Source organism: Daucus carota, chromosome 2 (genome assembly GCF_001625215.2).
Source record: "Daucus carota subsp. sativus chromosome 2, DH1 v3.0, whole genome shotgun sequence".
Lineage (NCBI taxonomy): Eukaryota > Viridiplantae > Streptophyta > Magnoliopsida > Apiales > Apiaceae > Daucus > Daucus carota.
In genome coordinates this window covers 32,727,619-32,863,565 of record NC_030382.2, presented here as the reverse complement: position 1 = coordinate 32,863,565, position 135,947 = coordinate 32,727,619, and the positions used below count along the sequence as shown (strand labels likewise).

The 135,947-nt window shown below is 34.2% G+C and overlaps 11 protein-coding genes across 12 annotated transcripts; 5 read left to right on the top strand and 6 right to left on the bottom strand.

The window, feature by feature from the left end:
• The first annotated feature begins 9,075 nt into the window (after window positions 1–9,075).
• On the top strand, window positions 9,076–15,131 carry LOC108208474 (SPX domain-containing membrane protein At4g22990). The gene is made up of 11 exons (XM_017379005.2): window positions 9,076–9,234; window positions 10,170–10,228; window positions 10,779–10,899; window positions 11,081–11,392; window positions 11,603–11,707; window positions 11,847–12,301; window positions 12,625–12,923; window positions 13,588–13,772; window positions 14,261–14,451; window positions 14,566–14,699; window positions 14,769–15,131. Exons 2-11 carry the CDS (start codon window positions 10,176–10,178, stop codon window positions 15,005–15,007), a joined length of 2,094 nt encoding a protein of 697 aa, XP_017234494.1. The 5' UTR covers window positions 9,076–9,234; window positions 10,170–10,175; the 3' UTR covers window positions 15,008–15,131.
• Window positions 15,132–27,810: 12,679 nt separating this feature from the next.
• On the top strand, window positions 27,811–33,756 carry LOC108210207 (hydroxymethylglutaryl-CoA synthase). The gene is made up of 12 exons (XM_017381501.2): window positions 27,811–28,108; window positions 28,929–29,035; window positions 29,211–29,343; window positions 30,397–30,540; window positions 31,218–31,376; window positions 31,841–31,914; window positions 32,012–32,087; window positions 32,189–32,244; window positions 32,346–32,433; window positions 32,759–32,899; window positions 33,004–33,153; window positions 33,333–33,756. Exons 1-12 carry the CDS (start codon window positions 28,046–28,048, stop codon window positions 33,537–33,539), a joined length of 1,398 nt encoding a protein of 465 aa, XP_017236990.1. The 5' UTR covers window positions 27,811–28,045; the 3' UTR covers window positions 33,540–33,756.
• Window positions 33,757–35,969: 2,213 nt separating this feature from the next.
• Window positions 35,970–37,090, top strand: LOC108207973 (transcription factor TCP9). The gene has a single exon (XM_017378439.2). It carries the CDS (start codon window positions 36,105–36,107, stop codon window positions 36,867–36,869), a length of 765 nt encoding a protein of 254 aa, XP_017233928.1. The 5' UTR covers window positions 35,970–36,104; the 3' UTR covers window positions 36,870–37,090.
• A 3,930-nt stretch (window positions 37,091–41,020) lies between these two features.
• LOC108207390 (two-component response regulator 24) lies at window positions 41,021–41,519 on the bottom strand. Its single transcript, XM_017377841.1, has 2 exons — window positions 41,298–41,519; window positions 41,021–41,182 (listed from the first exon to the last, which is right to left on the bottom strand). Exons 1-2 carry the CDS (start codon window positions 41,517–41,519, stop codon window positions 41,021–41,023), a joined length of 384 nt encoding a protein of 127 aa, XP_017233330.1.
• Window positions 41,520–60,866: 19,347 nt separating this feature from the next.
• On the bottom strand, window positions 60,867–64,886 carry LOC108206264 (homeobox protein knotted-1-like 7). The gene is made up of 6 exons (XM_064087176.1): window positions 64,770–64,886; window positions 64,311–64,644; window positions 64,098–64,218; window positions 61,832–62,019; window positions 61,561–61,692; window positions 60,867–61,265 (listed from the first exon to the last, which is right to left on the bottom strand). The coding sequence occupies exons 2-6, from the start codon at window positions 64,599–64,601 to the stop codon at window positions 61,125–61,127; spliced, it is 873 nt and encodes a 290-aa protein (XP_063943246.1). The 5' UTR covers window positions 64,602–64,644; window positions 64,770–64,886; the 3' UTR covers window positions 60,867–61,124.
• Window positions 64,887–76,925: 12,039 nt separating this feature from the next.
• Window positions 76,926–99,558, top strand: LOC108206303 (agamous-like MADS-box protein AGL19). Of its 2 annotated transcripts, XM_017376553.2 has the most exons (8): window positions 76,926–77,073; window positions 77,230–77,646; window positions 97,812–97,896; window positions 98,445–98,509; window positions 98,609–98,708; window positions 98,832–98,873; window positions 98,999–99,037; window positions 99,128–99,558. In XM_017376553.2, the coding sequence occupies exons 2-8, from the start codon at window positions 77,456–77,458 to the stop codon at window positions 99,245–99,247; spliced, it is 642 nt and encodes a 213-aa protein (XP_017232042.1). In that variant the 5' UTR covers window positions 76,926–77,073; window positions 77,230–77,455; the 3' UTR covers window positions 99,248–99,558. The 2 variants fall into 2 exon arrangements, with proteins under 2 accessions (XP_017232042.1, XP_017232041.1); XM_017376552.2 differs by lacking the exon at window positions 76,926–77,073 and having other exon boundaries at window positions 77,080–77,646.
• Window positions 99,559–99,576: 18 nt separating this feature from the next.
• On the bottom strand, window positions 99,577–100,835 carry LOC108208071 (expansin-A7). The gene is made up of 3 exons (XM_017378548.2): window positions 100,571–100,835; window positions 100,167–100,482; window positions 99,577–100,062 (listed from the first exon to the last, which is right to left on the bottom strand). Exons 1-3 carry the CDS (start codon window positions 100,728–100,730, stop codon window positions 99,750–99,752), a joined length of 789 nt encoding a protein of 262 aa, XP_017234037.1. The 5' UTR covers window positions 100,731–100,835; the 3' UTR covers window positions 99,577–99,749.
• A 612-nt stretch (window positions 100,836–101,447) lies between these two features.
• LOC135150158 (uncharacterized) lies at window positions 101,448–104,399 on the bottom strand. The gene is made up of 5 exons (XM_064086298.1): window positions 103,817–104,399; window positions 102,257–102,367; window positions 102,077–102,160; window positions 101,923–101,992; window positions 101,448–101,723 (listed from the first exon to the last, which is right to left on the bottom strand). Exons 1-3 carry the CDS (start codon window positions 104,054–104,056, stop codon window positions 102,110–102,112), a joined length of 402 nt encoding a protein of 133 aa, XP_063942368.1. The 5' UTR covers window positions 104,057–104,399; the 3' UTR covers window positions 101,448–101,723; window positions 101,923–101,992; window positions 102,077–102,109.
• Window positions 104,400–106,635: 2,236 nt separating this feature from the next.
• On the bottom strand, window positions 106,636–109,236 carry LOC108207389 (putative disease resistance RPP13-like protein 3). Its single transcript, XM_017377840.1, has one exon. It carries the CDS (start codon window positions 109,234–109,236, stop codon window positions 106,636–106,638), a length of 2,601 nt encoding a protein of 866 aa, XP_017233329.1.
• Window positions 109,237–111,898: 2,662 nt separating this feature from the next.
• On the bottom strand, window positions 111,899–114,183 carry LOC108207388 (subtilisin-like protease). Its single transcript, XM_017377839.2, has one exon. The coding sequence runs from the start codon at window positions 114,176–114,178 to the stop codon at window positions 111,956–111,958; it is 2,223 nt and encodes a 740-aa protein (XP_017233328.1). The 5' UTR covers window positions 114,179–114,183; the 3' UTR covers window positions 111,899–111,955.
• A 17,474-nt stretch (window positions 114,184–131,657) lies between these two features.
• Window positions 131,658–134,666, top strand: LOC108206399 (ACT domain-containing protein ACR8). The gene is made up of 7 exons (XM_017376681.2): window positions 131,658–131,917; window positions 132,312–132,357; window positions 132,452–132,566; window positions 132,849–132,916; window positions 133,011–133,583; window positions 133,748–133,852; window positions 133,993–134,666. Exons 1-7 carry the CDS (start codon window positions 131,856–131,858, stop codon window positions 134,356–134,358), a joined length of 1,335 nt encoding a protein of 444 aa, XP_017232170.1. The 5' UTR covers window positions 131,658–131,855; the 3' UTR covers window positions 134,359–134,666.
• Window positions 134,667–135,947: the final 1,281 nt, after the last annotated feature.

Below are 135,947 nucleotides of genomic sequence, written 5' to 3'. Positions count from 1 at the left end.
TGGATAAGGAATTCCGTGTACAAGGTTCTTAATTGATCATATGTATTATCATTTTGGCTGACAATTAAAAATGAAGGAGATCTTTCAATGCGAGATCTAAAACCATATCTTTTGGTGGCACCGGTGTTAGTAGATCTATTGATAGAGATTATTCATTTGATGCGTTGACATTCTTTTTTTATTTTAGTTTTTGATTTTTGATTCTGTATCAAATAGCGAATGTTGATGATAAAATAAAAAAAAAATTGATTAATCATTTGTCTTTTTTTTTTTCTCTTTTTTCCTTAAAGAGATGAAAGAGAAAAAAGAGAAGGTAAAAACAACAATTTTGAGACTTAGATTCAAGTTCAAATTAAATAAATTATTGAATTCAAAAGTTAACTAGGGGTGGAAGTGAATAAATAGGGTCGGTGTAGATTCAGAACAAGATTTTTATACAAGGTACTTAAATGTAAATAAAATAGTGTGATTTGAAATCATATTTAAAATTTCTTTTCGTATATTGATATTGATTGCATGAAATTTTTCACAATTGGGTTTCAAGCTAATAACTTTTATTTTTTTACTTTCTTTTTTCTTTTCCATTTCGGATTGAAAATAGAAGAGTCGAGTAAATTAAAAATTCAAAAAGGGTTCATGGCCGAGGAGAAAGATGTCCGACTAACGGTGATTTTGGAACGTATTAGTTGTGTGCAAAACGGTGTTAATAAAATATCAACGGGTATTTTCAAATATATTACTGAAAGGAATCGACCACGTATATATTACCTTCTAAGGAAGGGTAAAAATAACAATCTATATATTCCATAATCAAATATAAACAAATTAAATCTTTTTTATTCTTTAGATACATTTACATTCACCTTAATATATTCTAGTTTACATTCACCTTAATATATTCTAGTTATTGATACAGTACCAAGTAATGAAGATTGGAGATAAAATTAGATATTTTTAGACAAAAGGGTGTTATATAACAGTAATATTAGATATTTTTGGACAAAAGGGTGTAAGACAAAAGTAAAATTCAAAGTTAAGTGTTGTATTATATCAATATTGTAAATTTAAGACCAAAGCCAAAAATACTGGTCTTAATTAGTCTATAATTGGGTTGTATTTAAAATTTATACTAATTATGTTAGTCTATGTATATATATATATATATATATATATATATATATATATATTAATATATATTATGAAAATTTAGATATTTATATATTTTTAAAAATTTATACTAATATGTTAGTCTATATTTTATACGTGTTAAAACTAGTATACATTATAAGAAAAATCGAGGGTTTTCTAGTGCCTTTTATGATATTAAGTCATTTGACTCATTTCTTAGCATAAATCTGGCTGAATTTAAATTCGTGACTTGGAGGATGTTTGACTGAGTTTAAAATTATAACTTAATTTATCGTGATTTAATATGGTAAGTTGGACCCTTAAAATGTTTGTTTGACTAATTTCTACGTACTAATGATTTATGAATTATTAAAAATATAATAATAATAATAAAAGAGATTTATAGTTAACTTATGAGTTATGGGTAATTTTTATCAAATTTTTTAAAAAAATTAAGTAACTCAAACTAATTTCTAACCTTAAGTTAATTTCTAGCTTACTTCTGATTTTAAATCAGTTTCTGACTTATTACATAAACAGACATTTTCCAGCTTAAAGTCTGAAACAGCTTTGAACCCCGGCTTAAAACTGAGACAAACAAACTCTTATTTGGGGGAGGGGGCCTTAAATGACTATTTGGATAATTTTGACTTATTAATGACTTACAAATTATTAAAATATAAAAAAAATGATTTATGGGTATGTTATGATTTTTGGGTAACTTCTATTTAATAAAAATTAAAAATAAGTCAATGAAAAAAATAATCAAAACTAACTTCTTCTGGCTTTAAGTCTATTTCTGATTCATTCCTAATTTTAAATCAGTTTGAGGCTTATTGCATAAACAAACATTTTTAGCCTAAAATATCAAACAATTTTAAGCGCCTGACTTAAATTTATCACAAATAAGATGTTAATATAAACTTAAAATGAGTGCGATTGGACATCACAAGGTAAAATTCTTCATTTTGCATCCAATTAAACCACGTGCTCCAGTGTTTGTGCGGGTCCTGTCAATTTCTTTGAATTTCATTCTTGCGAACATACTCTCATATTAACCGTTAGCTACGACATATGTACTACATATGTCGATACGCACAACGCCAAGTATCTATTGTTTACGCTTAGTACTACTGGGTATCTAATCTCATTCGATACCTCAACTTCTGTCTCTTAGTATCAGTGTCAGCTCAACACAGAGTGTTGGTGTTCAGTTGTTCTTCTGTCTCATTATTCGAATTTTATACTTTGAGGTGCGGAGCTCAACACAGAGTGTTGGTGTTCAGTTATTCTTCGGTCTCATTATTCGAATTTTATACTTTGAGGTGCGTAAAATTTGAGTTGTGTGAATTTCGCACATGGACAGTTACACATACACGCCCGACGGCCCGAGGAAATGTATACATGCATGGCTTCCAACGCTTTTTTTTCCTCAAGAGAAACTTCCAACGGTTTATGTGTTAAATTAAATAGTTATATTTATGATATGAAGTCCATTATGTGATGAATGTGTCCGTGTTCGTGCATGTTGATACTACCTCCGTCCCTTTTTATCTGTCCATCTTGAAAAAAAAAACACATACCAAGGAATACTTGATTGTATAAACTTTTTCATTAAATACCTCTAATTAATATCTTGAAAATGGTGGAATACCCCTACTTTATGTCTTGAAAACATGAATTCAACCAAGTTTTAAATAAGTCAAGCCTTGAAAATTGAAATTATGGAGATATATTTGAAAAACTATCATTAAATCAGTTTTGAAAGTATAAATGGACAGATAAATAGGGACAAATTTTTACTTCCAAAGTGGACAGATAAATAGGGACGGAGGGAGTAATTAATTGAATTAAATAAACAAGTTGAGTGGTTGAGAATAAAGCATGATTGATTTGCTTAGTGAGAAAGTTTTGGCTGCCACGGCCAGCTGTGAGTCATGTTCTTCATCTATAATTGGTTTTTTGTGTGCCTCTTTTTATTACTCCCTCTATCCCATTTTAAGTGTCCTGTTTGACTTTTGAATGGTCAAATTGACCAAATTTTGACTGAGATTTACACATATAATATAATTTTTAAAAATAAAAAAATTCATGTCACTTTAAAGTACATACAATATACTATAAAATGTAATTTTTAGTTTTTTAAAATAATAACGAATTTGTTCTTTATGCTTGGTCAAAAGTTGGTCAATTTGACCGTTGAAAGTCAAAACAGGACACTTAAAATGGGATGGAGGGAGTATAATATTTTACAACTTGCTTCGTGGGGAAAATGTCAATAACAGTGGCCACTTGCAAAACTTGGGCTGGACTTGTGATTTATTTAATCAGCCCAACCATGATTTTCTTTAGCCCTACCATGATTTATTTAAACTTTGGCTGGGCTTGTGTAAAATTTTTAATGGTGAGTTATCTGTAAACGCTTGAGTGGTTGGCGTACATTTATTTGCGGATATAAAACATCGTGTTTATTTAGCGTAAAATGATATGAAATAAAACAGAAAAAACTAATAAAATAACTAAGAAATTTTGAAAATAAAATATTAAACATAAAATTATTATGATTATTTGAGAGAATATTTTTTTTTGACAAAATGTATTCATCACAGTCAGGACAAATCTCTAAACAGATAATACAACCTGATGAGGAAATAAAATGAGCTAAATAACTAGTCAATCTACTTTCAGATTGTTTAACAAACAGAATTTAAATATTCTTGACAATGAAAATGATTACAATGGTTTCCATAACAATCCAGTCGACAAAAACAATTTTGAAAATAATAATTTCACAATTGATTATAGTGAAGAAAAATATTTTGGTAAAAAAATTGAAAGAAATGGTCAACAAAAATGTAGTAGTACTGTAGTAGTGGTGGTGAGTTTTCAGTAGGATATATCCTCAAAAATTCCAAATATGTTAATTTGGTTAATTCCAAATATAAACAATCCGGCTAAAATAAAGCTTGAACTCCTCCAATGATGCAAGAGGCTCGTCCCCATTGCTAGCCCGTAGTTTTATATTCACATTCTCCAACTCAGACACTCCGAACATGATAGGAAAGAAACCAACAAAAGTAAAATTACGGATATGGTGCGCCAAAACAATGATATTGCCAGAATGATAAGTGGTAGTACTCACAGGTGAATCAAGATTTTCCAATTGGGGACAAGATATCAAGCATTCTTCAGTTATGTTTCCCCGACAAAACAAGAGAAGATTTTTCAGATTAGCAAGCGCAGAGAAGAACCTAGATTCGAGAAAGGACACAGCATCGAGCTTTAGATTTAATAAAGCCGAAAAATCCAAAATAGGACCCTCAATGGCACAGAGTTGAACTTTCAACTCTGACAATCGAAGTCGCTGAGAAATGATTCCCGCCTCTGCGCAGAGTACTCCCTTTGGTCATTCAATTCAAGGCATCTCAAACAGGCCACACGTCAAAATTTTGGTTGATGATCTATGTCACAAAAGGACAATCATTGTTTAGATTGCACATCTAGCATAACATCAGATAAAATGTGTAAAAATAGACTTGTACAAACTGAAATCGAGATAGATAATACACTAGAATATAGAACAAAATATATGACATCAAGATAATTATTGTTCATGTTTAAGGTTTAACCAAGATCAACCGGATTATTTATGGCGATTATTGGCAAGATATTAATTAATTGTTAGCGATATAGTAATCAACTAGGAGTAAATCTTGGTACTGTTGCAGTGGGTTTCCTAATACAAAGTTACAGAAACATAAATTCACGTTGTGCTACCGAACACACTCCATAGACCATAAGTGTACCATTAAGAGCAATATATTATATATGTAAGTGAAAAAGAAATGTAAGAAAAAGTGTAGAGTATAAACAACACGCAGATGTTTTTTATAGTGGTGGACGGGCGATATTTTCTACGTGGAGGCGATAATAGCGAGGTGATTAAATTATCATTATTACAGAGAGAGGTGAGGCGACAATCACAAGAGGGTGGCGATAATAACAAGATGACTGATTGTCGTTTATGATGAATAATGTTGAGCACAAATTCGAGAATAATATCTATATCGAATTGAGATAAGATATTTACGATTAATATTTAGAAACTATTTTGATAATTGATACGCGAAAACTAATATAGAGTAAAAAGAAAACACCAATTACATGATAGTTTAATGTTACATGTAATTAGAGCATCCTAAATTGTTCTGTCAAAAAAAAAAATAAATAAATAAATAATTGTAGACTTTAAAATCCGAATATATGTAATTATAGTTTCCTCATGTATAGTTATGTATATTGTTTCATGTTGTTGAAAATTATGCTGAAAAATGATAACAATACCAGTGGTGGATCATTTTCAAAAAATAAAATAAAAAAATACCAGTGGTGGACCTGCAGCGGTGGGCTGAAGCCCGTGTGAGAACTTTTGAGAAAAAGATTTTACTGTTAATAATTGCAGAGGGCTCAGCCCGGTTCAGTGAGAAAATTTTGTAGTATTTGGGTTTGGATTTCTAGAATTTGGGCTGCATGGGCTGTAAAAAAATCTAGCCTGTACATATTCTCTTTAAAGTTTTTACGGTAACTTTTTGATTACTAAGCAGCACGGCACCTTGAACAGGCCAGGAGGAACAGGGCAAGGCAGCCCGCAGCCGGGTTTTCTTTTAACAACGTAAGGATCATCTTGAATTTTCTCTGCAAGTATTTTATATTTTTATATATTCCAATTAATAATTATCTAATTTTTATATTTTATATAGACACACTAATATTCAAACCTACTTTAAATATAAGAATTATAATTTTATGTCTATTTTTAACACATAAATCACTAAATTCTCAATTCTTTTACTTGTATAAAATTTAATATGTGATTTTGGCTACATGAATAAAGTATTCAGGTAGATTAAAATTTTAGGATTAAAATAATTATCAACTAATATATTATTTTCTTGTTTGTCCCTTGTCATGTTAATAGAGATAATTTGACTTTTTGTGTATTATTAGTAGGCTGTAAATGAGTTGATATGCTCGATAACTGCTCGGTGTTCGGTTCGGAAAAAGCTCAGTTCGTGCTCGGTTCGATTCATAAATGAGTCGATCTTGAGCATTTATGTTCGTTTTATAAACGAGCTGAACTTGAGCACAGCAGAGTTCGACTCGATAGTTCGCGAACAAGTTCGAATTATGAGTTCGTGAAAATGGTTCGTGACATGGCTCGTGAGCTTAGTTTGTGAACTCGGCCCGTGAACATGGTTCGTGAACTTGGCTCGTGAGCGTGCCTCATGAACATGGTTCATGAGCGTAGTTATTATGAATTTATGATTCCTTAGAGTATAAATTAAGATGTTGTTAAAATTTTAATTTATATTTTTAATTAAATTAAATAACAAACAAGCTCGTAAATAAATTTATGAGTATAAGCTAGCTCGTTAGCAAAGTTTATTAAACAAGCTCGTGAACAAAATTAATGAGTGGCTGATGAGCAAAAATTCGTGAGACATGTTCGTGAGCGTAAGTTAATGAGCGGTTCGTGAACAAAAGCTCGTGAGACAGCTCGTGAGACATGTTTGTGAGCGATTCGCGAGCCGTTCGTGAACAGAGTTATTCCTTAATGAGTCGATCCTCAAACAATATTTTTGGCTCGATCTAAGCTCGAGCTCGAGTTCGCTAAATTTTTAACAAACGATACAAGAGCACTCTAGAGTTCGGCTCGGCTCGACTCATTTACACCCCTAATTATTAGATATTTATATATAATATTATTTAATTTAGTATATGTTCAAATTAAATTTTAATAATTTAAATTTTATGAATAATTTTAATAACGGGAATGAAACCTTGTTTTATATATTAACGATTATTTATTAAATGTGTTGAAAGAATAGAGTATTTTTACCAAATAAGGACTTGACTTATAATTTAAATTTTGAGAAATGAAATGGGTGAAGAGTTGTATTTCTTAAATAAATAAATATTTATTAATAATACTATTCAAATTTTTTTCCAAAAGGCAGGGTTTGTCGCCACTCGTATATCAATATTTTCTTAAATAACCACAATATCGAATTCTTTCTTAATGTCTTCTATATAATACTTGTATAGCTAATGTAGAAATGGTGTCCGCGGTGCGGGTGGTGCGTTTTTTTTTTTTTTTAAACTACGAACCAACCCGCGCATGCGGTTTGAGAAAATTCGTAAACCGCAACTGCACTGCGTAATATAAAAACTACATAAACCACAACACAAAATTGCAGTGCGGTTTATACATTCAAAAATTTATGCTTTTGAATGACAATATAAATATAAATTTAAACTATATATATAAAAATAAATTTCATTATTTCAAAAAAAATAAAAATAAATTTCATTAACCATATATATATGTGTGTGTGTATATATATATATATATATTTAGAGTTACGATACTCATCAAAAGAAATATAAACTAAAATTTAAGTACGATAATGATGAACATGAAAAGATTTCAACACCAACAAATTATTTTATAGAAAACATCTATAGTTATAATATTTAATTTGTCGTCTTAGAACTAACCTTTACTTATATTATAAATTTACCAAAAATAAGTAGAGTAACTTGAACATATATACACACGCACATAGGAGATAACATCATAAATTCATAATAAATAATTTATCTATCTATATAATATAAATAGTTCTAATTATATGCGATATATTTTTAATATTAGAAAATAGAGGTGCGGGGCGGTTTGAACCGCTTTTGTATAATGCCAAACCACAACCCACACGGCGCCGTGCGATTTGTTAAAATTTCAACCTGCAACCGCACCACGAAAAAGAAAAACCGCATTTTGCGGTGTGATGCAGAGTGGTGCGGAAGGTTTATGCGGTGTGAGCGGTTTGATGAACATCCCTAAATATAAGTATCAAACGAGTATGTCGCTTTCTACCTGTAATGTGGGGAAGGAATCAGATATTTGAGTTCTATAATTTTTAAACCAGCATCTTAATCATTCATTATCTTTAATTTAATGATTTTTATTATTCTTCTTTTATTATTTTTTAAACTATGTTTAATGAGTAAATATTAGATATACTGTATAAAATACAGACCATTAACTATAATTAAGGGAATCAATTACGGTTTTGTAATTTATGTATCTCTCCGGACTATGCAATAGTTCTGCACATCTATGCAATTGTTTGCTCACTTCGTTCATCATCGATTATCGTTCTTCTTCTGCATCTTGAAGGCAACAACCTCCATCATGCTGCACCTCCATTGTTCTGGTTAATTTTTTTTTTAACATAGTTGAAGAGGATGATGGTAATTACAAGGGTTGTTCTGCACCTCCATTGCATATCGTACAAATGCATACAATAAAATGCAAGATAATGATAACAATTACAATCGATTATTTTGCAACTAATCTCTAGTTGAAGACGATGACGGATGGTCCGACGGTTCTGCTATGCATCAAGTTGTAAAACCAATGTACAAGACGATAATCTTACTTTCCTATTTACTTTAAAAGGCGTGATTTGTGAGTGAAGATTAACCAGAGAGAAGTACAAGATAGTTAGTGATATGTCACTACAGTTATAAGAAATACAATCCTGCAAATCTATATACCTGATTGTTATAATTAATTAAATATGTTTATTCCCTAAATAATCTGATCCATTCATTAGTTCTATAATCCAATGATAGATTATTTAGCCCACGAAAACTACAGAACCCAACTCTTAGCTGTACTTAATACAAACTTTTTTAAACATAGATAAGGAGATAATAAAAATTAAAGAACTCGTAAATATTATTACAAGCTAAAAATTACACCGTATAGAAAGTATTTGGTAACTTATCCTGATTAATTGTCAGTGTCCATAACATGTACACATGGATGCATGCGTATCTCCACACGTGTTATATAATTGCATGAATTTGATAAATTCCGACACACCCAAACAGGGAAAAGCTGAAACCAGTTTGTCTGAAGCTAACATTCATCACATCTCGTCTATAAATATAACTAGAATGTTTCTTCTCTCCTTGGATGCTGGTGAAGGCTTTCTTCTATTGACGATGCTATTCTAACTCCACTGCGAATATTTTAAGGTATGTAGCATTTTCAATCTTTTCATATGCTTTTGTGTGTTACAGAATCCTTCATGTCTCCCCTTTACGATATTCGATTTTTCTAATGATTTGATTGACATGCTAAGGTTTTCTAAACCAATATCTGGACAAGAATTTGCCAGATTCGTTTTGCATGAATATTGTTAAATTCATGACTCAAAATTTTGTGAATATGTTTTTTTTCGATTTATGATTTAGAAGACCTGAATGCTTCTCGCCGCTTGCATGTCTCAATTTCAACTATTTTGATCAATTGAGGTAATTAGGATATTTGGTAACTTTGTTGTTAATGAGTGCAGAACATAATTTTACTATCAGAGAAGAACACATGCCAAATTTCGAAACCTGCTGGTATTTCAGCATTCATGTTTATGTGAAAAGAATGTGTACTAGACAATATGTTGTGTTTGGTTGGGGAGAATGGAATGGAATGGAATGGAATGAGTAAAAAAAACTTGAAACTAATAGAGGTAGGAAGAAAGTTTTGAAAAAATTTGAAGGAGGGCAAAATTGCTTTGATGAGATTTAAGAAGAAATTGAGGATGTGAGAGAATAGAGCATTCCATCTCAAATGGGAGGGGTGATATCTAACATATGATGTAGGGAATGGAATGGAGGAAGGAATGAAATTTCTTAAAAATCATCCCTAAAATAGTTCATTTTTTATTCCATTCCTTCCGGAATCATTCACCCCAACCAAACACAACATATGTGTTACTAGAGGTCATCATACTTTTCAATCACATCTTGAAAAGAATCATGGCTTTTTAGATATTGTCTGAATACTTTGGTGTCGTGGTTTGGACTTTGGATTGATATTTATTTCGGTAAAAAGTTATTAGAAGTTTGTGTTATATGATTGCTTGGAATATGTCTTTTCTTTTCTTTATCATTGTGGTTTTTTATGAATGCAGGAAGAGATGGTTGCTTTTGGAAAGAAGTTGAAGGAAAGACAAATTCAAGAATGGCAAGGGTATGTTCACTGTTAGTTGCGCAACATATGCATTTCCATTGAGATGTTGTGAGTGAATTTGAAAGGGAATGTGAAAGTATGTATAAGAGTGGTATACTGGTATTAACCTCAGGGATCAATAGTAGCAGTTTTTATATATGATCATTCAAAAAAATAGCATGAAAAGATTATAGCTTGTTAATTCAGATTCTAACTAGTTATTATAAAGTGGCTCAATCAGGATTAGATTACTTCTATACAGATAAATTTAAACAACAAAAATTAGTTGTTACAGTTTTTGTTGGTGATTGGTGAAGTTTAAGCCACACATATCAAAAGCACATACAAAAACATATTTGTGAGACCATAGTAAAAATTCGGAAGGGGAGTGAACCACCAGAACAGATATGAGCACCTTAATCGGATAATTTGAATTTGTTGTTGATCAGTAAGCATACATGATGCGTATACATATAAAGAGAAAATTATGTTTATGCCATGGTTCCATTATCAAAAAGACATAGATATGTTCTACAACTTTGTTTATCGTGAACACAAATGGAATATCCAGATACTACATCGACTACAAGTTAATGAAGAAAAAGGTGAAACAATATGGGCGCCAGATTGAAGTTGGATCAATTGATCGTAAAAATGTTCTTAAGGATTTTTCAAGAATGCTGGACAGCCAGGTATGGTTTATTAAAACATTTCATGTTCTAGCTGTTAATAATACTTATTCAAATTCTTTGTGATACAACTCAAATGGATTAGAGCATTAAATATGTGCACAATATATTATCCACCATGAAGACATCACTGGTTTTTTCCAGTATGATTAATATGTTATGCTTTCTGAAATTGCTTCTGCAGATTGAAAAAACTGTCCTTTTTATATTGGAACAACAAGGACATTTTGCAAGTAGGATCAGCGCACTAGGAAAAGAGCAGGAATCTCTTCTAGCACAATCATACCTATCCAAAATAACTGAGCTACGAGAAGCATATAGAGGCGTGGGGAAAGATCTTTTACAGCTTCTCTATTTTGTTGAGATAAATGCCATTGGTTTACGCAAGATCCTGAAGAAGTTCGACAAGCGCTTTGGCTATAAATTCACCAATTACTATGTCAAAACTCGTGCAAATCATCCTTACTCCCAGCTTCAGCAAGTTTTTAAGCATGTTGTAAGAATGTTAAGTTAACATGTTATGATATTCTTGGTATTCTTATATTAGCCATCATGCTCTACTTGAGTGTGTGTCATGTAACTGATATTTGAACAACTTCTCTTTAAGAAAAAAATTGTTCCTGGGCAGATAAACTTAGATAAAATTGTTTGCCTGGAAAGAATTGAATATAAATGAAGCCAATATAACAGAAAATCAAACTTGCAGGGTTTAGGGGCAGTTGTGGGGGCCATATCGCGCAATCTTTCTGATCTTCAGGACTGTCAAGGGAGCTACTTGTCAATATATGACCAGCCTACCCTTTCTCTTCAGGTTTTTTCATCTCTTTATGAATCATCTCGATTTAACTTCAAATTATAATGGAATGAAGAAGGAAAGGAACAAACCAATATAGTCACAGGGAAGGCTACAACATTAGATAGGTAGTGAACATAAAAATTCTGTTTTGCAGGATCCAGTTGTTGACTTAATGAAAGCAGCTGCAGATCGATTAAATCACTCAACAAATTTTCTTGAGTACTTGGGGCAGCATGCACTTATAATGCAAGAGGAGTTGCCCACTCCAGAAGAAGAAATTGTCGACGATGAAAGATATCATTTCATGTCTCTTCTCCTGAATCTGGCAAACACATTTCTTTATATGGTCAATACCTATATAATCGTTCCAACAGCAGATGATTACTCAATGAGCCTTGGTGCTGCACCAACAGTTTGTGGGATTGTCATTGGTGCAATGGCTGTTGCACAGATTTTTTCTTCAGTATATTTCAGTGCTTGGTCTAACAAGTCTTACTTCAGGCCTCTCGTATTTAGTAGCATCTGTCTTTTTGTTGGAAACATTATGTATGCACTAGCTTATGACGTCAATTCGTTACTGCTGCTTATTTCCGGTCGTCTGTTTTGTGGGTAATTAACTTCTTCGCTCTTCTCCTTCACCTCTTGCTCTGTCACACACACAAATGTCTACAAATCTGGTGGTAAATAGGTTGTGAGTTGTATTTAACTTCTGAAGGCGAGTATAACAAAAGGGTTGTTTTTTTATTAGCAAAACAAATTATTGTTTTCCCATTCATCAATTCTTGGTATTTTGATTGTTAATGTTATATATCAGAGAATCTGGTTACGTGTTTACTGTGAGTATTTAGACACATCCTAAATCAAATTAAGTTTTCATTGTGAATCTGTTTCTTGGATCTTTCTACTTAAATTACCGACCCTTGTATTTACAGGTTGGGATCTGCTCGAGCAGTGAACCGTCGTTATATAAGTGATTGTGTACCACTTAAAATCCGCATGCAGGCTTCAGCAGGGTTTGTGAGTGCCAGTGCTTTGGGAATGGCATGTGGTCCTGCACTTGCAGGATTACTTCAAATTAATTTCAAACTACATAAGATCACCGTCAACCAAGATACTCTGCCCGGTTGGGTTATGGCTGTGGCATGGTTGTTTTACCTGTTATGGTTGTGCCTCTCGTTCAAAGAACCTGCTCGCGAGATTGAGGAGACTCGTATAGCACAAGAAGCTAGTGGTAATATGCTGATTTGCATCCTGCACCTCGTCCTGATTCATTTCAGATATTGTGAATGAAATATCTTAATCAGGATAGCCAAGTTCATACTCCAAATATGTTATTATTGTCATAGCAAGTTGTCCCGCGTCTTCACTACATCATATGAGTTAGAAATTGGTCTGGACGTCTTTCATGGCATGCTATGACTATTAACTTAGTAAGCTGTGTTAGTACTCAAGACCAAGCTATAATACTTCTGAAAGCGTGGTGCTGAAGAATTATGATACTATTTTTAATATGTGAAGCACTTTTTAGGAACTTGTGAAGAGGAATTACTATGGAAATGCAGTTAAAATTTAATTCGGTGTGTTTGGTTCTTGAGTGTGACATCAGGGAAAGTCTACTTAATAGATTAATAAAGAGATTATATTTCACTGAAATGGTTGCAGTATAGAGAGTTACCATTATCTAGTCGACAATTTCATGTCCTGCTCCAAGATACTGCTGGCAGGAGTGACCTGCAAAATTTTAAGTAGGTCTCATGTAGATATAATTGCTGATTGAATAACGTGCTCATGAAAGATCTTCCATTGTTTTTAAGTTACTCGGATACTGGTCAAGATGCGAAGACTTATTTTTTACCTATTCGACAGTACTAACTACTAATCCATACTTGTCACAGGCTCAGTAGAGAATGAAGAGATGGAAAAGGGTCTTGCTAAACCATTTCTCTCGAGTTCAGATGGCTATAAACAGGATGAAGATGATGAACAAGAATGTGATGCTAGTGAAGAAGCACCAAAGGTATCTCATGGAGCAGCCAAATCCATGAGATCAGCATATAAGTTGCTTACTCCTTCTGTAAAGGTGTGTGCTTATTTTTGAGTCTGAATTCAGTTTTGTACATTGTGGTCATTTAGTGTTACCTATGTTAATTGCACTAAAAGATTGATAGTTGATTTTTATATACTTACGGAGCCATATGCTATTAGTCTTTACCGAGTTTTAAGTTACATTTTTTCTTTTCAATATGTGAGCTCTTTTTTTTGGTACTTTATTCCATAGAAACAGGGGTGATTTTGAGATTTGCGAGTACCTAGTCAAAATCAGTTTTTGGGGCCCTAATCGATGTATACTCTGCATATTTCATACATTTATATATAAAAAATCTGAAAATTTTGAGACTCATAAGTATTGAGGGCCCTAGACGCAAGTCTTGTCCGCCTATAGTCAGGGCCACCCCTACATATATATATCTATCTTGAAAGACAGAAAATAGAAATGATATCATCATTCTTGCTACAGCTGCATCAAGTATGTATGGTCTCTCACATAGAATATTATGGTCTTCTTAGGTTCAACTGTTGATATATTTCATGCTGAAATATGTGGTAGAGATATTACTCTCGGAATCTAGTGTCATCACTGCATACTACTTCCATTGGTCAACCGGCAAAGTGTCACTCTTCCTGGCAAGCATTGGCCTAACTGTTCTTCCAGTGAACATTATTGTTGGCAGCTACATAAGCAATATGTTCGAGGACAGGTAATACGACGATACACTAAGATGCATCATAATTTTAATGACATGTATGAACAAAATTAAAAATATTTAATGACATCCCAGTTTATTAGTTATTATTTTTTATCATGTTTGCAGGCAAATCTTGCTAGCATCTGAGATTATGGTTTTTGTGGGGATTCTTATAAGCTTCAACGTAGTTTTACCGTATTCTGTGCCACAGTATGTGATCGCAGGACTGGTTCTTTTTGTATCTGCCGAAGTCTTGGAAGGTAAGAAAAAAATACTTGATCAGATTAAGCACTGTGGTAATGTTCTCACATCTTCATGCTTTGTACCAGGTGTGAATTTGTCATTACTATCTCGTGTCATGTCATCGAGGCTTTCTCGTGGTACATACAATGGGGGTCTGCTTTCAACTGAAGCCGGGACACTGGCTCGAGTGATTGCAGATGCAACAATTACTCTGGGCGGATTCTTGGGAGAGACGAGGTTCTTAAATTTCACTTTAGTCCCTTCACTTCTCATTTGTATATCTTCAATCTTTGCCACCTTCTATACTTATAACTCACTGTACTAAGAATTTTTTAGTCTTGTTTTATAGCGAGCAATACTCTCTCAGATTGTACTCAACTGATTTAGACATACTTCAAAAATTAAGTGTAATCATTTTGTAGTAATTGTTCTGGCGCTGTTGATTTGAGCTAAACAATGAGTAGCCCAGATGTTGTCCTTGTGGGATTTTCACTGGGCTTTTTAACTATTGTTGGGTTGGGCTTCGTCGAGGTGTACATTTAGACCTGGCAATCGTGTCGTGTCGTGTACTTTCGTGTCGTGTAGTTTCACGTTTCGTGTACTTGAAGGTGAAATCCGTACCCGACCCGTTTCGGATTCGTGTACCTAATCTCAAACCCGTACCCGTTTCGAAACGTGTCGTGTACTTTTCGTGTAGTTTTCGTGTACATTTAATATAAATATAATAATTAAAATATATTTAAAAAAATACATTTTTTATGTATTATTTAATGAAATATATGCATTTTTATGTATTATATAGTGAAATATATATTAAATCTTTATATATGTATACAATTGTGTAAAAATTTGTACATGTATATATATTATATATATAAATATATATATATATATATATATATATATATATATATATATACACGAACATATACTTATTTTTTTAAATATATATATATATATCGTGTACATTCGTGTACTTTCGTGTATATAAAATAAAAACCCGAACCCGACACTAAATTCAACGTGTATTTTCGTGTTCGTGTACTTTCGTGTTCGTGTACCGAATATTGAAAACCAAACCCGAAACTTTTCGTGTCGTGTTCGTGTCGTGTTTTCGTGTCGTGTACCAAATTGCCAGGTCTATGTACATTCCATAAGACCAAAGAAACAAACACTGTGATTTACCCACCCTTTTGATTGCCTTAAGTCAGAAATTTTTTTATGGATAAATGTTTGACCATTTTTAAAAATAGTTGTGAAAATATAATTTTCGATGAAAAAAAATAACTAGATACAATTTTTTTTATACCAGTCGCGATCAAATGCAAATCAATCATCAATATACATATATAAAGGAGAAGCGAGGGGCGTGTAGGTGGCGCCTCTCACATCGCTCCGTTCTATTTTTCCAATTTTCTGGATTTTTCAGATGAAAAATATCAAAAATTAGAAATACCTTTTTTAGTTTCGGATATATTGGAAGCAAGTTTCAGAATCTGATTTTGTTTCAAATTATTTATGGAATATAGCAGCTTGAAAGTTTTAATCTGATTTTGTTTCAGATTATTTGATTATGAGAAAGACAGATTATTTATGGAATATAGTAACTTGAAAGTTTTAATATGATTTTGTTTCAGATTATTTAATTATGGGAAAGAGTAGCACACAAGTCTCTCTGCGCCTATAAATACCCCCATAGATTGTAGGGTTTTGGATCATCTAAACACAACCTCCTCTCTCTCAATATCTTTGGTGATAGTTCTCTTGCTCGATTTTTAAAGGAGAAGCGAGGAGCGTGTAGGTGGCGCCTCTCACATCGCTGCGTTCTCTCTGGTGAGAGTTCTCTTAATCGATTTCTAACTCGGTGGAAGTGAAGGCTGTTTATACGGTATTAAAAACAAATATTAATATTGCGTTCTCTCTGGTGAGAGTTCTCTTACTCGATTTCTAACTCGGTGATGCGGTTCTTCCTCAACGATAAGTGAAGGCTGTTTATACGGTATTAAAAACAAATATTAATATTAAATAATTAATATAATTTTTTATAGGCCGCCGCAACGCGCGGCTTCTCCACTAGTTAGTTTTCGAGAAAGATGAAATATTTTTAACATTAAGATTGGTTTCAGTTGTATATGATTTGAAAATCGTATGAAATTTTTTTGAAAATCGTATGAAATTAAAAATTAGTATAAAAAAATTCGTTTTTCAGTAACATTAAAAAGGGTTATTTTTTTTTCTAAATACTAACAAATCTAAGTTGCTAGTAAATTCCAATTTAGTTCTTTTTAAGAATTTTTTTAATTTGAATAGAAAATACCTCTTTCACTTATCCATCATCCTAATCAATTGTATACATTGAGTTAAGACACGAATATCAAAAAAATATGTAAAAATTCAATAAATATTATATCTGAAATAGTGAATGAAAGTAAAGAGTGTAATAGTCATTTATATTATTATAACATAGAGATAATGAAAAGGAAAGTGTAACAATATTTTATATTATTAACTATTCTGTACATTTCAAAATAAAAACGGTATTGAAATGAATGGGACGACGAGTATTATTTTACGAGTATAAAATATTTAATCTTTTTCTTGAGAATACCTTTCCCGAGGTAAACCAGCTCAATCCCAAAAAATTTCTTATTTTTTGTCAAGAATACCTCAATGCAGCATTACTATGCGAAAATGCACACTGTGAAACTAACCAACAAGTTTTGCAGTAGCAGCATTTATGGTCTCATGGTGTGCATCGAAGTTAGTTTAAACAAAAGAAGAGGAAGAAATATCTGTCCTGGAAATAATAAGTGCGAGTTGGGACTTGGGACATGCTGCTCCTCCATCGAATTTAGCATCTCACGTGGTAGTTGTTGATATTGGAATGTGAGCATTTGCATCAATCATTAATCTCCAACCCTTTTTTATGCTGCTGTTTCACGTACGGGCTGTCGTTTTCACCCGATACATAAAAATATACGACCTGCATGTCTATATAATTATCTTTTTAAAAAATCACGTATTTAAAATTAATTTAGTTCCATATCTTATATGTAAATCTGTGAGATTTTGAGACTTTAAACTTTACTATTATTCTGGCCACAACCCGATTTCCGAAAAAACATTGCTCACCCATCTGTTGTGAAGAGAGAAACTTGAAAAGGAAAAAATAGTTAAGACTTAAATAATAAAAGAGTTTATTGCAAAACGCAACCCACTGGATTTTCGAAAAATCACTTTTAAACATATATTTTATATAATTGCACTTTGCACCCTGTTGGTTCGTTTGGCGCCTCACTTTGCACCCCTTCCGTTAAATTTGACTGTTAAGGTTAAAAGTCTCAGGGGTAGTTCGGGAATTTTAAAAAAAATTAATTTAACCAGATTTTGTTTTATTTTTTTGACCCTCTAAACGATAATTTTTGAAAAATCTTAAAGAATGAAAGTTGTAGAGAACGAAAAGATCCTTTTAAAACAATAAAATTCAAAATTATTGAAATCTTTTTTGTAATTGTTTAATAAATTACAAAAATTTAATATCTTATAAAAAGTCGTAATAAATTCAACTAATTTTCGATTTCGATGATTTTGATGATTCGGAAAACACTTTCAATTGCCTATAACTTTCAAATTTTATTTCGAAGCTAGAATCAATTAAAACCTATTTTAATTGAATTTAAAACTAAAAAATGAGTTGTAAACATTATTTCGAAAATATTTTGAAACATAATATGTGGAAACAACATGAACGAAAGTTATAGGCAATCGAAAGAGTCTTCCGAATCATCAAAAATCATTAAAATCTGAAATTGATTGAATTTATTACGAATTTTTACAAGATCTCTGATTTTCGTAATTTATTAAAAAATTACAAAAAAGATTTCAATAATTTTGAATTTTATTGTTGTAAAGGGATTTTTTCGTTCTCTACAACTTTCGTTTTTTAAGATTTTTCAAAAAATATCGTTTAGAAGGTCAAAAAATAAAATAAAATCTGGTTAAATTAATTTTTTTTTAAAAATTCCCGAACTACCCCCGATACTTTTAACCTTAACAGTCAAACTTAACGGAAGGGGTGCAAAGTGACGCGCCAAACGAACCAACATGGTGCAAAGTGCAATTATATAAAGTATATGTCTAAAAGTGAATTTTCGAAAATCCAATGGGATGCGTTTTGCAATAAACTCATAATAAAAACATTAAAGTTTATGCATATATGGGGAGAATGGGAGAGATGACCGTAAGAATTGTTCTTCTCTAAATTACCCTCGATAAAATGGATAGTAACTGTTAAACTTGATGGATGTTGGTCTAGGGAGTTTATTGTGCAATGCTAATTTTTGTAAGAGCATGTGTTGTGCAATTATTCAAAAATACAGTAATTAAAGTGCAGTTGTTACAAATCATGAGGATTGGATTTACAAATAAATTTTTGAAACTTAATGTGTCTTCATATATGTCTTAAGATGTTATAAATTGTCGGAATCATTATATTTTAACATTTTCTCTCAATCAAAATCTTATTTTTGAATTAAAAAGTTGTTCATGAGCAATCATTTTTTATATTTGCTCTCACACAAAAACACATGCGCACGCACGTATATGTGTACATGTAGATAATTATTTCAATGCGAATCACTAAAATAAAAACTAAATACAAACTATTATAATTAAGTAGAACAAGAAAAATTTTGGGGTCGATGATGGATTCAGAGATGGGCTTAGTAAGATCGGAGCGAGATCTATTGAGATTGTGATGGCCAAGCTTTGGCTCTTAGAGCTATTTAGAGCATGTTTAAAACTTGCATAGAGCCTTGACGAGATTGCAGCGGGCTCATAATAACTAAGTGGGATTGGTGTGGGTCCTAGGTGAGTGCTCATATAATATAGACGGTTTTTATATTCTTATTTTTCAATTTTTGTCATAATCATTTGTATTCGAGCAATTATATCCCTTCCTCATTGTTCAAATACAAACCATTAATATACAAAATAAAAAAACCATCCCTATAAGATATGAGTTCTAGTGTGTGAGGAACGAGTTTCATGAAAAAAAAAATTCAACTAAATATCAAGTATAAGCTTAGAAATGAACAAATCTCATACATAATATCAGATAAATCCAAATCAAAGGACCCGTACATGTGTTGGGCGAAGTTAGCTAAGAAATTTGAGGAATAATTGTTGGTCAAAAAGCGGATTTAAAAAGGAAAGATTTATTAAGTGTTTGATAAATAAATCACGTGGTACTGTGCAGTATGGTGATCTACGAATATTGCTCTTAATAATGCAGTAGAATAAATTCTTGTAAATTCCGTAAGTGGAACGCATGGAATGCGTTACCTGCCTTTCACACCTTTTGTTTTGTGAAATTAGATTTTTTTGCCATCCAATTTATAATTATTTAAAAATCTACCACTGAACTATAATTTTTTCTTTTTTGTCACTAATGTTAAGTTCGGATTTTTTGATCACTAACGTTAGATTCGAATTTGAGTATTAACACTGTGTTATTCTTTTTAGCATTATTAAAATATAGTGTTAGTCTGCAATATTACGGTGATCTGATATGTGTCTATATCTTTACATGTAATAGTATATATGTGTGCTAGGTAGTTCACCTTGGAGGACGAGAGTTGGACACACATTTCGAAACTCCCAAAAAATTTAGTTTAAAAATTTATTTTATTTTATTTTTTTGAATAAAATTAATGTTTGAATTTAACGTTGGTTTTTTTTCTATCAAAAGAAAAGGTTGGATTTTTTGGTCACTAACGTTAGGTTTTGATTTGATTATTAACAATATGTTATTTTTCTAAAAATATAGTGGTAGTCTGCAATATTATGATGATATGATATGTGTCTATAACATTATATATAATCAGATATATGTCCCATGGGTAGTTTACCTTGAAGTAAGAGAGTTTAACACGTATTTTAAGAAGCTAGAAATTTAGTTTCATAAATTATTTTAAGACTCCACAAAAATATAGTATCACTTGACTCAATTTTACTTGAGAATTGATTGTAGATGATAAATTGTTTGAAGTTATTGATTTCATATTGATAATTTGATGAATTTTTAGAATTCTAATTATAATTTTTCCTGATTTTACCACTCATTTATGTCATTATTACTCCTTCCGTCCATCTCATTTATTTATAGTTCTTTTAACATTACTTGGCACTTATTTTAACGTTCCCACTTTATATAAAATATAATTTCATAACTTAATTTTGAGATTTTCTTTCTGAGTAAAAAAATTCAAACTCTCATAAACTTCCTGGGACACATATGGAGTATTACATATAAAGATTATACACATATCAGATCACTATTATATTGCAGACTACCACTATATTTTAATAATGCTAAAAAGAATAACATAGTGTTAATAATCATATCTGAACCTAACGTTAGTGACAAAAAAAAAACTGAACCTAATATTAATGACAAAAAAGAAAAAAATTATAATTTAATGATAGGTTTTTATATATAATAAGTTGGATGGTAAAAAACTCTATTTTCCCTTTTGTTTTGGGCAAAAATCATTGCGCTGTTTATTGGTGTCTTTAATTACGTAATCAGTCATTTTTTAATGGTGTTTGTTTGTTATTCACTCCAACATACTCCCTCCGTCCCGGCCAATATTTCTTTACGTTTGATTTGGACACAAAAGTTAAGAAATATGTATAAAGTAGTAAAAAAAAGAAGAAACGTATATAAAATGGTGGGATCCATTAATTTTTAATGTATAAAAAGGAGATAGTGGAGTAAAAATAGTGTGAAAAGGGAGAAAAAGTTGGGTAGTGGTGGGACCCATCGACTTTTTTTAATAAGTTTTGAAATGTAAGAATTGGATGGAATATCTCAAAGAGGAAACTGTAAAGAATGTGGTGGGAGGGGGGGAGTAGATGATATTTTGCACGCATTTTGAAACTCATCTAAAGTACTCCTTCTATCTCAAATTAGATGAGCGTGTTGATTTTGGGGACATGATTTAAGATCCGTTGATCGCATAGCAACATTATTTATTGTTAAAATTTTTACAAATAAAAATTAAAATATGAAATATTCATTTACAAAAGAAAAACTAAAAAATAAATTTCAGAACCAGACATTCAATACACCTCAAGTTACATGTCCAAAATCAACTAGCTCATCTAATTTAGGATAGAGGGGGTATAATTATATAACGTATTTTTTAAAATCAAAATTTAAATGTCAAATTTTTATTCAAGAAAAAAATTAAAAAATATATTATAAAACTATATTTTATAAAAATCTCAAAATATGTGTCAAAAAATAACGTAAAGAATTATTAGGGCAGGGTGAGTACTAGAATTAAAATTCTGTATATGAATATATGAAACAGAAGCCTCAGATTTACTAAACATAATATAAATAAAAAGTGAATCCCCTAAGAATGATAATAACATGCGTTCGGTCTAGAAAAAGTCGTTTTAGTTGAAAATTTAAAAATGAAATGATTTTTCATTAAATAATTACATCCCTACATATGTGTCAAAAATTTAAAGTTAAGCTGTCTCGCTGAACATACATCTCTAACATAGTTATGTCACAAATTTTTGAATCTATATAAATATTTTAACCATAACTTCACTCGATGTTTATTCTTGTTTGTGGAGTGTACGATATGCGCACCAATATTTAGAGTTTTGAAGGCAAGCACGCAACTTTCGTAGCTTAAAACCGAGTTATTATTCTATTTATTGGACTAGCTCATCTGTTGAAAAGAAGCACTGTAACACACATGATAGAAAAACACAAACTGCTTCGAACTCCAAATGTTAGGAGGGATGTCCGGATAAAAAAAACGCTAGAACAAGAAAAATCGTAGGATGAGTAATTTTCGTCAGAAAATACTCAACATATTTATAAAAAATTCTAGAACTAATATATCCGAGAAAATCACAAACAATATATTGGAATATTCGTATGTCAGAATTCAAAATCATAAATAAATAGTATTTGTTTATAAAGATCAGATCAATTATTTTCATAAGTTGGGTCAAGCAAGACTATTATTCATTTGACTAAAATTAATTTTCAGAAATATGGTTTTATATATAATTTTATTTTTTGCTGAAATAAGTCATCTGTCTTTTTTCTAAATAATGAATATAAAGGACCAACTTAATATTTATATCTTCAACATAAATAAATTGCATTTAAAAAATCCCTAAATTTTCAAAAACAATGCTCGTCAACCAGGGCCTATAGACACACTGTTAATATCCTTCTTGTTAGGTATCAACCCATTACAAGGTAACATGGACTTTGATGATCCAAAATATATAAGGATAATAATTGTATGTTTAGACAATTATTATAAGATATGTCTTGGTCACAAAGATAGAAGACCTAGTTGGAATTGGATTTTGATTTGAGTTGGAAATAAGAATTGGACTAGGACTATGTGTAGCTGTTTTATAATTAGATTCGGATTTGTCTAGTTTGAGATGGCTATATATACATAGTCATATTGTGTTTGATAGGTGTGCTCAAGATGTAGACTTAGGTATCGCTTGCGGGCGGATGCTTGAGTAGTAGGCTTGAGTATCCAAGTTTGTTTGATTGTATTGTTGATAATGGTTTTGATTGATAATACAAGTTGTGACGTGGGTTTTCCGTGTCAAATATATTGTTGTGTGTGTGCTTTGTATTAGAAGATTGAATCTCGTATTTTATCCCTAACAAGTGGTATCAGAGCCAGGTTAGGATCATGATAGACGAGAATAGAGGAAAAATTCGGGATTCAATAAAGAATGCAAAGTACGATGAAGGTTTTGTTAGCAGGAAGAGGCAAAGTTACGTGCGGTATGACGGTTGATTTGCACCGTGGATCAATCATGATGGACTCAATATGGAAGAAGATTGGATGGTTCTTCTAGAGGCCGGAGGATTGTGAAAGCAAGGATCGGGTCTCATGGATGGAAGAGCACTCGTGGTTGATGCACGTGATTTTGTAGATGGATATACCGTTTTGATAAAGAGCGGTGGTTGGGAGTTCATTAAAGTGAAATTTGGTGATACTCAAAGTTTGGAAGAACAAGAAGCGGAGATTCTTGTTCGAGGGGAGGCATTGACGGATGGACGCCGGTGTCTTCATCGTGATTGTTGATTGTATTGGGCTGAAGGGGAGGATTGTTAGGTATCAGCCCATTACAAGGTAACATGGACTTTGATGATCCAAAATATATAAGGATAATAATTGTATGTTTAGACAATTATTATAAGATATGTCTTGGTCACAAAGATAGAAGACCTAGTTGGAATTGGATTTTGATTTGAGTTGGAAATAAGAATTGGATTAGGACTATGTGTAGCTGTTTTAGAATTAGATTCTGATTTGTCTAGTTTGAGATGGCTATATATACATAGTCATATTGTGTTTGATAGGTGTGCTCAAGATGTAGACTTAGGTATCGCTTGCGGGCGGATGCTTGAGTAGTAGGCTTGAGTATCCAAGTTTGTTTGATTGTATTGTTGATAATGGTTTTGATTGATAATACAAGTTGTGACGTGGGTTTTCCGCGTCAAATATATTGTTGTGTGTGTGCTTTATATTAGAAGATTGAATCTCGTATTTTATCCCTAACACTTCTCATATCCCTAAATTATTTGTACAGCTGTGTACCAGGTACTCATTTGAATTCCTACGTAAAAGCCAGAAACAGGATAGTAGTTTTGATTGACCAGCCGTAACAGCTCTAAATTTTAAGAAAGAGTTAGAAGGTAGAGGTTGGGCATTACAATTGGGAGTATGGTTGTTTCGAAGGTTTGAAAGTCAGCAGGGGAGCTAGCAGCTGGGTGTTTACTCAGTAACAGTGATTTTTTGGGTTTTAGCTTTTATTTTGCATTACCACTTGACTTTTTTTTTCCTTTCTATTATTTAATCGGGTGATGAAGTTTATTTTACAAAATATTTTATGCATTTTATTTAAATACTTACGATCTCTAACTTGTAAATTTAGATAGGGGATCCAACTTCTTCTCGACCACTTGTGTAGTCTGATTTAATAATTAAATTGATTTGTGATCCTTACATACTTTGATGGTTATAATTTCATACACAATGTTGTTAAATAAAATAAAATATATATTCTCCTGCGTTCACTAGTTTATTTGATCATGAACAAAGATGTGCTACATGTGCTGTTTTTTGTCATAGTTGTTAGACTTTATCCGATTAATCAGATATACTTTCCGAGGGTTCAAATATGCTGTACCAATATTACTTGTCAATTTCTTGTTTGTAGTTTGTGAGCCTTGAAATCTATCCACTAGTATGACTCATGAGATACAGAAGTTTCGGGTGAATAAATATTTGGTATTTAACAATTTATTATTTCTAGAAATGAGTTTTCATATTTTATTAACAAATTTGTTTTTTTAATTTTATAATCAACATATAAAAATATGTTAATCCAATTATTTCTTTAAAACTTATCTTACTTTTTTGTTTCTCTATCTTTTTCTTAACTTCTTTGTAAAGAAAAACTAATTCAATATTTTTAGTACTTATATTCTTTAACGTAAACCATTTTTTTAGTCATGACCGACCGTCAATAACATGAATGAGCATAGATAGATATAATATTAAATAGTTTTTTTCACAAAGTCTCGAGTTTTGTGTCGGGAAAAAACATAGCAAAATTAAGTTTTATAAATATATTAAATATGGTGCAAAATATGGTGCTTAATATTACTAATAAAATATAATGAGATATATTAATTGATTGGTATAAAATGAAGATATAGAGGTCAAGCATGGAGAGATATTGTATTAGAACAAGAGATCGTCCATGTTCCTGTGATAATGTCGACTCAAGATATTACTATAGCAGAAGTCTGCATAAGATGTTCGCATAGCCTTATTCATGATGGATAAAGTTAAGACAGTTCGGTTAGATGAGATCCCGATTGAGTTACGGCTGTATTTGGCGAAGTAGGTGGACAATGATTGACCTTTTTTTCAATATTATATTGTGAATAATTAGGATGCCCGGTGAGTGGCGGTTAAATGTTGTTGTACCATGAATAAAAATAAAGGTGAGGTTTAAAGTTGTAGTATTAATTGTGGTATCAAGTTGCAGTATTAATTGTGGTATCAAGTTGCTTAGTCATACAATAATTTCTGGGAACGAGTTGTTGAGTGTAAGATTAGAAGAATTGTTATCGCTTCAGCAAATCAATTTGGTTTTATTTCTGGAAGGTCGATCATTGAGACGATTTATATCATTCGTTGCTTATGAAGAAATATCGAGGGCGTCGTAAGGATCTCCATATGGTGTTTATAGATCTTGAAAAAGTTTATGACTGTGTACCACATGCAGTTCTTTGGAGATGTTTAGAAGCGCGAAGGCTTCCAGCATTGTATATTCGAATCATGCAAGATATGTATTTAACGGTGGGACATGTGTTGGACACCAGTTGGAGATACCCAGTATTATCCTGTTGAGGTACAGTTTCATCAAAGGTCGGTAATAAACCATTTACTTTTTATAATTGTTTTGGATGTCATTACCCATGATGTTCAAGCTTTTGTACCCAGGTGTATGTTTTTTCCTGAGGATATTATATTAATTGCTAAGTGTCGGAATGAGGTTAGTTCAAACTTAGAATGGTTACCTGCATTGCTGGAGGGTTATGGTCTGCGTCTGAGTTGTTTTAAAATTGAGTATCTTTGTGCCAATATCAACGAGGAGATTCCTAAGGATGATGTAGTTGTATGTATTGCGGAGGCCTGTGTACCACAAACTAATATTTTTAAGTACTTGTGCTTTATAATCCAGAATAATGGTGATAGTTTTGCAGTTGTGACTAGAGATGTTCAAAAAATCTGAAATCTGAAATCCGATCCGATCCGATCTGGAAAAAAAATCTGAAAAACCCGATCCGATAAAAACCCGGCCTGACCCGGCCCGGTCCGAGTGCCTTAAACAGGCCTAGTATTTTCAAAAAAATCCGAATTTTTGAAAAATCCGGGCTTCTTATAACTAAACCTGGCCTAGTATTTTTGGAAATGCCCGGCCCGATTTTTAAAAAAGCCCGGCCCGATCTGGTTTTAGAAAAATCCGGATTTTTTTGGCCCGATCTGGATCCGGCCCGAACAGATCTTTTGTGCATCTCTAGTTGTGACACATCATATTTCGATAGGTTGGTTTCGCTGGAGGGCTGTTACTGCGTGTTGTGTGATAAAAGTGTACTTGTGAAGTTGAAGGATAAATTATCTCGGGTAGTCAGACTTTTATTATTATATGGTTCTGAGTGCTGGCCTTTGAGAATGACTTATGATTGTAGACTAGACACAACAGAAATATGTATGTTGCGTTGGACTCGTGGTTGATACTAAATCTCAATCTCATAATTTATAGAGATTTTAAGGGCTGTGACATTCTGATTTGAATAAAAGACTAGGATTATTCAACTACAGATGATTTCGCGACAAAGGTAAATTTCAAAATTATGGTGGGAATTATTTATATATCCGTCACCCAATACTTTGTTTACACTAAGCTGGGAAACTTCACGAAAACGCCTCCTTATTTTTTGAGAATAGGAGCATGATCTGCGTATATTTCACGCTCTTAGCACAACATACGAATATTATTTTAACAAAAATCCACTAGCACAACATTTGAATATCATCATATTTAATAGATTTTAAATAATCTCAATTGAATATCATTGTATTTTTTGTATAATTTAAAATTCTAATTAAAACATCATCGAATTTTGTTATATAATTTAAAATTTTAATATATATTTTAAATCTGAATTAAAAATATTTGGATATTATGAATATTATTTCTTAATCTAAATTGAATATACCGGTTAATGTAAAGTCCTAACAAAATAATCTAATCGATTGGATTAGTGCCGATCTATGAATGGTACATATTGAATAACACAAACAAAAATTTTCAAAAAATATCGGTTATAATTTTATTATTACTCTAATCTCCACTATTCAAACAATCACCACAGATCTGCAACCTAAATAAAAAAATAACACAAGCACACATCTCTTTGTCAAGATATGACATTGCACAATGACATCCACAATCCAAATTAATATATCCCAACCCCCAGCAAACTCCACAGATCCCTCTTTCTAACTCAACATCAGACTCAATGGCACAACTGTAAATATCTCAAACCCCAGGGGCATTTCATCAAAATCTTCATTACGTTTGCACTTGCCTCGCGGCACTCTATATATATTTGTAACGGAAACCTCAACCCCCCACAGCTTCTATCTCCTCCTCTCCAAACTCTCATATATACTTACAGATTTCTGTATCTATATATCTGATCTGTTAGGGTTTTATCGAGATGGCCAAAAATGTCGGAATTCTCGCCATGGATATCTACTTCCCTCCCACATGTATTCAGCAGGTACCTATACACACACATATTTATATTTGTGCTTGATTTTTTATTTTTTTTTTGTATTTTTTTGCATTTTTTAAAATTATTTATAGATCTCTGCTTGTTGTTTTGTACTGTGTGATTCTATATTAAGGTTGAATTGTTTTGTTTTACATTTTGTTTTGAATTTGTTGTTAGTTTAGAGAAGATGCAATTGAAATTGAGATGAAAATGTGAGTATGTGAAGATGAAATTGTTTGTCAGGACTAGTTTATACGGTGAGTGTTCGGAGATTTGATCAAACAAGTGGTGGATGTGCCTGACTCTTGTGAATGGAGATTTAAGTGTTGTTTAATTGTATTAGTGAATTGTGAAGCAGATCTCTGGTGGAGTATTACAGTTGTTTCACATTGATATATTGAGTTTCGGTTGTGTGGAAATAGTTCTAGTTTCGATATGTTTATGCTTAGCTGTGTTTTTGTCTTTTTCTGGTAATATTTGTCGTCTTCTGTTTAATTGATCTAATTAGTTTGCTTTGGATAGTAATGTTGTGTATGAAACTGATGGCTTGGTATATTCTTCAGTTCATTGTTTTCTTTCCTTTTTTAATGAATTGATTGCTAATTTATCGTGTATTATTCTGTTTATGTTGCTGTGTTTAATGAATCTGTTACAGAACCCGCTGTAGTGACCGAATGAAGTTTAATCAAAAAGTAAAAAATATGTAAATATTCGGCTCAAATAGCACCGAAGTGTTGCTTTAATCCACAGTTTCTATATATGTAAATTTAAACTCTTCTGTTTAACATATTCTAATAATTTGTTCATTTCAAATTTTGTTGTATAGGAAGTATTAGAGGCTCATGATGGAGCAAGTAAAGGGAAGTATACAATTGGACTGGGTCAGGATTGCATGGGCTTTTGTACAGAGGTGGAAGATGTGATCTCAATGAGGTAGTTATTATATATATTAATGTTCGCAATGTATTTTTTTTGTCATCTGAAACACAGCATTAGTTGCAACTTTCTTTTAGTTGATGAGAATGACATGTTTTATCATGGGGATTGACTAATTTGTAGTTGATGTATATATAGTCTCTTTATTGTGAACTGACCTCAAATTATTCAGTTTGACAGTTGTCACTTCACTCCTTGAAAAATACAACATTGATCCGACACAAATTGGACGGATGGAAGTGGGCAGTGAAACTGTGATAGACAAGAGCAAATCAATCAAGACCTTTCTCATGCAAGCTTTTGAGGTACCCCATTTTTTTAATTGTGCTGCTGCATTGCACTTGCACATCTAGATATATTCTTTCTTTTTTCTAATTGCAGGATAGTTAAAAGCGTGATTTATCACAATTTAGTCCTCTGGAAGTTGGGGTTTTAATCATTATTAAGAAAGATTTATCTCATTCAACTTTGTTATTTATGTTTTTTTCCCTGTAATAAAGTATCTTCTATTGTCTTTTTTTTTTGATTTATCAGTGGACACTAATATTTAGTGAGGATTTTGTAACAAAATATATTATGTAGTCTCAAATCAAAATGCCAAGAAATTAACTTACGCCAGTGTGTTATATGGCATGCTCATAAGCTGAAATGTGCCATGTTAGTGTTAGTTTTAGTGGAGTATTATGTGGCTGTTTGGCGGGGCTTTTAAGCCCCGCTTCTGGACTTTTAAGTTAGAAGCACTTATTTCGTACCGTTTGTGTAAAAAATTGAGAAGCACTTATAAAAAGTTACAATTTCTAGCTTTTGTTTCATGACTTCTGCTTTTTTCCCAAACACTTTAATCACTTATAAGTCTTAACTAACTTCTAAATTCTACTTCACTTTTTTATTTTAAGCAAGAAGCACTTATTTTAAGCTCACCCAAACAGCCCCATAATATTAGCAATTTTTTTTAATCATAATCCATATGCAGTAGTGTTAAATCCTCATAAATTTGTTGGTTTTTTTTCTATAGTTTAATATTTGACTTCTAAAATGTTTATACAATTGTCTGGAGCTATAAGACATCATTGCGCAAGTCAAAATGTCAGAGTTTTGTGATGTCGGAAAAAATGAATTTACTTCTTAAATTTTAAAGAAGCGTCTTTTGTAGAAATTCTGTGCATAGTTGTCTTCACCTAAACAGGGAAAAAGTTAAAAAGAGCTAAAGCATAATTTTAATTGTTAACCTGAATTTGGGTAAGCTGGTTTAGTATGCCCCCTTAAAATTAAGGGTTAATTTGCATTGTGAAAATATTTGATGTCTTTATGGAAGTCCCTCTCTTTAGAACTCATCCCTTTTCTTTCTTTTTGATCAGAAATGTGGAAATACTGACATTGAAGGTGTTGACTCAACCAATGCTTGCTATGGAGGAACCGCAGCATTGTTTAACTGCGTCAACTGGGTGGAGAGCAGTTCATGGGATGGCCGTTATGGACTTGTCGTGTGCACAGATAGTGCGGTATGTAATAGACTAGATAACTTTTACTCACTTGTTACTGAAAATCAACACTTCAACGTACTTAGCAGCACTTAAACAGAAATACAAACCCAGACTTTCGAGTAGCTGGAACTCCAAATCCTCAGAGAGGTTTACTCAACACATAATCGATAACCCTAATTCTCCCTGCTTTTCCCCCTTATCGCTGCCCTTCCTTGCTGCATTTACCTTTCTGCCCTTGTGTCTTTCGGACCTTCTCCTGTGCGCTTTGGGCCTCTTCTAGTAAACGTTATTAATGGTTTGGGCTTCTGTGTGGGCCTCTCTTGATCCATTGCACGGTATGGCCTTGTTATCCAGTCTTTAGTTTTCATAAATTATCGATAAGTGTGTTGGATTGGTTGAAATATTATCAACATTTTAAGCATAGAATTATAAGTGGCCTCAACTTTTTGCCAGTCAATATATTGTGCAGCCAGCCAGCACATATGATTCACATTTTCTCATCATACCCTTTCATTGAATCATATAATACTGTATGTTTATTGCTTCTTAAAAGCCCTCCAAAGCAAATTAATCTTAATCTTTACAAGGAGCTATGATGTTGAACTTAAGAAGTATCTTTTCTGCAAGTATTTATATTTTCTTTTTACTTGTTTTACATGCACGATCTATATCTTAACCGAGTCTTCGGTCATCAGGTCTATGCTGAGGGACCTGCTAGGCCTACTGGAGGAGCAGCCGCAATTGCTATGCTAATAGGACCTGATGCCCCTATAGCGTTCGAAAGCAAATTCAGGGGAAGTCATATGTCTCATGCATATGACTTTTACAAACCCAATCTTGCCAGTGAATATCCGGTATTGCTACCTGATTACTTTACTTTTCACGTTTATGGTTCATAAGACTGCCCAAGTCGAATAATTATTGGACAGAATAGAGAATATTAAACTTGTTTTCTAAGGTCTAGTTTGTAGTCAGTTACTGGAAAAGATACATGCGGGGAAGCATAGATGGTTGATTGAAGTCATATACAGACTTCAGTATATGTGTAAATCATATGTTTATTTTGGTGCCATATTTATTTGATCCAGTTTCATTTCTATCTACGGATAAAGTTGAAGCTACAGAGGATTTCTGAATTGCAAAAGTTCCGAAATTTTACGAACTTAATTGTTAACTTTTAAATATTGATGTATGTGATTAAAATTTATTATTTAAAGACAATGGTGGTCAGTTACTTTTGTTGTCTGGGTTATCTTTAATCAGTTCCTTTTTTGTAGCTCTGTTTTGGAATTCTTACCTGTTTCGATATGTATCATAGGTTGTTGATGGGAAGCTATCACAAACTTGTTATCTGATGGCACTTGATTCTTGCTATAAGCGATATTGTCAAAAGTAAGCTGATATGAGTCAACAACTCTTTCCTTTGTTTTAAGTTTGATTCAGTGATACTTTAAAGTTACAGTATGCTTATGATCTTGCCAATTAATAGGTATGAGAAGTTGGAGGGTAAGCAATTTTCTATGGATGATGCTGACTACTTTGTGTTTCATTCCCCATATAATAAGGTAGCTATATAGTGCAAGTTCCTTCATTCCAATTATAAATTATTAAATCTGAGAAGCTTGAATATTAGATTATCTTAACTTTTCATGTGGCCTTTCTGCAGCTTGTACAGAAGAGTTTTGCTAGGCTAATGTTCAATGATTTCTTGAGGAATGCAAGGTGGCTTATAAGACTCCTAGTTTCCTACTTTTAAATATCCGGTTTCTGTCTCTAAAAGATGTTCAAGTAACATATGTCTATACATTTTTTGTTAATGGCAGTTCTGTTGATGAGAGTACCAAAGAAAAGCTGGCACCATTTGCATCTTTAACCGGTGATGAAAGTTATGCTAGCCGGGATCTTGAAAAGGTGTGTTCTCAAGTCTTGTCTTCATCCACGTTCCTTATATGACTGCTATACACATCACTGCCTATCTCAATCTGTCATATTACCTACTCCTATGTACTGGTCTATGTTGATGATTTAAAGAAATTAATATATAACATAAATATTTCATAGTCATATCTACTTCACCAGGTTTTACTCTACCACAATGGAACCAAATTGAATTACCCGAAAACAAGAAAACTAATTCCATGCTAAGTGGATAACAAACAAATCTTGTTTTAAGAAATTGCAAGTGTTGGTCTTATTATAAGAATGAAGTAGCTGATCAGTTGGGCAATTCTTACAGGCAACGCAGCAGGTTGCAAAGTCCCAGTATGATGTAAAGGTTCAACCAACAACTTTGATACCAAAGCAAGTTGGCAACATGTATACTGCATCTCTATATGCTGCATTAGCTTCCCTAATTCACAACAAGCATAGCACACTGGTACGTAGCCAGCCTATACTGGATGTAAAACTGGCATTTAGGGTTGTTCACTAATCACTAGTCTACATGAATTCTGTTCTAATCTATAATGTCTTCTGTTTCAGAATGATAAACGGGTCATAATGTTTTCGTATGGAAGTGGTTTATCTTCCACAATGTTTTCCCTCCATCTCCGTGAAGGTCAACATCCTTTCAGTTTGTCCAACATCACAAATGTTATGAATGTTAGTGAGAAATTGAAGTCGAGGAATGAGGTATACTTCTCTATAGCTTATTAAATACTTGCTACTTCCAAACATAACATTTACTTATACTATAGATCGGTGCCAATTGACCTTCAGAAGCTGTAATTTATTATCTTTCTTTTTTTTGATGATAACATATTACTTGCACCTGAATGAGTTTTTGAGAAAATGTGCTTTCCTTGCTGCAGCTACCTCCGGAAAAATTTGTCGAAATCATGCAGCTAATGGAACATAGATATGGAGCCAAGGACTTTGTGACAAGCAAGGACTGTAGTCTCCTATCTCCAGGCACCTATTACTTGACCGAAGTTGATTCAATGTATCGAAGATTCTACGCCAAGAAGGAATCAGACAGATCAAGCACTGAGAACGGGAAGCTGGCCAACGGACATTGACTAAATGTACTAGTATCGTTTGCATCTGAAAGTTGGCTCAAGTGTGTTGTCTTAAATGTTAGCATAATAAGCTTATTTCAGAATGTAGTGACTTTATAAACTTCAATCAGAATCCTATTTCCTATTTGTGCTTCTGTAGGTGAAGATTGATGATGTTTATGATCATATGTACTCTATTTTGATTATAAAATATGCTAGTGTTGTGCTTCTATTTTCATGGACCATTTTCTTAGAGCATGTCCAATGTGTTTTGTTATAGCCAATTTTAGCTAGGCCTTTAATGGGGCGGGCATGTACCTGGCTGGACTTGATAGATATGAGATGGACTGGTTTTATTTTTATTGTATATCTTGATACACGAGCGCACCCTCATATGATATGAAAGAAGGGCGGGTCTTTGGTGTAGAAGAATTGACCCAATGTCTGAGATGGGGGCGGGTCCTCGGTGTAAAAGAATTGACCCCATGTCCGAGACGGATCCTCGGTGTAGAAGAATTGACCCCATGTCCGAGACGGGGGCGCGTTGCTAGAGACTTTGTAAAGTAATCAAGAACTGATACCATGTTGAGAAATGGGGCGCGCCTTTAGGGGCTTAGTTCCGTAAACAAATTGTATTTATTAAATTGTTATCGTAAAGACATGTTGAGAAATGGGGCGCGTCTTTAGGGGCTTAGTTCTGTAAACAAATTGTATTTATTAAATTGCTATCGTAAAAGACTATCCTTCCGGGAATACGAAGATCACCCTTTCAGGGATACTCATGTGATATGAAGACCTAGGCACACGGAACTTATCCGGCGTAATTTGCAATCCTCAATATTCTTGTATTTTGCTAAATTGTTCTCGTGTGGGAGCCTGAGGTGATTACGATTCCTATTGAAGGCTCTCTGGGATGGTATAAAGAACGGTCACATGTATGGATCTGTATTCTGGTGGGGTAACCTTATCAGGAAATTGAGACGATCCTATGTCCCGAATGTTTAGAGCGAAATCTTACCATGTATTCTGATGAGTATCGTCACAAGGATAAGGGTAAGGGTTCATCCTTACATCTCAAACATGATCACGACGATACCAACAACTCGTTGTAGGATATGAAAAGTCGCCGTTAATTTTAATCCCTTACTAGTGGTGAGCAAAACCGAATCGAACCGATATAACCGAAATGTACAAATTCATAGGGGTTTGGTTTGGAATTTTTAAAATTATGGTTAGTTCGATTTTCGTGTGTAACCGAACAACATTATCGATTCGGTCCGGTTATGAAAAACATAATTTACAATAAAATATTATTATTTTATACATATATTTTATTTATAAAACAAATGAACGTTGACAGATGATTACATTTATTATTCAACTTTTTTTTCCCCGATATAGATGATTTGTAACAAAGTATAATTTTTTTCTGAATAATTAACTTTAAAAAAAATTAAAATGATATTAACACATATACTCCACATACTTATAAATTAATACAAGTGAACGAAATTATAATCATACTTAAAAATAATTTTAAAAACATTTCAAAAAATAATATATACAAACATAGAGGCTAATAATTAATCCGATGACATACTAGTAGCATTTTTTATGTAATCGCCATCATAAATTTTCGAGGAAAAGTGTTTTCAATTTTCGTTCGTTTTACTTTACAATCAGTCCTTTGTCCTGTATGATGTACATTAGGGGAGAGCATGGGTTTGTCCTGTATGATGTACATCAGGGGAGTGCATGGGTCATTTCGATCCGGTTTTTGGATAAAACCGGAACCATAACCATATATTTTCAGTTTTTAAAATCAAAAACCGAAACCGCTGGTTCGGATTCGGTTTCGATTTCGGTTGTAAACGATTTGGTTTCGGTTACAAAACCGACAAATATATAAACGAGAAAATAAATACAAAATAAGCTAATAATTGCAATACAAAAATAAATAATTTACATCGTAATTTAACACAAAAACATAGGGTTTCTATTTATTCTGTGATCGAATATATTTGTAATTTTTAAAAAATTATATAAATTATATATAAAATATTTCTGATGTAAATTATATTTTAATAACCGGTTCGGTCCGATTTTATCAGTTCGTTGAGATGTATAATCGGAATCCAACCATTTAAATCGGATCGATTTTAAAATCGGTTTCGATTTTGGTTCGGTTTCTTTCGATTTCGGTTTTAATTTGGTTTATTCTCAGCCCCAATGTACCTGACTATAAAATCTTTCCTCTCCCGATTAAAAAATGTACAACCTCAATTGACTCCGCGCCACTCTACCAATCATATCCATCCATACAAGAATGGGACCCAGCTAGTTTAGCCCAACTCTCTCGCTAGGCCCACCTGGTCCACCAAACTCACACCAAAACTGAAGATCTTTACACGTGGCACCATCCTATTCCTCCTATTGAATACATGATGAAAACACCACCGTCCATTTCTCCCACACAACACACGCACTGAGCAATATATACACACAGCCATTTGTGTCTATCTAGGGTTTGTTTACCTTTATTGTATCTATATCTACCCACCCTCCTTTTCATCAATACACATATTCATGGCATTTCAGGAAGATGAAGGTGGGGCCTCTGATATAAGCACTAGCGATGGCGAAAACGAACCGGGTCGACCCGTTTTCAAAGAGGAAGACAGGGAGTCGGGTCGGAGAGGCGCCGGAGTTTTGTCGTTGATGAAGATGGGTGTGGAGGATATGAGCCAGGTGGAAAAACCCATGATTGCGAAACGCTCGACGAAGGATAGGCACACGAAAGTGGAGGGTCGGGGCAGGAGGATCCGATTACCCGCGACATGTGCGGCCCGGGTCTTCCAGTTGACCCGAGAATTGGGTCATAAGTCTGATGGAGAAACAATCCAGTGGCTGCTGGAACACGCGGAGGATGAGATTATAAGGGCCACCGGCACCGGAACTGTGCCGGCGATTGCTGTCTCCGTCGGTGGGGCCCTCAGGATCCCCACCGAGGGTGGCGGCCGTGCTGACGTGGATGGTAGTGGTGATAATAACAAGGGGAAAAAGAGGAGGTTAAATGATGATTTAAATGTTGCAGCGGGTGGTGGAGGTGGGTCCCAGTCCGTGGGGCTGGCACCGGTGGGGCCCATGCCGTTCTGGGTCCCGTCGAATGGGTTCTGGATGATGCCTGCCACGGTGGCAAATGTGGGGGGCCCACAGGGTCAGTATCAGGTTGTCTGGCCGGTGCCGGCAACGGAGATGACGCCGGCGGGGGTGAGTTCCGTTGATGACAAGTATAGGGATGTTTTGTACGGTCAAAAGGAGTTGGAACTAATGGGAAAGAAGATCATGTGATGTGAGGATCATAGGAAAAATAGATACACAAAGAGCTGAGTTTATGTGGGACAATTATGAGTATTTTTGTAAGGTTTTTTCATGGTTGAACTCTAATAGTATGTTTTGATACAAACTTTTCAAGTGTTTCTGTAGTTTGGTGTTTGGCTATAGTCGTAGGTTTGGCTGATTTATATGGTACTTCTTAAATTTTAAAGAAGCTTCATATGTAGAAATTGAAATTCTGTGCATATTCTCTTTAACTGAGCAGGGGAAAAGTTAAAAAGAGTTTGGGTAAAGCTGCTTTAGTATGCTCAGTTGAAAATAAGGTTTAGTTTGCATTGTGAATATATTTGGTGTCTTTATGGAAGTTTTAGAACTTATCCATTTTATTTCTTTTTTATCAAATATTGACGTTGAAGGTATTGACTCAACTAATGCTTGCTATTGAATAACTGCAACATTGTTTAACTGCGTCAACTAGGAGAGTAGTTCCTGACTCAACCAATAGTTACTATGAAGGAACTACAACATTGTTTAACTACATCAACTGGGTGGAGAGCAGTTCCTGGGATGGCCGTTATGGGCTTGTCGTGTGCACAGATAGTGTTGTATAGCCTTGATTTACGGTTTTTTGTTTTCATAAATTATTGATAAGTGTATTGGATTTGTATTGCATATTATCAATATTTGAAGTATAGAATTATAAGTGGCCTCAACTTTTTGTCAGTCAGTATATTGTGCGGTCAGCACTTATTATTAAGATTTTCTTAACACACTCTTACATTGAATCATATAATACTGTATATTTATTACTTCTTAAAAGCCCTCCAACATATATTAATCTTATTTTTAACAAGGAACTGTGATGTTTAAGTTAAAAAGCATCTTTTCTAGATTGATTTTTCTTATGTTGGTGTCAAATTGTATTTATATTTTCTTTTTACTTGTTTCCCTTGCACGATCTATATCTTAACCGAGTCTTCGGTCATGAGGTCTATACTGAGGGACATGCTAGGCCGTGCAGCTGTAATTCTTATGCTAATAGGATTTGATGCCCCTTTGGCATTGGAAAGCAAATTCAGGGGAAGTCAATAGTCATGTATCTGATGTATATTACCTACAAACTCAATGTTGCTGGTAAATATTCGGTATTGCTATCTAATTCCTTTGTTTGTGGTTAACATTTATGGTTCATATATAAGTCTGCCAAGTCTAATAATTATTGGCGGTTTGCTTCACATTGTTTTAAAGACAAAAATTAGAGAATATTAAACTGTTCTCTAAGGTTGTAGTCAGTTACCGAAAGATATACATGTGGGCAAGCATTTATGATTGATTGAAATCATATACAGACTTGAGCGTATGTGTAAATTATATGTTTATTTTTGTGTCATATCTGTTTAATGCAATTTCATTACTATCTACGGATCAAGTTGAAACTGCAGAAGATTTCTACATTGCAAAAGTTTCAAAACTTTTGAATTTAATTGTTAACTGTTAAATATTGATGTAAGTTTGATGTGATATCTTTAGGCCTTAATCAGTCACATGGTAGCAAATTACAAGTTGAGTATTTAATATCACATTATTAATTATATGATATTATCAGATGTCTACATTTTTTTCTTTCATACCAATTTTATGATAATGTATTGTATTGAGATTTGATTAGCTGTATTTAATCGAATGATTATGTGTTTTTTGGACTTAGAATTAACAAGATTTTTTCAATGTTGTAAATGAGTATTACAATAATAAGCATGTTATCATTTATATGTAATTGTTTCCCTAATACTAATATATATTATTTTGTATTTTTATTAGTTTTCAAAAATATTTTTTATATTTTCATTTTTTAATTTGTAAGAAATCTGTATTATATATGATATAATGACATCATGTTTGTCTTGAAGCAGAATAAGTTATAATTGAAAAGGCATTATATAATTATTCGTCTTTGTTATTGAAGTAAAATTTGTTACAATTAGTAGGAAACATGTTAGTTTACCTCTTATTATTTATATATATATATTTTTTATTTTTTTTCAAATGATAAAGAAAAATTTAATTTACGAATGACTAAAAATATCTAATCAAACAACTAATACAAATAATTCTCTCATGTTTTTATAGTTTGGTATAAATACTAGCCTTATACAGTGTTTAGCAAGGAGCGGATTTATTTTTATAATTTAATTATTAATATCATTTTATTAGTGGTTTAGTATTGTTGGATTGCTCACATATTTTATTAGCCGTTTATGATAATATATTAAAATTTTATTAAATTTTATTAATTGATTGATTATATTTTTTATTTAAGATTTAGCTTTTACAATAATATTATTATATTATAAATATGTATAAAAAATTATAAATATTTTTGTCATCTATATATAAATATTTTTCTAATATAATATATGTTTATTTATTTTTTGATTAATTATAAATTATAAATTTAATATTTCTTATATTTTCATTTATAAAAAATGATATTATTTATTTTGTATTGACTTCCTTTTTATCTTAGGGTAGAACACACACTAAAAAAACTAGACAAAATCGACCGCTCGAAATGGTCGGTTGCGTCAATAAATAGTTGTTTTATACCCAGAACCGAACAACAATGGTGGTCATTTTAACCTCGTCGGTTTAGGCGCTTTGGTCGTGTTTAATGTATAAAACCGACCATCCCCGATGGTTGATTTTAACCGGTGCAAAAACACTTGCATGACCGGGACCTACATTGCCAACTGGTACCACTTGGACGCATGCCACATGTGCACATATAATCGACCAAGATGCGGTCGGTTAAGAGGTTTGACAAAAAATGGTCAAATATTTTCGGAGCAGAGTAAAACCGACCGCTAAAGCGTCGGTTTTAATCCCATGGTCGTGTTTATCCCAGAAGAAGTTATGGCCTGTCAGAACTGACCACTTATAACCGACCAGGTACTGTGGTCGGTTTAAATTAGCTAGTCGGGTTTATGACAGAAGAAGATCGGTTTTAACCCAATAAAACCGGTGTTTTATTGGGTTTATTGGGGTAAAACCGACCACATGTAACCAACCGACGGAGGTGGTCGGTTTATCCACCTTGGTCGGGTATAAATAATTTTCCACATATAAATAATAAATATTAATTTTTTAAATTTTATCCAAAATACCCCACAAATTCATACTAAACATTATTTATAGAAGGCAGTTGAATACAAGTACTCCTGTAACACTCCAGTCCCACATCGAGAAGGGTGGAGAATTTAGTTCAGTTTATAAGCATAAATACTACTACTAATTACACCAACAAATCATGATCTTTTGGGGGCCTGTGGTGGGCTTGTGAATTGCCCAAGTTGTTGCAATTGAGCCAGTTTATTTGGGCTTATTTTCGGATTCAGATTTCGGGACTTGACCTGATTTTCGAAAAAGACTCGGAATTTGACCCGGGTCGTTTCGTATGGTATTCAGAGCAGGCTCTCGAAAGCTTGATTCGTCAAGTTGCCAGAGGTGGGGACACGAAGGCTGGTGGTATTATCCTGCAATGGACAGAGATCTGGAGGCGGGGACACGAAGCCAGCCGGTATTATCCCACAATGGCTAGAGAGGTTCAATCTGGGCCTATGGGCTATCCATTTCGGCCTGACGAGGACGTCAAGAATTTAAGTGGGGGAGTTTGTAACACCCCAGTCCCACATCGAGAAGAGTGGAGACTTTAGTTCAGTTTATAAGCATAAATACTACTACTAATTGCACCAACAAATCATGATCTTTTGGGGGCCTGTGGTGGGCTTGTGAATTATCAAAGTTGTTGCAATTGGGCCAGTTTATTTGGGCTTATTTTCGGATTCGAATTTCGGGACTTGACCCGATTTTCGAAAAAGACTCGGGATTTGACCCGGGTCGTTTCAACTCCTATCAATCTTCTTTTATCGATTACAAAAACAAATATTTAAGCAGTATATAATCAATAAATTCAATGATGAAAACATAGTTTTATTAACTTGAATGGGTACAAACTTTCTCTATTTGATGTATTTTAATGTAACTTTTGTAATTCACTTATAATATCATAAACAAAAGTATATATTTTAGTATTATTAGAACTTAATGCAAGACTTTATTTGTTCATTACTATTATAAAATTTGTTGCACACTGGATTCATATATTTCTAGTTTTGAAGCACTTGACGAATAGATATGATGATAACTGGTGTTATGGGCTTCTCATAAACACGATCCATACCAGCTTCTATAGGATTGTCACCACGAGAGTATGGACCCATTCCAACAATCATGGTTTTCACTCTCATTGCTCGCAATACTCTAGTAGCCTGAAATGAAATTATATATTTTTGTTATGATGAACATAATAATTGAGTATTCTTTAACTCTTCGGCTATCCTTATACATATATATAGATAAATATATAATAAAAACTTGACCAACCTGGATACCATTCATAACTGGCATCACCACATCCATGAAAATGACATCAAATTGTCTCCCAGAACGAATAAGATCCACTGCTTCCCTACCATTTTCAGCACTACAGGTTTCGAAGTCATGCCTTCGAAGCATTGCAACAAGAATCATCCGGCCGACGGGATCATCATCAACCACAAGTGCAGATAGTTTCCTTTTCATGGAGCTTTCAACCTTCTTAGCCATGTATTCCTCGCTTTAAAAAGAATATATTAACCAATCTTTAGTTTTCTTTCCATACATATAAATTGTTACAAATTGATGCATATACAATGCTTTGAAAACCCAAATAATCAGTATCAAGTTAGATTTATACCACTGTTTTTACCATTGTATTAACTTAGCAAAAAAAAGAAGAAGATAAAAAAGTGATATACAACCTTACACAATGAAAATTACAATTACAACAATAATGATGTTAAACTAATTGGGAAAAGCTGAATATATAATACCCATATCCATAATATTTTGATTGTCATAGAATAGTTATACCTGTGATTTAATATTAGCTTAAATTTCATACACGTTAATTGGCTATTGTAGGAAGAAGCCAATTATATTACATTTCTACGTTACCTTAAAATTAAGTGCCGGTGAACAATGACTGTAAATATGGAAGTACGACCCTTTATATAATCTTACAGATAACATTTAGATTATTTGAGATTATGGTATATAATTGATACAGATATACTATGATTTATTAATATTTTACACTTAACGGTTTCATATGAAACCGTATACTTTTAGATTTTTTTGGGTAAAAAGATTATATAATTAAGTAATGAAAAGATATTTTTGAATTTATTATAGAGTAAAGTGCATTTTGTGTACTCCTAATATACTCAAGACATCATTTGTAATACTGTAGTTCAAAATCGAGCACTTGCAATATCAATCTCTGTATTTCTTTACACTTTGGTGTATTCCGTTAATTTGGATTAACTCTGTTAATAATTGAAGGAGTAAAGTGCATTTTGTGTACTCGCACCTTACTCAAAAACATCATTTGCAATACTGTAGTTGAAAATTTACAGTAAAGTGCAAGTACACAAAAAGAACTTTAAATAAAGTGCGAGTACACAAAGTGTACTTTACTCTCTAAATTATTAACGGAGTTAACCCAGATTAACGGAATGCAACAAAATACAATGAAATACAAAAATTGATATTACAAGTGCTCGATTTTGAATTACAGTAATGCAAGTGGTGTCTTGAGTGAAGTGCGAGCACACAAAGTGCACTTTAGTTTTTATTATAATGTTAGAAGTTCTTGGTTAATGTTAAATTCGGAATACATAAAAGGATTCATTCCGTAATCATTTTTTATAATTTATTTATTTAAGTAATAACACGTGTACCAATGAAATGACTAAGTACATGAGTTTGTGTCCAGGTAAATTGTAGACAAAATTTATAGTTTAGTGATTGTTAGGAATCAATAATTTTTGATGATAACATAAACATTTTGTAACATGTCTTACTTAGAATCTTTATCAAATTTCAGTTGTAATTGTTACATTTCTTGTCTTTGGGAATTATCAACGGATGGGTAGAATAGGATGGCTAATTGTAAATATCCAATGCCATGTAATTTTATCTAAGTGAAGGATATTCAACTGATGAGATGTAACTGTTCAACTGATGAAGACTGGATGATGTTTCAACTGATGAAAATCAAGCATTCAACTGAAGACAAAGTGTTCAACGGATGATGCTGAGGAATTCAACTGATGAGACTGGAACAGCATTCAACTGATGGAGTTTGTAATTCATTCAACTGATGAGCCAGGCATTCAACTGATAAAGTCAAGAGCAGTTGAAAGCAACCAGAACTTTCAACTGATGAAGCAAAGAGCAGTTGAAAGTGACTAGAGCTTAAGTCTGACAAATCACATGGATCGAATTACACTAAAATAGACATGGAAGCCTAATTAGGAAAATAAAGAAGAAGCAGAAACATACTTATCTCATGCAGTGCAATCTGGATCAAATCAAGGTGATGGTCAAAGATGAAGACATCTCAGAAAGCATGCATAAGACAAAGTTGTGCAGCATTGTTTTTAGATTAGAGTGCATTTTGTAATCTAGCTAAAAGCTTTGTAAAACTTGGAGTATATAACCAAGTTAGTAGCATCAGTTGAACCTGTTCAAATTACTAGAGAGAAAAATCTGAGAGATAGAACTTGTTTGAGTGATGAACCAGCAGCTGTGCGAATTGTAAACAATCCACAGATTCTTCTATATAAAATCTCACGGGTGGATCATTCAATCCACCCGTATTTTTAATACTTGGTTTTTTTCTGTTTATTGTGTTCTTAGTGTATTGTTCTTGAATCTTTTAAATTTGTAAAAGATTGTATTCAACCCCCTACAATCTTTCTCATAGTTGGTGTAAAATAACAATTGGTATCAGAGCCAGGTTCCCAACAAACAGGGAAAAAGATCAACACTGCTAGAGAAAGATGGGAAAGAAGGATGCTGGAGTGAAGATTCCTGTTCTTGACAAAGACAACTATTTTCACTGGAAAGTGAGAATGCATCTGCATCTGTTGTCCATTGATGAAAGCTATGTGAACTGCATTGAAAAAGGACCTCATGTCCCCATGAAGGTCTGCACAAGTATGGGAGCTGATGGTGAAGACATGGTAGGTAAGATGATTCCTAAACCTATCCATGAATATTCTCAAGAAGATACTGAAGAAGTGCACAAGGACAAGAAAACCATGAACCTTCTGTTCAATGGTTTGGATCAAGAAATGATTGATAGTGTTATTATCTGCACAAGTGCCAAAGAAGTTTGGGACACCATCAGGACCATCTGTGAAGGGAATGAGCAAGTGAGAGAGAACAAAATGCAGCTTCTGATTCAACAATATGAGTCATTCCATTTCAAGGCTGGTGAAAGTTTGAGTGATACATTTAACAGATTTCAAAAACTGTTAAATGGTCTAAAGCTCTTTGGAAGAGTATATCAAGTTAAGGATTCAAACTTGAAATTCTTAAGAGCTCTTCCCAAAGAGTGGAAACCCATGACAGTCTCTCTCAGAAATACACAAGAGTTTAAAGACTATACTCTAGAGAGATTGTATGGAACCTTAAAGACTTATGAGCTTGAAATGGAGCAAGATGAAGAGATTGAGAAAAGCCAAAAGAAAGGGCATTCATCTGTGGCTCTAGTTGCATCTCTGGAGGATACTGTCAAGGACAAGGGAAAGTCTCAAGTTGAAGAAACTGAGAAGTTGGTCAAAGAGGAGAGCTCAGAGTCAAGCAAAGGAAGAAGAAAGGAGAAAGAAGTAGCTGATTCTGGTGAAGAAAGTGATGGAATTGATGAGCATCTAGCCTTCCTGTCAAGAAGATTCTCCAAACTGAAATTCAAAAAGAATTTTAATTCTGCAAAATCTTTTAAAGGCAATCCCAAGTCTGATAGAAGCATGGTAGACAGATCAAAATTCAAGTGCTTCAACTGTGGGAATGCAGGTCACTTTGCAAATGAATGCAGAAAGCCTAAAGTTGAGAAGAAGTCAAGTGAAAACATTGACTACAAAAAGAAATATTATGAACTTCTCAAACAAAAGGAAAGAGCATTCATCACAAAGGATGATTGGGCAGCTGGAGATGATTCTGATGAAGAGGAGGAGTTTGTCAATCTAGCTCTAATGGCCAACTCCACAGATCAAGAAGAAAACACTGGAAGCAGTAGTCAGGTATTCACTACAAACCTAGTTGAGTTAACTAAAGATGAATGCAATGCTACTATTAATGAAATGTCTACAGAATTGTATCATTTGCATGTTTCTTTAAAATCTCTCACTAAGGAAAATAGTAGGATTAAGGAAGCTAACACCTTTCTTAGTGATAGAAACAGTGTCTTAGAAGCTCAATTTATTGAGTTTGAGAAGCTGAAAATTGAGTGTCAGACAGCCAAGGATGATCTCTTGGTTGTTCTGAAAAGAGAAGAGATCATAAGAAAGCAGCTTGATAAGGAACAAGAGATTATTGCCAAATGGAAATCTGGTAGGGATGTTTCCACCAATATCATCAACATGCAAGGTAGAGAGACCTTTGTAGAGAATGAGTGGAAGAGGAATAAGAAAGTGCTTGAGATATCTGAGAACAGTTCAGGTGATGAGAATACTGATGATGATCATCAGTTGAAGAGCAAAGTCTCAACTGATGAGAGTCATCAGTTGAATAAAAACTCATCAGTTGACAAGAGTGTTCTCAAGAAGCTTAACAAGAAATATGGTCCTGTCAAAAAGAATTTTGTTAAAGGTGAGAATAGTTCTTCTGAGACCAGTGATAGTGTTAATAACACTCTTAATTCCAGTAACAAGAACAAGAAGAAGTTGGATACTAGTGAGCATAAATCTGAGGAGACTAAAAAGAAGAAAGGAAATAGAAATGGAAAAATAGGAGTTAACAAGCACACCAATTACACTCCCAATGCTAGTGCTCTTAGGAAAACCTGCAGCAAGTGTGGTAGTGTAAATCATTTATCTGCCAATTGTAAAACTGTGATTGCTCCTAATTTGTCTTTGCCTATTCCTATGACATCTGTTCCTCACATGAATTTATCTGCTATGAATATGATGCCTGGTTTATTGCCTCACAATCCTTATTCTCAGCCTAACATGCCATACATGTTCAATCCTTATTTTAATGCCTTTAACATGCCTCAATTTCATTCAAATTTGCATGGAATGAACAATGTTTGCATGCCTCAAAGGCCTGTGTTTGAAAACAGAGTTGATATTCCAGTTTCTCAACCAAAACCAAAGATTGAACCTATTCAATCCAAGGAAAAGGTTGAGAAAGTGGAAAAGGCTGCTAAGACTAACAAATCTGGACCCAAAGCAATTTGGGTACCAAAATCAACTTGATTTGTTTGTGAAATGTGTGCAGGGAAACCACAAGAAGAATTTGTGGTACTTGGATAGTGGATGCTCCAGGCACATGACTGGTGATTCCTCCCTGCTCACAAAGTTTGTGGAGAAAGCTGGCCCTAGCATCACCTTTGGAGATGACAGCAAAGGATATACTATGGGATATGGCTTGATTGCAAAAGGGAATGTCATCATTGATGAAGTTGCATTGGTGTCTGGTCTTAAGCACAACTTGCTTAGCATCAGTCAGCTCTGTGACAAAGGTTACAAAGTTAATTTCACTCCTGCAGCCTGTGTTGTCACCAAAGGAGATGACAACAATGTGGTTCTGATTGGACAAAGGAAAGGAAATGTGTATGTAGCTGACTTCAACTCTGTAAAGTCTGAATCTATCACTTGCCTCCTCAGCAAAGCAAGCACATATGACAGTTGGCTATGGCAAAAGAGACTGTCTCATCTAAATTTCAAAACCCTGAATGAGTTAGTAAAGAAGGACTTGGTAAGAGGTCTACCTAAGCTGGAATTCTCCAAAGATGGACTTTGTGGAGCTTGTCAGCTAGGAAAGCAAAAGAGAAGCTCTTTCAAAAGCAAAACTCTTTCATCAATTGTGAAGCCCCTTCAGCTCTTGCATATGGATTTGTTTGGACGAGTCAACATCATGTCTATTTCAAAGAAGAAATATTTCCTAGTGATTGTTGATGATTTTTCAAAATTCACTTGGACTTTCTTCCTGCATTCTAAGGATGAAGCTGGGAAAATCATCATCAATCATATCAAGGCATTAAACAACAATCCAGATGTCAAAGTTGGAAGGATAAGAAGTGACAATGGGACAGAATTCAAGAACTCTGTGATGAAAGAATTTTGTGAAGAAGAGGGAATTATTCATGAGTTCTCTGCACCAAGAACTCCACAACAAAATGGTGTTGTTGAAAGGAAGAATAGAACTCTTATTGAGGCTGCAAGAACCATGATTAATGAAGCTCAACTTCCAACCTATTTTTGGGCTGAAGCTGTGAACACTGCTTGCTTCACTCAAAACATTTCACTAATTACCAAACCTCATAATCTAACTCCCTTTCAACTCTTCAAAGGAAAGAAGCCAACAATTAGCTTTCTTCATGTATTTGGATGCAAGTGTTATGTTCTAAGAAATCAAGGTGAAAATCTTGGAAAATTTGAGGCCAAGGCAGATGAAGCTATTTTTGTTGGATACTCTGATGGAAAATCATTTAGAGTATATAATCTGAGAACCAACATTGTTATGGAATCAATCCATGTGGTTTTTGATGATAAGAAGATTCAAGGATTCTCAGATGAAGGATTTCATGATAATCTCAGATTTGAAAATGAAGGTGAAGGTGATCTGTATAACAGTGATGATGATGATGACATTATTCAAAATGTTGGAATTAATCCTGGAATTAATATTCCAACTGATGACTCTCTGGTGCAAGAAACAACTGCAATTGGAAATTCAACTGAAGCATCAGTTGAAACTACATTGGAGGGATCAGTTGAAACACCTCAAGGATCATCAGTTGAAAGAATGTCTCAAAGTTTCAATCAGTCTAGAAATAATGAGATGTCAAATTTAGGGGGAGCTTTCCAACATGGAAACCTGAACTTCAATAATGAAGCCACATCATCAAGACAATCACTTCCACCACAAAGAAAGTGGACAAGGGATCACCCTTTTGAGCTAATTATTGGAGATGCAAATGCATCTGTACAAACAAGAAGAGCAACTCAAGATGAGTGTTTGTACAGTGCATTCCTTTCACAGGATGAACCTAAAGTCATAGAAGATGCTCTCAAAGATGCTGATTGGGTTCTTGCTATGCAAGAAGAATTAAATCAATTTGAGAGAAACAATGTATGGAAGCTGGTACCCAAACCTAAAAACAGAACAATTGTAGGAACAAGGTGGGTATTCAGAAACAAGGTGGATGAGAATGGAGTTGTCACCAGAAACAAGGCAAGGCTTGTTGCTAAAGGATATTCTCAATCTGAAGGAATTGATTTTGATGAGACCTTTGCACCTGTTGCAAGACTAGAAGCAATAAGAATCTTCCTGGCCTATGCTGCTCATGCAAACTTTAAAGTTTATCAAATGGACGTCAAGAGTGCTTTTCTAAATGGTGAACTGGAAGAGGAGGTATATGTCAGTCAGCCTCCTGGTTTTGAAGATCCAGAATTTCCAGAGTATGTTTACTTTTTATTAAAAGCACTCTATGGACTAAAGCAAGCACCAAGGGCATGGTATGACACTCTGTCTCAATTCTTGTTAGATAATCATTTTTCCAGAGGAACTGTGGATAAAACACTATTTTACAGAAATGTAAATGGTGCCTTTATTCTGGTTCAAATTTATGCAGATGATATAATTTTTGGTTCTACAGATGAGAAACTTTGCAAGAAGTTTGCTAATCTAATGAAAAGTCAGTATGAAATGAGCATGATGGGAGAGCGTGAGCTCTCCCATCATGCTCATTTCAAGTAAAGGAATATTCAGATATCCTAAAGAATCACATCTTATTGCTATAAAAAGAATATTCAGATATCTTAAGGGAACACCAAATCTTGGTATTTGGTACCCTAAAGACTCTGGATTTGATCTAATTGGATATTCAGATGCTGATTTTGCAGGATGCAAAATTGATAGAAAAAGTACAACAGGCACCTGTCAATTTCTTGGTGACAGATTGATTTCTTGGTTTAGCAAAAAGCAAAATTCTGTATCAACCTCTACAGCTGAGGCTGAGTACATTGCAGCTGGAAGCTGTTGTGCACAATTATTGTGGATGAGAAATCAATTACTTGATTATGGATTAAATCTCTCAAAAATCCCAATATTTTGTGACAACACCAGTGCTATTGCTATAACTGAAAATCCAGTACAACACTCAAGAACCAAGCACATTGACATCAAATACCACTTCATAAGAGAACATGTGATGGCTGGTACTGTTGAAATGCATTTTGTTCCAAGTGAAGAACAGATTACAGATATTTTTACAAAGCCTCTTGATGAATCCACATTCACAAGGTTGGTAAGTAAATTAGGTATGTTAAATTTCTCCTAATTTAGAGTGAATTTTTCTGTAATTTGGCAGCCAGAATTTGATTAATTTTGATTTATCAAAATTAAATTAATTATAATTCTTGATAAAGTCTATAATATTTTCAACTGATGAACTAGTGAAATTGTTTCAACTGATGTTTGAAACAATAACCTCTTGCGTTGTTTTTCATTCAACTGATGACACCAGTTGAAGACGCCTTCAACTGATCTTCATCAGTTGAATAGGAAGTTTAAAGAGGCGCTTATTTCATCCGTTGAAAGTATTATCAGATCTGAGCCGTTGAAATTTCTTTTGTCTCTCACCTACTTTATACACACGATCGTGTGTGTAATTTTTGTAGAGTTCAATAAGAGTAATTTCTTCTCAACGGTAATTTCTCAGCCAATCACAGCAATTTTCTGAGAAAGTATTTAAGTGTTTTAATCTATTTTCATTTCTTTTCATCTCACTCTTTCGAATTCTCAAAGCTCTCTTCTCTCTCTGTGCAAAAACTAGTTCTAACTTCTCTTCAAGCTTTCTCTGTAACTGCAATGGCACCAATGAAGAAGTATACTGCACCAAGTGGGTTTATTTATGAGAAGAACAACTTTGCGTCATTTGTGGATACCAAGGCTGTGGAGGAGAAGGAGTATCACAGGATGATGGAGTTCATCAAGTCAAGCCAGCTCTCTTATGCTATGACTGAAGCTCCTACTATCTACCATGAAATAGTGGAGGAGATGTGGACCTCTGCAGAGTTTAACAGTGAGCATGAAACTCTAACCTTCTCTGTCAATAATGAAACTCATTCTGTCAATGCTGATGTTATGAAAGCATGCTTTAAGATTCCTGAAGATACTGTTTTATCTTTGCCTAGTGATAATCAGTTGGTTAATTTACTTTATGCCATGAATTATGTTTTGCCAACTGATGCCTTAGGTAAAATAGAAAGAAGGGGTCTTAGGAGAGAATGGAGTTATTTATGTGATGCTTTTATTAAGGCATTTTCTGGTAAAATTAGTAATTTCAATGCTCTCACTTCCCAGATTTTACAAATGCTTTACATGTACCTGACTAATGAATATTTCAACTTTGGTGGTTTGATGATCCAAGAAATTGGGGAGAAACTAAGTGATAAAACTGGTAGACCTAGGAATATTTATTATGTCAGATTTCTCATGATGCTAGCTAATCATCTCAACAAAAAGCTAGTTATTACTAACAAGGAAGCCAAGCTTCCCAGTTTTGTGCAGGAAAAGAGAGTCTTTAAAGACCTCTTTAGGATGAATCTGTACCCCTCCTTGGAGGTGGTGTACCTGAAAGTGTTTGTCCTAAATCCAATCATGTATGATGAGTTAGGAAATACTTTCTTGTATTCGTATTTGATTTCATTAATATTAATAAAAGACTTGTTTTGATTTTATTATGGGATTTATCTATTTAAAGTGTTTTAAATAAGATGTTCCATAGTTTGGAGTAAAGCTTCTAGAATTATAATGAGATTATAATAGTGAGATCTAGAAGATGATAACTCTGGATTTAAACAGTTCCTGATCATAGGATAACTAATCGGAAGTTAGTAAATCCGCAAAGATTGGTACATACTGTGCTTGCTCCCTTGAGGAGGATGTCTGTTCTCATAGGCATTTGTGTGGTGACACTATAGCCAGTATGTAGGTGCTTATTGGGGAATAAGTTCACTGAACATGACTCGATAAGTTGAATAACTAATGGAGATTACTCACGTGTCAATAGTTATTCACTGAGTGATAGTTGTACAAGTGTCCTAAGACTTGAGATCGTTAAAGTTATCTTATATATAAAGAACTGTGCTTTGGTTTAGTCCTTAGTCTCAAGGACAACCATTAGGACTATTCTGGGCATAGGGATTTATGTATAGAGATAGTTAACGTCAATAGAGGATCTACCCCTTCCAGTATAGGAAGAGAATATCCTATGTTATTCTTTCTATGCAAGTTCTGGAATCTCTGGCCAGAGTGTATGAAATTAGAAAGGAGTTTCTAATTTGCATTAATATGAACTTCGCATTAAGAACAAGAAATCATATGATTAAATTTGATAGGCTTGACACGAGATCCATGCCTTGTATTTAATCGGGATATTGTAAGGGTAGAAGGAATTAATTGTACGGTAACTAGTCACTGACAGGTTCTTGTTATTCTAAGCAGAGAATTCATATTATCCGGATAGTCGCGATATGTTGAGAAGCATCACTCACGATGTAGAATAAATATAATTAATCAGTTAATTATATTTAGTGAATTTTAGAATTCATATAAATAATTAATAAAAGGTTTATTATTATTTATTTCTACTACCGGCATAATATTGAACCTACAGGGTCACACCATAAAAAGATTAATTTATTGATGAAGGGATTTTTTTAGAGAGCAGGTTATTTTCTAAGGAGTTTAGAAAATAATAATAATTAAAATAGTTTTAATTATTATTTAAACATTTTATAAGATAAAGTGTGGGATTTATATATATTAATATATATTGATATAATAATTGTGTAAAACCTAGGAGGGCCCTATATAAAGAAAGAGATGAGAAGGCTTTAGACAACTGGGGTTTTGTGAAAACCTAGTAGCCTCCCTCACCTTCTTCATCTCTCTCTCTCTCTCAAAAGTAGAAGGGCTCCATCTTTATAAAAGCTTCATCGAAGGATTAATCTTGGTGGATACCGGTAGAGTGCTTCACGCATTGAGAAGCAACTGCTAGGACCTCTCTTTGTCTTCCTTGGATCGCTTTTAAAGGTTAGAATTCGATTCTAAAACTATTTCATAAATCGTATGTGTAATTTATGTGTCTTTCTATATGCGCGATTCATGATTTACGGATTGATAATTGTTATATCATGCTTCCGCTCTTCCGTAAATTCCTTCAGTACCTGCCAATAATGGAGGCTGGAAAGCAAAAAGAGGTACATGGCTTTCCTACTACTCTCTCTCAACCCTCAACTTCTTTGCTTTCTGCCATCAGGGCTGTTGAAGAGGCCCATCAACAGTCCACACAAGTGGCAAAACCTTCTAAAACCAAGTCTTCTAAACCAACCTCAGATGCCTCCCAAAAGGCATCTGTTGTAAAATCCAAGAAACACAAACCTGAGGGGAGTGTGATTGGAGGTTGTGAGGGGGAGGGAAAGGGTGAAAATAAAAGAAGCCCTAAGGATAAGGATGGAGAGATGTGTGTTAACCAGCCTGGCCACTCTGCAGTCTCCCAAAAGACTGTAGATGTTAATATGGAATTAAACACATCCCTAGTAGCATCCTCCCAAAAGGATGTTGCTATTGAAAATAGTCCTCAACCTGGGACACAGTTAAAAAGGGGGAGGGACACCACTTCTTCACCAATAAAAGCCTATGGGAGAAAGAAGTTAAGAAGTGACAAACTGAAGCACTCTGCACACACACAGGCATCCATTCTGGATTTTATGCCTTTAACTTCTCAAAGTCAGATTGATGTGACTCCAATAAATGTGGAGTCACAGCCCCCTTCTTCATCTCAACAAATCACCCATATTTGTGATCTTACCATTTCTACTCCTCAAACACAATCCCCAACCTCTTCTGTGGATGTGGAACTAATTCACACCACACTTGTAAATTCTCCATCTTTGGATTTCATGGAGAAGCCCCCATCTGAGATTGATCATCATCATTTTGATGATTTGTTGGATCTTTCTCTTCCATTTCCTTCTTCTGTGACAGTGTGTTCTGTGGATTTTCCTTTAAAATCAATCACCACAGACTCAACTATCACAGCTTCTAAACCTATTTCTTCATTTTCTTCAACTGATCTCCCTCATCAGTTGAACAGTGTTTGTCCTTCAACTGATCTGCTTAACAGCTCTCATCAGTTGAATGCATCCTCTACTCATGTTTCAACTGATGTCCCTCATCAGTTGACAACTGCTGCTACTTCAATTAATTTATCTTTTTCTACAGCAGTTGATCACATGGTAGCACAAACACTTCTAGGATTGAGTGGAGTGAGCTATGGAGTGGAGAGGCAGCCTAGTGAGCTGGCAAAAGGAGAGGGTGTGGAGAGTCTGGCATTTTCTTCTAGCCAGGAAAAAGGAGAGGATAAGAGTGACCCTTTAGTAAGGGTAAGTGAGGGAGAGGTGAGTGGTGTGGTGAGCCAAGGGGAGCCCTTGATGCAAGAAAAGAGAGAAATTGAGAGAAATGCAGGTGTCAATGAAGGGTTTAGTGAACAAGAGTTTCAAGCTGAATACAGATCCATATTGGATGGTGTTTCACTAGACCCTGAGACTTTTACTCATGGGATGTCTTCCATTCAAGATTTTGCCAGATTGGATAATCAAGCAGCTGAGAGGCACCTCAATCTGATTCACACTACATCTTCTATGCTTAGAGCAAAGGAGGCATTTACAGCTCTGCCTGCCAATGCTGGAGATGATTTTCATTATGATGATAGTGATGAAGACCTCAATGATGCTCTTGAAGAATCCCTTGTTGAACAGCCTACAACTTCTCTACCTTCATGGCTCTCCATGCAGTCTGCCAATGCAATTGTTGTTAGCATGGAGCTGGAAAGGCAAGCCTCCACCATTCTTCAATCACAACCTGGAAGCTCATCCTCCTCTCCAGCCATCTCTGCCACCATTGCCAGTCAAGCTCTGGACAATCTCAAGCTTCACAAATATCAATCTCTCCACTTTCAGCATGAGATAGAGCATCTCAATTCTCTCATTGCCTCTGTTAAGACTGATCTGACCAAGCAAATTGATGAAAAGCTTCCAGCTCAGGTCAAATCAGCTCTTTCTGAATCTGAGCAAAAACACCTACAATTGGAAAAGCAAGTGGAAGCTCTGGAAGGAAATGTCTATATCTTAAACTCTAGAATGGATGAGATGTTGCAGCATCAAAGAATTCAGACTGGACTTCTTCAACATCTTCTTCTTGCCTCTGGTGTTTCCCTTCCCAGTCCATCCCCTACACTTGCTGCTAACAAAAAGGGGGAGAAAGAATTACCAACTCCTGCAGAATTGATCAGCCAAATTCCTCCTCCTTTCCACACTGAAAGGGAAAAGCAAAAGATTGAAAGGATGAAAGAATTGGACTCCATTGCAAAGAGAGTGGCTCAACTGGGCAAGAAATCTTCCACATCTTCTACAGCCACCACAGCTCAAATCTCTTTTCCAACCACAACCACAATTCTCAGGGTGATTACACCTGAGATTGTTATCCCTTCCAAGACAGAAAAGGGTGAGACATCAATTGTGAATGAATTCAAGCCCATTCTGTTTCCAAACAATTGTGGTTACTCCAAGCCTGGGAAAGACTCAAGCTCAATCTACTTTCCACTAGCCAGGCCTGACAAAAATGAATACAAGCTTTTGGGCCAAGAAATCAAAAGTTATAAAGACTGTGCAGATGTGGCCTTAAAGGTTCATTTTGCCATCATCTATAGAGAAGGCCAGAAGCTGTTTATTGGAACTGGCCATCCTCACTACTCATTTGCAAAAGCTGAAGAGGTGGCCAGAGAATGTGAAAAAGAGGAGTTTGAATCCCAACTCTCTTTGAACCAAATAGAGGTTGATGAAAGGTATGCTATTGAGCTGGAAGAGGAGTTGGCAGCTGAGCTTTTAAATGAGGAAAGATTGCCTCTTGAATCTTCTCCAAAGAAAAAGAGAGTCAAATCTAAGACTAAGATGCCTGAGGCAGCCAAGAGAAGAGAAGAAGTGCCAGAAAAGCCTATCTCAAAGCCTTCTTCTCCAATCAAGGATACCACAGTAGTACATCCAGATGTCAACTTCCATGATGAGCCAATAATGCCAAAGGAGGAGCCAATTGACTTGGAAGATATCCCAATTCCAGCTTTTCTTGTTCAAGAATCTTCCAAGCCAAAGAAGAAAGTCAAGTCTGTGGCTAAGAGGATGGCTAACCCTCCTAAACCTCCAAAAGAACCTGAAAATCCTGATGACTATCTGATCATTGCTAACATTGAAGAAATTTCTGAGTTGGAGCTGGAGCTGGATGATCTTCAAGAAGTAAGAGGAATAGAAGCAACTTCAAAGTTACCTGAAAGATTGGTATTCTCTTACAAAAACAAGGGTGATGTCATCTGGCCTCTTCACAGAGTTCTGAATTCTGAGGGATTCAGTTCTGTAACAAAAATATATGGATCTATGAAGAGGACTGGAGGATTCACACCACCTGCAAAGCAAATGGTATTAAAGAGAATCCTTGAGATCAGGAAGGAATGGAACTCAGATGCTAGTCTACAAAGAAGGCTGAAAATTCCCTACACTGGAAAGAAAATTCACCATGAACCTACTCCAGTCATGGAATTTAGGGATAATCAAGGTGTTAGGAGATTTTTCAGACCTAAAGATCAACTCAAGGTTGCTAGCCTGAATACTCTAAAGACTCTCCAATCCAAGCTCAACAGACAAGACAGTGATGAAGAATGGTTCTACAGGATCTTTCAGAAGCAGATTAATATTCTTGAAGAAAAACTTAAGTCCAGAAGAAGAAGATCTTCTAGGAACAAGTAACTGCTCAGTCTAGAGGAGCATAATCATCTGTAATCTTTTCTAACTCTTGTATTTAAATTCTGCATTTTATTTTATTAATGTTTTGTTATCATCAAGTGTAGAATTTATGTCTGCATCTTCTCCAGTCATAAATTGGGGGAGATTGTTAGGAATCAATAATTTTTGATGATAACATAAACATTTTGTAACATGTCTTACTTAGAATCTTTATCAAATTTCAGTTGTAATTGTTACATTTCTTGTCTTTGGGAATTATCAACGGATGGGTAGAATAGGATGGCTAATTGTAAATATCCAATGCCATGTAATTTTATCTAAGTGAAGGATATTCAACTGATGAGATGTAACTGTTCAACTGATGAAGACTGGATGATGTTTCAACTGATGAAAATCAAGCATTCAACTGAAGACAAAGTGTTCAACGGATGATGCTGAGGAATTCAACTGATGAGACTGGAACAGCATTCAACTGACGGAGTTTGTAATTCATTCAACTGATGAGCCAGGCATTCAACTGATAAAGTCAAGAGCAGTTGAAAGCAACCAGAACTTTCAACTGATGAAGCAAAGAGCAGTTGAAAGTGACTAGAGCTTAAGTCTGACAAATCACATGGATCGAATTACACTAAAATAGACATGGAAGCCTAATTAGGAAAATAAAGAAGAAGCAGAAACATACTTATCTCATGCAGTGCAATCTGGATCAAATCAAGGTGATGGTCAAAGATGAAGACATCTCAGAAAGCATGCATAAGACAAAGTTGTGCAGCATTGTTTTTAGATTAGAGTGCATTTTGTAATCTAGCTAAAAGCTTTGTAAAACTTGGAGTATATAACCAAGTTAGTAGCATCAGTTGAACCTGTTCAAATTACTAGAGAGAAAAATCTGAGAGATAGAACTTGTTTGAGTGATGAACCAGCAGCTGTGCGAATTGTAAACAATCCACAGATTCTTCTATATAAAATCTCACGGGTGGATCATTCAATCCACCCGTATTTTTAATACTTGGTTTTTTTCTGTTTATTGTGTTCTTAGTGTATTGTTCTTGAATCTTTTAAATTTGTAAAAGATTGTATTCAACCCCCCCATCTACAATCTTTCTCATAGTTGGTGTAAAATAACAGTGATATATTGCGTTCATAAGTTATTTCAATGGTCGTGGCTCTATGCAATGTCTTTAAACCTTTATCCCACCAATTTGAGCCATCATGACAACAAACATTCAACACAACAACATATATATCGGTGGACAACAACTCCACAAATCCAAGAACCATACTACTTATCACTCTAATACAATATTTATATATTTAAGAATAATAGTGATGATGATCAAAATGCTAAAACAATGTCTAGCATATAAGCTATATAGAATTAACCAAAGTATACGGTGAAAAAGAGTCGATGTAATGTATTTTATACTTAGCATATTTCAATAAAGAAGCTGATTAGGGTCTATTATTTGATGAAAAAAGTTTGTTGATCAGAGTCTACTAGACTACCAGAGTCTCTATGTTTGAAGAGTCTATAAAAACTTCAAAAAAAGAAAGTCCTATCCAAAGATCGAAAGTCTTGGAGATAAAGTTGAATTTGTTATTTGAAAGGAAAGACATGCTAGATAATGGAAATATTGGTACTAATTTTAACTATCAACCAGCGGGAACGAATTTAGCTCCTACTAACATTCAAATGGTCAAATTTGTTGTTATTAGTTGATAGGTAGCTTAACATGTAAACTCTCTTATGTCTTTATAATTCGAGTGTTATTTTGAAAGACATAAAGCTCTGTATTTTATAGAGAAAGATTTTATGTATTGAGTAAGTAACTGCAAGATTTGAAGGCACACCTACTAAGGTATTTGTACGCCCTGGTAGAGAAAGTTCGTACACGTTCGATTTAATACAAACAATTGTTTTCATCAGTGAGTTTATTGATTATTCGCTGTTTAGATTTTTTTTTTAATAATTGAGAAATAGACAAAGATTATAGTACTTGTTGTATTCAAACCCCCTACTACAAGTATTTCGGGAATAACAAGTGGTATTAAAGCCGTCTAGTTAAAAGATAATTAGATGATCTGCAATCACGTCTGAAGCAAAGATAGAAACTTGAAGATCCCCATGCTGAAAAGGAATGACTACACGTATTGGCAGGTGAAGATGTTGCATAATCTAGAGGCTACTGACCCCAACTACGTTGACATGATATATGAAGGACCATGTCCTCCGAGAAAGACGGATATCCCAAATTATCATCAACCTTTTCTAATCAGGTAGCATTCTTTTCTGCAAAATCTATTACAAATCTTGATGTCGAAGGTGTTAAGACTCTTCAGGTTGAACTTAGAAATTTGGTAGCTAATTTAAATGTCTCATAGGTTCTAATGATTATCTTAAGGGTAAAATATCCGAGTTAACTAAAGTAATGATTTTCTTGTATCTGTATTAGTTCTTATGCATGAATACAAAGTAGATTCTAATGCATCCAAGCACAAGTCCTTAAGGTCTATGACTTTGTTGAAAGGAATTGGAGCAAGAAAATGATAAGTTTAAAACATGGATGGGGATTAGAGAAGGAAGTTCATGATATTCTTAATAACAAAGAATTATGTGAAAAGGTTGGACTTCTTGTATACATGTTTGAAGGTAATGAAGACACTAGGACCATTTCACATAATGTTAAAAATGAAGCTAGTTCATCACATCAGGTGTGAAATAAAGTTTGATATAAGAAAGCACCTCTTGTCTTTGTTACTTTAGAGGATATTCCTGAACTATTTGCAGAGAGTATTAATAATAAGAACACATCCCCTAAATCTAAAGTTGTAGCTAATTAATTAAATAGATGAACTAGGGTTAATGATGAAAAGGAATATAGGTTTTTTGTCTAAATCTCAATTGAGACCATGGATTAGAGGCCTGCTATTAAAGAGTAATATGAATGGTAAAGAAGTTATTAACTAGTCTACTAACTTTTTTTTTTCAATTATGCTTATTAAAAGATGAGGCACGTCGACTCCTATGTAACACCAGTTGATATGCCAATCTATGACTTCAAAGGGGTAATATAAAGATTGAAGGGATGATCCAGCTTCCAATAGCGACAGGAGAAGAGCCATGATAGGTGACTCATATGTTGAATTTATTGGTAATCATGGCTTCATCAACCTACAATGCCATCCAAGGAAGGACATGTATACATGATTTCAAAGCCACTTCTTCTACTTATCAAATATAGATCAAATTTTCAACATGAAATTGAGTTGGGGATGAAAAATGACCAGAAAATGGCCAGATTTAATACATGTAATCAGTGTTCTAAAAATCGGTCTAGGCGGCCGCCTAGGCGGTGCCTAGGCGCTAGGCGGCCCCGAAACGCCCCGATTCGGTGCTAGGCGGTGAATTAGGCGTTTTTTTACAAAAATCGGTCCTAGGCGGTCCACATACCGCCTAGGCGGTCCAGGCGGCCAATAACAAAAAAAAAAGATTTTTAATAAATAAAATCGAAAATTATGATTTTATTATAAAAAATTAAGTATTTACTTGTACTTAACTTAATATCCTATAAAACAAGTAAAATGATTAATTTTATTTAATATTTCTTACATTATTTATAAGATAGTGGTTGGTATATATTTGTTTAATCAATGATTTTGTATTACATGTATCAAGTATTTAATTTCAATATATGATATTATATTGTTTACCGGCTAGTAGTGAAAAGTAGATAAAATCATTAAATTATGTTTAATTATAATAATTTAAAAATAATATATGTCCGATTAATGCTCCGATTAATCTTTCCGATTAATCCCCGATTTCCCGATTAATCGCTAGAAGGTACCCCGACCGCCCTGGGACGCCTAGCGATTTCTGGAACATTGCATGTAATTACCTCACCACCAACCTTCTTTGGACTTCCTTCAATTACCTATCCACTACTTAAAGGGATCGACTTGCAATGCACCTTCTTTTCATTCTTTGAATTTGGTTCAGTGTCATTAGACAAAGAACTTGAAGGACGATTATTAAAAGTACTAGCTAATTGACTCACTTGCCTCTCCAAGGCTCTTATGGATGTACTTTGTCTTTGTATTAAAGCATCAATTTTCTACTTATATTGAAGCAAACGATATTATGTAGTAGGATTTTTTTCTATCTCTTGTGGTCTTGGATTCTGGTGAAAGCCCAGTGGTGCATTCCGCATGAATAAAATTTTTGGCCTAGCAGTATTATACAAGTTTGGCATGTTTATAACGACGAATTGGTCATATATAGATGTTACTCGGTTCGGTCTTTTAATTTTTTTTTTGTCAAGTGTGGTCTTTTATTGATAATCTGACGGTTGACATCATAAAACATGTCAAACTTTTGATAGAATCAACAAAATAATAATAATATGCAATTGGGATTTTAACCTAACACGTCATCCGTTTCAGATTTTGTTTAATTTAAAAAGAATTCTCTAGTTTTTTTAACAAAGTGACGGATGATTTAGTTAAAATTAGTTAAACTCGAATATATTTACATTTTTTGTAGTGGTTAAGAGTTCACAATTAAGAAGAAATTCAAATATTCAAACATATTAATTATTAAAAAAATATCAATTAGAACATTTGATATATTGCATTTCATTCGGTACTTTCTAGTTATTGTCTATATCCATTACTACTTTTCGAGAGAGCAATAAAATATAAGTGGTTATTTAATTTGAAAGAAGTGTTTTGGATAATTTTTTTTGTATATATAAATTATCGGATATAAACATTATCGGAATCCTAACTATTTATAAGTGCTTCTCGACTTTTTACACAAACGGTACGAATAAGTGCTTCTCGACTTAAAACTCCAGAAGAAGGGCTTTTAAGCTCCGCCTAAACACCCACTAAGCTGTTTCCGACTTATAAACTCACAAGCTAGGCTTTTAAGCCCATGCGAACCCCACCTATTTTTTTTTTAAACTTGTCTTGGAGGTCTAAAAGAGGGGTATTTATCGGTGAAATGAGTTGTATCAGGAGAACAGAAAAGATGCAGATCTTTATACCAGTAAACAAAAGGCGAGCTTGAAATTATATGTTAGAAAGTTCCCTTTTCTCACAAGGTAATAACTTAGAGCATGATATACTACAGAGCTAGTTCATAGTTTACAATGATCCACGTCTTATCCTGATTACTACTTAACTCCTAAAGCTTTTCAGTATGCATTAAAGGATACATCTCTTATCTATATATGGACATATCATCAAAAGTATATTTCCTTGCGCAGTATCATACATGAGAGGTCTTCTCAATTTCCTATCTTTTGCGCTTAGACTTGAGAGATGTCGTTGAATTCGAGTTGCTGTGCCAGTTGCGCTTCCTTTGGTTGATGAACCAGTTGTTTATTTGCTTCAACTGCAACCCTGTCTCTTCTACAAGCTTTGCTTTATCATCTTCCTGCACATAAATCATACGTTGGTGCTCAACAGCTCTACTCTAATGTTACCGGATACCGTAATGTATGTTAGTCCAATGCATTTCTACTTATGAGCCCTTTTTTTAATGATCAAAGAACCAAACAAGTGTTTACACCAAGTTCATAAACATGTAGAAAATGGGTATCCCGGGACAACAGAGGATAAACCCATCACTTGGACTATCCAATAGTGCTCGGGCATATATATATATATATATATATATATTTTTTTATTTTTTTTTTTTGATTTATGGCAAGATATTATAAGTTGCTTACAGTAGGGTAAGGCCACTTGGAATGTTGCTGCCACCATTCCTTGAGCACTGAGGTTGTGTCACCAGGTAGTTTCCCTGCCCTTCTTTTTCTCAGAATCTCATCTCTAACATCTTTAATCTTCGACCTGAATCCCTGTGAACACATAACATCGTAATGTAGTAAGCTTCAGGACTTGCATAGAGCTTGCATTTCTAACAAATTTTGGAACTAGGAATGAAAAATCAATATGAATAAATCAACAAGAGTACTACTAATGCAGAAGAATTTAAACCTGTTTTAGCTCAATTTTCAATTCTTGCCTAACTCTCTCCATGAGGGATCTCTCGGACTCTGTTGGAAGACCAAATCCCATCATGTCATGTGCATCACTCCCCGATTGATCAAAAGAGTAGTCCATCTGCAGCTCATCCTCATCGTCGTCTGACATAGTCGCTCCACTTCCTTCATCCAGAGACACTCCTGCAATATATATTTTGTTTTACTCACTACAATCTCACACTTTTCTACAAGTTCTTATGTTGTGTTTGGTTGGGGTGAATGATTCCGGAAAGAATGGAATGAAAAATGAACTATCTTATGGATGATTTTTAAGAAATTTCATTCCTTCCTTCATTCCATTCCCTACATCATATGCTAGATGTCACCCCTTCCATTTGAGATGGAATGCTCCATTCTCTCTCATTCTCAATTTCTTCTCAAATCTCATCATAGCAATTTTGCACTCCTTCAATTTTTTTAAAACTTTCTTCCCATCTCTATTAGTTTCAAGTATTTTTTACTCATTTCATTCCATTCCATTCCATTCTCCCCAACCAAACACAACAAATGACTTGTCTCATTCCCAACTTTCTCTATAAATTTTCAGCAGATTGAATATCAGGGTAATAGATTTCCTTGTAATAAGTTTCAGTTAGTGTTCATCTCCTCTGCAAGCAGGGGCAGAGCCACCTTGTACCGACTACCAAAGGCAATCTAATCAGGTACGTGCACCCAGAAAATTAAAATTCTTCAATTTTATTACAGTATGAATATATGGTTCCGTGAGTGTGACTGATTACAGATTCCATAAAGACGATAATAATGATCTTTTACGAATTATTAAGCTAAATGGAGAAAAATTGATTCTTCTATTGAAAACGTACAAGGAACCTTTACAATAAAACATTAATCATAAAGATTTGAATTATTAGATTGATTGAAAACACAGGCAAGATAAAACAGTTGGTGTACTCGGTGGTTAATGACTTAATGATGTGGTGACTTTTGTTCCCTGACTTATAGACCCAACTAACTCCCAACGCCCCACCAGCTCTCACAACCATACACCAAATTTTCTTCAGTAGACCCAACTGCACCCACTAGAGATGCACAAAAGATCTGTTCGGGCCAGATCCAGACCGGGCCAAAAAAATCCGGATTTTTTTCAAACCAGATCGGGCCGGGCTTTTTTAAAAATCGGGCCGGGCCGGGCCGGGCTTTTCCAAAAATACTAGGCCCGGTTTAGTTATAAAAAGCCCGGATTTTTCAAAAATCCGGATTTTATCCGGGTTTTTTTGAAAATATTAGGCTTGTTTTAGGCCCTCGGGCCGGGCCGGGCCAGACCGGGTTTTTTTCGGATCGGATTTTTCAGATTTTTTTCCAGATCGGATCAGATCGGATTTCAGATTTCGGATTTTTTGAACATCTCTAGCACCCACCTCCCTTTGTACTACAATTCACACAAACTTTTCATTCGACTTTCTTATTCGGGTTTTTCACGGGCACACACTAATAATCACTTTTTAGTTAGTTAGGTGGTGTATTTTTATTGGCTACAATCTCATTAATAATGATGGCCCCTGCATGCACAAAAATCTCCAACAATCAAATCTTCAATTTAAGTAAAAAGTAGTTGTTAGTATGTGTCCATGACACAAACTAGAAAAGCCCTTTCTTAATTTCGTGCTTATCCTTTCTACCAAACGTATCAATCACTTATCAGTATAGAAGACTGATTTATATGGCTCTAATTCGTGGTGAGCCGACTCATCTTTGGTTAAGTCTGGGTCGATTCAAACAGATTAATTATTGATGTTGTTGCTCGAGAATCCTTAAGAAACACACAGAGTCCAACTCAGGTGGAGTCGAGCTAGAACTTCTATGCGTAGTTTTTGTCATTCATATTGAATTAGTTTTATCTAAGTCAAAATTAGTGAATTCGAGAACTTATCATATGAAAGATTTGTAAATACTTTAGTGACAAGACATTTCACCCTCCCGTCGAATGTCATAACTCTGATCCTCAATCCACCTCTTGAACAAAAAATTCTAAGATCAAGAGAACGCGGGGCTCTATCATATTTGTCATCTCAATAATAAGCATAATTAACTTAGAATTAGGAAACACTATAGCAATCCATCTAAAAGCAATAAGGTATTAAAGGAAGTCTCAACAGGATCTTGTACTCTTCAACAATGTTGCGACACTTGTTCTAAATGTTTATAAACTTTTCTATAGTATTAGAGAATTTACTTAGGGAAGACAGGAAGAAACATACCCGTCAAAGCTTGCAAGTCTTGTTCAATCTGTCGGCAGGCCATGACAGCTTCAACGGCATGAACTCTGACATGTTGCTGCAGTTGTTCTTTAAACGAACACAAAACTAACAAATACTGTGCCTGTACCAAAAACACACACCCATGTAAATTAGACAGACCTAAAAAATACAAACAGAGGTGCTAACAACAAAACAACATCAAAATATTCTTACCAAGAAGTTGTCTAGCTCTTGTCTCTCATTCGCGGAAAGAGGATGATTGTTAGTATTATGTTGTGATAGATAAGAGTGAAGAATTTGACGAGATTGAGCGAGCTGAGCATCAATAATTGGCAGCTGATCAATCGGTGTGGCCACTCTGAAACACGAAACGTGGGCTGCCAACACTTGTTCATATAACGGATGATTAGCTATCTCTGCTTTTAGCTGTTGCTCCCCGGAGAATTGATCACCTAAACCACCAATCCCACCACTCCCCATCATCCCCATAACTTGCTCATCCATTTTTCAAAATAAAGTTACAGTACAAGCTGCGCCGTTCCAGAGCCTAAAAGAGTTTTCAACAAAACAGAGGTGATCAGTGCAAAACATTCATATATGTGAAGTATTTGTGAAGAGAACTAGGGAGAGAGACTTGGCTTGTTGATGTACAAAGATTTGATGACAGCATACCCTCTATAGAATTGGAAATGAAGTAATGAACTTCTGACCAATATGAAGAAGAGGCTATATATTTATATGTGGCAGCTATTTTTTTTTGATAGCGCAAGTTTATATGCTTTACAAATTAGTATCTGTTCTAATAATTTTCGAATGAGTCAGAGTCGAACCCGGGTTTCCCGAGACAACTAGAATAAATCTACTGGGCTATCCAATCGTGCTCATTTGGCAGCTATTTGGGTAGGCTATCCAGTACTATTTGGCACGCTAAAAACAGATTATTGTTACTTTCTGGTTGGCTCTTATTATATTCTAGTTCATTCAGGATTAGTGTTCTCACTAGGAGAAAAAAAATATCATGTATTCAACAAAATTTCAAGGTTGAAAAGCTGAAGAATCATTAGTATGATGATGAATAAAAGATGGGCCGGGTAAGAAAGGGAATCAGAGATCATCATCAGAATCGTGCATGTGCTGATGTGCCACATCTGGCATTTGGATTCCAATTTTTGTTTTTTCATGGATTTTTGTTAATTTTTTAAAGAAGTAAAAGAAAAAAATGTGCTTCGATTTTTCTTCTATTTGGATGTACACAAGTGTTTTGTTTAAAGGTCAGTTGGTTGAAATCTAACTGACCCACGATTTATATGAGCTATCTTTTACCTTTGAAAATTCAAAGCTAAAAAATAACTTAAGGTATATTTTTTATCTTTAAGATTTCAGAAGTGAAAATAAGCTGAGCTATATTTTATCTTTTAAATTTTAAATCAACAACTGACATTAAACTCGAAAAAGAGGATTCGTGTTATATATACTAGTTGATAACCCGTGCCAAGCACGAGTTTAAATAAATTTTGAAAATTTATTATTTATTGGAAGGATAATATTTTTAATTACATTATCATATTTTTATTATAATTATTTAAATTATTGTTTTTAAATGATATTTAAATTATTGTTATTTAAAAATAAGACTTTCTATATATTAAAATTTGATCTTATTTTAAATTTATTTCAGAACAATATGAGTCCCCGTTCTATGAGTTCACAAAATAAGGAGTGTCGGAGTCCAAAATTATTTAAAAATAATCTATTCATTTTAATTTTAATTTGTTTAGTCTACAATATTTTTAAACATCCAACAATCTGCAGATTATATTCTACGATATAATCGTTGCAATTTTATAAATCACTAAATACTATATATGTTCTAAAATATAACTCATAAGAGAATAATGATCTTAACGATTGTTGGAGTTGAAAGATGTTCATGATTAATTGATAATTATATTTAAAATTACTTAAAGATGATAAATTTTATATAAATTTGAATAATTAATAATATTATTTACGACTAAACTAAAAGATTATGACCGGTACTTACTACAGCTTAAATGTGGACTTTATGGAACTTAACTCTAACAAATGTTTTATTTTAGTGCTGGCAAAAAAAAAATGTTTTATTTTAGTAAAATCATTATATTGTTTGATGATTTTTAAATTGTGAAATAATATTCAAGATCAACACATATAAGTTCGTTTATAGCATCTTTAATCTCGAATAAAATTCAAATTTTAAAGTCATAATTGTTATATTCAAGCTAATAGGCAACATTATATATAATTATATTTGGAGTTCTTGTAAATATAACAGTGGTGTTGTAGTTGTTTGACAAACTAATATTGTAGTTTGACAAAGTTAATTAACTTTCCAAAAGTAATTTGATATCAAATTGATGGATGTCTTGTGTTTCGATTCTTTTATTATATGTTACAATATGGACAATGACTTCATTCTCTTCGAATATTAATAATTAAATATAATATATGATGACCAAATTTTGGTACTCTGGTACTGATGTTCCACCGTCGCTTATTAATAAAGTGTATTGATAGAGCATGAAAATAAATATTCTTAACCTGGTTTACCGGCCACACTGCAATACATAGCAGGAAACTTTTTTTTTTTTTTTTTAATCCTGATTTTTAAATAGATTATGTTTTCGTGTGTATCTGAATACAATCTCTTATTTTATTTTTTTTGACAAGTAAAAATGTAGTGAAACCTAGTTGGAAAGAATCTCCCTCAATTATAATCTGATTGCCAAATAAAGAACCAGCTTTATATACATATTTCATTTTGAGATCGTTTAACACATAAAATATTCAAATTTTTTAATTTAAAGAGTATTAGAATTATATGTCGAACAATTTAACCTACATTAATTGTTAAATTAGTAGTATCGATATTGACCATCACATAGATATCATCTGTAACTCAATGTTTAAAACTATCAATTACATTAACTGATATTGGAGTGACAAGTGCCTCCAAAATCTCTACGTATAATAGTGTAATTAGAACTTCTTATAATTAGGTCACTCGTAATCAACCTCTCATTTCGTATGAAATTTGCTTCCTTGATCTAATGTACTTGATGGAAAAAAAAGAGATAAATAGATCAAGAAATTAAGATTTTACGTTGAAAGGTACATGGCCGATTTGAAATGAGGTAGGTGTTGACGAAGTTAGGGGTGAGCATCGGGCGGTTTGGGCGGTTTGGAGGGTCTAAACCAAACCAAACCGAAATAATCGGTTTTTCAAAATCTTAATCCAAAACCAAACCATTATGTTTAAAATCCAAACCAAACCAATCCGTTTAAAACGGTTCGGTTCGGTTTGGTTTCGGTTTAAACCGTTTTTTATATGTAAAACAAAGTTAGCAACAAAATTAAATTTTAACTTGAAAAATAAGGAATGAAAAATTCAATTTATATTTTCTATTTAATCATATTTAAAGAGGATACAAGAATATATTAGCTTGATAAATAAAAAGAGACAGAAGAAAATAAAAAAATGTGATTCGTATACTTTTATAAAAATATAAATAACAAGAATGAAAACATAATACAAACATCAAAATTAATATCATAAATAGAATAAATAATATTTTTAAAGAAAATCTTTACTAGGATACCTTTTATATATTTAAGATTTTACATTTTTATGTAGATTATAATTTTATTTTTAATAATACATTATTAGTACATGTATATTAATGTTTAAATCTACACATTCGGTTCGGTTCGGTTCGGATTTATCGGTTGGTTTGGAGGTAAAAACCGAAACCGAACCGAAATAATTCGGTTTTTATAATTTGAAACCATAACCAAACCAAACCGTTATTAAACCGTTGAATTCGGTTTGGACAGATTGGATCGGCCGGTTTCGGTCAGTTTGGAGAATTTTTGCTCACCCCTAGACGAAGCTATTCCAATTTTGTAATACATTCATATTAGTGATTTTATAGTTTAACCCATCTCTTGAAAGATCTTTGGAATAACCGGTAACAAGTGTCACCCCTAGCTGGTTTGTTATGACAAGTGTTGCTCTAGATTTCCTCACATTCCAAAATACAACCTCCGGCAAACAACAAGCTTTCTCTGCAAACTTCCAAGCAGTGGCGGAATCAGGATTTAGGTTTAGGGGGCTCAAACAGTATTGTTCAGGGATCATTCGGGTACGATGTACGGGATCAGTACATAAGACGCTAGTTCTTATGAATCGGGTATGATGACCTGCGAATCCGGTTCGCGGTTTGATATCTTGATGCCTTTTAGTGATTGTTCAATAAACAATATATAGTCTACTTATGATTTTTATGATTAAAATATTTATTTTACCCAAAAATAGAAGTAAGTTAATCAAAAAATGAATTTTGAGATGATTTAATAAATGGTAAGGACCTTCAATATGTATTCATAAAGGATCCAAATCTATTTTGTAAAAAGGCATGTCTCGTGTGTCTTTTCTTTCATCTTTATCTCGTTTGTCTATTTTGTAAAATAAGATTGATGTTTTTAATTTTGAGTGCAAGAGCATTTCTTAAGATTATACAAACTGTTAGAAGATGATGCATACACATTTTAATATATGGATTTAAGAGTAATGTAATTATGTGCAAAGTTTTTTGAAAACAAGTAAGTGATCATTACAATTCACAAAAACAAATGTAAAATTCCACGTCACTAAACATAAACATCCTTTTAATCATCTGGTCCTCTTTTAAACTCCTAATCATGACTGATTGCAGTACCAAGCCAAATACTTTCTGAAGATCAGGAACACTTCTACGGGGGACATCTGCAAAATTAGGATTGTGTGAGGTGGTAGAATGAATATTTGTGAGAGTGCATCTTCCTTATATAGCGAAAAAGGCGCAAAAGAACTGTTATTGAGATGAATAGACAAAAGTACTCCATGTCTGTTAATGACGTTAAAGAAATTAGACACGAGATCGAGCACAATTTTTGTAATGAGTTATGAACTACTGATATTGGATGTGGTAGTTTTAAAAATATAATAATATTGCAACTTTGCAAGTGATGTCTCGCTTAAATTTCATGTACACAAATAAACTTTACTCCATTATATATAATATAATTATTATAAAAATTTTACTCGTTTCTTGTATTAATGCAGCAAAACTCGAAACTCCGTGAAGAACTACAAATTATAAAAACAAAAAAAGTTGAACCAAGCTGAGACCGAATTGTGAAGATGGAAACCAATCAAATAATTTGATTAATTCGATTCGTTAAACCAGAAAAGGTATACTCCTATATATCTCTAGCTTTTCGTTTATTGAATCAAAAAAATAAAAAATTGATGAGTGAATTTGAAAAAGGAAAAACGTACAATCAAGAATATAAAAAATTGATGAGTGTACGATATGCATTTTAAGAGCAATTCCAGTACCTAGCAACATTCCATTTGACCTTTTTCTTCCCCCCCTGTCGAGCTACATATACAAAAAGATGGTTTTCAAAAAAAAAAATTGGCCAACCTCGAATACGATCCTCCTTAACATTTTTATAGGATTCATTATATTCATATTATATATATTATAATTGTAATTTTACAATTTATAACATTCTTATTATTTTGGAGGGGATAAAATAAAGTATAAGTGGAGTAACAGTCAAAACCAATAATAAAAAATAAAATAAATGTGCAAAGGTGAGAGGTTGTCAATGACCAGAAAGATGGGACTAACTCATTTCAATAAAAAATTATGTAATGTTGTAACCCCGAAAATAATTGACTCACTTCCACTTTACAGATATGGACCGTAAATGGGACTGCATTGTAGTTGGTCTGGTTTGAGGCCCATTTAAATTATTAGCATTCAGGCCTAACCACTGGTCCGGGCTTATAAACATTGCGCCCGTTGTTTCAAAGAACATAGAAATAAGTATGGCAAAACCTTTTTATATTAATATTTTCTGAAATGGAGAAATTTATCAAAGGTTAACATGTAAGACCTGATTCTATAATTTTTTCTAATAAAATATTATAAAAAATTGCACAATTTAATTATAAAAAATTGCACAATTTATTATAAATTTTTTTTTAAAAATTGCACAATTTAATTTTAATAATCTATCATATATACTTCGATTAAGAAATATTTATAAGGATTAATCGGATTTCAAAAATCGAATTGGTGGCCGACCTTATAAAAAATATTTTATGTATTTTTCTCTGAAAACAAGTTCTTATTTTTAAAAAATAAGTTTAAACAAACTCGGCCTCATAGTACATTAGGGATAGGGCCGGCAATTGCGGGTCGTGGGTCGGGTTCGTGTCGGGTCAACATACTCGGGCAGTATTTTTAACCCAACTCGAACCCGACCCAAAAATTTAATGGGTACAGATACCAAACCCGAACCCGACACGATTTAATTTCGGGTTACCCGACACGACCCGAAACTCCCATATCGTCTCATAGTACATTAGGGATAGGGCCGGCAATTGCGGGTCGTGGGTCGGGTTCGTGTCGGGTCAACATACTCGGGCAGTATTTTTAACCCAACCCGAGCCCGACCCGAAAATTTAATGGGTACTGATACCAAACCCGAACCCGACACGACCCGAAACTCCCATATCGTGTCTACCTGACAGGACCCGAAATTCAACTTGAATGGAAATGTGCAGGATAAACAAAAGTATATAATTCCCCAAGAAACTGTGACTACCTATAGAAACGGAGAAAAACAACCTAATCCCCTTTAAAAGTTTGCAACCAAATTAATTCACCAGAAACGTTAACACAACAGAAGGAATTCTTTTACTAATAACCTGATGGAATTGATACATTACATTACATTGGCTCTGCAAATACAAATACAAGCATCCAGTTCTACGAATCTAGTTGAGAGAGAGTGCGATATTCAAATCGGAGTGAAAGGAGAGTGAGACGGGAGGAGATTCGAAAAGGGAGGAGTTTTGATTTGGAAGAGAAGGAAAGAGAGGGCGAACGAGAGTTGAGAAATTTAGGGTTGAGACACGGCTTTTCAGATCTGTAAAAAGAAATAAAATGAATATGTAAAGTATCTGTAGGGTTGTATATTAAGTGTAAGCTTTATAATATATAATATATGATATATAATTTATATATATGCGGGTTGATTTCAGGTTACCCGAAAATGACCCGATTTTTTCGGGTCAATTTTGGGTCAACCCGAATTCGACCCGAACCCGAAATACCCTGACCCGAATTCGTATTTTGCGGGTCGAATTCGTGTCGGGTTATCGGGTCATGTCTGAAATTGCCAGCCCTAATTAGGGATCAAGTATTGAGAAATTGACAAACAAAAATATTATGGAATATTTTAGCTAAGGTTTTTTTATGATGTGCTCATGGGCACATCACTAAATTCTATACATTTATATCATCTTGATTGGTTACTATTTTTAAATAATGGAGGACCCTCCCTCTGTATACACACAAGCCAACAAACAAAATGAGCTAAACACATAGAATTAGTGATCAGCATGTGCACATGACACATTCTAGACATACCATTTTGAGAAAAAAGGGATATAAGATAAATCTGATATAAACATATTCTTAAATCAGGTGAAATTGAGAGAAAAATACGTAGTTTTATATTATAACTCTAAACCACCCACGTTTCAATACCCACCCACATTTTATGAAAACAATATATGACTTTCACATCATATTAGTATTCACATACCACAATCAACACATGCAAGATAATCAATCAGAGATATGGTTGTTGATTCAAAAAATCCTCAATCATCCGGTGTTTCTATACCAGAAAATTTACATTCTTAATCGGATCATTTGGAAGATACTTATAATAATGATATTAGCAGTACATGATCATGACTTGCACCTTGGGAGGGTATACAATTTCAATCCTACGAAGAAGCATATGACTTTTACAATACTTTTGCTTTGACAAACGGATTTGCAATTCGAAGGTATTCTACTAACAAGTCTAGAAATAGTGATGTTATTATAAGAAGAACTTTTGTATGCAATAGAGAGGGTTACAAAAAAATAGTGAAGAATACTAAGAAAGATGTAAAGCATCAGAGAGAAAATAGATGTGGTTGCAAAATTCACATGGAAATTGTTCTAAGTAAGAGCGGGTCTTGGAAGATCAAGAAATTTAGTAATTGTCCATCACATGACCTACTACATAGCCCAAACAAGAAAAAGAATTTGGTTGCATAACAAGTCTCATCAAGAATCTTCTTGCAAAAAATTAATTGAAAGTTTTCGCAGTGGTGGTATTGGACCTGCCAAGATATCTCGAATTATTAATACTGCGAATGGTTGTGCTGTAGACGTCGACACCTCAACAATGTTCTTATTTAAAAATTATAAGGAAGAATAACATTGGTAAGGAATGCATGATTGTCATACAAAAATTTTTAGAATAGAAAGCAAGAGATTCCAAATTTTATTATGCTATTTAAGTTGATGACACTTAAAGTTGCAGAAGTATTTTTTGGTGTGATGCAAGAGCTAGAAGATCTTATATAACATTTTCTGATGTGATAATATTTGATGTCACATACAAGACGAATAACTTTTCGATGCCATTTGCACCTTTCACAGGTGTCAATCATCACTGACAATCTATCTTATTTGGTTGTGCATTACTTTCAGATGAACAAGAAGAAACTTTTGTTTGGTTTTTTGATCGGTGGTTAAAATTTATGGGAAATCAAGCTCCTGGGGCAATAATTACCGATCAAAATCCTGCTATTTGTAATGCCCATTAGTAGGATGTTTCCACAGTCACATCATCAGTATTGTAAATGGCATCTTGGGCTTCATGAGTGTGAACATCTTCGCTCACTACAATATTCTTACCCGATATTTGGTGAAGATTATAATACTTGATGTAAGAAGTCTAAAACTATCGATGAATCCGAGAAATGTTGAATCCTATTATGTGAGAATTACAAGCCAGATAAAGAACAATTACCCAATCTCAAAATAATATGACGAAATTTTAGAAATTATGCGTTGAAAATATGTATGTAAAACGACATTACGTGGTGAAAGCATATTTGAAAAACACTTTTTTTAAAGGTATTTATTTTTCTGAAAATTGTAAATGATACTCAAGGATGTTATATTTGTACTATTTGTGTAATAAGTTAAGAAGTATTTATAAGAGGCTGAGAATACTAGCTTTAATTTCATCATTTCTACTCTTTTCTCAAACATTTTAATCCCTTATAATCTTAACTTCCTTCTAACTTTTATTTCAATTATTTATTTTAAGTAAAAAACACTTATTTTAAGGCCAACTAAACGATCTCTTGGAATAACCAAACGCAGCAGGAATACAGTGAAAAGAAAAAGAGTAAAGTGCATTTTGTGTACTCGCACTTTATGCGTGACACCACTTACAATATCAACTTTTATTAAGTACCATTTGCAATACTCAAATTACAAATTTTTTACGAAGTGTGTCTCCGTCAATTTATACTAACACCGTTAATTTTTGCAAGGACTTTTCCGTCAATTCTCTATTTTAACAGTCATATCGTCTAAGATTAACTTTCAATCACTGTTATCTTTTTACACCATTTCATCAAACATATGGTGTGCAATCTCCTCCCAACCTCTAAACCCAAATCTATTTTTATCTAAATCTCTAAATACATGTGATGGTTCCCAACTCCGACAAACAAATTCACAACCTCCGCGCATCGTGGCCCGCTCTAATTTCATCAAGCAGCCTCTCCTGCAAATATAAACACCATCTTCTTATCATATCCCATTTCCTTTCATCTACAGCAAGCTCCATACAACAACTAATGCCTTATGCTTAACCCATCATCTGCAACACAGACCAAACTATCGACCTATGCCACATATACAATTAAGCAAATTATTTATTCCCTCTCGGATCCAAATTTCAACCAGCACAGAATATCCCAGAATTCCTATATGCGCCACCTCCCTTTAGCCCATGATCTTATCCCTCTTAACATCACACCAACAATCCATTTTTCCATATAAATTAAAATCTCCCCATTCGCTGAACAATATTCTTTCTTATTTCTAAACTTACAAATCAGTTCCAATTCATACATATGTTAAACGACAAGAAGAAGATCAATAATATTGTTAAGAAGATGTACGATATTCAGACCGGGAGTGTCGACGCATTGATCAGGCCCAACGGAACAAAGAAAGTTATGTTTGGTTGACTCCTGATTGATTAAGATGCATCGGTTAATCAGGCTCCAGTTTGATTTAGAAAGTAGGGTTCTTGAGCTGGGTTTTAATTGGGGATAAACATAAATAACTGAAAAAGGCCGAAAAGTCCTTAAAAAGGTTAACTCCGTTAGTTTAAATTGACGGAGATACACACTTTGTAAAAAATCTAAACTTATGAATATTGCAAGTGATACTTATTAAAACTTGATATTGCAAGTGATGTCACGCACAAAGTGCGAGTACACATAATGCACTTTGCTCAAAGAAAAAGGAACTTAGTTTTGTATCAGAAAAATTAACGAATGAGTACAAGATAAACGCGTGGTCCCAGCAGGACAAATTACAACTTGGATAAATTCCTTGGTTTTGCCATAAATATGAATAACACCCTCCCCAGGTGTTGAATCTTCAAAGATGCCAGACCCACTACACTATGAAAGCCACGTGATGCGGTCCCTTCTGCTGACCTGGCAAATGTTTATTGGCTGTCACCCCAATCATCGTACGGATAAAGCTACATGTGTATTGCTTCTAGAATATCGTACGGGATATTAGTGTATATATGAAGGGAAATGGTAGTCACAAAATTGGGCAATATTGACTACAAAATATAGATATCATTCTCTAAATCGAATAATTCAAAATATTGGATCAGGGATGTTAAATCATTTACAAATTTTATATCCAATTTCATAAGTATAAATTTCAGAAAAAGAAAATACATTTGAAAAAAATTGTTGTTATAACCTAGGATGAACATTCGATGGATTCAGGTTCAGTTTAAAATGGAACTGAATAGATCGAAAACCTAAATTTTACTTTTTTGGGACCAAACTAGATCAAAAGTTTATTATGGACCGAACCGAAAAAATAACAGAATTTATTTTTAAAAATGAAAAATTATATTACAAATAAAACTAAAATTCATGAATTATGTTAAGAAAATATATTAAAATAATAGTCACTTCACCTAACTAAATTTTATAATTATCACATAATATATATATATATATATATATATATATATATATATATATATATATATATGTATGTATGTATTGTTTGGACTATTCAGTCTTTTCGTTCCGGACTGAAATATTTTTAAGAACCGGACCGAATTGAATTTTATTTTAGTCTATTCAATCGAATATAATAGAACGAATTTTCAGAAAATTTGGACCAAACAAACAGAATTTGCACGATTTGGTTTTTCGATTCCGGTTCGGTTTTGCTCACACCTAGTAGTGACATGCTCTTTTATTGAGTACACCTAGCAGCACGGATTTTAATGCTTCAATAAAGTATAGTTCTACAATTTATTTTTAAGATTTTCTTTTTCTATATAAAAATATAACATTTATATATTTATACAAAAAATGAAAATTTTAAAAATAAGTTGTAGAATTATAGTTTAGAAGAGTCTTAAAATACGTGCCGAACAGTTAAAAAGAAACATAAACATTTAAAAAGAAACATATACGATTGAATGGGACGAAGAGCATGTTAAACATTAAATAATCATTTAGAAAATGGATAAATTTCATGTGGTTGATATCATTTGATATTTGAGCCCCATATTCTTGTATATAAAAATGATTTAATAAAAAGATTTATACTTTGACTGTTGTGAGGTGTTTGATAAGCTCGAATGTTGTGAGTTGAATACTTTATCTATATTTGAGATTTATTTTTGACTATATAACATAATTTTTAGAAAAAAAATAATTATATATATATATATATATATATATATATATATATATATAACATGTTATTTGTTAATTCTTAAAAAAATGAAATATTGATATATTAATTTTAGAGAAATAACATTTTAATCATATGGTCAAGCATGTATGTCAAAATCGAAAACATTATTTTTAGGAGTACTTCTTATCATTCTTCTGAGTACTATTTAGTAATCATTTTAAAAATGGATAAAATACATGTCTAGCCTCTAGGTTGTATAGAGGGAAACTTCTCATTTTTACAAGAAACGAGTTTATATTTAAAGGTTAGTGGAGTTCTATTTATTTTTTGGTACATCTAATCATCTATACTGAAATATAATAATTCGGAATAATTTATAGTTTATTTTTTTATATTTCATTTAAATTGATAAGAATCATTAGATATAATATTAAAATTGCTATAAGATACTCCCTCTGTCCCTAAATACCCGTTTGTTTTTATCACGTTTACCAATAAACACTTTTGATCGTTAATATCTTTGATTTTATATTAGTATTAAATATAAAAATTTCACCGTATTAAAATACTCATAAATACGAATCCAATAAGATCAGTTATGATTATATTTTATTTTATAAATTAAACGTAAATTAATAATTTGTCTTGTGTTATGAACAGTGCCGACATTTCAAATGAGCAATGTTTTTAGAGAGGGAGGGAGGAGTAGTATTAAGAAGAAATGCGACCGTTTCTGTACAAACTTTGTACCAAGGTAAAATTGCAATCTCTATCAAATCAGCTACTTGCAGCTTTTATTTTCTGGCTGGCTGTGGCTGACCTCCACTAGTTTTATACTATACTTATATTCCATGATTTTTCTTATTTTGGGAGCCGGTAGTTGCCAAAAGGAGTAAAAGAATAATGACACACACATACACATGTATGTGTGTATGTATATATATATATATATTCTATTTTTTTATTTTTTGTAATTGGTCCTTTGCTGTTCCAATTATAGCAGTCCATAATGTTGCAAGTTGTGATCTACCAAAAAAGGGAAAGTAGCTAAGGTTGTTTTCTCTGCCAGTCATTCTTTCTTTCAAAAATAATTTCCAGTTATAGAGAAGAAAAATCATTTCTGATATACGTGTAACATAGCTAGGGTTAGAATGATGCTAGCATTATCTTCTTATTATCCATTTATAGTTTCTTGCTTTTGTTTCCAGATCTAGTGCTGCAGCTGCTCTGCAACAAGATCAACTCAACTTTTTATCTAATTTAGTTCATTTCCTCTTTTAGATCAGGTCAACTTTCTATAAGTGGAAACTTCTTGTCTGAGTTTCTGATTATATATACCTGTGCCCTATACCTATTAGTAGTGTTTTGTGGGAATTAGTTTGTCTCCAAATCTAGGGCCAGGGTGGAGAAGAAGTGAAGGGGTTTTGAAGTATTATGAGAATGGTGAGAGGAAAAACACAGGTGAAGAAAATAGAAAACACAACAAGTAGACAAGTGACATTTTCGAAGCGCAGGAGTGGACTCCTGAAGAAGGCTTATGAGTTATCAGTTCTTTGTGATGCACAAGTTGCTCTTATTGTCTTCTCCTCCACCGGAAAGCTCTATGAGTTCTCAAGCTCATCAAGGTACACACACACACTTTTTCTACTTCTATAATCTATGTATGTGTGTGTTATAAACTAACTTAATATAAGTATGTTTCAGTTTATCGATGTTTAAATCTTAAGTTGATAAAATTAGTGGAAGTAGTGTATTATTGTACTTAAGCACACATAATTAAACACACATATATCAATACAATTCAAATAGGTGGACTTGTCTTACTAAATTTCTACACCTGTTGCAACTTAGCAATTAAATGTGTACGGATGTGCAAAGTTTCAGGCAGCTTGCTTGCTTTTTCTTCTTCACTTTTTTTTTGTCATTCAGTTTCTCAATCAGTACAGCTATACATGAAAATTATTTTATATATACATGATTTACATCATTCTTAAATGTTTCTTATTGAATCTGATATTGTGATAGTATTAAACTTAGTAATTTTAGTTCCAAATCTGATATCAACATATGCCTTAGCCGATTATATACTGGAGTCTGTATGCATTATGGTACAATTAGATGGACTAGTTTTAGTCTAATCTGTAAAATCTCCAGTACTGACTTTCATTTCATTAAGGGCTACTGTACTAAGTAATATATTTGGGTGACACCCTCTGAAAATATGAAGCATGATGTTTGTTCTTGTGATCTGTGCCGGCCTAGTTATCTGTGTTACTTGCCTTTCTGCACATTCGTTTGTTTCTGGCCAACTAGCTGGTTAGTATGTGTCCTATTCAAATCAATAAAATGTAGCATGTCTGTCTACATATAAACTCTATGAGCATCTGACTAAATAAGGCCAATGATGTCTTGAAGCACTTAATTAAGGTAATTACTGTAACTCTGTAAGAGTTAAAACTACAGGTCTACAATAATTTTTTCTTGTAACATAAACAAAAATAAAATAAAGAACCCCCTCTATCATTTCTTGTTATTTCCCCTCCCTTCATCTTCTCCCACTGAAGTTATCGTCCCTACAGTACTTAGCTCTGGGATATTCTTGCAGTCAGTATGGATTGGTCATTCGTTGGATTTTTAAGATGTTAGAAAAAGAGTATATAGCAACTTCTTGTGGAGAGGAGTTTGTTTATATTCGCCAAACAGATTGCAGCGATGGTTAAAATTAGTAAAGTTGCATCTATATATTTCTTAACCATTATTTCTTTGTAAATTACTAGCTCTGCTGAACCTTCTGGTCATCATTTGAATATGATATATCATCAACAAGTTATATTTTCTTAATTTATAACGGGAGAATAGCATAGCCAGGAAATTGTTACTTCAAACTCTTCCTGGCCTGTTCTAGCTGGCCACCATTTAGTCTTGCTCTATGTCATCTGCAACACAGCAATGCATGCATGCAAATATTTTTGATAAAATTGCAACCATTAATCAGTCCATTACCTTATTGGAACATCGGTGTCCACTAGAATAAAGTGCAATTAATCATTTATATGAAAATTTTCATAGGGTCATATATATCTTACATTAGGATAACTCTCAAAAAAGGGTTCCATACCAAACCCCTCAGGTGTGGAGACCTTAAAGCTCTTCAAAAGCCGAGTCCCTTTATATATAGTTAGGGTTGTTCACAAACAGAGCCGAGCCGAGTTTTGACCGAAACGAGCCGAGCTTTAAATTTTTTCCTATTGAACTGAGCCGAGCTTTCTTATCGAACAAAAACTTGTGTTCGAGCTCGAGCTCGTTAACTAACGAGCCGAACACGAGCTTGTTCACGAACAAATACGAGCCGAGCCAGAATAAAATAAGGCCAAACTGCTACTTGACTCTTAAAATAGCAAGCTAAATAAAACTTTTGATGATACCATATTATAGTTAATATTCTCCTGATCGATTTGATATATTATATGTTGAATTCGGCGTTCAATAACATGTATATAATACGATATTATCGTGAAAATATTGCATTTTTTCGAGTTTTAACGAGCCGAGCTCGAGCCGAACGAGTTCGAGCCGAGCTCAAGGCGAGCTCGAGCCGAACGAGTTCGAGCCGAGCTCAAGGCGAGCTCGAGCTGAACACACTAAAAGCTCGGCTCGAGCTCGTTTTCTTAACGAACACATTTATGTGTTCGAGCTCGAGCTCGAGTTTTTAACGAACCGAGCTTTTATCGAGCCGAACTCGAACTTGTTCGCAAACAGCTCTGTTCGTGAACAGCCCTGTATATAGTTAATACTCAAATAACAACACGACTTTCGAAAAGTATGTCTATTAATCAAATCCGACACCTCTCATTTTTTTGGCATGACAAGTGTTTTAAGTTATACATAAGATATTATGACAAGAAAAAGAAGAAGTTATACATAAGATATATTCTCTCCGTCCCACCAGGTTCTTTACGCTATTTTTTGGCACACATTTTAAGACTTCTATAAAGTATAGTTCCGTAATAGTTTTCTTTATAAAAAAAATCTTGAAAAAAAGTTTGACGTTTAAACTTTTATTCAATAAAAAAATATTAAAAAATAGTTATTAAACTATACTTTATAAGAGACTCAAAATGTGTGCAAACAGTGAACGTAAACATCCTGGTGGGACGGAGGGAGTAGCTTCTTTATAAGTTATTCTTAAAAAATTTATTTTCAATACAAATATTTAAACATTAAATTTTTATTTAAAAAAAAGGATATTTAAAATAATTTGTGAAATAATATTTTATAAGAGACCTAAAATATGTGTCAAGTTCGTACCAAAATAAACAACCCAAAGGACTGAAGAATATCTTTTTAAGAACACCTCACAAGCCAAAATTTGAATACGACAATTCTATTTTTAGCATGAGAAAGAATTGAACACAAAAATATGTATAATGAAGGATAAACCTTTGTTATTTTGACCATTCTAATCATGCTCAATAACACCATCCTTCATTCACTAGATTTTTCAAATTTAATAAATAATATTTTTTTAATTCAAAAAAATGTTAATGCATTTCTTGATTGGTTTTGCTTGTCATAACTAAAACATAACCACGCAGTCCCGTCAACATCAACATGATCTATTTTTCTCGTCGTTGCTGAAACATAACCATTTAGTCCTGTCATCATCAAATGAACATGTAAGGTACCGTGTGTTGTATGTTGCTGTTTTGATAGCAGCGGTAATGCTTAGTATTATCATGTCATGCATTCTCATCTTCTCATAAGTCATCATGACCCCGATATAATATGATAATTCTTATCTTCCAACTCTAAAGAGGCCGACCCCAAAATCTTATTGGGTTAAAGAATTATATATGTATATCCTTGTTGCTTATCTCTCGTCACGATGATATTTTTTAGACAAATAATTTATTAAAATTTTATACTTAATCTCATTCTTTAATATCCTTTTTAATATTAAGGCATCATCGTAATTAGTTCATTCGAATCATGATGAATCATTAAAAGAACAATTTCGCATTCACAAGAATAATATATTGAATCAAGAAGCATCATAAATTTGGACTAATTCTTTGAGACATAATTATTTTCTATAGGATACAAAACATATTTCACATCATTATTTATGAGGTAATTTATCTTCTATAACTTTTGTGACATAAGTTACTTATTGTTTAACTCTATACTTATATCCCTAAATATTATTGATACAAATTTTAAATTTTGTGAACTTAATTACGTCACATAATTTCTCAATTAAGTTCTGTTGTTGCAAATTATTTACAAATCTCTAAATATCTAGGAACAATTTCGTACGCTTATAACAAGATATTTGTCTCCATCATATCTTTGCCTTTATCTTGTTATCTCACCATTATTGCCGAAATTTATAAATACAATCCACACCTTTCAAATATCAAATATTTTTCATCATATATATAAATGAATTATTTTCTATCTTCAACATAGGCGGAGCCAGAACATACTCTTGAAGGGGCACTCTAAAAATTTTCAGCAAAATAAATCATAGAAAGTATAAATATAATTTTTCAGCAAAATTAAAGCAATACACTTGTTCCAAGCATAACTATGAACACTACACAGATCACCAATATGAAGTTTGAACCTGTCTTTTTTCTTCTAATTCGAAAATTCCTTATTAATAAAACAATCTTGTTCCTCAATCAATTCTTTTCAAATGAAGTAGCAATGACAAAACGCCGCATCTTTTGCAATGCTATACTCCAACTAACTCAGATAGTCCTTAAACTAACTTGGATTGAAACGTCTATTTTTTCTCCAAATTTTTTGAATGGAGAAGTACGGACCTACGGTTGACATGGACCTTTTAACAAATATCTCCAGCATATTTTATCTTGGTCATTAACATGGTAATTATCAATTGGAATTCTGAGACCCGGATCAGCTTCAAGGGCTGGATTATTTGACTTGTCATTTTTGTTATACTTGCAAAGCTTGTTTCATTACTCTTCTGATTTTTCACCCTTGCCATATTCTTAGGATTTGTAATATAATCCTCCGTAGAGACCACTAGATTTGCCTTTCTTTTATATAACTTCTTTTATTTAAAAATTAAAATGTGATTCAAATAGGAGAGTACGTATGAACCCTAAACAAATAATCGCATTAAGTATGAATGTTTTGATATATTAACATACCTGATAACTGAAACTCTGAGTGAATGAATGATCAGATTGTGCAAGGCTATTGAAGAAATCAATCATCACACTATATGTTCTTTCTTTTTTTTCTTAAGCAAAAATTGGAATATAAAGTATTTCTCCTAAAATAATATCCGAGTATTTGGAATTGGGAGGCAGAGAGTGTCAACATAGTATATTATTATCGTCAAATGTTTCGGTCCTACATAATTGTTTTTTGTTAAAAACACAAAGGGGTAGTGCACCCCGAGGTCTCTACCTCCCTCCGCCAGTGATCTTCAAGAACCAACAAACTACAATGTTTTGCTTGATGACATAATTAAGCGAACACTTTATTAAAATGATTGAGTTTGTAATGTTGAACAGGGTCAAGCTCTTTAATATTGATTGTTTCATTTGTTGGCATGTTCTACAAATCATTTCCATTCATGTTGGCTCCCAAGAAAAATCATATCCCATCATACAACATACCTTCTTAATTAATATGCCTTCATCTTTAGCTACTTAGTTTCAGGAACCCATATAACATCAAAAAATATGTCAACATCAATAAGTCAATTTAGGAACTCTTCAACTCCCATAGACACAGTAAATAATGGTATATGAGCTTTTACCATAAATCATTAATTTTGTACTAATTACTTGTATCTTACCCCGAGTTACATATCTCACCGACATGATGTTTCATGTTTTGGGGATTAGATTATACAATCTTCTCTTTAAACTCATTGATGGCTATTATTGTTGATATTATGTGATTTGTCAACATAGCCATATGATCTAATAAAGTCCTCACAATTGTGGTTAAAGCTGTAGTCATACATTATAGGTCTGTTTTCCTAATTTGTTCTACTATAACTAATATTGTAACAAAAAACATGATAAAGTCTATTTTAATGGACATTGCCACAACTAAAGTTCATAGAAAAAACAAATGTTAATCCTCAAGAGCACAAATGAATCCAGAATCACGAATTTGATTAGATAATTCTGAAATCCATTTCTTGATTTCATAATAAAAGATTTCTTTAGTCCACAAGAAAAGATATGGAAAGACTGAAGTTTAGGTTATGGAAAGACTTAAGTTGGCTTTGTATTATATTTTTCTTCAACTAAATCTTTTAATAATTATTTTTATAAATTAATATGTATATGTTGGATCCTTAAAGCTGATGGTGATAAGTAAATATAATTGGGCCGTTAAGATAAATTTAGGAAAAGTTACTTATTACTTAAAGTAAAAAAGTTGATTATAAACAATAAACAATTTGGGACTTACAAGTTATTAAAGTGTTTGGATAATATGACTTATAACTTATTCAAAATTTGAAAACAAAATAAAATACAACTACTTCATATTTAGTTTATGTGGATATATTAAAATATTTTTTTTGTATAAATTTAAAAAAAAAATTATAACTCTAATATAAAGTTGTTAACTATTCCTTGAAAAACGTTGAAAAAGAGATGAAAAGTAAAAAAGCCAAAAAAACCCAAAAATGGCATCCGGCTCTCAACAATATTCCTTAAATGAGTTAGTTGGCTTGTTTAACCAAACAATACATGATAAGAAAAAGTAGGCTTCCCAGTCAAATAACCGTGAACTACAAAACATACATTGAGGACAGAAGGAACTTGATCTTGAAATTACACACCTAGAGGGGGGTGAATAGGTGTTATGGCTAATATGACCGATTTTTAATTGTTACCGAATAGTTAAACTGTCACAGACAGCTTGCTGTTAATTTCAGAGTAAACAGTCAGCTAGCTAACAATGCAGATGCAATGCAAAACAGATATAATCAGTAAGCTAGCAACACAGAGAATTTTAGCCAGGTTCGACCCCTAACCCTAATGGTCTACGTCCTGATCCCCTACCAACTGGTAAGAGATTATATTATTAATCAATAATGTTAACAATTACAATGATTCAATAATATAACTCCCTTTAACCCTTGTTCCTGTTATCAGCTTGCTGAAACCCCTGAACCACGAACCAAAAGCTCTCCAAGACCTATACTTCCCAAGTATACTCTTCTAGCTAACTAGTCCCCTTGTTCCCTTGTTTCACAAGCTCGATACACAGCAACAAAACTTTACACTTTGAACAATACAATGTATGAGTGTAATACAACCAAAACTATGAACTCAATATAGATATATAATCAAATATAAGTACTAGAGCTCAAAGTAAAGATTTTGCAATGTAAGTATGTTGTATTTCAGAAGCTTGAAGTGTGTTCTTGTTATCAAAAACGGAAATCACACTCAAGTATATATACACAAAGATCCAACGGTCAATTTGCTAACAAATTCAAACGTTCTTGTTCCAACCGAACTCACGCATAATTTGTTCCCAATTTGAACATTTAATCTTGTGAAGTTTACTGAGTAAAAAGCGTCAAAACGTTGTGAATATATCTCAGTAAAACGTATATATAAAAACCATAATTTGAAATAGGATAGGAGTTGTTTTAGATAAGATCGAAATAGAGAAAAGAACTCCTACAAGTTAGGAAATCGTTTTTGTTTGAAATACTGATTTAAAACTGAGCTCTAATATTTATATAAGTCATATAAATATTAAAGTCCTTACAAATCGATTCCTAATAAATCTCCTTACTTTTCGACTTTGATCCTTATCCATTTGTTATTCTGTTAACGCTGTGAGCTTGCTGATAAACCCTGTAAGCTTGCTGACAGTTGAACATAATACTAAAACATATCAAACTGTTAGCACATGCATATATATCATTGATAGCTCGCTAACAAGCACCAGTTTTATGCTATTAGCTTGCTGGCAGTGTGATCATCAAAACCTTGACAGTATCAATCTCCCCCTTTTTGATGATTACACCATATTTAGGAAAAGTATTTAAACTCCCCCTGAATACAACAATCTAATATCATTAAACTTAAACAAATATAGCATATAAAGCAAGTATAACAGATATGACAATTATGCAACCAGATATCAAATAAAGCACTTGCATAGATAACTTAAACAGAATCCTAACCAGGATAAACCACCTGGCAACCAACAATTATCCAAAACAAACTTAAACAAATTCAACTCAGGATAAACCACCTGAGGACCAACCAAATTCAACAACTTAACAACTTAGTCAGAAGCAAAGCAAAAACATAGGGCCAATAATGTACTTAAGCAAATAAACACTTAAGCAAGGTATTATTTTCCTAAATTTTCTCCCCCTTAATCATTAAAAAGAGAAAAAATTTAAGCCTCGTCATCGTCCAAAGATTTCTCCTTATCAGAACCCAACTTCTTGGCAAGCTCCACAGCAGCAAGAGCTTCAGCCACCATCACATTTCCAGCTGCATCCTTCGAAACTGTTCCAGCAGCTTCCTGAAGAGCATCCATTGCAGTGCGTGGCCGTGGACTTTCAGTTGCATCGTCCTCAGAAGTGAAGGCAAATTTGACATCAGACGAACCTGCAGAGCCAAACATTTTCCTTCGAAGCTCATAGACAAAGCTCCCTGAGCTACACTTTTCAGGAGAATTTCCTGTCTTGCCAGCAAACACAAAATCTTTCCAGAATTGAAATTGATTAGCAATATCATCCATTTGTTCTGACAACTGCTTTTGTCCATCCACTAACTGCTTATGATTGTCACGAAGTTCATCCATAAAATCAAGAATATCCTTGGCAGGAATACCAAGATCAACAGAACTACCAGAAACAGGCTGAACTAGAGGTGGAGGTGGAACCTCTACAACAGATAAAGTCCCATCTTTCTCAAGCTTCAGATTGGACTGAGTGAGACACTTAACATCTAGAAACTCTTTAGCCTGTACACTCTCAACCCCATCAAGACCAACTCCAAACCACTCGAAAATTCGAGTCAACAACAACCCATAAGGCAGTCCAGTGTTTGACTTGCCCTCGATAGCCCCAATCATATTTTTCAGTATCAAATCCCCAATGTCAAAAGACTTCCCAGATAACAGCATAGAAACTACAATCACATCCTGAGCAGATAAGTTTGACCTAGTTCCCAATCTAGGACACACATTATCAATGGAGACCCTAAACAGAGCATGAGCCAGAGGTAGGATTTGAGTAGTAGAGGGAAAAGTTTCAGTAGGTCCATCAGCCCCAAACAACACATGAAATTGATCCTTAACACTAAAATTATCCATCTGCTTAAAACCTCTTTTTGTGTAAATTGAAACTGGTGAGGGAGGGGTTTTCAGAATAGCATTCAAAAATAGTGGAGATAGAGTGATTTTAGTGTCAGCAACAAAAGACACATACTGACCAGAGGCTTTTTCAGTTAATTGTGAATAGAATTCACGAACAAGCGAGGGGTAACAGAGTTTGGGCATGTCAACCAAAAACGATTCAAAACCTAAATTACTAAACAGCTTAACCACACCACAGTTAAAGAAAGCCTTACCAGACAATGGCTTTCCCAAAATGATTTTCCGATCCTCAAGACCCTGACCTTCGGTCTTCTCTTCTACCGACATGCGAGCTTTATTTCCAGATTTCTCAGCTTTGCGAACTCCCGACTGTTCATCACTGCTCTCAACATCAACCAACTCAGCATCCAACTCGGTGTAATCCTCGTCAATGAGTCTCCGCTTAGTGACCGTTGAAGCAGAGGTTGGAGTCTTCATCGAAGCCCTAGTTTTCTTCTTCATCGCAACACGAGCACCGATCGTCGCAATCGTTAATTGAAAGAAGCGATTGTGTAGGAGAGATAAAACCCTAGAGGGTTGTTGAGGGCTTTTAAAGAGGAAACTGTATAGACTCGGAGAGATGATAGATTTTAAAAATCTTTTGATAATGATCTCGGGAGAGGATTTAGGGATAATATTTGTAAAACTAATTTTGGTGATAAACGACATGATATATCCAAATAAATTATTCTAACAAAAACTAGTAACATGTCTCAACAGATTTCCACTTAAATAGCTAACAAAGAATTTGAATTTTAAAACTTAGCATAGATTAACACATAATCACGTAGCAAAATTCAACACATATATTCATGTAAATCAGCACATAACGGATAGTTGATTTATGAAGGTAAACTAACAATAAACGCTTGGAATGACCCTCATGCAAAAATAAATAACAATATGTAAAGTACAGAGAGTAAGCTGATAGTACCCGGACCAAGCTTATTAGCTTGCTGACTGCACATCACACATACCCAATTCCCTTCTCAGCACGACATATCGTTCTTCAGGAAGAGGTTTTGTGAAGATGTCAGCTAGCTGATCTGCTGTAGCCACAAAAATCAGCTTGACAGCACCCTTTGCAACATTGTCTCTCAGAAAATGATGTCGAACATCAATGTGCTTTGTCCTTGAATGATTGACTGGATTTTCTGAAATGTTGATTGTACTTGTGTTGTCACAAAAGATAGGAGTTTGCTTGCATTTGATTCCAAAGTCCTTCAATTGTTGTCTCATCCATAGCATTTGAGAGCAACAGCTACCAGCTGCTAGATACTCCCCCTCAGCCGTAGATAGAGCAACTGAAATTTGCTTCTTGCTTAACCAAGAAACTAAGCTTTGACCCAAAAATGCACAAACACCACTTGTACTTTTTCTATCAGTTTGACTACCTGCATAATCTGCATCACTATACCCAACAAGATCAAAAGCATTTGTGATAGGATAGAATAAACCCAAAGTAATGGTTCCACTTAAATATTTAAATATTCTTTTAACAGCTTGTAAGTGAGAATCCTTTGGTTTTGCTTGAAATCTAGCACAAACACAAACACTATACATAATATCAGGTCTAGAGGCTGTAAGATAAAGTAAACTACCAATCATACCTCTATACATTCGAATATCAACATCTTTACCATTTTCATCTGCTGTCAGCTTGCTGACAACGCTCATTGGTGTTGATTTCGCCTTGATATTCTCATATCCAAATCTTTTGAGTAAATTCTTGATATACTTGGATTGATGCACATAAATTCCTTCTGGAGTTTGCTTAATTTGGAGCCCCAAGAAATAATTGAGCTCTCCCATCATACTCATGTCAAACTCACTATGCATGCACTTTGAAAACCACTTACACAAAGAATCGTTAGTAGATCCAAATATAATATCATCTACATATATTTGAACAACTAATATATCTTGACCTTTAAAGATAGTAAACAAAGTAGGATCAATTTTACCTCTAATGAAACCATTCTTGATCAAAAATTCACTTAACCTTTCGTACCATGACCGAGGTGCTTGCCTTAACCCATATAGTGCCTTCTTGAGCTTGTATACACGGTTTGGATGTTTTTCATCCTCGAATCCTGGTGGTTGCTTGACATAGACTTCTTCCTTGAGATATCCATTTAAGAATGCACTTTTGACGTCCATTTGATGTAGCTTAAACTTCTTGTAGCATGCAAATGACAATAGCATCCTAATAGATTCCAATCTTGCAACCGGAGCATATGTTTGATCAAAATCAATTCCTTCTTGCTGATTGTATCCTTGTGCAACAAGTCTAGCTTTGTTCCGAGTGATAGTACCAAATTCATCAACTTTATTCTTGAACACCCATTTGGTTCCAACAATTGAAGCATCCTTTGGTGGATCTACAAGTTCCCAAACATCACATCGTTCGAATTGGTTGAGTTCTTCTTGCATTGCCATGATCCAATTTTCATCTTGTAAAGCTTCTTGAACATTCTTTGGTTCCTCTTGAGCTATGAAAGCAGCATAAGCACAAATGTTGGCTTGAGCTTTTCTTGTCTTGATTCCAGCTGATTTATCTCCAATGATCAACTGAGGAGGATGATTCTTCACTGTTCTGGTTGACTTTGGTAGATTATGTTGAGCTATGACCTCTTCATTCCTTGTAGTCTGCCTAGGAGGAGTCTGATCAACAACATTTTGGTTTGCTGATGAAGTTTGACCTCTGGATTCATCCAATGTGAGCTTTGACATCTTATCCAAAGTTTCCTCAAGAGATGGAGTGGATTCAGTAGCTTTATTGCCTTCTGAAGTTGTGGCAGTTGACTTGTCAGCTTGCTGATTTCCAGTTTCCTACACTGTCAGCTTGCTGCTAGTACCTGTACCTGCACATTCTTCCTCATCCCTTGCAAGATCATCAGTAGACTCTTGAAATGAAACATCAATAGACTCTTCAACAGTATGTTTAGCAAGATTATATACTATATAAGCACGACTTGTTAAAGAATAGCCCAAAAATATAGCCTCATAAGATTTAGAATCGAATTTACCATCCCTATCAATGGTTTTTAGTACGAAGCACTTAGATCCAAAGACCTTGAAGTAGCTGATGTTAGGCTTATTTTTCCTTAGCAATTCATAAGGAGTCTTATTGAGAATTGGCCTGATAAGCACTCTGTTAAGAACATAGCTTGCTGTGTTGACAGCTTCTGCCCAAAAACTTCTTGGCAGCTTGCTCTCCTGCAGCAATGTCCTGGCTGTTTCTTGTAAGGACCTGTTCTTACGCTCTACAACTCCATTTTGCTGAGGTGTACGAGGTGCTGAGAACTCATGTGAGATTCCTCTTTCTTCACAATAAGTTATGAAGTCTTTTTGGAATTCCCCACCATGATCACTTCGAATACATACAAGTCTTGTATCTAGTTTGTTCTCAAGCAACTTGATTAGTTTCTCAAATTCACTAAAAGCACAATCTTTAGTACGCAAGAATAATACCCAAGTGAATCTAGAATAATCATCAACAATAACAAAAGCATATTGTTTACCTCCAATACTCTTATAAGCTTCGGGACCAAAAAGATCCAAGTGAAGAAGCTCTAAAGGTTTAGAAGTAGATACCATTTTCTTTGCCTTATGTGGAGTCCTTGTTTGCTTTCCCAATTGACAAGCAGAACACGTCTCCATTTTGACATACTTAAGCTTTGGTAGTCCTCGAACAAGCTTCCTTGCTGACAGCTTGCTGAGATGATCCATATGAGCATGTCCAAGCCTTCTATGCCAAATTTCTGGATTATTATCCACAGCTTCTAAACAAACACCTGCCTCCTGTTCTTCAAAGTTCAAAACATATATATTTCCTTCTCGTTTTGCAACTAGAGGAGTTTTGTTAGCACCAACAAGTATAGTACATTCATCCTTACCAAAGTTAACAATATGACCATTATCAAATAACTGACTTATACTAAGCAAGTTATAAGTAAGACCTTTGACATATTGTACCTTGTTAATAGAAATGATACTATTACCTATAGTTCCTTTGCCAAGAATAGGAAGAGTCTTGCTATCACCAATTGTGACACGTCCATCCTTCTTCATCTTTAAGCTTAGAAACTGAGATTTGTCTCCACTCATGTGCCTAGTGCATCCACTATCCAAAATCCATTGATTTGGCTTTACTTTAAACACGAGACAAACCTACAAAACAAACATAAACAACTCAACGTTTTGGTACCCAAATTTTGTTGGGTCCAGCAGTGTTAGTTGATAAAAAATATAGAACATTTAGATCAGATTTCTTGATCCACATTTGGACCACTTTAGAACTCTTCTTCCATGTTCTGCTGGTCTTATCAGCATACTGTCCCGGAGCTGTCTTCTGTCTGTTTCTGTTGTCAGCATACTGTCTGTGAGCTGACTTCCTTTTCCAGCTTGCTGATTGAGTATTCTTCATTGGACAATTATTAGCAAGATGGCCCTTCTTTCCACACCTGTGACAAGTCACCCAAGGCATGGCATAATTATATGGAATGCCATTTTTCCCTTCATATTTCATTGAAGATGTGGATGTAGAAGCTGCACCAATGCCTCCTTTATCATGAGAACCTTTAGCTTGTTTCATCATAGATTTGAGACTTTCTTCTCCTTGAACAAACTTTCCCATGGCTTTCTGAAGATCTTTGACTTCTTGCTCCAATGATTTGATCTTTTCAGCTTGAATAGAGATTTCGGCTAAGCTTTGGGTTTTGTTTAACTCGAATACCTCCAAGCTTGCATCCTTAGCTTTAAGATTTGCTCTCAGCGAGCTGAGTTCCTTCATGAGTGTATCATTCCTTCTTTGGATTTGCATGTTGTTCCCTTCAAGTTGTGAGATCTGTTCCTTGAGGGTAGCAATGATTCCACTACTAGCTTTGGCACTCTTTTCATTCAAGAAATCACCTATGACTTTCTTCAAATGAACATTTTCTTTCTCGAGCTCATAATTCTCATTCTTTAGATCAATGAGTTCCATTATTGATAAACAACTCTTATCCTGCATGGTTAGTTCACAAGTAGTTGTATCAATAGTATGTAATTTAGAATTAATAGAGTTTACCTCACTGTTAGTGTCCGTATCTGAATCCGTTGTATCAATTGAGCCATCGAGACCAACAAGAGCCAAGTTCACCAACTCATCACTAGAATCATCAGAAGCTGACTCATCTTCATCATCACTCCAAGTTAGAAGTGACTTGGATTTCTTTTTATTCTTGTAATCAGCTTGCTGTCTAGGCGGCTTTGACTTGTTCTTCAGCTTGTAGCAATCCCTTTTGAAATGCCCTTTCTTGCCACATTCAAAACATGCATCATCCTTTGGATCTTTCTTTGCACCAAAAGCTTTGCCCTTTTCTCTTTTCATTTTGTTTTTCTTTTCAATCATTCTCTTGATTTTCCTGGACATAAGAGCTAGATCCTCATCTGATTCTGTTTCCTCATCTGTTTCCAGCTTGCTGACAGAGGAGTGCAGTGCAAGATTCTTCATTTTCTCTGTTGGAAGCTTGCTGCTTTCTGAGCTGTTAGCTTCAATCTTAGCTTCAAATTGTTCCAACTCAGCAAATATAGCTAGGTGATCCATAGTATCAATGTTGAGAGCTGACTCCAATGCTGTGACCTTGGCACCATATTCGAATGGAGCTGCATTTAGAATATTCATGTTGATTTCCGATTGAGGAATCTTTTTGCCAAGTCTTTCAAGGCTGTTAAGAGTAACTTGGAATCTAGCTTGGCTTTCACGAATGGATTCTCCCTTCTTGATAGCAAAGCTTCCAAATTCTTTCATGAGCTTTCCGAGCTTGACCTTCTTTAAGCCTTGTGAGCCTTCATGATATGTCTCCAATGCATCCCAAATTTCCTTAGCTGTTTTGAGAGAAGAGACCTTGTCATATTCAGCTTGATTCAGCCCATTGATAAGTGTACTCCTTGCTTTTCCGTTGGCAGCAACCTTTGATAGCTCGTCCACTGTGAGAACATCAACGTCCTTGACTTTGCCATCTTTATCAAGATATTCATAAGGACCTCTTTGCACAACTCTTTGCATTAGGGGATCTCTGGATAGATGAGCCTCCATTTGGCCTTTCCACCAATTGTAGTTGTCAGAACCCGTGAGGAGAGGAGCTCTAAAATCGGACTTTCCCTGAAAGTTATCAGCCATATCGATCGATACTATTCCTGTTACAGAAGTATTAGTACAAACACAGCTCTGATACCAATTGAAATTACACACCTAGAGGGGGGTGAATAGGTGTTATGGCTAATATGACCGATTTTTAATTGTAATCGAATAGTTAAACTGTCACAGACAGCTTGCTGTTAATTTCAGAGTAAACAGTCAGCTAGCTAACAATGCAGATGCAATGCAAAACAGATATAACCAGTAAGCTAGCAACACGGAGAATTTTAGCCAGGTTCGACCCCTAACCCTAATGGTCTACGTCTTGGTCCCCTACCAACTGGTAAGAGATTATATTATTAATCAATAATGTTAACAATTACAATGATTCAATAATATAACTCCCTTTAACCCTTGTTCCTGTTATCAGCTTGCTGAAACCCCTGAACCACGAACCAAAAGCTCTCCAAGACCTATACTTCCCAAGTATACTCTTCTAGCTAACTAGTCCCCTTGTTCCCTTGTTTCACAAGCTCGATACACAGCAACAAAACTTTACACTTTGAACAATACAATGTATGAGTGTAATACAACCAAAACTATGAACTCAATATAGATATATAATCAAATATAAGTACTAGAGCTCAAAGTAAAGATTTTGCAATGTAAGTATGTTGTATTTCAGAAGCTTGAAGTGTGTTCTTTTTATCAAAAACGGAAATCACACTCAAGTATATATACACAAAGATCCAACGGTCAATTTGCTAACAAATTCAAACGTTCTTGTTCCAACCGAACTCACGCATAATTTGTTCCCAATTTGAACATTTAATCTTGTGAAGTTTACTGAGTAAAAAGCGTCAAAACGTTGTGAATATATCTCAGTAAAACGTATATATAAAACCATAATTTGAAATAGGATAGGAGTTGTTTTAGATAAGATCGAAATAGAGAAAAGAACTCCTACAAGTTAGGAAATCGTTTTTGTTTGAAATACTGATTTAAAACTGAGCTCTAATATTTATATAAGTCATATAAATATTAAAGTCCTTACAAATCGATTCCTAATAAATCTCCTTGCTTTTCGACTTTGATCCTTATCCATTTGTTATTCTGTTAACGCTGTGAGCTTGCTGATAAACCCTGTAAGCTTGCTGACAGTTGAACATAATACTAAAACATATCAAACTGTTAGCACATGCATATATATTATTGATAGCTCGCTAACAAGCACCAGTTTTATGCTATTAGCTTGCTGGCAGTGTGATCATCAAAATCTTGAGAGTATCAGATCTAGCCCTCTAGAGTAAAGAATCGCAAATCAAATCTGTATAGTAATTGTTGTAGTCCTTGGTCAGCACTTCGATGATGTTCTTGTCATCCATGCTTAACTTGATACTCCACTTGTTTCCATTCATAGCCTAAAAGAAATTGGACCTAAAGAAGTTGGTCCAATACTTTCCTTTTATTTCTACCTAGAGTTACTCCTGCTTCCACCTTGGGAGGGAGTCAGGAGTGGTCCCGGGATGAAAACAAGGATTTCCCAAACTCTGATGCATAATATGCACCCACTAAGAGTCATTGGGACTGTTGACAAACTTAATAGGTAACAAAACATGATAACTCTGGGACCCAAACCATATTTCTTTCATTGAACAAAAACCAGTGGATGAACCACCAGCTATTGGGTATAAGCTGGGTAAGGCAAATCTTGGCCTCGATGAATAGCTGATAAATGAGAGAAGGATGCGGGAATCTGAAGCCAACATATAGGGTCTTCTTATAGATACAAAAGGGACAACGCTCTAGAGTTGCATTACCTCTAATTAGGAATAGGGGCGATGGCCTTACATGGAGCCTTTATCTTAAAGATTTGAGCCAAAAGGTTAACCTTGCCTTAATCATTCTAGAATGGATGGTGGCCGCTTCCCACCTAAGCATGTTTGAAAAAGCATCCCCAAACTCGTCAAGAGGACCCTAATGCTTTATATAATAGCACGAACAAGAGATTTATTCGCCTTAAATAGGAGAGGATCTGGGGTGACCCTCGCTCTTTTGGCCTGATCGGTCAGAAGATGACTTGTTTGACCAGAAGAACCATAAAGGATTCTAAAAACTGATCGAAGGAATGAAGGCTATAAAGGTTTGAAGGAAGAAGAGTGTTTGAGAAATGGTAGAAGTGAGAATGAACTTTTCCCATTAATTCCTTTATATAGACAAAAGTGGCTAAAAAGTTTGAGATTCTCATATGGGCTTTGACAAAAATAACCCAATGAAGAAATATAAAGGCCTTACAAAGATTTGTAAGGGACTTTCTAAATTATACAAATAATAACTGATAAAAGAAATAGGTGTTTTTTCGATATTTAAAACGAACAGAAAGGAAAACAATCGTCAAATAAAGCATAAAGCTCGATTGATCATAAATAATTTCCAAATTTGTATTTTTATAGTCCCTTGCACAATCTTCAATATAAATCAAACATTTTCTAAAAGATTAATATTTTGAACAAACAAGGATTAAAGTAGGAGGGTGTTTGGAGGATAGATGTGAATGAGAATCGGAAATGAGAATGAAGGGCATGAAAATGATTGTCCCAAGGGGTTTGGAGGATAGAGTTGAATGAGAATCGGAAATGAGAGTGAGGGGTATGAGAATTTCTCATAGGGCTGTTATTCGGTCCGGGCGAGCCGAGTTTCGAGCCGAACATAATTCGAGCCGAGTTTTATATAGTCGAGCTGAGCCGGCTCGTTTAGGAAAACAAGTCTAAATCTTTACCCGAACTCGACTCGTTTATTTTCATGAGTCGAATCGAACTGGCTCGTTTAGCTAAACGAGCCGATTTTAACGAGTCGAGCGAGCCAGATTGTTTAATTTAACACTAAATCGAGCCTAAAACACTACCCAAATCCGACTCGTTAATTTTCACGAGTCGAGTTGAGCCAGCTCGTTTAACGAAACGAGCCAAAACCTCTGCCCGAACTCGAGCTCGTTTAACTAAACGAGCCGAGCCGAGCCCATCAAAACGAGTTCGAGCCGGGCGAGCTCGCAAGCTGCCCGGATCGAATTACAGCACTAATGAGAATGAAGGGCATAGAAATGATTATTCCAAGGGGTGTGGAAGAATGATTTACCTATCGAGTGAGAATGAAGTTCTCATTCCACACCACAAAATGCTTAATTCAAATACTAACGCATGAATTAGAGGTTTTGATTCTCGTTAATCGGACTCATTAATCATGAACCAAATACCCTCTGCGTATAAACTTTTTAAGTAGGTCCAGATTGTCGAAAAGTACAAATACTAAAGCTTATTTGTACGAAAGACAAATATAAATGATAGAATTATATTATATAAGAGCCGAAACAAGAGGAACCTTTCTTGATATCAGGTAGGCATATACCGTATGAAGTAGATAGGTACTCTTCCTTCCCTTCTGATACCTATCCCGAAGGAAAGGGAATTTTGATTACGATAGAAGCACAGGCTAGACTTCTTTATAATTATGACAATGAAGATTGGTTAGACTTCTTAATTCTTCAGTTGTTGGGTGACCAAATAGATATATTTTAAAATACTGTGAGGACATTTTTATAATTTGGTAAAATTTAGAATGATAAAAAAATGTGAAAAATAAATTTTAGGGGGACACGTGTCCCATGTCTCTTCCTAATCTGTTCTCACACAAGGGGTGACGGCCCTATAAGTCACCTTTTCTAACCAAATGGTCCTGAATGGCACGATATAAAATAATGGTCCTGAGTGTCACTTCAAAACGTTACTTAACAAACGTTTTGCCCAAAACGCGAATGCGCTTCACATTTTAACTGCTCAACTGGGCTGGGCCTGTCCAAGTTGTGAAACGTGAGTTAATATCACGTTTTTACTTCTAAAACGTGAGTTGAAATCACGTTCTAGCTTTGTTGCAGACTCAAAACGTGGGTTCGTCCCACAGTTTGAGTGAATTTTTTTTTAAACAAAATTAGTTTAATTTCAATCATAAATAAATCATTCTAAAACCCAAATATGAACCCTAAAATATTAAAAATTATTAATCAATATTTTTAAGATTAATTTTTCTAATTTGGTTCCTCGGCTTTAGGCCTAAAGCCTCGGATTAATTAGGGTTTAGGCTCGAGGGATTAGGGCCTAAAGGCCCTAAACCCTCCATCCAAAACCCTAACCGTCAGTCGATTTAATTTAAAGTATATATTAATCATTCTAAAACCCAAAGGTGAACCCTAAGTGTTAACGACTGTTAATTTGTTTTATTAAACCGGTTCGGCCCTAAAGCCTCGAATTAATTAGGGTTTAGCCTCGAGGGCCTAACGGCCCTAAACCCTCAATCCTAAACCTTAACCGTCGGCCAATTTAATTTACAGTATGAATTAATCATTCTAAAACCCAAAATCAAACCTAAACCCTAAATGTTAACGATTGTAAATTTTTTTATTGAACTAGTTCCTCGGCTTTAGGGCCTTCGTCCCTAAAGCCTCGCATTAATTAGGGTTTAGGCTCGAGGGATTAGGGCCTAAAGACCCTAAACCCTCTATCGTAAACCCTAATCGTCTGTCGATTTAATTTCAAGTATAAATAAATCATTCTAAAACCTAAAGGTAAACCCTAAAATGTTAACAACCATTAATTTCAAGTTTTTTTTTAATAAATTAACCAGTGAAACGTAACTTAGTATCATGTTTCAAGGTGGGTAAACGCGACTCTAAGTCACGTTGATGCTTATTTAGTAAATGAGATTGCCAAAACGTGAATGCGTGTGACGTCTTATTCAAACATATTAAATGTTACTTCAACCTGTGTTTTGAAATATCAATGGGGGCTTTTTTTCTAGGCAATGCCATTTAGGACATTATGTATTCAAATTGTGCCCCTCATGGCCTTTTCTCTGCACGTAGTTAGTTAGGCAGGGCGGTACCTCTTTCCTTCTATTGACCAAAAGTCTAGAACATTTTGTGTCGTTTTCTGCCTCTGGCTTAATTTTCAGATGGCAAGTTTACCAAAATATAATGCTGGTGTTTGGCCAACTTAATTTAGTTTGATTGAGGACGAAATTTTTTCACATTTACATAAATAATTATCTTATAGGTGTATTATATTTTTATTTGTTAAAAAGTTATCTATCTTTTAAATATATTGATATATTTGTACTTTTTTGCCGGTAACTTATTTGTGAAAAATGAGAAGATAAGTGAAATACCTCACACACGTCCACACTCACATATATGGTGGACTAACTTGGATTCAAAATCTTTGTCTCCAGTACAAATACTATAATTGAACGGTACCTGAAGATTGGAAAGAACCTGGAATCCGGAAAAACCGTAGCCGTTGAAGAAAATACAGAGGTCACATACTTATTGCTAATTACTTTTATTTATTTATTTTTTGCAAGAATTTTTCTAGTTGTGCTCTGAGATACTGAACTTGAATATTTGCTTGTTACTGGAAGCTGCTGATCACAAACATTTTTTAAGCACAGCTTTCTTCTTAACACTGATTTAAATAACTAAATAGTGTTTGTGAATAAAATCAAATTGCACCTCATGTGGAGAAAGATTATGAGACTCTCACATGTTTGTTTTTGAAAGATATTAGGATGTGTACATTTATAAAATTAGCTATGGGATTTTCGAATTCTGAAATTCTGACTCATAAGTCAGAAATTGACTTTTAAGTTTTTTAAACAAATGGTACGAATAAGCTGCTTCTGACTTGTAATTCCAGAAGCGGGGAAAAGAAGCTTAGCCAAAGAAGGCCATAGTTATCATTTTAACTTCAGCAATTTATTTAACTTCCTTAAACTGCAATAATGACGAAGCAATGTTTCCAGAGACGCAGGGCAACTTATGCTCTAACTAATAGTGGATTTTTAATATAATTATTATAAATGCAGCATGTTCTGGAGGAAAGAGTTGCAACCATGACTGAAAAGATCAAGCAGCTTGAAGAATGTAAAGAGTAAGTTCACATTTTGTGATATTACTTTAGCTGCTAATAATGACCAAAATTGACCATTTGATGACAATTTTACAATTAAGTTACTTTTTTTCAATACAGAAAGCTCCTGGGAGTTGGTTTAGAGTCTTACACTGTTGATGAGTTGCAAAAGCTAGAAAATGATATAGACCGGAGCTTAAAACACGTGAGGGCAAGAAAGGTATGTATGGATGCTCTTGATGCAAATTTAATTTACAGAGAAGGCCACTCTGGTAATTAGTAATGGGGTCTATTCCAGCATCTGATCATAATTTAATTTTACGCAATTGCTTTCTACTTGTAGTACGAGTTGTTCAAGCAGCAGATAGAGCAGCTGAGGAACGAGGTATGTGAAAACTAACATACCACAACTTTAGCCTTCTTATACCCACAAATTACTCACACTGGCCAAGTTACGCATAAAATGATACTGACATGTATGGTGTTTACAATACCTTTCATGTAATTCAGGAAAGAAGATTAGCTAAACAAAATGAAGAATTAAAGAAGGTGAGTGTGATTTGTTAAATCAATCTGTAGGCAAATTAAATTAAACTATGATATGAATGTATGAATAATGTGGGCTTGAACTGGTTACAGTCTGAATTGCAAGAACTGCAGCCTGAAAATAAATCCGAGAAAGATTCAAGAAGAGAAATGGAGGACGTGGACACAGATCTATTCTTAGGACCGCCAGAATTTAGAAGAACTACCGCCTGATCAGGTGCTGCTCAACCAGAGTCTGGTTACACAGTAAGTAAATTTAAATAAAGTTCAAATGCTTGGATGCAACAGCCAACATATACTTTTCTATAGAGGCTGGAACACGGGCCTCTCTTTTTTCAATCGCATACAAAATTTTTTGACTTTGCAAAATGTTGTATCTTCTATTTTATCTACAATTTTCTGAAGAGTGAAGACGGTAAACATTGGTCGTCTCTCCATTGTCCATTGTAACTAAAAATGTACGAACTGGAACAGATTCAAGGAGCTTCAAGCATTCATAATCTATTTATAGATTGTAACACTAACATATTATTGGCACTTGATTAACTCCGAGTGAGAGCTCATACAACTAACTCTACCCTTTCACGGAAACTGAAAGGGTAGACAGACTAGAGAATCTTCAAACATACAAGAAAACCAGAAGCTGAAAGAAAATGCTTCAATGACAGAGACTAGAAACAAAATTTTTGACAAAAGATCGATGTGCTATTGCAATTCAATGGAAATTTGACCATGATTTGTAAGTCATCCCGACATTCCAGTTTGCAGGGGCAACATTCCAGGCAATTATAGTTTCTCTGGAAGTGTATGAAGTGAGCTTGAAAGAAAGAGCTTGACCTCCTAAAGTGGCGAAAGCCTGGTAAGAAGCTCCCCAGTTGTGGCTCATGCTAATCCATCCTGTTCTGCTACCTTTTACCCACATATTTGCAACATCACCACCTCCTGCAACATTCATCACATACACCAAAAGCCAATAGCCATTTCCTTGAAAAGTGAACCGCAGGCCACCTCGTTTGACACATGGCACTCTGGGAAAATCAAATAAACTTGTCAATTCGACTTCTTAGGACATGTTAGAAATTTTGTGGAAATGCAAGTTTCACTAAACGAAGTTCAAGCACGTAATGCATACCTGCGGTACATGACAGGGACAATGCCAGCCTTCCACTGAGCAATTTTCATGAATGCAGGTTTGGCCATGTCAAAATGAGTCCTTGGCGGGTTGCACCACCCGCCATTGTTAGAGTCTTGAGACCAGTTGGGTGGGCATATGTTTGTGGCTGTTATGGTCGCGTAAGGCGACCCTTTGTAGCACCAAGGAGAATAAACGCACTTAATCTGATAACAAGTTCCACATGCATATCCGTTTTTGAACAATGTTGAGCTCAGTGCTGCTGTATCTACACCATAACCATTGTTGAACAAGTTCCCATAGCCGCAGGCTCCTCCTGAATTTCAACCAAACAAAAAAAATTACAAAACAGACAAGATTTTTACAAATTTGCATTCACTTGATAAATAAGATAGCACACATACCCATTGTTGCAGAGGCGGACTCATCACCATAAAATGTAGCATGAGCAAGAGACCACGGCCCAGGTCGATAAATTTGTACAGCAATCGATTTACTCAAGTTCATCACTAGAAAGGCCATAATCAGGGGTTTGATGCTCCATGTCTGAAGGAAAGAAGCCATGGCTGCAATTTTATGTTGGAGAATGTGATTGCTACATATGCTGGATTTTGATCATAGTATTTATAATCAAAGACATTGGAGTTCACATAGTCTTGTCCCACTTAGTTTTTTCTTTTTCTCTTTTTGTTTCCTGTTCTGATTTTGACTAAGATACTAATTAATAGAACAAAATGTGTTGTGAGAAATGAAAGACAACGTGCGGGCAGGTATTGTCCATAGCGTCATCTCTCATCTGAAATGTACGGAGTATTCCTATTTATATAGTTTAAGAATGTAATGTCAACGGGAGCATATATATGTCTGTCTGGAGTAATCCCAGCATCTTGTCCAGATGTTTATGTTTAACCTGGTGAACAGAATTAAATGTTGATTGCTGCTAGATTTCCCCCTGATTGCTCGAAGAATGCATGTATCCTAATGCAATACTTAAGTATCTCTTACCAATGATACTTATTCAAGCTAATGGAAACTTAAATAATCTCCTTCATCTTGCTCCACTCCATGATTTTGTATATTATTTACCATGGTTTAGATCACAGGTTCCGCTTCACAGATTTTTTACTAGATTCAGTACATCAGAACCTTGAGTCTGAGAGTGGTCCACCTGAATCGTTTAACACCAAATCTGGGCTAATCCTACCATGCAATTTGAGCATATGTGACCATGATTGTGATGATTATGTTACAAGAAAATCACAGGACTGGATGCATGGAATGATTTCATAGCAGCTTGATACCTATATATTTATGCTACCATAATCTGTTACAGGATATATAATTACAATTGACTGCAGCACATCCCTCTGGTAGAGGACAAAGCCTATCTGAGGCACAACACATTAAGATATACAGTGCTCTACCGGACAACACAACTGTCACTTCCACATAGAAACCTCTTTTGTTAAGGACCGAGATTTCCACTTTCTGATTTGTATTCATGTTTTGTAAATTTTGATGCCACTTGCATAGCTGATCCCTTCTCATAGAGCGCCACTGCATTCAAGCCTTAAGTTTGTCATTCATATAAAATTTGAAGACCTTTATAAAGAAATAAACCCTTTGCAGAGTAATTATTCTTGTTTAGCATTTTAGGGGATGAAAAGGCCAGACTGAACCTAAACATCTGACTTGCTGAATATCTTAGTGTGGTCATAATTGAGAAAAAAGTTATCAAGTTGGATAGGAAATATACCAGAAGTTAAGTTCCTTCTGGCAGCGTTAGTAAGCGTGTTTCTGGATCATAGACCAAGGCTGTCTGACAGCTGAAGGAAGAATTGAAAAACATTTAAACATCACGAGAACGAACATAGCAAAGGTACAATCAAATTAACCAAGCTAAAACTTACTTTGTGCACTTAATGGTGTTGGTTGAACCACCATTAGATATCAAAAGGATGGTCCCAAAGAAAACCACAGTTTGGGCAGGGACCCTGAAAGATCATGTTTCATTAACATAAATACATAATGTATTAATAATCATCATATCTATGGACACATTGTACTACTAATATAAGGGAAGATTTTACCTTTAAGATCAAAAAGTCTTTTACAATGAAGTTTGTAAATGTATTGGATAAATACAATATGACAGGCAAAGCAGCAAACCAGGTGAAGATAAAGCTGTATGGCTCTGGAAGCTGCACAACATGAACTCATAAATAATGATTCAGAAATTTATTTTGAGTAACGTAGTAACATGGTGGAAGGCTGACAATAAACAAGCTCTGAATCACAAACCAATTTCTTTCTTTGTTTGCCGAGAACTTTTACTTGTCCCATTGCGTAACAATCTTTTAAGAATGTATGATGTATCAAGAAGATTTATCAAACAAAAAAAATTCGATTAAAGTACTTCCATTGCATCATTCGCTAATTAATCATTGCAACCTTTAAGAGCTAAAACAAATTCATATAAATTGTAATGGAATACAACAAATAAGACACTAACAACTGCAGATTAATTTATTAATGATTTATAGGTTAAACTCTTTCCAACATTCATTTGCCATAACACGGAATACTGCTCATACTCTATATTTAACCTATGAATACTTTCAAGATTAATGAAATTGGCCAAGGTGTTGGGGAAATGAAATCCAATGAGGATCTATGATTTCTAGACTGAAGACTAATGAATAATTAGTTTCAAATTCCTTCTGGCAGCGTTATTAAGCGTGTTTAAAAAATCAATTCTTCCTTCATAGAAAATTCCTTCTGGCAGCGTTATTAAGCGTGTTTTCTAATTCCTCATCTTTGTCAGAGCTTTTCTGGTGTAGAGCAAGTTGAGGCATCAATTGAGCTAGTTGTGCAAGCTGTTGAGGTGTAAACAAAGCTGATGTGTCTTTAGAAGGGATGTTGGGTGGTTGAGAGGTTTGGGCTGTAGCAGCTAATTTAGCACCTGGTTTAGCTCCTTGTTGCCATCGAGGGGTGTTGTTTTGGAATGAGGGTTTATTTCTTGGCATTGAGGCAGCAACAGTTTGACCATGTTTGTAGTGCCACTTAGGATAACCGATTATCTTCCAACATTTATCTGATTTGTGACCACGACCCCCACAGACAGAGCACATGACATTCTTATCAGATTTAAAAGCATGTTGCTTACTGAACATGGCCAGAGAGTCAGTATCAAATTTATTTAACTGCAAAAGTTCTCTCTGTGCTTCTTGCTGCAGGGCAGCAGCTGCCACCTCAACTGAAGGGAGTGGGTTCATCAAAAGAAACTGACTACGTTGAGGATTATATATCTCTTCTAGACCATTTAAAAATTGAAACAACTTACTTTCTTCCTGTTGAGAGGCAATACTGTCTAACAAAGCTTGAACAGCTTCACAAGGATCAGAAATAACAGGGAGTGTGTTTAAAGCATCTAGTTCTTCCCACAATGCTTTTATAGCAGTATAATAATCATTAATAGACATAGAGCTTTGCCTGATTTCATATAGCTCTCTGTTCAATTTATATTTTCTAGAACCATTAGTAAGCTGAAATCTCTTTTCCAGATTAGACCATATAGCAGCAGCAGAAGTCATAAACATAATAGACTTCATGATAGACGGAGATACATTATGAGTGAGCCAAGCGATTACCATGTTGTTACATGTGTCCCACTGGTCAGTTTGCACAACATCAGTTGTTGGTCTTGGCACTCCTCCGGTCACAAATCCAAGCTTACGTTTAGAGGCGAGATTTTTCTCCATTGCTCTACGCCAAGCTCGATAGTCAGATGACCCTTGAAGCTTTTCAACCTGTATGGTTGTTGCTCCATCAGAAGGGTGTAGATACAGGGGATTAACTAAATCCGTCAACGTTATACGAGTGCCTGCCATTATCACTCCTCAGAACAGTGGTTGGATGATGAAGAATGAATAAAGAAGATCTGGGTATAAGAACTATGAGAAAGAAGATCTGAGAGATAGGAAAGCACAAAAGAGAGATTTTTAACGGAGATCTGGAAAGAAGAAATCACTCTCGACACATCTTTGCAATGCCTAGCTCTGATACCATGAAGACTAATGAATAATTAGTTTCAAAAGATCATACTGCAGATGGTCTTGAGAGCAACACAATGCAAATTCAAATAAAGATGAGACAATACTATTCCAGTCTGCCTTCCTTCTCCTAGGAAAGGGCCATTTAAGTGATAGTCACAGACAAAATAACAAACCAGCTGTCACCTCAATGTACGAGGGAATAAAACAAAAGATACTGCGTACTGCATAACTAACTACTGTTGCATAACAAAAGTACCAGATTATTTGATAATGGAAAAACATGATATCAATGCTCCAGTTGAATATAGATATTAGCATAAATATATGTATCAAACTGTTGGATTTCTATGATTAGAAAGGCGATTTACTACCTCCAAAAGGTATGTAATCTCAAATCCTGTCAAATCGTCCAGGAAGAAAACTTTGTCAAAAAGTAAAGTAAACAAACAATCAATCCTGCTAAGCTCCAGATATCACAAATGCCCTATGACATCCTTTCTACCATGGTCCAAAATTACATGAACTTGTAAACCATACAGCACTACTAGAAAAACTATAATAGACATCACCCTTTTAACATCGCTCCCTGATACGGCCGATGTAAAAACATTCTTTGACACAAAACTATGTCTAAAGTGCATATTACACATCGTGTACTCTAAATATATTGATGTCTATGCCTATGCTTTACATCAGATAATGCTCCATAAAATGATGTCTAGTATATCTTTAACATCACCTAATAAGAAACTAACAGATGTCTAAAAGGCCTTTCAGCATCACCACATTGAAAGAAAATGATGTGACATCAGCTTATTGACATCAGTTTTTTATACAAAAACGTTGTATTCGACATCACCTTTAATAAACTGGCTAATGTTAAAATATACCTTTGACATCGTTTTTGTACCAGGGTGATGTAATTTACTATCAATTAAATTAGTCCTGGAAATGAAAGTGATGTAATAAATTACTTCTACATCAGTTCTGCCAAAAGGACGATGTGAAATACATCGTTTTTTCTAACAAAAACTAATGTCTAATGATCCATAAGACATCGGTTTAAAACCGATGTCTAAAGTGAGGACCTTTTACATCAGCGACATATACATCGCCCTATTTTTTTCAGACATCAGTTTTTAGCCGATGTCTATTGGCTTATTTCTAGTAGTGCAGTAAAATGATAAGCTGCAGCAATTAGACTTTAACATGTAGAGAGTTCAGTGACAATTCTTAAGCAATTCAAGTTCCAATAGATTAATTGTTACTGGAACAGATTTTTTTTATTAAGGTTAGAAATAATTATTAAGAACATTTGTAATCACATTATTAGTCAGCTATTTAAGGGGCTGTTTAGGTAAATTTTCGGGGCATCAGCCACTGTTCCATTTTCACTTTCACTTTTTCGAGTACGATTCAGTTAGCTAATATCCATCATAAATTCAGATTGTATGTAACATGATTACATAAGCTTGTTGCTGTAAATTACTCGTTTACAAGGCCAAATAGCCTTCTGATGGTCTTCTTCTCGTCATTGTTCTCTTGCAAGTGAAACCTCTCGCGTCTCAGATGTTTATGATTTCCAACGCCACAAGACCAGTGGTTCCACCTTGTAAATCTTCAATTTGAGTTGCTGGCCTTCACTGATAGACCATACCAGACCGAACTTAACAGGTTAAAAATACTGCAGATTGTCCGTCCGTACATGTGTTAAAATGTTACCATCAAATGAAAAATCTTGCAGTAGCTGAAGCTTGAATTACCCAGATAAAGTTTCAATCTTCTTTCTGGTTGTTTGAAAGTTGGATTCATAAATTTCTTCTGTTGAAGATTTTGAAGAGCACAACCGCATTCATCATCCTTTTAAAGCCTTGTTTTCTGACCGAGATAAATTTCAAGGAGATACACATCAGCAAACTCAGTCTGCTAGTAGATGTTATGCCAGTATAGGGGGCGGTTGATCATTAGCACAATCAATTCCAGCCCGGAGGGTCCAAGAAAGAGGTAAACGCAATATTAAAAATCCTTCTGCTGTCCAGTGGGATCAGTTTAATGCAAACCATTCCACAGGAGGAAACTACTGATGTTATGAGGAACAACTACAGCAAAACTCTGTGCTGGATACTCCTGTGTCATGAAACCTTCAACTTGTGGCTTGTACTTGATAATATCTTCGACATGACCTCCACAATACGTAACTATTTAAGTGGAAAAGCTCGTATTCACAGTACAACATATACGGGTTTTAATTATAAATTTAGAACATGCCCGTGCCTCGCACGGGCTATAAAGCTAGTTGTTTTTAAACCTATGACAAGTAAATTTCCGAAATTGAACTGACACTGACAAAGTGAAACATAAAAATATTGAACATATAGGGGGTAAAGTGAGTACTCTACCAACGGCATGACTATCTACCACCAATGGCCAGTAAAATCTGGTACAAGAGGAAGAGACGATAGTCGTAGCGGAATCTCAATTCTATCCATCTTATCAGCATCCAATGTAAAAGCTCTTAAAGAAGGCAGAGCTCCGTCATCAACTTGAAGTTCAAACAGATCACCAGCGGGTTTTATTTGTAAGAATTGTAGACATGGAAATGCATCTGCACCGCAAACCATTTTGTCTCCACATTCATACAACCAAAGGGAGGTAAGATTGGACAAAATCCCCAGAATGGACATCAGATCTTCAGTGGAAACAGTTACTAGTGTTAAATCAGTGACTGAATCTGGCAGAAACCTTAGTTCTGCTACATCTCTTATCTTACCCCGCAACACGACCTTGTTGAGATGTTTGCAAGACGAAAGTGGTTGCATTGTTGAAATAACACCACCCTGTAGGAGGACTAATGTTCGGAGACTTGTTAAATTTGCTATAGACTCCAAATTATATTCTTCTTCTTCTTCATTATCACCATCATCGTCTTCCGGAATTACAAGTGTATGGAGATTGGTCCAATTATTGGTATCAATATGGCACCATTCCTTATACGTTATTTCACTTATAGTTTGGAGATTTGTCTGGTCGCTTCCAATATACAAATTCCTATCATTTTCATTAAAGATTATATGCCTTAATTCCTTAAGCTCACATATCTCCTTAGGGAATACGTAAGTAGTGATGTAAGAGTCTGAACCATGCAAAGTTTGTAACCTTTTCAATTTTCCTATACTTGAAGGAATCAGTAAAGCTTTACCAGAGTAAGGACCACCCATTAAGCCCAAAAACTTTAGGAAAACTAAATCTCCTATTTCTTCTGGTATCCCCTCTGAATCATACACTCTGGTCAAGTCTAGCACTTTGAGATATTGGAATCTCGTGTACATTAACTTTATTTCCTCTTCTTCAAGTGTAGCAGTTCTAGTAGTTAGTGCTAATGAACGCAAATTTAAATTACCAGAATTCGGCCCAAGTAATTTAAAGTACTCACCAATTCCATTGTAGATTGCATGACGTACTTGACCTTGCAACGAACGTCTGAGATTTGCATATTGTTTACTTGAGTCAAAAATACCCAGTATCTTCTGCTCCCTAGCCTTCTCTACAACAAGATCACGTACAAGATCATGGACCTTGCATACCAAAACTTGTCCATCAGCAGTCTGTAGTTCTATCTGAATCATATTGCGATTAATAAGCTCATTCAAATAATCCTCAGCTACATCCTCCATGTCTACTCCATCTTGTTCCTCAACAAATTCCTCTGCAACCCATAACAGCTTTAACTTATAAACTCGGATAGTATGGTCTTCAGGATACCTTGCAAGGTACAGAAAACATTGCCTGATGTGGAAAGACAAGTCATCATAACTCAAATTTAGTAGTTCTTGAATCTCCGAAGACTCACCCTTCAACTTTCTCCAAAGCTGGTCCTTCACATCGGACCAAAATTTGTAGGTCTTTTTCTGCAATAATAGCCCACTCAGGATCACGATTGCAAGGGGTAAACCTCCACATTTATCTACCATCTCCTTACCTAACATCTCCAGGTTTGGGGTTGGTTTTGCTCTCTTATAGAATAATTGCCAGCTCTCGTCTTTGCTCAAAAAACTTAGTTCATGGACAAAACACGTGTCTTCTACACCCTCCGCAACCATTTTGTTCCGCGTGGTTATAATGACTCTACTGCCGTTTTTTTTGTCTGGAAAAGCATTTTTAATCTTTTTCCAAACCTCTACATCCCATATATCATCAATCACCGCAAGATAGTGATCACCATTAAGCAGTATCTTTCGCAGGTGCCCCAACAACTCCAACTCTTCCATCTTGCTCAACAAATCTCGGTCATCCCCCCTGAAACACTTTATAATCTTCCTCAGAACAAGTTTGATGTCATAATCCTCGGAGACACAAACCCAAGCACGACTTTTAAAATGGCTTAATTCGCTGGAGTGGTACAGCTTACTAGCAAGAGTAGACTTGCCCAGCCCCCCCATTCCATGAATGGAAATTAAGCCAAGGGAGGGATCTTGATTGTCAAGTTGAGCCAGCAAAGTCTGAAAATCAACCTCAAAACCAATCACATCCTCCTTGTAATCAAAGGAAGCTGCTCTGAGCAAAGTTCTCTTCCTCTGTTGCACAGTAGGAGTGGCTGTGATTATGTCAGTAATACGGAATTCATCTCGCCTACTCTTGATCCTACTGATTTCTTCTTTGAGTGACTTGATATCCTTACCGATATCATAAAGATTAGCTTCTTTCTTGCAGATGCAGAAAAAACTCTGCACACGATCCAACACAGTACCATGTTCCGGAGCTGCATGTTCTTGTTGAGCAGAAAACCTGTCCAAGATAATTACAGCTTCATCCGAAACGACTCTCACACTGTCAGTCCACAGGCGGACATGAGGCAAATATTGTTGCGATTCTACAGCTCTGACAGAAATGAGCAGGTAGCTCAATTCATCTTTAAGCCACTCTATACCATCTTTCACTCCAACCCTAATGTCAACATGTTGAGTAACAAATTCACTAAGCTTTTCAATAGCAAAAGATACCGCTACATCAACCATTTTAGTCTATTCAGTAAAAAGAAAAACAGCTTTATAATTTGAAGGGGATTTCACTATTGTGTTCTGAGTGAGGCGGGTGATTTAAGGGATGGGAAAGACAACAAAAGAATTGAAGGCTTTTATGATATATGATATTTGTGAAGCTTGATGTATGATTCATATAGTACTGAAAATAATTTCTCACAACCTCATCACTCTTGTCGTACAGTGGATAACTAACTTATGCTCGTTAACATTGAAAGAAAAGAAGATGATCAGAGAGCTGGTAGTGAATAAAATAGAAGAGTAGACTTTTTGCACCCACAGGCTCTAATAAGTTTTAACATCAACCAGCCTCTTGTCTTTTTCCGGATATATTAACCTAATTAATGTTAGAGCATCTCCAACGGTGTTGGCTATATTCGTTGGCTAAATTGGACCTGTAAGACATTATGTAAAATTTGTTGAACCTGTAAGACATTTTGCTTCAATGGTATTGGCTATACTGGTTGGCTATAATTTAAAAATAGTATGTTATTAATATTTTAAATTGTTAAAATAGAATATATCAGTTTAATATGGTAATAAATGATGTGTAATCTTCCTACAGATTTCTTACAGACCTGTAGAGGTTCGACAAATATAGCCATCCATAGGAGGTTGGCTAAAATTATAGACAACAGATTAGTGTGGTTGGAGTGCTAATTTTTCAGGACGTTGGCTATATTTTTTAATTTTGGAATGCCAACTCATTTTTTAGCCAAAGGCTTTGTATGGTTGGAGATGCTCTTAGGTGGCATCAGTTAAGAATTATGTTTGTGATATATGCATGTTTCGAGCATCAATGTCTTAGAGCATCTCCAACCGCACACAACCCTTAGCTAAAAAGTGAGTTGGCTTGCCATATATAAAAAATTTAGCCAACCTCTTGAAAAAATCGCACTCCAACCACATGAATCTGTTGTCTATAATTTTAGACAACCTCATATGGATGACTATTTTTGTCGAACCTCTACAGGTCTGTAAAAAATCTGTAAGAAGATTACACATCATTTATTAACATATTTAACTGATACATCCTATTTTAACAATCAAAAATATTAATAACATACTATTTTTAAATTATAGCCAACCAATATAGCCAATACCATTGAAGCAAAATGTCTTACAGGTTCAGCAAATTTTACATAATATCTTACAGTCCAATTTAACCAACGATTATAGCCAACGCCGTTGGAGATGCTCTTATATATGTCTTACGGGTTCAACAAATTTTACACAATGTCCTACATGTCCAATTTAACCAACCAATTTTAGCTAACCCCGTTAGAGATGCTCTCATACCTGCATGTTTTGAGCATCATTGACCATGAACTGGAGTGAGATGTACAACGCCTGTAACTCGTTACATTAATCAATCATTGAATTTGATGTATTGGACCAAGTCATTAGCCAAAGGATTACGTAATGGTTGGACAGTTAAATTAATACCATACTGCAAATCATCAAGGGTTAATATACAGAGACTTGTTCGATTAGCTATAGATTCCAGACTGTACTCATCCTTTTTCTCTATTGTTATTATCTTTGTTATCCACAGAAGAAAAAGTTTTAGTCATATAACTCTAGAGCCATTCTCTTATTGTTTCTTCGATTTTATTATTGGAATAATTGCATATTTCCACCTCGCAAACTTATGAATAAGCTGATTCTGGCTTATAAGCCGATAAGCCAGCAATAAAAACTTGGTCAAAGAGGCCCTTATTCTTTCTTCGATTAGCTTCATCTCTTCTTCACTCTTTCTTCCAAACCTTAAACCATTACATACGCATCATCTATATATACAGCTTGGCTGTATTGTTCACACTCTCGTCAACACCGGATTCTCTCAACCCGCCTGATTAAATGCTATGAATTGTGATCATCAAAATTTGGGATTTACAAATTATTGATTTGAACTGCATGACCAAGCTAGTCACCAGTCCAAAGGATTAGATAGGAGGAGTCTGTGTGGAGCAGCTATGTTGCTTAAGAAAAAAAAAAATTAAAATTGAAGGCATTGATCCAAAGGATTAGATAAGAAGCTGATTAGATAATTATAGTTGACTTAAAAATTCCAGGTGATCTAAATATGATTAAGCATGTGTAGAACCATTTCCCAAGCACTATTTAGTATGAAAGCAGCAATAAGTATTGGAGCAATACCAGTGGTGAGATACTGAGACTGAGCTTCATGACGACCATAGGCAATACCGATGACTTTGCTAGGAGTGATAATAGTATAAATCTCTAAAAATTTGAGGACAAGGAGTATAACATTAATGTAGTATAAACATGTGGGAAAAGAGTAGCTAAGTGGCAGTCTCCTGAGGCTTAATAAAAAAAAACCTGGTATAGATAAGATGTCAAGTTTCATTTCATTTTGTGCAGTAGTATATGAAGTAACTCCTTCCCTCCACTTTTCCCTTTCATGTGTTATTCTATTTGGAGTTCTATAATATCAACAAGAACTGAAAAACTGTATATACATATATTAATATAGAGAGAAGATGAATACTACTCATCCAAGCAGATTCTTAATTACGTTACTTTTTTGCACGGAGCAGTGCCTAGTTACACATCCAACAAAGTGAAGACGCATGTACTTCATATATGATGTATGTAACAGTTTGGCTATTGCCGTTCATATAATATGGAAGTGTATTTAAGAAAGAACCATGTTTTAAGACCTGCAAAGCGTCTAAGTAAACTTAACAGAGATTGGGCTTCTTACTACATGTTTAGCAGACATCCACTGTAGAGATCCTTGAACAAATGGAGTCTGTGAAACATCACCTGAACGGCTAAACTTCACTCTATATGTTAGCTGTTGGTTCACCTCAGAAAACTCAAGTCTGGATGGAGTTACGCTTACTATAACACCAGGTGGGAAAACAATTTTTAAAGTGTAGGACGAATCAGCACTGCCAACGTTTGTCACAACTCTTGAGTACTCGACTGCAGAGGAGCCTAATGCAATAGAGAAAGAAGGGTAGTTTAACTCAGCTTCCTGGATACCAGTTTCATTAGCGCAGCTAATGATCCTGTTTACAATGATTCCAACTTGATCATCAGTGTAGCCTAATCCGCACAAGTATGGAATGTAATCAGAAGGCTGATTGTCGTAGACAAGTCCAGGATCACTGGCTTTAGAAGGGTTCACATGGCCTGCACCAACAGCAAAGATGTCAGCAGGAGAGCCTGTCTGATCAATGAAAGGCGCGTTTTTTAGGTTGAGCTGATCAGCTGTTGTCATGATGGCGGACTTAATGGCAGCTGGTGACCAAGTTGGATGTGCACTTTTTATCAAAGCAGCAATGCCACTAAGGTGAGGACATGACATTGATGTGCCAGAAAGTATATCAAACGTTGCTTTTGTATTTGTTGTGTTATCAACAGAGAAAGGCCATGCTGCAAGAATGCTGACACCAGGGCCTATGATGTCAGGTTTTAGGATTCCAGGGCTTGCATTACTAGGCCCTCTGGATGAAAACGAGGCAACTGCAGGGGCCGAATCTCCTCCAATCACAGTTCCTTTGAATAAGATTGTGGCCACAGGTGATGATGTTGAACTAATATAGTTCTTGATTGACACTCCAGCAGAAAAGCTCACATGTGTTGCTGGAAGAACATGAGAATCAGCTATTGTAGTGTCTCCATTTGCCTCTTCATTCATTAGTATCATTGCAGCACCACCAGCATCTTTCACGGTCTGTCCTTTGGTGATTCTTGCTATATCACCGCCACGTTCACAAAAAACTACTTTTCCTTTAACGTCCATGTTGTCCAGTGAACCTTCAGCACACCATGTAGCATTTTGATCACCGCTGGAGCCAGGAAAAACAAGTGGCAGCAAAGTTTGGGGGAAATCTCTAGGCTGAAAGACCGACTCACCATCTAATTCATCCTTGTTCCCAAGAAGGGCAGTTGCTTTTAAGCTTCTATCAACCGTGCTAGCTCCAACAGTGAGAATCCATGGAGCCTCATTCGACAAAGTAGAATTCACTGGACCAGAATTTCCTGCTGAGCAACTCACAAAAACACCATTCTGAATTGCACCATATGCTCCCACAGCAACACTATCAGCATAAAAAGAGGTATTTGGCTCTAGTCCTAATGATAGCGAAAGAATATCAACACCATCCTCAACAGCCGCATCCATTGCAGCCAATACATCACTTTCAGCACAGTCCTCTGGAGAACAAACTTTGTATATAGCTAAATGAGCAAGAGGTGCCATGCCAGCAGCAGTACCATTAGCCATGCCAAAAGCATTGGCACCCTTCACAAAGTTGCCAGCTGCAGTACTAGCCGTGTGACTTCCATGGCCCTCCACATCGACAGGCGGGCCAGATTGTCCTGCAACAAAATTTCTGGCACCAATCAACTTGTTATTGCATGTCGTGCCATTAAATTCACAAACTCCTTTCCACTTAGCCGGGGGAGGTGGCACCCCTTCGTCACTAAACGAAGGATGGTCACCATCTGCGATCCCAGTGTCCAGAACGCCAATAATCACCCCTTTACCATAATTTGAGCCTTCCCAGAATCCCAAGTTCTGGTGCAATCCCAAAAAATTGGGACTATGAGTTGTGTGTAAAGAAAAAACATTCTGTTGCCTAATGGATAAGACTCCTTGCATCTTCTCTATTGCCTTAGCCTCCATGGGTGATAATCTTGCAGCAAAGCCTCTGACAACTTTACGATAAGTGTGGACCATCCGTGGCTGCAGGTCCAAACTCGATGTTCTTAGTGGCAAAAATGACCGGTAGTACTTGTCGAAGTTTTTGGAATCAGACAGAACCATGGTATCAGGCACATTTACATGGACAATGTAAGTCCTTGAACTAAGGTTTGGCTGGGAAATGGCTGGACACAATAGGCTTGAAAGGCAAAGTAAAGTGAAAAACAAAACCATAGCCATCTTCATTTAGTCCTGCACTTCTATTCTGGTAAATTACAGTAACAATGTAGTATTTATAGTACTACCAGGTTGGTTGAGTCTGGTATCATTGTTATTAATTTTATTGGCAGGAAGTATTTGTATTCCTCAACATGATTGGATCATAGTGATTTTAAGTTTAGCTTTGAGGACGGCTGTGTCGCCTCAAAAACATAGTTTATTGATATGAAAAGTCCATAGAATCGCTTATGCGGCTAATTTTGTATCTATTTTTCTAATTCTTTCTTCTTGACTCAATTTTGTAATTGCTGGTTCTTGTTTTCTTTCAACCGACTAACACCGACTTCGCCATAAAGATATACTTATATGTAATTTATGGTGATGCAGACTACATGTTCGGCAGTGCAAAGACGATTTTCAACATCAATTATCTGTTCTTTTATGTGATAATCAAACGATCTTGTAGTATTCGTATGGAATGGTGATGCAGACTACATGTACGGCAGTGCAGTTTATTACTGCAATGAAGTTTTACTGTCGTACTTCATTCCTCCCTATGCAACATGAAAGATGAAATATGGGTAAATATAACAGTTGCGTTTTCGATTGCTTAGGGTTAAACCCGCCATTTGAGCTATCCATGCCGAGAACTTGTTTTGTTGCTTTAGTGTAATCGGGTACACTTTCATAACTAAGTGGTGTCTTAAAATGGATGAACTTAATTATATGTTCCTTTTACATCTTGCATTATTATTCCAGCAGCCAAAATATTGCTGAAGAAACAAAAATTGTACTAAAACTAGAAGTTATTGCAGAATATATGTAAAATCCTGTAATTTTATTTATTTATTTAAATATTTCTATTTAATTAGTATTGTTATTATGAGTTAGATTTTAGATTTAAATTGTTTGTATTTATATAATTAGATATTAGCATTAATTGGAAGCTTCTAAAATTTATTTTTGTGTTAGTTGTTTGAATAATAAAATAGAAAGAATTCTTTATGGAAAGAAGCGTAGAAATATTATCGAAAATCGAAATCTTCTTGAGAAGTCTTATATTTGGAAATTGGTTTATGAGGTGGAGAAAATTGTGATCCAAGTTTGGAACTTCCTATTTACGATTAACTTTTATGTGCTATATAAGAATCTCTTTAGAATCCGAATAAGTCGTACAGCAATTTACGTGGACGGGTATGTTTTCTTTCTCTTCGATCTTTGCGCGTATATGTTGACTTGAGTTTTTGATTTATTGCTCCTTGTCATGTGTATTTGATGTAGATAGATCTTGTTTGCTTAATTGTTGATGCTGAAATTCGTATATAGTATTTTCTGTGAATCAGTTGGGTTGTAAAAATCGTAGTAAATTGAAAATTGATCGGATTTTGTTGATTCTGGACATTCTGAAAAGCTCTCTTCGATACCTACAACTTTTGTCTCAGAACGTATTTCGAAAGTAGCAGTGTATCTATGCTTAAAATCACATTCTTTGTTACCCTTCAGTTCTTAGTCGCGAAACTTTTTTCCCATGTTCAAAAATTCGCTATAAATTGATCGTACGTCGAAAACTTACTCATGATACCAATCTAGAAAGCTTGAGATATAATATTTCATTATCAGTAATACCCATTTGTTGTTTAAATTTATTTAGTTGTCTAAACTGACTTACAAAGATTCAGGACTGTTTATACTTTTCTGCTGAGTTGTTCCGTGTTTAAAAATTCATATCTCCCTCGTTATTTGCCATAAAATTGTGATTTTTACCAATTCTGAAACCTCTGAGAATGATCTTTAAGTGTTTAGTTATAGTCTAATTGATATCAGTTTGTTTGCTTCGTGAAAATCTGCTTTGAATGTAAACTGCTCCTGAGTAAAATTCTGCTCTGTTACATGAACTTCTAAAAATCATAACTAATTTGTTATCTGGTTTGTTATGAATCTGGTCATTCTGAAATCCTTGTTGAATTTACTTTAATTCTCCAGTTGACTATTTTCTCATATTCAGAATCTATCTTTGGTTAATATTGAGATTTGCAACAGCATGCATGTTATTTATCTTATTCGATAAATGGAATTGTGTTAATTGTTATTAGTTGTTAAAGTTTATATCTTGTTAAGACTTGTTATGTGCCTTGCTCTTGATTGTTTAAGGAGTACTATATGTTAATTATGTTTTGTTTATTAATTAAATGTATAGGTTTTGTTCGTGTTATTAATTTCGGATTTTAAGTGTCGACTTTGAGGTAAGTACTTTTTGACTTACTTTTATTTTCGAAAAGATATTTTGATTTTGTGAATTTTAGATTTTTGTTATAAGATATAAGAATTTTGTTTCGAATTTATAAGATATAAGATATGAGAATCTTTGAAGACCCAGTCTCTACGTTTCGAACCCGTTGTAGTCTACGCTATAGTTCCGGAACTAGCCTTAGATACCCTTAGTAGGCGCACAAGTGTGCAACTTCAGATACCTATTAAGGGCGCGTGATTATTGAACTTTAGATCCCAGTCACTGGGTAAGTGTGGCAAAATAATAAGAATAAGATCCCGGTCACTGGGAAAGTGTGGCCGTAGAGCAAGACTGTGGTATTTATAAGATTTTTATTTCGATCCTGTTTTAAATTCTGTTTGCTTTTACAATATAAACTGTGGGTTGGATTTGCTTTTACAAGTGTTTTAAAAATTATTATTGTTTTGAGGAACAATGTTTTATAAAAACACCCACTGATTTCGAGATTAATTGTTGGTCAAATTGTTACTTGCTGGGCTGTGTAGCTCATCCGTTTTTCTATATTTCAGGTTCTTTTATGTGGAAAGATTTTGAGAATAAGAATGAGGCTTGTGGATTTTTGTGCTTCGTGATTGTTTGGATTAGTGAATAAAGACTTAGTGTTTATTAAGAGTAATTTGACGAATTTATTAGTATTGGTTTTGGATTTATGGAGCTGCGTCTCTAAGTTTATGACTTTTGATTATTGGGTTTGACCGCTGCTTTGACTTATATATTATTTGAGTATTTTGATTTAAGTAATTATATTATTTATGTTGTGAAATTAGTTTTTAATATTCCGAAAAGTCGGGATGTTACAATATACCTTTCACCTCCTCTGGCATTGAGTTATTTATGTATCATTTTAAACTAATGCTTACATATATTCCGTCACAAATGATTAAATCATAATCCTGAGAAAACGGGTCTCCCTGGAAAAGATCTAGAAGAGGATTTACAGATAAGATGATGCATCAGGAGTTCAGGACTTAACTCATAACAAACTTGCATGGGAAAGAAGGTTTTATCAACTCTAACAACTGTTCATAAACATATTATAAAACAACACCTTTACATTTTGTAAACTCATGGTAAGTCTAATTTCTAACTTTTTTACATTTTGTAAACTCGTGGTATGGTAAGTCTAATTTCTAAATCAAGTGGGTAGACTAGATTCAAGTGGGTAGACTAGATTATTAATGGAAGTGATAGAATGAATTTTACCTCCACTAAGAACAATTATCTGTCAACGTGCTTTAAATTTTATTGCTGAAAATTTTACTGGTATATTACTCCATCCGTCCCCCTCAATTGTTTAGGGGGACATAGAGACTAAGACAATGTATAAAAATGAGTAAAGTTAGATGAAAAGTGAGTAAAGTGGTGAGCAGGGCCGTCTGGGAGAATTTTGGGACCCTGTGCTATAATATGAATTAGGCCTCAAATAATAATAAAAAATATGTATATTATAAAAATAAATAAATAATAAAAATATTATTTTTTTATAAAATTAAAACATGACACTTAAAATAAGATAAATAATGTTATTAAATAATAGTAATTTTAATATTTTAAACAAAATTAATATGAATTTATATGAGATATATCTATATGTCATTGAAAAGAATGAAATTTATAGTACATATGAAAAAATATCATATGTAAAAAACATTATGAAAACATTTAATAAAAGAGAAATTATTATATAAAAAGTAAAGATACAACATAAAAGATTTAAAATGCAAATAGACATAATAAACTAATCTATTAGATTATGTAATTATTTATCTATAAATAAACAGAATTAAAATAAATATATAATTTTTAATTTTCAATTTCATTTTTGAAATTTAATTTTATTAAATAAAACATTGATTTCTAAATTTTGAGGCCCCTATAGTTTTGAGGCCCTGTGCCGTCGCCCACCTTGCACGCCTCAAAAACCGCCCCTGGTGGTGAGACCTATCAATATTTAATAATAGATTTGAGATAGTGGAGGAAAGTAGTGGGTGTAATAGTAGTTTTTATTGTTAAATATGAGATAGTAGGGGAAGATAGTGGGTGTAATGATGAGAAAAACTTACTATTTATAGTAACGTAAAAAAATGAGAGGGACATACCAAAATAGTAACTGTAAATAAATGAGAGGGACAGAGGGAGTATATGTACCTTTTCTTTTCTTTTCTAATAGCATATATAGTAACATTATATAAACAACCACTTGTATTAATGAAATAAGACTTCATTCTGGTTATTAAAATTATTAATAAAAATTATATTTAAATTTTATACTTAATTAAATTGTAGTTGAAAATAACTAATGACGAGTATAAGACCTTTCAAATATATGAAAGATGTTACTCCCTCCGTCCCTCCCATTTCTTATCGAATGGGTTGGGCACGGAGGTTAAGAAATATGAATAAAATAGTGGAAAAGAGAAAGAAAAGTGGGTGAAGTGGTGGGACACATTGATTTTTAATGTATAAAAAGAAAATAGTGGAGTAAAAGTAGTGTGAAAAGGAAAGAAAAGTCGAGAAATGGTGAAACTCATTGACTATTTTTGGTAAGTTTTGAAATATAAAGAATTGGATGAGACACCCAAAAAAGAAACTGTAAAGAAATGGAAGGGACGGAGGGAGTAATTTTTTGCTAACTCAAATACATCAGCTGGGCATAAAATAATGTTCAGCTTTTTCTATACGAAGAAAAAATTATTAAACTAATGAAAATATTTATGAATTACAACTAAAATACGTATTGAGGAATTAGCGTGTTTAAAATAAATTTAGATAAACATATAGATAATTAATATAAAAGATAATTAATTAATTAGAATATATCCTTACGTGTTTTGTCGTATAAGAGAGAGGATATTCAATAAATAAAACAAAGGGTTTGGACTTGTTGCCTATCCGTGCGTAAATATTGGTCCAAATATTATGAAGAGTCCAAACTGTAAAATGCTTTCTCGAATAATAAACAGGGCCAGAGTCATCCAGAGAACAACGTTAATGATAAAAAGTGTTTCCAAGAAAAAAAAAAAAAAAAAAAAAACGTTAATGATAAAAAGATTTCTTTTCAAAATTACACCCGGGCTTTAGCTCACCTGAGTCCAGCTGCAGGTCCAGCCCACGCAGTTACGTAGCGGCCCAAAAGGTTTTCTGTACCTCTCGAAATGAATGAAGTTTGGTAACGGCTGTGTGCACAGCTTATGATACCAATTTGTATGGATGTGTAGTATACCGGAAGTTGTGAGGCTATGCAGATAGATATACGAAATAGTTGACGATGAGTAGAAACCGAATCGAAAATTAAAGTCGCATCAAAAACTGCAAAAATCGTATGAAATCGTACCAAACAAAAATCGAACCAAAACAAAACCGCATCGATATTTTGGTTTTGATTTGTGTTTTTAAGAATTTTAAAATCGAATAGAAACCAAACCGAACAGCAACTATATTTATATTTATTTATTTATTTATTTTATATGTTTAAATATAATATATAAATTATATCTATTATAATTTACCATGTGTATTCTTCCGACATCTTTCTGTTGTAAGGTGTTCAAATTTCTCCGAGCAGGTTCATTAATTTAAAAATATGAGAGTTCTCCCGGAGACTATACATGTTTGATGTTTGGTCTAGCTCTTTGCTCTGATTACTACTTATGGTCCGGTTGAAACAACGTTTACTGCATTATGTTCTCCATTTTGTCGAGAGTTGAAGAGATAATTTTGTGACATTTATTTTATTTATTATATCAATGATCAATCAATCTTTTACTCATTATATCAATCAATAGTTCCGTATTTTCCTGATGATTGATGTAATGGAGACATTACTATTTTTGGCGTATTTATTGTAAATTTTTTTAAAGACATCGGCATCCAAAAACCACCGCTCATTTTATTAACCAAACTGCACCATGATATTTGGTTCGGTTTCGCTTTTCAATTTTAGAAATTGTATTTTATGATTCCGGTTGCGGTTGTAGGTGCAAACTGCACCATGCACATCCTTAGTAGCTCCATGCATCGAATTATGTGCTCTGTTCTAAAAATTGATGATTAATCATCAATAAAATCTATGTTCCTTAACTCGCTGAACTGATTAAATATCGGATTATTTTATTAATCATTTGATTAGTCTCCGATCAATACAATTAATCTCCGATTAATCTTTATTTCGTGACTTCACCGATTAAGTCCGATTTCCACTTTTTACGACACTGATGATGTGTAATTTTAAGAAGTTGCAAAAATTCTTACACATGCATAGAAGATAACATATAATATGTACACAACTTACGTCCACTTAAATTAGTAAATGATACTCCGTCGGTCTCTTAATATTTTTTCTATTTGTCATTATCATGTTTGCCAACACACATTTTTTATCGTTAATATCTTTAATTTCGTATTAATATTGAAATAAAAATTTCACCATATTAAAATACTCGTGCATTCGAATCCAACATTACACGGTCCACATCTGAGTAATGTCGCACTGTTCTGTAGTTCAAATCTTTCGTATTAATTTGACAGACTAAACTTGGAGAGGGACGAGGGAGCATACAAATATTTAAGATGATGGGGGTGGAACGAGAGAATAATGAAATTAAAATTACATTAATATAAAATTCTTATCATAAACAACAATAGTAAAGCAAATTCTTACAGTAAACTAAAATATAATAGTTTGAAAAGCATATATAAACAAGATGATCAGAGTTGTATGTGTTTTTACTCAAACTTTGTCTTGACCTGAAAGGACTTGTATACTCCCCATCCCCTCAATTGTTTATATTTCTGACATGTGTTCTAACGCTCTCATTAAATATAGTTTGACAAATTATTCGAATTTTGATTTTTTTGAATAAAAATTTATTATCTAAAATTTTATGCGAAAAAGAAATTTTTCAAAACAAATTATGAAACTATGTTTTGTATGCGCTTTAAAATACGTGTCAAACAATGAATTTTTTTTTAGAGGAATGAGAGGTAAAAAGGTAGTATATTAATATCAAAACATTCACGTTGGAAACTTAATCATTGAAATAATATAAGTGTATTTACTAATATTAATAAAATTATGCATCATACATATTATATTCTTTAAACTTTAATTCAAGAAAAGTAAAAATATCAACTTTGTCTATCGAGTCCAGGCCCATAAAGAAAATCAAACTCCATTTTATTATAAAATGGACTATGTTTTAGATGTTATCATATTTTGAATTAATTTTTCACATAATTTTGTTTTATCTCATCAAGAAACAATGAAACCAGCCGTGAACTTTCTGGTGTGGCAGTGTGGGCCTATGATAATTTGGGTCGGCGCCGCGTCACACAGGCCTAGAAAGCTTTTACTTTACATTACCCCTTGATGAATCATGACCCAATCCACGTAGCTTCGAGAAATCTATCCATCTAATTAGAATGAGTCGAGACGAAGCAAAGGACATTCAACGTGGAGCAGCCCCCACCGTACGCACGACTAGTTGACTTGAAGATTTGGGCAAATAACCAACTTTTTCTTGGTTCCTTCTTTGCCTTCACCACCCGTCTCATTTAACTAACTAGCTTTGCAGGCCAAACCACGACCATACCTTGTTCTTTTTCTTCGGAGAGGACGACTATATTTGCATGAAATATAGGACTTGTATTATTTATCTGAGATTATTGCACTTTGTAATCTCAAACTTTGGCTGATTAGCAAATCATATCCCAAACTTTAAAACGTGATAGTTTGTAATCCTAAGTTTCATTTAGCTTTCGGTTTGTAACCTGGCCCACACATCCGTTAAAAACAACCGTTAACTTTAACTGTTTGAGAGGTAACAGTGTATATATTAGTTTCCAACAGCTACTTTACCTCCTGTGACTTCTCAAAATTTATGTATTAATATTTTAAAATTATTTCTGAACACACACAATAATATATATTAAATTACAAATAATTTTTTAAAATATGTATTTATTTTAAAATTTTAAAATAAGTTACATCATTTATGTATAAATAAATAAAATTTCAGATTCTAAATCTAAATACGTATTTTAAAGATTATTTTAAATTGTTTTACATCGTTGTGAGTGTTCATAAATAATTTTTAAATATGATACATAAATTTTGAGGGGTCACGTGAAGTAAAGTGGCTGTTAGAAACTAATATACACGCTGTTATCTCTCAAACAGTTAAAGTTAACGGCTGTTTTTAACGGATGTGTGGGCTAGGGTTACAAACCGAAAACTAAATGAAACTTAGGGTTACAAACTGTCACGTTTCAAAGTGTGGGGTTTGATTTGCTAATCTGCCAAAGTGTGGGGTTACAAAGTGCAGTAACCTCTATTTATTTTAGGAAAATGTTATATCCAGAACAAATTTTTATATTTAGAGCTAAAAAAATGGAAAAATGAAAAGACAAAATTATCTCTCACATTGTTTTTTCTTTTGCTGTTGTGTATGCACGGGGTCAGTTTTATCTTTTCATGCTTGTTTATTCTGAATATAAAAACTTTGCTCTTGATATAGTATTTCCCTTATTTTGTTTTCCTCCCTTATATATTGGAGAAATATATAAGTTCTAAATTTATTTAATTCTACAAACTAAATGCATAAATATTTTAAAGTAACAGTTAGATATGAATTTTTTGAAAATAAATCATCTCTTTATTTTCATGTTTTACTTGCATAAAAATAAGAATGAGAATATTCATACTATTATTTGTTTGAAAAAAAGAATATAACCCTACATTGTCAAATCATTTTGAGTATGCGATTGTTGCGTGCGCGATGAATGATGTTTTTAATAGTCTTGAGAGGACGATTAATGATATTTTTAGCAGACTTGAGAGCTTTTTGAGACACTTTTGATTAGACAATATAATCGAGAGATGGATGGAATATGATTGTCTGAAATTGGTCTCTTCTCTAGAATGAAAATATAAACTCAGCTCTTAAGTCTCTTAAATACTACATAGAAAATATAAAAGGCTTCCCTAACCTTTATATAACACACGTTTGACTTGTTTATTTGTTTTATCTATATGTTGTGTATCTTCTACGCGTGCAAGTGTGTTGGGTGCGTTCTAACATTCCTACACGATCACGAAGTCGTCGTGGATTTTAGATTTTTTAAAAATATTCACAAATTTTTGACCTTTTTATGTGTCTGATTTGGGCACGAATAAAGCAAAAATTTGGATCGAATAAAATTAAACTAGTTTTACTAATTTATGATTCCACTGGCATTAAGCTCAGATAATTAATTCAGTTAATATATGAATAATATCATGATTTGATTTGACAGATGTTGATTTGAATAAATTATGCATTAATTTATTATTATTTAACGTATTTAATTAATTACGAGAAGTGGCACACACGATTTGTCAAGTTTATAGAGTTTCTGGATTTCATATTATAGAATACAACTGTCAAAAAACACATCTCAATTCTCTTATTTAGTACTACACTGTTGGGGTGTTGTCCATATTAGGACTATTTATTTGAAGTATATTTATTTATTTTTCTCATTTTGATTGAGAATTACTTAAATATTCGCTTGTTGTCTGATGTTATATATTATGAACAATTCAGTATCAACGTGATATAAAATATTAGGAGTTTTTATTAAGTATGATGTGGCGCCCTCCAAACCCGGGTCAGAAGTTTGGGGTCCACATCTTAACATAAACCTGTAATTAATGATATAATATATACAGTGACCCTTAACTGTCCATTGATCGCAACAGGTTAAAGTATAAAACAAGCCACAACACAACTTTAATTATTACAAACCCAAATCCCAAAATATAAACTTAAATCTTACAAGCTTACACGTCATTTGTGTCTCGTTATTTAAACTAATACATATATCAAAAGTCAAGTGCTGCCGATAGCTCTCTCCATCTCTCAGCCTGGAATCCTGGCCTTACCACTAGCCTGAGGATCATCGTTACCAACCTTCTCTGCTTTCACTGGAAAGAACATAGAGTATCGCAAGAGTGAGCTGACAAGCTCAGCAAGTATAATAATATCCATTTAAACATTTATCAAAAGATGATGGAAATCAATATTTAATAGAATCAATCTCAATGTCAAAGTTTCTTTTTAGAGTTTCAATTAGAATTGGATATTAAATTTTATTTTTAAAAACCAAAGGTTAGGCTGCTGATCAGTCAGACACTAACCCCGAGCAGGCCCCGCCATGCTCGTTTACTGGATCCAAGGCACACATTGGCCTAAAGTGACCACTCATCTGGTCTGACCATTCATTTGGTCCATTTAAGAAAAACTATCCAATTCCATTATGAATCAGAATAAGCAACAATAAAATTCAATAAACCGAATCATTAATAATATGATTAAAGTTTGAAGCAGAAACAGAATACAATGCAGAAGCATCTTCAAAATATTCCAAAATAAGAATCAGGAATAATTCCACGAGTCAAGGAATCAGATATAGCATATCTGAATTTCAAGTGTAACAATAATCATGGTTTGTATGAATGAAGGTTTCTGGTTTTATTAAAGGATTCACATGTCAAAGGGTGTTTTCAAATCCACAGGAGTTAGGTTATTGAAAAGGAATAAACAATTGTGGGGTGTATAGTATTCCAAGTATGATTGACTTCCAGTCAATTGGTTTGGATATCGAAGGTGTGTCAAAACATTGAAATGTGGTGTGTATGGTATTTATTTAAAAATCTCAGGGTTTGAAGGTTTACAATTGGATAAAGTTTCAAAATAGGTATCAAAGGATCAAGTTAATGGCTCAAGAATCAATGAATGAATAGTCCAAGTGGTAGTTCAAGAATCTGGTTGATTGGTTCAAGAATCAATAAATCAAACAGTTCATGATATGGCTCAATAAGTGTCATGAGTGAATTAGAAAGCTCACAAAGCAATTACATCAAGGATCATATATATAATTGAAGGAAAGTATCAAGGAAACTTGCCTTATACTGACGATTTCAAATTTCAATAGCTCCTGCTCGATATACTATTCTATATCCACTTGCTTTCCCCTTTATTACGCCTCGCTTCTCTGCTAATCATCACAACTAATTATCAATATGTGATCTCATACTATTCTCATCATCCTTTATTCGAAACGAGTTTCTATCTACCCTTCGTTTCACCCAAATCCGATTTACGGATCAAAAGATATGTCAAAAATAATTTATATCAATCACGTAAACACATAACATATCCATCAGATAGCACATAGCACATATCACATAAAATATTTAATAAAATATATTTTTCAAAAGAGGTTTGAAGTCAAACGGACTTTCCTGGTATTTATTATGAATTTTTAAACATTTTTCAGAATTAAAACGGGTCAAAGAATCATTTTATAAATAAATAATCCATTTTTGGATACTCGAAATCAAGTCCGAAATCATTTGAAATCAATTAACGAGCTTCAATCATATTTTAAAATAATATTTTAAAATTCCGAAAAATAGTTTCGAGCTTTAAAATATTATTTTAAAATATGATTGAAGCTCGTTAATTGATTTCAAATGATTTCGGACTTGATTTCGAGTATCCAAAAATGGATTATTTATTTATAAAATGATTCTTTGACCCGTTTTAATTCTGAAAAATGTTTAAAAATTCATAATAAATACCAGGAAAGTCCGTTTGACTTCAAACCTCTTTTGAAAAATATATTTTATTAAATATTTTATGTGATATGTGCTATGTGCTATCTGATGGATATATTATGTGTTTACGTGATTGATATAAATTATTTTTGACATATCTTTTGATCCGTAAATCGGATTTGGGTGAAACGAAGGGTAGATAGAAACTCGTTTCGAATAAAGGATGATGAGAATAGTATGAGATCACATATTGATAATTAGTTGTGATGATTAGCAGAGAAGCGAGGCGTAATAAAGGGGAAAGCAAGTGGATATAGAATAGTATATCGAGCAGGAGCTATTGAAATTTGAAATCGTCAGTATAAGGCAAGTTTCCTTGATACTTTCCTTCAATTATATATATGATCCTTGATGTAATTGCTTTGTGAGCTTTCTAATTCACTCATGACACTTATTGAGCCATATCATGAACTGTTTGATTTATTGATTCTTGAACCAATCAACCAGATTCTTGACTACCACTTGGACTATTCATTCATTGATTCTTGAGCCATTAACTTGATCCTTTGATACCTATTTTGAAACTTTATCCAATTGTAAACCTTCAAACCCTGAGATTTTTAAATAAATACCATACACACCACATTTCAATGTTTTGACACACCTTCGATATCCAAACCAATTGACTGGAAGTCAATCATACTTGGAATACTATACACCCCACAATTGTTTATTCCTTTTCAATAACCTAACTCCTGTGGATTTGAAAACACCCTTTGACATGTGAATCCTTTAATAAAACCAGAAACCTTCATTCATACAAACCATGATTATTGTTACACTTGAAATTCAGATATGCTATATCTGATTCCTTGACTCGTGGAATTATTCCTGATTCTTATTTTGGAATATTTTGAAGATGCTTCTGCATTGTATTCTGTTTCTGCTTCAAACTTTAATCATATTATTAATGATTCGGTTTATTGAATTTTATTGTTGCTTATTCTGATTCATAATGGAATTGGATAGTTTTTCTTAAATGGACCAAATGAATGGTCAGACCAGATGAGTGGTCACTTTAGGCCAATTTGTGCCTTGGATCCAGTAAACGAGCATGGCGGGGCCTGCTCGGGGTTAGTGTCTGACTGATCAGCAGCCTAACCTTTGGTTTTTAAAAATAAAATTTAATATCCAATTCTAATTGAAACTCTAAAAAGAAACTTTGACATTGAGATTGATTCTATTAAATATTGATTTCCATCATCTTTTGATAAATGTTTAAATGGATATTATTATACTTGCTGAGCTTGTCAGCTCACTCTTGCGATACTCTATGTTCTTTCCAGTGAAAGCAGAGAAGGTTGGTAACGATGATCCTCAGGCTAGTGGTAAGGCCAGGATTCCAGGCTGAGAGATGGAGAGAGCTATCGGCAGCACTTGACTTTTGATATATGTATTAGTTTAAATAACGAGACACAAATGACGTGTAAGCTTGTAAGATTTAAGTTTATATTTTGGGATTTGGGTTTGTAATAATTAAAGTTGTGTTGTGGCTTGTTTTATACTTTAACCTGTTGCGATCCATGGACAGTTAAGGGTCACTGTATATATTATATCATTAATTACAGGTTTATGTTAAGATGTGGACCCCAAACTTCTGACCCGGGTTTGGAGGGCGCCACAGGTTGGTATCAGAGCCACAGGTTTTAAGTCAATGAAACAAGCCTAGATTGTTAGGTTGGGTAGAAGTTTAGGATTAGAAATGAGTGATAGGTAGATAGAACGTTGAGAGGTTGAGGATTATTCGTAATAGATTTAGGGTTGATGTTAGTAGTGGAGGCAGATGCTCATACGTGTTTGTGTATGTTGATTCTCAGACTATCAGGTATGTCAGGCCCCAGTACCCCGGTTCATTCTGATCATTCAGAGTCGACAGTTGAGGGACTTCCACCCCGTCCTGGAGTTGTACCAGTATCTTCACCCAGAGCTCTTACACCCCCACATGTAGCTGGACCTTCACGTCCACCTGGATACCCTCATAGTGGACAGTTAAGGGTCACTGTATATATTATATCATTAATTACAGGTTTATGTTAAGATGTGGACCCCAAACTTCTGACCCGGGTTTGGAGGGCGCCACATATGAGTTATTATTAATCCGAAATTCCTCTATGTATTATAATTAAGTATCATTTAATTATTTTATAACTGAATTTCATGATTAATATTAGTAAATTCGAATATCATTAAGTATGAGTATCACTATACCTATGATCAATGAGATGTGATCATTTGTTACAAACATACTAGTCTTTATGCATTATTATTTTTCTTTAATAATAATACTCGACTAGGGACCTTTAGGAATATCAATTCTATTCTCATAGTTTGATTTCTAAGTCATGTACTTAAAGATATATAATGCATATAATATTTCAAAAATATTTATTAATCTAACATTTATATCACGGTATATAAACATATAATAATTTATAAGAAACAATTAATAGAACAATGTTGTTAATAATCATATGTCTTTTAAGTTTTAACAAAAAAACATAATCTAGTGTTGTCTCTAGGAAACACACATTTACAATCTCCCACTTGTACTGGAGCCAATCACCCATGTATCATATACTCATGGAAATAGCGTGACCTTTGTTCTTCTGCTGCGACAAAGCCTAAGTCAGTGGGTCTATAACGTGATGACCAATATGCACTTTACATATATGTATATCTCCTTTCTCATTAATCTCTCAAAGAAGGTGATATCCCTCAAGTATATGCTTTGCACGGGAATGGGACCTTGGTTCTTTAGCATGCACAATGGCTCTATTTTATCGTAATAAAGATCAACTAGATCTGTGATCGATGGAACCATACCAAGTTTCGTTATGAATTTCTAAATCCAAACAGTCTCTTAGGCTGCTTCACTAGCATCAATATATTCAGTTTCCATTGTAGAATTAGCTACTGTTTCTTACTTGGAACTCTTCCAACTAACAACACCTCCACTTAAGCAAAACACAAAACTTGCCTGAGATACTGAATTATCTCTGATGTCTGAAAACCCGCATCAGTGTAACCCTTTACGACCTGGTTTTCATCTCATGCATACACCCGGAATGAGTCTTTAATCCTTTAAGATATTTAAGAATATTCTTGACCGCTGTCTAGTGACCTGTCTGGAGAAGACTGGTATTTGCTCTTCATGTTTAAAGAATACGAGACACCAAGACGAGTAAATATCATTGCATACATAATAGAACCTATTGTTAAAGCAGAACTGAACTATATACTCATTCGGCCCATATAATCTATAATTTTGGGCAGTCTTCCTTTGAGATCACTATCCCATGAGACACTTGGACGTATCTTATTTTTGTATCTTGCATCCCAAAATGATGCAATATTTTATTAATGTATATATTCTGACTTAGGTTGATCAATCTTCTTGATCTATTCTACAGATTCTAAAATCCTAGTATATAGGTCCAATTGCCTAAGTCTTCATCGAGAAACTATTTATCAACCAGGATTTAACAGCCTGTAGAAAGGTATGTCATTCGCCACTAATAATATGTCATCCACATGTTGTACTAGAAATGTCACGTGACTCCCAGTAACATTCTTGTAAACATAGGGCTCATCAGCATTTTGAAGAAAGCCAAACTCTTTGACTGTTTCATTAAAACGAATATTTTACCTCCTTGAGGCTTGCTTTAATCCGTATGTAGATCTACGCAACTTACAGACCATCTGAGTAAATCTCGGATCGACAAAATCTTCAGGTTGTGTCATACACACATCCTCTTCTAGGCTTCCATTCAAGAAAATGATTTTGACATTCATCTGCTAGATTTTATAGTCACAGTAAATAGCTATTGCTAGCAAAATATTGATGCATTTAATCATAGCAATTAGTGAGAGAGTTTCATCATAGTCAGAATCATGAATTTGCTTAAAACCTTTTGCAATTAGTCGAGTATTACATGTCTGAACATTTCCATCCATGTCAATTTTCTTTTTGAATACCTTTGCATCCTATAGATTCATCTCTCTCGGGTAAATTAACCAATGTCCATACTAGATTTTCATATATGGAATCCATATCAGATTTCATGACCTCCAGCGATCTCTTGATATCTGGAGTGTTCATGATATCTTTGTAGGTTAGAGACTTATCATTATCTATAAGTATCATATCACCTGCTTAAGTCAAGAGAAGACCGTCATATCTTTCTGCTTCATGCCAAATTCTACTAGATCCACGAATAACCTATGTATCCGAAACAAGATTATTCTCAATATTTTGATGTACATCCTGCTCACCTTCCAATTTTAGTTCAATTTTATTTTGTAAATCTCGATCTTCATCGAGATCTATAGTCCTCCCATTACTTTTCTTAGAAAGTAGCTCTAACTTTCAAGAAATACAACGGTTCGAGCAACAAACACTTTATTCTCAGTAAGATTATAGTAATGATACTCTTTGTTTTCATCATGATATCCCACAAAATAACATTTATCTGATTTCGGTTCTAGCTTATTAGAGACCAAGCGTTTCACAAACACATCACATCCCAGTACTTTCATGAGAGACGTTTTATAACGTTTTACACTCCATATCTCATATGTTGTCTTGGGAATCATTTTAGTTGGAACTCGATTTTGTGTACATGTAGCCATCTCTAGAGCATAGTATCAATAACTTACTGGAAGATCCGTCACACTCATCGTCGATCGCACTATCTCCAACAAGATATGATTTCTCTACTTACAAACTCCATTCCATTGAGGTGTTTCAGGTGGATAAAAAGGTATGAAGTGTTAAGTTAATCAATTAGAAATCAAATGACTCCCCTTTTGATGCAAAAGATTATGAAATATTGTTTATGTTGGTGTAAGTGCTCTAGAGACATTATAGTTTGAATAAATATTATGTATTATTATGAGATTTATGTTGGAGTAATTATGAGAATAATATTATTGGATTTTAGATTATAAATTTGTCTATTTATATGAATATGTTGAAGTCTCAAATTATGGTGAGAAGTTTTTGGAAAACCTTAACTGCCAGAGTCAAGAAATAAAGAGGGAAAAAAAAATCAGTTTCGGTGCTGGTACACATTTATTGTAAAAAAAAATTTGTGTGGATATTATTTAATTTTTGATTTTTTATAAGTTTTATTTATAATATATTTTAATTTTTTTTACTAAAATTTGTGCATCACACATGCTCTCATATAAAATCTGATAATTTCAAATATTAATATGGTAGTAAACGAGACGTTTATAATATCTATCATCAAACAATTCAGATGAATTTTAAATGAAATTGTACTTTCCAAGTTTATACTGTAGTATAATAAACACCAATCATTATAATATAAATAAATCAATCTGCTAAATAATTAGATTAATTAAATATAATAATGAATCTAGAATAAAGAAAAGTTATTTCAGGATGACGAACTATGAATTAATGAAATCGGTATTTATCCTCTAATGGTCGGCTAATAAAAAAGAATCTTCTCCATTAATAAATCATCGATAATAAAAATAGAAAGTTGGAAATAAGATAAGGCGTGTGAATAATGTACGCATAGTCTATACACATCCACCATATATGTATGCATAATATTTAGTGTGTGTATATATAGCTAGACCCAAAATCAAAATACTAGAGAGAGTAAACAAACAAGGCGTGTCTTGAGAGACAGAGGAGCAGAGTGTGATATTCTAGAGAGAGAAACAGTGATTTTCATCCTAGAGAGAGAGAACAAGTTCATTTACATACAAATATTCATATGGCCTGGCCTTCTTATTTGGATGAATATGAAAAGCTTGTCATCAGAATGACCACACCCAGGTTTTCTTTTCTTTTTTTTTATATTTTTTGAATTTCTTGGGTTTTTTTTTTAATTTTTGAATTTTTGAATATTTTGGTTTTGTTCATCTTGGTTTTGATGATTCTGCAACACCCTTTTGATCTCTTGAAGTTTTACATGGACTGTATGATTTTACAGCAATTTACTGCAGTAAAAATTATCGTGTTGGCATGTTGGTTTATAGTTAAACAGTGATTAGTACTACTAATCTGTTACACTAATCTTGGGTAATTAGTTATTAATTTTTTGTGATCTTGAATGTTTTACTTGGACTAATTCAAGTCTCACCGACTTTGAATTTTTTACTATGCAATTGAATGTTTTTTTTGATGTTTCCAGAAAGTTTGACTTGTTTGTGTTTTAATTTTGGTACAGGGTCATTGTTGATAATGCTGGTTGTTCCAACGCTACACGCGTTATGGTGAGCTACTAATTTCTTTGAAAGCTTGTTTGACTAGACTTTTGTGTTTCGTTTGAATTTCTTGGTGGACTAATGTTGAGTTTGGTGTGTACAGATTGACAGTGCTAGAAAACATGGGATTCTTCTAGAGGCAGTTCAGGTTTTAACGGATTTCAACTTGTCGATTAAAAAGGCGTATGTTTCGTCTGATGGAAGATGGTTCATGGATGGTAATTTCCGTGGCACGCTAACTTATCGTCCTTTTAGTGCATGTTGTTAGGGTGGCAGTTTTGGATTATGGGCGAGTTTTTAAAAATGATAGAATGAGTTTATAGGGAATTTTTTAACGAACAACTTATTTTGGATCATAGCCGGGTTAGTTGAGTCGTAGAATCATTATCAATGTGAATCGAGTGAGGTCCTAGGTCGTGTTTGATATTGCCACTCTTAATGATGTATTTATTTTGGAGCTGAAAATAAGGCCGTTTTATTTGTTTTTGGTGATGCTACAGTTTTTCATGTTACTGATCTGGATGGTAAAAAGTTAACTGATGAAGGTGTCATTAGCCACATTGAAAAGGTTAATATTAACTCTGAACTTCAACTTGTTTTCTATTTAAATTTTATTTAACTTATATTTATGTTGACTTGAGTTATCTGTTTGTTTGTTATAGTCTCTTGGTACAGTTCATCAATTGCAGACACCATCAAAGTGTGTTGATGGTTTGACAGCATTGGAATTGACAGGAAATGATAGAGTTGGTTTACTTTCAGAGGTTTTTGCCGTATTGTCTGATTTGCAAGTTAACGTGGTTGAGTCTAAGGTGTGGACACATAATGGCCGAATTGCATCTCTCATCTATGTTAAGGATTGTGAGTCAGGGTACCCAATTGAGGATAAGCAAAAAATTGACAGAATTGTGACACGGTTGAGGAATGTTCTTGAAGGGGATAATGATATTAGAAGTGCTAAAACTGTGGTTTCTTTAGCGGTTACTCATACAGAGAGAAGGCTTCACCAAATGATGTTTGCTGACCGTGATTATGAAAGAAGGCCAATAATCAGGACTAATGGTGATTCCCCTATTGTATCTGTTCAAAATTGTTCAGAGCGTGGCTACTCTGGTATAAATATTCATTGCAAGGATAGAGCCAAGCTTCTATTTGATGTTGTGTGCACTTTGACTGACATGGAGTATGTTGTCTTCCATGCAACTGTCAAGACAGCATTCGACCGAGCAAATATGGTATATACTTCAGCTTATTCAAGTCTTTTTGCAAATACTTATGTAGCATAATCTCCTTTTTTCATCCTCTGTGTTTTATATATTTTATTTACTTAGCAGCAGAAGAGAATAAATAATGACTTCTGACAACTGATGCATTAAATTGTGTCTAAATATGTTCTCAGGAGTTCTTCATTAGACATATAGATGGTAACCCTATTAGTTCAGAAGCGGAAAAGCAACGTGTAATTCTCTGTTTACGAGCTGCAATTGAGAGAAGGGCATCTGAGGTAATGTTCTGTGAGTTATACTAAAACTATGCGGTCTACCTTTTTGGAATAAATTTTATCATTCAAGTGTCATTTCTAAATTATAGGACATTTTAGTGTCTGATGGGGTCTTAACTGATTAGCTTAGTTGATTCATACAGGGACTGCAATTGGAGCTATTGGCAGATGACAAGGCAGGACTACTAGCAGATGTGATGCGAACCTTTCGTGAAAATAGTCTTAATGTGACTAGGGCTGAGATAGCCACTACATTGGACACTGCTCAGAATGTATTCTATGTGACCGATGCTGTTGGCAATCCAGTGGATGCAAAAACCATTGAAGCCGTTAGACGCGAAATTGGATTCGACAAGTTGAGAGTGAAGGAACTTCCACTGACATATAATGAGAAGGGAGAAAGGGATGATGAAGCCGCAGCAGGTGTTGGTGGGGCAGTTTTGGAATCACTTGGAAGTTTAGTGAAAAGGAATCTATACAATTTGGGATTGATAGGATCTTATTCTTGAATGGAGGACAAGACAGGGTGTAAAGAATGCACATACTTAGCTTCAAGGTTGGACCATGGGCATGGGTACATCTGTACATATTACAGGTAGCTATTTTATTTTGTTGGGTTTGGCCAGTAGTTTAATAGGTAGGGATATACATGGTACAAAGATAGACTTAGATTATATTGGTTGGATGTGAAGAAATTAAAATGGTGGATGGAAAGTAGGGAGAATGGTATCGAGATACCGTAGGTATTGGCAAATATTTAATTGCAGCTTGTATATATTCAATTAGCCAATTTTAGCATTCCTTCTCTTCTTGATCCCGACGTGTGTGTGTGTGTGTGTGTTTCACCACTATTGTGTAGCATAATTAGAGTGTGTTTGGTCGATATACATGTAGGGGTTGGGTTCCATGTATCCTGAACTTTGTATTCATCGAATACAAAGCAGTTGAATTTCGGAATTGGTGATATTGTTTGGTTGGCACTGGTAGGCGAAAAACTGGAAGTTGAACTCTTTAAAAAGTTCAAATGTTCGATGTAACATAAGAAATGAGTTGTGGACACGATTCTAAAAGACTTATAGGAATCTAGATATTTGTTCAAACATGTCCTGCTTTCCACCACTGTCTATAGAGAATCAATACTTGTATGAACTGAGCAAGCATCTGGTATCACACAGTTCCAGCAAGACAGAGGCTTATATGCAAGTGCCTTCACCAAAACTATTGACACTGGTTTCTAATCCTTGATTTAGACCGACATAATTAGCATAAAGCAAGATCTTGGGTGGAAATCTTGTTCTTATTCACTAGTTTTCTTCATAGACACCTGTATTACATATGCAACAAGTCAACGGATACAGGATTGGCTATTTTTGGGTTGTTTTTGGGCAGTGGTTATGTTTCACTCAACACACTATTAGAGTTCAGACTTGAATTTTAATATCATGTTAATTGATCAATTTATATTGGGTGGAGGACTTATGAGAATCATATTATATTCAACATGTTTTTGAAGGACTCAGATCAGAAGTTTGACACAATCCAGACTGGATAGCAATTTCAAAATTCATTAATAATTTTTTTTAATTTTATAAACTAATTTACATGATATTAAAATTGAATATTACTATTAATATTGGAAGACTACCAAGTGTCTTTCGCTCCATGTATATACAAGGGGACAATGAAGTGAAGCACAGTTACGGGAAAGGAAGCAAAGAAAATGACAGACCTTAAAACAGAGCTATCTGAGTATGCTTTTATTCATACTTATGAAATATAGTACTGTATAAAAAATATTTGACGTTTACGTTAATTCTTGAATTATGTAAATTGTTAATCACGATTAATGCATCTCTATGGTCTATACCTTCAAAAAAATCACTGTTACTGCCAGCTGATAGTTTGCTGTGAAGTAGTCATAAGAAACAACGGCGCAGAGGAAATGGGAAACAACATCAAGAGACTAAGTTAAAATTTTGGTCAATGAAGATTATACATTGTTTATCGAAAATCCTAGGCGAATATTCCACTTTTGTCGTTAACCCTGTTTTGTTTTGCAGATAATTTACGCAGGTCTGATCGTTAATTTTGTAGGACT

Coding starts and splice junctions, on each gene's coding strand:
- LOC108208474 (XM_017379005.2), top strand. CDS start 10,176: ATGGTTGCTTTTGGAAAGAAGTTGAAGGAAAGACAAATTCAAGAATGG. Junction 10,229..10,778: donor CAAATTCAAGAATGGCAAGG/GTATGTTCACTG, acceptor TGGAATATCCAG/ATACTACATCGACTACAAGT. Junction 14,452..14,565: donor AGCAATATGTTCGAGGACAG/GTAATACGACGA, acceptor TCATGTTTGCAG/GCAAATCTTGCTAGCATCTG.
- LOC108210207 (XM_017381501.2), top strand. CDS start 28,046: ATGGCCAAAAATGTCGGAATTCTCGCCATGGATATCTACTTCCCTCCC. Junction 32,245..32,345: donor GATTTCTTGAGGAATGCAAG/GTGGCTTATAAG, acceptor TGTTAATGGCAG/TTCTGTTGATGAGAGTACCA. Junction 33,154..33,332: donor AATTGAAGTCGAGGAATGAG/GTATACTTCTCT, acceptor TCCTTGCTGCAG/CTACCTCCGGAAAAATTTGT.
- LOC108207973 (XM_017378439.2), top strand. CDS start 36,105: ATGGCATTTCAGGAAGATGAAGGTGGGGCCTCTGATATAAGCACTAGC.
- LOC108207390 (XM_017377841.1), bottom strand. CDS start 41,519: ATGGCTAAGAAGGTTGAAAGCTCCATGAAAAGGAAACTATCTGCACTT. Junction 41,183..41,297: donor CAGTTATGAATGGTATCCAG/GTTGGTCAAGTT, acceptor ATTTCATTTCAG/GCTACTAGAGTATTGCGAGC.
- LOC108206264 (XM_064087176.1), bottom strand. CDS start 64,601: ATGGATGAGCAAGTTATGGGGATGATGGGGAGTGGTGGGATTGGTGGT. Junction 61,693..61,831: donor TGAAAATTGAGCTAAAACAG/GTTTAAATTCTT, acceptor ATGTGTTCACAG/GGATTCAGGTCGAAGATTAA. Junction 61,266..61,560: donor CCAAGTGGCCTTACCCTACT/GTAAGCAACTTA, acceptor ATTTATGTGCAG/GAAGATGATAAAGCAAAGCT.
- LOC108206303 (XM_017376553.2), top strand. CDS start 77,456: ATGAGAATGGTGAGAGGAAAAACACAGGTGAAGAAAATAGAAAACACA. Junction 98,510..98,608: donor CAGCTTGAAGAATGTAAAGA/GTAAGTTCACAT, acceptor TTTTCAATACAG/AAAGCTCCTGGGAGTTGGTT. Junction 99,038..99,127: donor AAAATGAAGAATTAAAGAAG/GTGAGTGTGATT, acceptor AACTGGTTACAG/TCTGAATTGCAAGAACTGCA.
- LOC108208071 (XM_017378548.2), bottom strand. CDS start 100,730: ATGGCTTCTTTCCTTCAGACATGGAGCATCAAACCCCTGATTATGGCC. Junction 100,483..100,570: donor GTCCGCCTCTGCAACAATGG/GTATGTGTGCTA, acceptor GTTGAAATTCAG/GAGGAGCCTGCGGCTATGGG. Junction 100,063..100,166: donor GTCCCTGTCATGTACCGCAG/GTATGCATTACG, acceptor TGATTTTCCCAG/AGTGCCATGTGTCAAACGAG.
- LOC135150158 (XM_064086298.1), bottom strand. CDS start 104,056: ATGGCAGGCACTCGTATAACGTTGACGGATTTAGTTAATCCCCTGTAT. Junction 102,368..103,816: donor GGGACACATGTAACAACATG/GTAATCGCTTGG, acceptor CATGTTGTGCAG/CTTCCAGAGCCATACAGCTT. Junction 102,161..102,256: donor AAGACTTTTTGATCTTAAAG/GTAAAATCTTCC, acceptor ATGATCTTTCAG/GGTCCCTGCCCAAACTGTGG.
- LOC108207389 (XM_017377840.1), bottom strand. CDS start 109,236: ATGGTTGATGTAGCGGTATCTTTTGCTATTGAAAAGCTTAGTGAATTT.
- LOC108207388 (XM_017377839.2), bottom strand. CDS start 114,178: ATGGCTATGGTTTTGTTTTTCACTTTACTTTGCCTTTCAAGCCTATTG.
- LOC108206399 (XM_017376681.2), top strand. CDS start 131,856: ATGGCCTGGCCTTCTTATTTGGATGAATATGAAAAGCTTGTCATCAGA. Junction 132,917..133,010: donor TCATTAGCCACATTGAAAAG/GTTAATATTAAC, acceptor TGTTTGTTATAG/TCTCTTGGTACAGTTCATCA. Junction 133,584..133,747: donor CATTCGACCGAGCAAATATG/GTATATACTTCA, acceptor ATATGTTCTCAG/GAGTTCTTCATTAGACATAT.